At 47.5% G+C, this 141245-nt stretch overlaps 11 protein-coding genes and 1 pseudogene across 18 annotated transcripts; 5 read left to right on the forward strand and 7 right to left on the reverse strand.

The window, feature by feature from the left end:
• Window positions 1-29936: 29936 nt before the first annotated feature.
• On the reverse strand, window positions 29937-34319 carry LOC129598170 (sulfhydryl oxidase 1-like). 2 transcript variants are annotated; one of them, XM_055495940.1, is made up of 4 exons: window positions 33102-34319; window positions 32234-32664; window positions 31116-31619; window positions 29937-30374 (listed from the first exon to the last, which is right to left on the reverse strand). In XM_055495940.1, the coding sequence occupies exons 1-4, from the start codon at window positions 33859-33861 to the stop codon at window positions 30360-30362; spliced, it is 1710 nt and encodes a 569-aa protein (XP_055351915.1). In that variant the 5' UTR covers window positions 33862-34319; the 3' UTR covers window positions 29937-30359. The 2 variants fall into 2 exon arrangements, with proteins under 2 accessions (XP_055351915.1, XP_055351914.1); XM_055495939.1 differs by having other exon boundaries at window positions 29937-30558.
• Window positions 34320-34510: 191 nt separating this feature from the next.
• Window positions 34511-38838, reverse strand: LOC129598171 (uncharacterized). Of its 2 annotated transcripts, none has more exons than XM_055495943.1 (5): window positions 38244-38838; window positions 37053-38109; window positions 35835-36575; window positions 35488-35705; window positions 34511-35154 (listed from the first exon to the last, which is right to left on the reverse strand). In XM_055495943.1, the coding sequence occupies exons 2-4, from the start codon at window positions 37952-37954 to the stop codon at window positions 35573-35575; spliced, it is 1776 nt and encodes a 591-aa protein (XP_055351918.1). In that variant the 5' UTR covers window positions 37955-38109; window positions 38244-38838; the 3' UTR covers window positions 34511-35154; window positions 35488-35572. The 2 variants fall into 2 exon arrangements, with proteins under 2 accessions (XP_055351918.1, XP_055351916.1); XM_055495941.1 differs by having other exon boundaries at window positions 35402-35705.
• A 286-nt stretch (window positions 38839-39124) lies between these two features.
• LOC129598168 (ER degradation-enhancing alpha-mannosidase-like protein 3) lies at window positions 39125-44919 on the forward strand. Of its 2 annotated transcripts, none has more exons than XM_055495937.1 (7): window positions 39125-40330; window positions 40733-41148; window positions 41436-41512; window positions 41646-41858; window positions 42210-42672; window positions 43337-43696; window positions 44306-44919. In XM_055495937.1, the coding sequence occupies exons 1-7, from the start codon at window positions 39643-39645 to the stop codon at window positions 44633-44635; spliced, it is 2547 nt and encodes an 848-aa protein (XP_055351912.1). In that variant the 5' UTR covers window positions 39125-39642; the 3' UTR covers window positions 44636-44919. The 2 variants fall into 2 exon arrangements, with proteins under 2 accessions (XP_055351912.1, XP_055351913.1); XM_055495938.1 differs by having other exon boundaries at window positions 42210-42558.
• A 9454-nt stretch (window positions 44920-54373) lies between these two features.
• LOC129598158 (uncharacterized) lies at window positions 54374-58740 on the forward strand. The gene is made up of 4 exons (XM_055495925.1): window positions 54374-55202; window positions 55891-55996; window positions 57208-57906; window positions 58584-58740. Exons 1-4 carry the CDS (start codon window positions 54374-54376, stop codon window positions 58720-58722), a joined length of 1773 nt encoding a protein of 590 aa, XP_055351900.1. The 3' UTR covers window positions 58723-58740.
• A 6146-nt stretch (window positions 58741-64886) lies between these two features.
• Window positions 64887-68267, reverse strand: LOC129598165 (uncharacterized). Of its 4 annotated transcripts, none has more exons than XM_055495935.1 (3): window positions 68240-68267; window positions 65999-66193; window positions 64887-65930 (listed from the first exon to the last, which is right to left on the reverse strand). In XM_055495935.1, the coding sequence occupies exon 3, from the start codon at window positions 65609-65611 to the stop codon at window positions 64940-64942; it is 672 nt and encodes a 223-aa protein (XP_055351910.1). In that variant the 5' UTR covers window positions 65612-65930; window positions 65999-66193; window positions 68240-68267; the 3' UTR covers window positions 64887-64939. The 4 variants fall into 4 exon arrangements, with proteins under 4 accessions (XP_055351910.1, XP_055351909.1, XP_055351908.1 ...); XM_055495934.1 differs by lacking the exon at window positions 68240-68267 and adding an exon at window positions 67133-67383; XM_055495933.1 differs by lacking the exon at window positions 68240-68267 and adding an exon at window positions 67093-67383.
• Window positions 68268-68280: 13 nt separating this feature from the next.
• Window positions 68281-70233, reverse strand: LOC129598167 (cytochrome P450 2J2-like; annotated as a pseudogene).
• An 812-nt stretch (window positions 70234-71045) lies between these two features.
• On the forward strand, window positions 71046-72711 carry LOC129598163 (dnaJ homolog subfamily B member 8-like). The gene is made up of 4 exons (XM_055495929.1): window positions 71046-71389; window positions 71716-71825; window positions 71890-72310; window positions 72371-72711. The coding sequence occupies exons 1-4, from the start codon at window positions 71325-71327 to the stop codon at window positions 72555-72557; spliced, it is 783 nt and encodes a 260-aa protein (XP_055351904.1). The 5' UTR covers window positions 71046-71324; the 3' UTR covers window positions 72558-72711.
• A 1763-nt stretch (window positions 72712-74474) lies between these two features.
• On the forward strand, window positions 74475-76739 carry LOC129598164 (uncharacterized). The gene is made up of 3 exons (XM_055495931.1): window positions 74475-74823; window positions 74890-75051; window positions 75617-76739. The coding sequence occupies exons 1-3, from the start codon at window positions 74615-74617 to the stop codon at window positions 75996-75998; spliced, it is 753 nt and encodes a 250-aa protein (XP_055351906.1). The 5' UTR covers window positions 74475-74614; the 3' UTR covers window positions 75999-76739.
• Window positions 76740-76781: 42 nt separating this feature from the next.
• LOC129598166 (uncharacterized) lies at window positions 76782-84613 on the reverse strand. Its single transcript, XM_055495936.1, has 4 exons — window positions 83832-84613; window positions 80102-80454; window positions 78297-78570; window positions 76782-77776 (listed from the first exon to the last, which is right to left on the reverse strand). The coding sequence occupies exons 2-4, from the start codon at window positions 80381-80383 to the stop codon at window positions 77061-77063; spliced, it is 1272 nt and encodes a 423-aa protein (XP_055351911.1). The 5' UTR covers window positions 80384-80454; window positions 83832-84613; the 3' UTR covers window positions 76782-77060.
• A 1599-nt stretch (window positions 84614-86212) lies between these two features.
• On the reverse strand, window positions 86213-88623 carry LOC129598162 (GATA zinc finger domain-containing protein 14-like). Its single transcript, XM_055495928.1, has 3 exons — window positions 88342-88623; window positions 87539-87850; window positions 86213-87034 (listed from the first exon to the last, which is right to left on the reverse strand). The coding sequence occupies exons 1-3, from the start codon at window positions 88394-88396 to the stop codon at window positions 86478-86480; spliced, it is 924 nt and encodes a 307-aa protein (XP_055351903.1). The 5' UTR covers window positions 88397-88623; the 3' UTR covers window positions 86213-86477.
• Window positions 88624-89431: 808 nt separating this feature from the next.
• Window positions 89432-91081, forward strand: LOC129598154 (uncharacterized). Its single transcript, XM_055495923.1, has 3 exons — window positions 89432-89531; window positions 89626-90043; window positions 90133-91081. The coding sequence occupies exons 2-3, from the start codon at window positions 89995-89997 to the stop codon at window positions 90783-90785; spliced, it is 702 nt and encodes a 233-aa protein (XP_055351898.1). The 5' UTR covers window positions 89432-89531; window positions 89626-89994; the 3' UTR covers window positions 90786-91081.
• Window positions 91082-94434: 3353 nt separating this feature from the next.
• On the reverse strand, window positions 94435-98945 carry LOC129598146 (mucin-5AC-like). Of its 2 annotated transcripts, XR_008691656.1 has the most exons (6): window positions 98700-98945; window positions 97229-97765; window positions 96677-97172; window positions 96137-96601; window positions 95623-95740; window positions 94435-94508 (listed from the first exon to the last, which is right to left on the reverse strand). XR_008691656.1 is itself a non-coding variant. In XM_055495912.1 (5 exons), the coding sequence occupies exons 1-5, from the start codon at window positions 98811-98813 to the stop codon at window positions 95685-95687; spliced, it is 1668 nt and encodes a 555-aa protein (XP_055351887.1). In that variant the 5' UTR covers window positions 98814-98945; the 3' UTR covers window positions 95166-95684. The 2 variants fall into 2 exon arrangements, 1 of the variants encoding a protein (XP_055351887.1); XM_055495912.1 differs by lacking the exon at window positions 94435-94508 and having other exon boundaries at window positions 95166-95740.
• Window positions 98946-141245: the final 42300 nt, after the last annotated feature.

Genomic DNA, 141245 nt, shown 5'->3' on the forward strand with positions numbered 1-141245 from the left:
AAGTACCGAATCCACCTGGTAGACGAGCTGCCAGGAATCGGCATATTTGAGATCGGTACGAGGACGTTAGGCAGCGTTTGGCCAACGATCCTCACAACCGCAGTTTGCATCTGGGGGAATATGATGCACTACACCAGGTCGATGCGATTAGGCGAAGTCGCCAAGGAAAAGGTCGTGGCCCACGGCATGTAGCTGTTCGAGTTGTTCGAGCGGAATAGGCTGTGGAAGTTGAGTCAGCAGAACCGGTTGAACGAAATTACGATCGGAACCAGCCAGCTTCAACTCGGAAACGCCAGCCGCGAGATGGTGGCAACGGGCATGAGTTGAACGAGATGATGGACCAGTGAACTCGACTTCAAAAGGAGTTGCTACGGCTTAAAGTCGGCTCTCCTATTCCATCGACTCATTGCTCATCTTAAGTGTGAGAATCTACGGTAATCAGCCAGATCTTTTAACAGAGTAGCTACGGTAAAACTTTCCGGCTCTCTGTAATAACGACGAGATGTGCGACCAGATGAACTCTACTAGGGAGGAAAGCTGAAACGAGCTGGGTAGCCGACATCGAAAACGGCTAAGTTCCTCCATGACCGTTAATGGAAGAAGAATTATTACGATGTCGCACATCCAAAATCATTTCAAAGATGATCTCACCAGGGAGGAAGCGAAATACGCTTGTCTACATGACGTTCCTCCATGACCAATATGGATCTCATCTGAACGAAGTCGTACGATTGATACGCACCTTATTCCAAAGATGAAGCAGTATTCGGAAGGCGTACATTCGATACGCACCTTATTCCAAAGATGAAGCAGTATTCGGAAGGCGTAGATTCGATACGCACCTTATTCCAAAGCGGATCTCATGTGATGAAGTCGCATTAGATATGCACAGGTTGCTCAATAGAGCGGAATGGACCAAAAAGCGGAAACGGTGGACAGGATACCTGTGACTTATGAGTGGAGGATCCTAGTCTACGGATTTGATTAATACTTCTGGTGATCTGTTTTTAACTGTTGATTAATAGCTTTTTTATACAGATCTCTTTATTTCACATTGTGCATTTGGAATAGATTTGATGTGATAAAATGGAATATGAGAATGTGATGTTTTTATTAGCATTTTGAGCACACGCAGACCGCCTGCCAAACAATCGGACTCGTCGGAGATGGATTTCAGCCTCGGCGGAGCTCGGCATCCCTCCCAGAGCGATGGCTGCACTGGCCAAAGTGCGCATGCGAAGCAGCAGGATTTAGCTCTTCGCTTGGTAGATTTGTCAGTTGTTCAGTCAGTAGATTTTGCCACTCACTAAAGTGTACTTTTGCTTATGGATGCCGTGCGTTGTTCATTTATCCGATCACGTAGCACAGTACGCTACGCAGGATCTTGTCAGTGATGATCTCTGTCCTGGACTCTTCGGAGTACCACATTATAACCTCTTCGCAGAAACTCTTTCCACAGTCCATGAAATCAGGTGAATAATGTTCATGATCAGATGGAAATTCTCCACTTTCCATTTTTCAGAAATTACTGTTCACCTATCGAATCAAACTGCGGCTGGAAAGTAGAATCAAAGAAAAAACCAAATCAAATTCATACAGTTACAGTTAATCTACGAGTACAAAATTACAAATACTGTAAGAGACAATATTCAACGGCTGATCAACACAATTTTCAGCACTCTGCATGGTGGTGCTTGCTGACTGCCGACCTACGGTGGCTGGCTGTGTTGCACAACACGTGCCCGGTGATCGCGAATTCTCGCTCGTTTTTTAGGTGATCACGAATACTAAGCCTATCCTCGTATTTTTAATTTGCTTTATTCAGCACTTTGTTCAATACGAAACAAATAGAGTCCTTACGGAGAAAAACAGTTAAGAAAATCATAAAATAAACAAAGAAAACATTATCACCAAAACAACAAAGAAAACAGTAAGAATTTTCTTCGGAACTAGACTCACTTCGTACTGCAAAAAAATTGGTCCGTAAGGTTTGGTATTATCGGGGTCTTATTCAGTCGTATTATAACAGCATTCTCTCGTAATCTCGTTGTAATCTGCACTATTGCCACATTATTTAAATGGCTTCACTTGTGGCCGATAAGTGAACAATGAACAACGGTGCTGCACCATTGAAGTAAATCGCATGGCAAAGGTCGTCTACAATACATGCTCTCAGTCAGCGCTATGCAACGCCGGTATCAAAGGTCCACTTGTTGGATGCGATAAAAGCTATTTGCCCCATCAACTGGGTATCAATACGTTATATGTTCACTATAAGTACGTAGCGTATAAATTGGGGTGTCGCCGCAATTACCTTTCGACGGTTTAGGTGACTGCCGTAATGCTGTATTTAGGGGTGGCTCTGTCTGATTCGGCGCAGTAAGTTCCATGAGGAAGATTGCGGAAATACCAAAGCCAGTTCCAAAGCCGAGCTACTGCTGCCGACGTTCATTAGAATAACTTTAAGGTATTATCCGTGTAAAAAGCGTTGAAAATACGTAAAATTACGGGCGGCCTTACTTGCAAATAAGTGTTGACGTGTTTTTTTTTACTGTGTGAACTCGGCACTGCATGGCGGGCAGACTGATGTCCAAATGTAACTCGTAGTTGAGCAAGACAACCGTTTTTGTACCACGAAATCGTTTTCATCCTTCACCATAAGAATCTTTGTTTGCCAATACCAATTAAAATGAAACTGCGGTAAAACTATAAGAATACCTGTTTAGCGGTTCTTGCAAAACCGTTTTGTTTTGTCAGACGATGGGTATAACAAAATACGATTATTCAGATAAACGCTGAGATCCATTATCACTATTGATATTTTCCTTTGTAATGTTAGTAAATAGCAGAAAGTTGACTTCCATACACTTATGTGCATTACACGGTGAATAACCTGCGCTACGCTGGCACGTATACGAAAGAAGAAAAAAGTAAAAAAAGAAACAAAACAGCAGTATATTAAAGGAAACAGATAAATTTTTCGATGGGCGAGCGGGTCTCCATAGGCTACCACTGTTCAGTGACGAGCCAGGATCGAGAAGTTCCCACCGACCATCCCAAACAGTTTAATATAATCATCTGCACCGCTGGTCCTTCCCACGCTATCTTGTCCCAACTCGGAGAATGTGATGGTAGACATGAAAATGCCGAAAGCGAGCTAAAGAACAATAAATTTCTTTTAGGAAACAGTTTAAGTCTAGAAAGTCTTGCTGCTTACGGAAAACAAGAGGACGCGCGTAACGGTGACGCCGCCTAAAGTTAAAGCGGCCGGAAACTTTGTCACACTCTTTACAATCTTTTTCACATGTGGCGCCCGTCTGGTTTCGCTGTTAAAGCTCCGTATGGCCGGCAGTATGGCACGCATCTGCGAAAGCCATTAAACAATTGAAATCTGCACTGCAATAGCTGCAATTAGATATACTCGTACACCGCGAATGTACTCATTTGTAGCAACCTATTCACGAATTTACGCTGTACTCGAATATACTACTCTAGTAGCTTGAGCCCTATGAAAAGTTCTGGTGGACATCGCTATCTACTAACCCCTTCTTGCAGATACAAGAAAAACAGCGATGTGGCCGCTAATCGCACAGCGCCGTTCACCATAGTCAGAAACTGCATAATATCCAGTTTGTGACCATCGGCGAATTTCTGACCAACTGGATATGCTGACAGCAAAATATAACAGACGTCCTGGTAGGTGAACATAAAGCTAAAGCCGGACAGGTATTTATCCAATTCTTTGATGTCCTGACGCAGCGCCAGATATTTCTTCAACGCTCCCGTTAATGATTCTCTCGTCGCACTGCTGATCTCCTCAATAATGGCTCTTGCCACAAAACCCAGAGCAGCGGTTGTAAAAAGCACTAGTGTGTGATACAAGCGTCTGCTGATAATCGCCATATGCCAAACCGGGCCAGATAAGCAAACAGCCATTCTGGCATACCACTTTTCGCCTTTCGCGGTGATGGCGTCTTGGCATACGGGAAGGTCCGTTGTCACTATTAACGACACAACGATCCCACTTTGCAGACATGCCCATGCACAGAGTAGAACAATAATTGCCGTCGCTGTTGTCTTCTTATTGAAGAGACGAAGGAGATGTCGGCAGTTGTCAAACGACACCGCCAGTTTTGAAAGCATAATTTCGGCCTTCCTGCATAAAATTACGCAGTATATCATATTGGCCGCGTCCACAGTATCGGCCAAAAATAACAGACAGTCGGCAAAGGTGTTGAATTGATAGTCTGCAAAAGTATCGTACAGGATAAGAATTTGGGAAGGCACTATGGAGATTGCGATTAAGATGCCCATCTTTTCGAGAATATGTAGCCCAGGAGATTGTAATGGTACGAGCCTAGTGGGAAACGCGGCGAAGCCCAATCCACATAGCATCAATATCCAGATCCGAAACACGTTGGTAAAGGATGCCATCACTAAAAGCACCCAAACCATTTGACATTAAATTATCGCTGAAAACAGTAAAGAACCAATACGTCTTCGTCACCGATCAGTCACTGGACAGCTAAAGCTAAGACTTCTGCGGGCCGAATCGCCAGTAATTTAATCATCAAACTGGAAGCATTTGCGAACAACCGGAACGTTTTTTGAACATTACGTATTCCTAGCTAGGTCGTGTGTGTGCACTGCCCAGTTCGTTTGTGTATATGTTATTGTGTACAAATCCAAAAGTACAAAACCTTCTAACGCGGCTGGTTTGTGCTAGACTGAATTTCGTAGGCAAACAATGTGATATCATCCGTTGATCGCTGCAAGACTAGAGCATCAGGTACAGCGCGTACAAAAATGTTAACTTAGAGAGGACATTAACCAGAAAAAATGACATGGCAGATGCTGCTATGGGGGCTTTTATTAAAAGCATGCTTATAATATATAAAACTGTTGCCATTTACATTTATTGGCCACAGTCTTCATTCGGCATTTTGTGTGGAACAGACCGAACAGTACATGTAAGCTCATTTACCGCTTAACCCGTTCGGCACTGATTTATGTGAAGTAGTCGAAGATCTCGGGACAGACAATTCTTCTTAAAGCTTATGAACGAACTTGTACACTGAACAATTACAGTTACTAAGAATTTATGCTAAAATCTTCCACATAATGAATGTGATCCTTCTGATACTCTGCTACCGACTCAGCCGAGATGAAGACAATAGCTTTGCTAACAAAGATGACTGTCTAATTAACGGGAATAAAGCGACCGAACAATAAACCTAAAAGGCAAAACGTTTCGAAGAGGCTTCTTGAAAATTAAGAGTTTTGTGAACATAATCATTTTTAACGCCTTTAAACCTGATGTCGAAAAAAGAAAATTTTATGAACCAATCGGTCAAACACGTTCAGAGAGTGTCATGGTCTCGTTCAGAAATGGGAACAAGCATTGATAATTGAGGGAAACTTGATTTTCGATGAGACGATACAGGTTCTCGAAACCCACCGATACTCCGACTACTGTGTCCCTTCATAAATTTCACGGGGAGACTAAAGTTTGCGCGGGTCAGTGTAGGAATGCCCAGAAAAACTGCAATTTGCCCCAGTGACGCCGCAGGCTGATCTCGTAATTAGAACGTCAATTTATAGTGAATTACAGTATATTTTGGCTTCCGCTTTGCAGTACAACTGAACTGCTAGAGGGGTCGTTCGTAACGAGCGGTAAGGCGTTAGTGAGCTCGAACGTTAATTTGTGAGCCTAGCATCAGGCTTTTATGCAGTGCGTGACAAATGGTCGATGTGAGACTTTCTAACGCGCTAGTAAAGTTATACTCGCGATAATCCATCGCGCGCCGATGACTGCCTACGGTTTATTCCTGTTGCCGAAATCAGCCATTTCAAAACAATATTTAAACAAGAATTCCACTAGCTGGTCATCCCAGTGCGATACTGTAGCTAGGTAAGTAATACTCGGTCAACAGAAGAAATTTTTGAGTCTGTTTCAGAAATTGATGCCACGTTCCTTTAAAAAAAGGTAAAGGAACGGGTGCCCCACTATGCCCCCAGGTCTCCTCCTTGTAGAAATAACAGGTCTGGGTTGTGTCCCATTCTGTGCTGCCGGTTGTTCCGCGATGGTGACGTTCTTTGAATTCGGATTGGATTTACTGCTGGCTTCTGCGGTAAGAGCCAGGGTGCCCGTGCTTGCGATAGAGATAAACAGACATAGGAATATCAGGTATTTAAATAACATGGTTGCAAGAGTCTGAAAAGCCGAATTTAAGCCGATTTCGCTGGTGCTGTGGTTGCACGTTGAACTACTTTGCGCAAATGCTGAGCGTTCATTTTATATCCGAATTTCTCGAAAGTACTTCCTTATTCTGTGAGCCTTACATTACAGCGGAACTAACTATTGGCACCGAAGAAACATTGTGCCAGAAGGCATTTACTGAAGAAGGACGAAAAGTACTCTCACACACTGCACTTCAGCGTTGTATGAGCTACCTGTAAACTCATCGCTTCTTTTGACTTCCGTCTCATAAATGTCTAATCAGTGACAAACAGAAATAGATGGCTTCCGCTTTATAACCTGTTCCCTTGTGTATTATGCAAGCGGTGGTTCCGGCTTCGCAAGCTTTTTTCGGCCAGCAAAATATTTCTATGTGAACTACTCAAACTAGTAGTGAACAGTAAACTAATGTAAAAAAAACCTTAAGAGTTGATGTAAGCAATTCAGGGTAATATAACTGCTTTCAACAACGACGTGTGCTTTACGCTGTCGTCGGTGGCTAATTTGTTTGTTATATTTTTGTGCCGTTACGGCAAGGTCTGATCATAAAAAGTTGCGATAAAAAAGTTGGAAAAATAAGTCCGATCCAGCAAGTTGTCGGTCAGTAAGATAACGGTAAAAAAAACGTTGGAGCCCCCTCGCGCAAACTTTGGTCAATTAGTAACCTTTCGGTTTAAAAAAAGCCGTGTATTGTAGTGGAAATATGTAAATGAAGTAAAATAACTGCGTCTTTATGCTACAATAAATGGGACTTGAATTTCGCAAAACGGTTTTGTAATCGGTAATTACCTCAGTATGAGTATCATTGTTTATTTAGCCTCATGTGATTTTCATCTTGCGGAGCAATGCCAGTTAAACATACACGGAACTCCGTCGGGAGACGGCCTAATAAATTGACACTAATTCATCCATTTGGAGATTTGTTGCAGCCGACTGGCGGCATTCCGAACTGACACACGCACCAACCAGAATTAAGTCGTACGTGCGTTCGTACATACCGGAATTAGCAATCATTCGGCATGCCGGTGCAAAACTTACTGCAGTACAAGACTTGAACGCTCGCACGGCGCAGTTGCTATTTTGTTCAGAGTTACTACTACCCAAGTACTTACTATAGTGTGAGTAAGTTCTTGTACTACCATTCAAGTTGAAACATTTTTTATTTATTATTTATACTGAAGTAGTGATCTGCGTTCATTCGAAATGATTCTAAATGTCATAACTGAAACGTTAATGGCCCTACCCGAATCAGCAGCCCATCCCGAAATGAATATTCCATGCCGTATTTTTTTAAACAAACTAGCTCACCCGCTACACAAAACCAAATTCTACCTTTAAATATTTTACTTGATACACCACTTACTTAGTAAGTCAGCCCGAAAACGATGATTGCGTAGGATTTTGTAGAAATTTATTCCAATCTAAACCGTAAACGGGGTTATAAGAGAAAACGTTATTCAACGCTCATACGGAGAAACCGACAATTTAAATGCAGGCGATGCTGCTATGTCTTCCAAATCAACGCACTACAAAAAAATATTGTTCTTGTATTAGGATCATCTGGAGCTATTTTAAGTTTTTTAAACAGCCCTATGGCTCGTGTGCTGGCATTCGCAATTTTAACTAACGAAATTACGAAACCATGCTTAGTCAACCGTCTGTTGTCTGTGCTTTTTCGTGCAGCCAAATTTGCCGGCCATGAGATAATGAGAACCGCTGCTGTGTACGCGGTTTGGTCTCACCTCCCGATTCCAAGGTAGATGGATCAATTACAATAACTAGTTGATATTTCTTATAGCTATGAGAGCTTTGTCTTAAATAAAATATTTCGCAGAGATCTGTCGGAGTACGTCAAACAGTCAGAAAATTATTTTTATGGATCCATCAAGATGCATCCACCAAGATTTGCATGGTCTAATGCCTGCTGATGGTGGTGGATCTGCAACCGCATTTTCCTCTGCTGACGTGTTGATTAACGCAGAATCAGCTCTCGGATGTTCGGAGCTATCATCTATGTTGACCTAACAGCGCAGTTGTTTACTCTTCTGAGTGCTTTTGTCTCCAGTTCTACGAGCGTCACAATGTCGCACAAACCACCATTTCAAACGCTTGAACAGTTCCGTGTAATTTACTTAAACACGGGTTTAGATGTATTTTAGTTCAAGAAGCTCGTCTTGTCAGTAACTGCACGAAGACGCTGTCACTTGGTGGATAACCGACACATGGTGGTTTGTTTTGCGAGACAAACTACCAAGAAACCAGTGTGTAAGCTATTTATGGAGCTACAATTGTAAATATTTTTTTCTTTATAAAAACGAGACGTAGGGTGAAGTACACATTATTTTCACTGCGAACTCATATCCCCGTTTCAAAGCATTCTACCGCGATGCAACATAATCGTTTATTTTTGGATTAGTTTTTTATGAGCGACAATCTCTGAATGCCTGTGTGACTGTGTCACTTCAATAGGTGCACTTCAATAGTTCACTTCAGTAGTTCAGTAGAATAATAACGTCCATCAGCCGCTGTGTAAACTGCAGGAAAACAGATAAACACCGGAGTTCGTGTTAAAAATTCCCTGGCCACCGAACATATTACCTAAATGCCGACCCTGAAACAGGAAATGGGCAGGGTACTGTAAAATTAGACAGCTAATGCATTCGGCTTCTGTAGTGCGTCAAGATCTGTTGAGAGAAACTTAGGAAACGGAAAGACGGAGGAGACAGAAAGCTGTCCAATACTGTCCTGCCACAACACAAGCACACATCACGCAAAAGTTTTATCTACATGTTACTAATATTTAAGCAACAGCTACCAGTTTGAAAATAAAGCAGACACCAGCTCACTATCTGTACGTACCTAGTCTGAACTACCTAGTATGCTGACTTTCTTGATCAGTTTCATTTCAAACCGGTCGCGTTAGAAACAATGGGCAGCTGCGGACCCCTCACCATGGATTTTATTAACGATCTGGCCAGACGCATAAGGGAGCAGACTGGAGAAACACGTGCTAAGCATTTTCTGTTGCAACGGTTGAGCATTGAAATTCAGCGTGGTAATGCTGCTTGTGTACTAGGAACGGTCGAGAAGCAGCATCAGCTCGATGGTTTGTTTTTGATCTGCTAGTTTCCTAGTGTTTCGTTTTGAGTCGGTTTGTGTTACTGTTCCTTTACTGCGTCGGCTTGTCAGTTTCTTCAAGTGTTCTGTTTATTATTAATTTTGCTAGTAAATGCAGAGCAGATTTAGCGCTGCTGTGAATCGCTACGGACGAGTCGGGACGACTAAATTTGCATATTCGACAAAGGGTGCAATGGTTGTGTACGGCGGCTACGGCCCAAATAAATAAGTCTGAATTTTAAATAGGGGAACAATTATTGAATCAAAATGTATCTGCCTCAGAATAAATTCACACTAGGCAATACGGCAATAGTCAATACGGCAGCAGCGTTCCTTTAACTAGAATCAACCAGAGTCGATTGATAAAAGGATCTAGATGGAAGGAGCTGACGCTTTTTAATACCTAGCGTTTTCTGCATTCTCATGCTGAAGTAAATATGGAGATTACGGTGTCGTGATAGCGGTTTTAGGACGAAAAAGGTCTTTTTTGCACTACCGGGATTTCAGCGTCGCGACTCCTGTTTTCAATCATTTTCTCGTTATGAGTCTTATGACACTACTAGCAACAACAAACTAAGTTTGCGTAAAACGTTAAGAACTGATTATACCGTGTTCGTGGCCATGGTGGTAAGAGAGTTTGTGCAGTGTGCGCGAGACTTCAAGCACTGGAATTAGAACAGTCACAACTAACAAAAAGGGAATTATTCTACTCCCTGCGCATTGTGATGGGACAAAAAATGTTCATATGCTAACCATTTAAATTCAGAAGTAGCCCTAACCAATTACGCAGTAAACGCGCCCGTCTGGCGAGCATTCTGCTGTGCGCTATTAAATCGAGAATATGGTTATCATACGGTATTTTCTGTGTTTCGAACAAAACTTCTCGTGAAAATGATCAGAAATCGGCTGTCAAAATCGATAATTATCCAAATTGTGACCGCTTTTACGTACACATTTGACATAGCGATAAAAATTTGGAGCCCATATCACTTTAGAATAAAATCAGAATACGTAAAATTACCTGCTTTATGACTCCGATTTCCTGTTAGTGCTGCGGTTCATGATTTCCAAATAGTTTACATACTGTTACTCAAGCGAGAAGGCAAATCACAAAGCTGCAGCTACAGTTTACCGTTGCTTAAGTCTCCGGGGAGCAATTTGCAAGCGATGTACCTGTTGTCCTAACTCACAAGACACAAAAACGGTACCGGTGAGATCGTTATAAAGCGGACTGGCCAGTACATAAATTACAGTATTGTAGCGATAGAAGTTGTACAACCATAAGACCACCCAGTTATGATTCATCATTGCGTTATGAATTTCTGTCCTTTTACCGGCTAGCTGTTCTTCTTCACAATTTCTAGAATTCAGTCCTGCATTCGCTTGTTACAGCTTGCATCAGCTTGATCCGCTTGTTAAACTCTTGTCTAAACCTTGCTCCCTGTGTTGCATTGTTCTTGTCATTAAACATGCCGTGAACTTCCGTTGTTACGTTCAGTAATTGTGTTACGTCAGTAAGAGCGTCCACGACCGCGCCGTTGCCGGTCGTGCCAACCTTTCATCCCAACAGCCCACACAACATCGTGGTAAGGTCAACACGCCAACCCACTAGAACAGCAGCCAGATCGGCTACTGTTACAGTATATAAAGCTTACGAAGACGGAATTAGAGGCAGAGTGTTGAGTGTCGATTCGTAGATTCGTAGCGGTACCAGTCGTTGTCAAGCTAATAATAATCGTTATTGATGATAGTCCTATGATACTTACAACGAAGACTAAAATAGACAAAAATGCAAGCTCACAGTAATATCAGTGCATTATACTTGTACAATCTGCAACATCGCATAACATAATATGATGAGAAAATGCGTTCGAGAATCGTTGCATATAAAAGAACGATCACCATACCCGCAAAATACAGCAGTTGTGTTTAATTTTTTCTCTGTTTTTACCGTACTATGTTTTTACTTTGTTCAATTTTCAGTTTATACAAAAAATAATTAACTAGTAAAGCAGTAAAACTCAACCAGTTCAACTTAGGTGCAACAGCAAAAACTGAGCTGCGTCCATAATTCGTCTGTCCAGTCCATTTAGAGAAATGTTGTGCATTAAGGATGATACTAACACCTTTCGTTATCTAGAATTACACCTCTGTTTCTGCGTTGTACGTTCAATGATCAAGGTTGAGGAAATTCGCTGTACCAAAGCCGCAGTACTGTTACCGGCGTTCAGTACGTGACTTAACGACACTATCCTTACTACATAAAAAGGATGAAAACCACTTACGGACGGCGTTACTTGCAAATATTTATATACTTGACATGTGTTTTGTGACTGTATTTTTTAGCGATGCATGGCGCGCGGACTTGATGTCCAGATTTACATGTAGTTAAGCTAAACAGCCAACCTTGTATGTATGTACCGTGTATGTTTTTTTCCTCGTTCAGCATATTACCTGATTATTCGCCAATGTCCATAGACTATCAGCAAAGCCTGTGCAGGTTTACAGTAATTAAAATGGTTACTTACATTAAACTTAATTTACATTTGTATAGAGTATACTACTGTATGTTTCAAAGGAACTTAACCAAACTATTAAAACTGATACTAAGATTTTGCTTAAACAGCAGTAAAAATACTTACTGTGGACCGATATCAGTTATTCACTTAGTAAACAAATGCTTTGTATCTGTAGTAATTCGAATTTCTTCAAGTATCCTAGCAGCATTCTACATAGGTATATGGCGATGGCGATACGATACTTGAATCGCAGTTCGCAACCCTTGCCGATCACCGCAAAAGATTGATGCCACGGTTGCCACCCACTATTCCCTCATTTCCCTGTTCCGCGAATTCAGAACCATACCTTCCCGAACGTTGCTAATGGCATTGGAAGATGGATCGCTATACTGCTGCACAGTGGGAATGGATATCGATGACAACCAGCAACCACTATAACTCGTAATTTTGTTTTTTCACCCACTGTTCGATCTGCAGCTGGTTTGTGTCTGGCATGTGCAGTCATCTTGCAGCGTTATATCTTAAACTGGCACTATGTTATAAGATTACAGAAAGTATCTGTACGTATATGTTAGACTGGAATCATGCTGGCACGCGTTAAGCCTTGGTCTCTTGTTGGCGGCTGTATATCGGCCGGCATTGTGCAGGGCCCGCTGGATTGCTGTCGGCGCGCATGTGCCCCTCTTGTGTCCTGACTGCGAATGACCGGCCAGGGTGCCGTCGGCGAGCGTGCAGGCAGCCAGGCGGACGGCGGGCCCGGGAGGCCGCCCTCCTGCATCCAACTGCCGGTTGACCACGGCAATATGAGGACGAGTACCGGCGCTCCCGCGACACCTCTTAGCCCTTTCTCTACCGTCACTTCACGGCGGTGGTGGCAACTGCGTCTAGCCACGCGGGTATCCCGTTCCCGGTTCGGGCTACGCCCGGGGCATGCAGGGACGGCCGGGGCTGTACTAAGAGTAATCCGCGCGTTCATTAGTTTAGCCGTACGGGCTGGTATGGCAGCTCAGGGCGATGCCGCAACTGACCCACTTAACTTGCTTCGGTCTGGCTACATGCGGTGTAGCAATGCCAATCCGATCCGGTTCACGAAACTATCATCCCGATATCAACGTATTGACATGCTATACGGCAGTCGCACTACGACTACCGTACTAGATGACCAACCACACACAGTCGGTAGAGTGGGACTCTCTGTTCTAAACAGTGATCTGCTCCTATCTCCTACGCTCACAACCAATATCTGGATGATGTTGTCATCCAGATTCTTGTGTGACTTCCTGCAGGTACACACTAACACTACTACTTTACCGACAAGTACTTCCGATTCATTCAAATTTAACCACTTCAGATTTTTCGATTTATAAATCAGCAAACTGAAATTAATGCTGATACTCCTTCAACCAGTTTTATAGAAAAACAAGTTAGATATTAACACTGCGAATATCTGAACTGTAAACTCGATCAGGCACAAGCATCAAGTGCTTGCCCAACTAGCATCCATAATTCACCATTAATTACGAATAAAATCAATTCGTAAATTAACATTCATTCGCCTGACCTAAAATCATGGATTCCAATAACCATGATAATTTACGGTCAAAAGAAACTTTCAGCTTCGGCACCCCTACTGCAAAACAGGTGCCACTCTGTTATGCAATGTGTCAAACTGCTGCTCAACGACACTGCCGTTAATGCAAGCATCACCATTCTTGCGAGCCCAGCAGCTGCGTTTACCCACTTCCATTACTTCTGCTACCTTCGGTAAACAAACTTTCGAAGTTACCTGTTTACTTCCAGCAGGTTTATCCCTTCGAGGTTTAAACTTCCGACCAACATGGGCTACCGTCATGTTGTTACATTCGGGTTTTACCGTCAACTTTAACAGGTGCTACTTCACTACCTCAGGCGGCGGTTCAGCCAGCATAGGGTTACGCGGCCCTTTACTTGCACATTCCGTACTCTTGTGCAAACCATGGCACTTAAAACATATCGGTTTTCCATTTGGAAGAAACCACTTGGAAAAATTAATCACAATTCTTCCATTATCAGAACTCGAGTTATCTTCGGTCTGTGCTGAACACTGCTCAGCATCCTCATCACCACCAGTGCTTTCACTACCGGACTCACCAGTATTATCGCTTGGCTGATCCAGATCTTCGACATCTGGATCTTCTTTCGCCAACCTGCACTGCAGTTTTAACCCATTCAGGAACTCATCAGTATCCTGAATTTCATTCTCTTCCATGTACGTGTACCAGCCGTATCTGTACTTCTTCAGCCCTTGCTTCAGATAGTACACGCGCTCTGACTCTTCCAACTTCAACTTCCTAAAGTAAGTTGTAAACCAGTCTACGTACGTGTTCGGGGTATCCTTACTGGTAAACATCCTGTTACCAATTTTTTTCCGTAACGCCATAACATCCTTCTCATCTGAGAAATGTTTCTCCAACATTTCTTTCCAGTGCTTCCAAGTCTTATGCTTGCTATCCTCGTACTTATCACTGTACCAGGATAACGCCGTACCAGTGAGACACGGTGAAAGACACTTGTCAATCACATCTCGATCATTCCAGCCGTTATGCGTGATACAATTATCAACACTTTCGATAAAATTCTCAACAGTCATCGAACCTTTCTTGCCATTAAACTTATCAGGATACATTACGTCACTCCTGAAGGCACCTTTTAACGCGCTTGCCAGACTGTTCAAGCTGAGTGACTCATCAGCTTTCTTCTCTAACATCGCTTTCTCCTGCGCTTCAATCCGCTGTTCCAATGCAGTTAACTTCAACTGCATATAATGGAAATCATTCAAACTAACACGGGAGATCGTAGGTGACAAACTACGATCCATTCCAAAACCTTCTTGAAGATTATGGTACCGAGTACGCAAATCCAAAAAGTCACTCACTGTCTGTCCATTCACTTTCTGTGCGGACGGAGTACCAGGTCTACCAGCACCTTCTCTTCCCTGTACATCTCGTTCATGTACAATCTCAACAACAGAGTTCCTCGCTGACTGCGATTTGTTCTTATGCAGAAGCCTTTCTGCATTAAACTTGCCAACGTTTTCCTCAAATAATTTCTTTTCCAACAAAAAATTATTCACCTTTATTTTCAGCAATGCAGAACAATCACTCAATCGCTTCTGCATTTCAGCTGCTTCTTTCTTTTGCCTGTTCCAAGAACTTACTATAGCTAGAAAGACTGGGAACGGACTGCGCAACGGTCGACTACGTCATCACTGTCGCACACAGAAAGCACTGCTATGCTAATGCTTACCATAGTCCCACAGACTTTCTTGCCGCTTTTAAGAGATATTCTGACGTTTCTTTCTCATGAAATACTTTCTAAGATTTTAATAGATCATTCTGAATATAGAAATCTTAATTTCGAGGGGTAAAATTAGAAAATAAAAGAAACCTGCTAAGAAAACTGACAAAAACCGTGAAAAATCCGCATCTGTCACCATGGCAGCCGCCCTCCCGTGTATGCGAGAGTGATGACGTCAAACGGTTGGTTACCAGTCCTCCTCACACTATAGTAAGCACTTGCCTGTTCCATTCATGCGCCAAGTCTGCTTTCTGGCGCATGACGTCATCATGTGCTTTCTCCAAACTTTCAACTTTTTGTGTTAAACTGTCAACACGAACCCTTTCTGAACGCAACTCTGCTTTCACAGTACTCAATTCAGACTGTGAAACCTTGTAATCAGCCTGTAGCTTTTCTTAATCAACAACCAGCTGCTGATACACTTCTAGCAGTTCATCGCCCTCGCCATGCCTATCACCACGTTTCTGCTGGTGAATCTGTGGCAAATTCAAAAACAACTCATTTCCATGCTGTAATTCTGTCACAGCATCACCCATTTCACTTCCGACATTTACGAAATTATTACCAAATAATTCGTAATTATCTTCAAAATCATTTTCATTATTTGGAACAGAAGCGGGATCAATCTCCAAGATCCGTTTCTCTAGTTCCAGTAAACCTTGCAAATCAAAACTTTCGTTAATCATAGATGTTGCATCTACGATTTCCCTTCCGCCATTCACCATACCACCAGGTACAGTGCCTTTAACCTGGCTAAAATCAGCACTACTGAACTCTAGACCAGTCCTTCTGCTACATTCTGCAGCAGCCAATGCAGATAAGCCATCCACAGCAAACTGCAATTCACCTGTCACTGACCGATCCATAGTCAGCGCCTGCAATGCTAATGCCTGGACACACAGACAATAACAATGATCAAATCAGATAACGCTGATACTGCCAGCGTCAGCCCGGAAGTTATCTGCAGACTTGAATGGAGCCGATCACTACGACTCCCTGTACTGTCTACAGTAACTACACGCAGGTACAGATCACTACTGTACTGCGTCACACTAAATGACATGCGCATCCGCGCCCAACACACGGAGATCTACTTCCCGCAGACTCAGGTTACCTGGTTCTCACTTAGGAACCGTACCAGACACCTGGCTCTCACTTAGGAACCGTGTCCTCCAAGTTCCTTCTAAGGAGACTTGGGTCAACCAAGACCGACTGCACAGTTCCACTTAGGAACCGTATCCTCACGGGACTCTCTGAGGATCCACGTGGTACTACCAACTCGGCCACCAAAACACCAACATCCAAAACAACCGAAAGTCACTCACCGTCCAGAAATCCCAGGGGTTGTTAAAATCCGGAAGGCGCCATGACATGCTATACGGCACTCGCACTACGACTACCGTACTAGATGACCAACCACACATAGTCGGTAGAGTGGGACTCTTTGTTCTGAACAGTGATCTGCTCCTATCTCCTACGCTCACAACCAATATCTGGATGATGTTGTCATCCAGATTCTTATGTGACTTCCTGCAGGTACACACTAACACTAATGCTTTCGCCACAAGAAGGTCACTCAGGATCTCATAACCTTTATTCATAATCCGAAGACTGCACACACTGCATACAGACTCTCCAGCCAACACTATCAAATCTGCACACACTGCGCACAGATCTGCCAAGACCAAGACTCAACTCAAACTCTCCAGTCAGACTCTCATCAACTAATCAACACAAGCAGAATCGCTGATGGCATTAGCGATCAAAAGTTTTAGATAAGAACAGGTAAACCGTACGTTTACTACGACGTACGTACAAAGTATGGGCATACTACGCATACCGCGTTAGTATCCTTGCCTCGTATTTGCGAAACCTCCTGGCGCCTCCTCCGCCATCTTCCCACAGCCTAAGTGCCAACACAATCCGCTTCCCGGATGGGGGTCTCCGTGTTTGCATCGCGGAACCGGCGCCCATGGGTGTAGAAAGAAAGGTCACCGGCTCATGTACCATGCTTGGTTTTTGTGGTGTATGTAATACTTCAAAGTGTACTTGTAACTACGGTGCGATTCTACCTATTGTTTCTCGTGATCCTTAGTTTCCTAATTCTGTTTCCCTTTCTGCAACTTTCTGTTTCTGTAACTTTCTGTTTCTGCAATTTTCTGTTTCTGCAACTTTCTGTTTCCTTGATAATCTCCTAGCTACGATTCTGTCTTTTCTGTTCAGTTGTCTTCTGCTGCGATACGAGTCAGATCAATAAAGAGCGTACGATTCTACAATGCATTCACATCTCACAGTTTTGCTGCACTGATCCGGACAGACCGGAATGGGAGCAGTTCCACTGGCTCCGTGTACTGTTGCCGCAGCTGACCCGTTTACCCGTCTTCGCTCTGGAGGCCATGTGGATGGCGCCCGTGCAGCGGTGCGAATGACACAACAAAACAGTGATTTCCCAGTTTCTAATACCGCTGCAGTATTTTTCAGCAGTTGTCCATACATTTATACCGAGCCGGATTTCGTTAGAAGAATGTGACCCTTTGATTTCGATAACAAATTAAATGCACAAACAATCCAACCGGAAGCTGGGAAGACGTTAAACCCTGCCCTCAAAGTGGTGTTTAGATCGCATAGAAACCGACCTTGTCTGCTTTTGTGAGAGAAAACGAATTACCAATATCAAAGGACTGCAGCAATTTCTGCTCGGTCTGTTGCTGTTATAGTACGGTTAACTATATAGAATTTATATTATTACTGCCATAGTCGAGTACAGTTACGCATCAAAGAAGGGCAACAATAGAATGAAAATTTTAATGTGAACCTTATATTACACCGGCAGTCCGGGACGCAACCCGGTACACATGTAGACTGTACCCTACGACTAGGTTAAGCGCAAATTGTAGGAAATATAACTGAACATACGTCTTCAGATCACGCATAACACTAACGCATTTTGATGGACGACAGATTCGACTTAAGCGTGGAACCGAGTCGGCACCGGCGCTACAGCAGCAGCGTCAGCAAAAAAAAACACCGTCATGCTGTGAGTGCTGAGAGCGACTGACAGGGAAACAGATCAGCCACCGCATAGGACTGTCCCGCAAAAAGAGGGGTGGAGGCCAGTGCTTTGAGCGGCTGGAAAGCGGAGCAGATCCGCCACCGCTCCCAGTACGGACAGCCACCGGACCGAACAACCACGACCAAACCACCGACAAGCTGAATACTGACCCCAACCCGGGGAGATAGCCGCAAAACCGCCGGAAATGGTCGGTGCACAGTTGGCACACTGGGACGCAAGTCGTGGCAGAACTGTTCCAGCTATCCAGCCCGCTCAAAGGACTTGGAACTGTCCCTTATAGAGAGGGGTGGAGGCCAGTGCTGAGCGGCTGGAAAGCGGAGCAGATCCGCCACCGCTCCCAGTACGGACAGCCACCGGACCGAACAACCACGACCAAACCACCGACAAGCTGAATACTGACCCCGTCCCGGGAGATAGCCGCAAAACCGCCGGAAATGGTCGGTGCACAGTTGGCACACTGGGACGCAAGTCGTGGCAGAACTGTTCCAGCTATCCAGCCCGCTCAAAGGACTTGGAACTGTCCCTTATAGAGAGGGGTGGAGGCCAGTGCTTTGAGCGGCTGGAAAGCGGAGCAGATCCGCCACCGCTCCCAGTACGGACAGCCACCGGACCGAACAACCACGACCAAACCACCGACAAGCTGAATACTGACCCCGTCCCGGGAGATAGCCGCAAAACCGCCGGAAATGGTCGGTGCACAGTTGGCACACTGGGACGCAAGTCGTGGCAGAACTGTTCCAGCTATCCAGCCCGCTCAAAGGACTTGGAACTGTCCCTTATAGAGAGGGGTGGAGGCCAGTGCTTTGAGCGGCTGGAAAGCGGAGCAGATCCGCCACCGCTCCCAGTACGGACAGCCACCGGACCGAACAACCACGACCAAACCACCGACAAGCTGAATACTGACCCCGTCCCGGGAGATAGCCGCAAAACCGCCGGAAATGGTCGGTGCACAGTTGGCACACTGGGACGCAAGTCGTGGCAGAACTGTTCCAGCTATCCAGCCCGCTCAAAGGACTTGGAACTGTCCCTTATAGAGAGGGGTGGAGGCCAGTGCTTTGAGCGGCTGGAAAGCGGAGCAGATCCGCCACCGCTCCCAGTACGGACAGCCACCGGACCGAACAACCACGACCAAACCACCGACAAGCTGAATACTGACCCCGTCCCGGGAGATAGCCGCAAAACCGCCGGAAATGGTCGGTGCACAGTTGGCACACTGGGACGCAAGTCGTGGCAGAACTGTTCCAGCTATCCAGCCCGCTCAAAGGACTTGGAACTGTCCCTTATAGAGAGGGGTGGAGGCCAGTGCTTTGAGCGGCTGGAAAGCGGAGCAGATCCGCCACCGCTCCCAGTACGGACAGCCACCGGACCGAACAACCACGACCAAACCACCGACAAGCTGAATACTGACCCCGTCCCGGGAGATAGCCGCAAAACCGCCGGAAATGGTCGGTGCACAGTTGGCACACTGGGACGCAAGTCGTGGCAGAACTGTTCCAGCTATCCAGCCCGCTCAAAGGACTTGGAACTGTCCCTTATAGAGAGGGTGGAGGCCAGTGCTTTGAGCGGCTGGAAAGCGGAGCAGATCCGCCACCGCTCCCAGTACGGACAGCCACCGGACCGAACAACCACGACCAAACCACCGACAAGCTGAATACTGACTCCCCGTCCCGGGGAGATAGCCGCAAAACCGCCGGAAATGGTCGGTGCACAGTTGGCACACTGGGACGCAAGTCGTGGCAGAACTGTTCCAGCTATCCAGCCCGCTCAAAGGACTTGGAACTGTCCCTTATAGAGAGGGGTGGAGGCCAGTGCTTTGAGCGGCTGGAAAGCGGAGCAGATCCGCCACCGCTCCCAGTACGGACAGCCACCGGACCGAACAACCACGACCAAACCACCGACAAGCTGAATACTGACTCCCGTCCCGGGGAGATAGCCGCAAAACCGCCGGAAATGGTCGGTGCACAGTTGGCACACTGGGACGCAAGTCGTGGCAGAACTGTTCCAGCTATCCAGCCCGCTCAAAGGACTTGGAACTGTCCCTTATAGAGAGGGGTGGAGGCCAGTGCTGAGCGGCTGGAAAGCGGAGCAGATCCGCCACCGCTCCCAGTACGGACAGCCACCGGACCGAACAACCACGACCAAACCACCGACAAGCTGAATACTGACCCCGTCCCGGGGAGATAGCCGCAAAACCGCCGGAAATGGTCGGTGCACAGTTGGCACACTGGGACGCAAGTCGTGGCAGAACTGTTCCAGCTATCCAGCCCGCTCAAAGGACTTGGAACTGTCCCTTATAGAGAGGGGTGGAGGCCAGTGCTTTGAGCGGCTGGAAAGCGGAGCAGATCCGCCACCGCTCCCAGTACGGACAGCCACCGGACCGAACAACCACGACCAAACCACCGACAAGCTGAATACTGACCCCGTCCCGGGAGATAGCCGCAAAACCGCCGGAAATGGTCGGTGCACAGTTGGCACACTGGGACGCAAGTCGTGGCAGAACTGTTCCAGCTATCCAGCCCGCTCAAAGGACTTGGAACTGTCCCTTATAGAGAGGGGTGGAGGCCAGTGCTTTGAGCGGCTGGAAAGCGGAGCAGATCCGCCACCGCTCCCAGTACGGACAGCCACCGGACCGAACAACCACGACCAAACCACCGACAAGCTGAATACTGACCCCGTCCCGGGGGAGATAGCCGCAAAACCGCCGGAAATGGTCGGTGCACAGTTGGCACACTGGGACGCAAGTCGTGGCAGAACTGTTCCAGCTATCCAGCCCGCTCAAAGGACTTGGAACTGTCCCTTATAGAGAGGGGTGGAGGCCAGTGCTTTGAGCGGCTGGAAAGCGGAGCAGATCCGCCACCGCTCCCAGTACGGACAGCCACCGGACCGAACAACCACGACCAAACCACCGACAAGCTGAATACTGACCCCGTCCCGGGGGAGATAGCCGCAAAACCGCCGGAAATGGTCGGTGCACAGTTGGCACACTGGGACGCAAGTCGTGGCAGAACTGTTCCAGCTATCCAGCCCGCTCAAAGGACTTGGAACTGTCCCTTATAGAGAGGGGTGGAGGCCAGTGCTTTGAGCGGCTGGAAAGCGGAGCAGATCCGCCACCGCTCCCAGTACGGACAGCCACCGGACCGAACAACCACGACCAAACCACCGACAAGCTGAATACTGACCCCGTCCCGGGGAGATAGCCGCAAAACCGCCGGAAATGGTCGGTGCACAGTTGGCACACTGGGACGCAAGTCGTGGCAGAACTGTTCCAGCTATCCAGCCCGCTCAAAGGACTTGGAACTGTCCCTTATAGAGAGGGGTGGAGGCCAGTGCTTTGAGCGGCTGGAAAGCGGAGCAGATCCGCCACCGCTCCCAGTACGGACAGCCACCGGACCGAACAACCACGACCAAACCACCGACAAGCTGAATACTGACCCCGTCCCGGGAGATAGCCGCAAAACCGCCGGAAATGGTCGGTGCACAGTTGGCACACTGGGACGCAAGTCGTGGCAGAACTGTTCCAGCTATCCAGCCCGCTCAAAGGACTTGGAACTGTCCTTATAGAGAGGTGGAGGCCAGTGCTTTGAGCGGCTGGAAAGCGGAGCAGATCCGCCACCGCTCCCAGTACGGACAGCCACCGGACCGAACAACCACGACCAAACCACCGACAAGCTGAATACTGACCCCGTCCCGGGAGATAGCCGCAAAACCGCCGGAAATGGTCGGTGCACAGTTGGCACACTGGGACGCAAGTCGTGGCAGAACTGTTCCAGCTATCCAGCCCGCTCAAAGGACTTGGAACTGTCCCTTATAGAGGGGTGGAGGCCAGTGCTTTGAGCGGCTGGAAAGCGGAGCAGATCCGCCACCGCTCCCAGTACGGACAGCCACCGGACCGAACAACCACGACCAAACCACCGACAAGCTGAATACTGACCCCGTCCCGGGAGATAGCCGCAAAACCGCCGGAAATGGTCGGTGCACAGTTGGCACACTGGGACGCAAGTCGTGGCAGAACTGTTCCAGCTATCCAGCCCGCTCAAAGGACTTGGAACTGTCCCTTATAGAGAGGGGTGGAGGCCAGTGCTGAGCGGCTGGAAAGCGGAGCAGATCCGCCACCGCTCCCAGTACGGACAGCCACCGGACCGAACAACCACGACCAAACCACCGACAAGCTGAATACTGACCCCGTCCCGGGGAGATAGCCGCAAAACCGCCGGAAATGGTCGGTGCACAGTTGGCACACTGGGACGCAAGTCGTGGCAGAACTGTTCCAGCTATCCAGCCCGCTCAAAGGACTTGGAACTGTCCCTTATAGAGAGGGGTGGAGGCCAGTGCTTTGAGCGGCTGGAAAGCGGAGCAGATCCGCCACCGCTCCCAGTACGGACAGCCACCGGACCGAACAACCACGACCAAACCACCGACAAGCTGAATACTGACCCCGTCCCGGGAGATAGCCGCAAAACCGCCGGAAATGGTCGGTGCACAGTTGGCACACTGGGACGCAAGTCGTGGCAGAACTGTTCCAGCTATCCAGCCCGCTCAAAGGACTTGGAACTGTCCCTTATAGAGAGGGGTGGAGGCCAGTGCTTTGAGCGGCTGGAAAGCGGAGCAGATCCGCCACCGCTCCCAGTACGGACAGCCACCGGACCGAACAACCACGACCAAACCACCGACAAGCTGAATACTGACCCCGTCCCGGGAGATAGCCGCAAAACCGCCGGAAATGGTCGGTGCACAGTTGGCACACTGGGACGCAAGTCGTGGCAGAACTGTTCCAGCTATCCAGCCCGCTCAAAGGACTTGGAACTGTCCCTTATAGAGAGGGGTGGAGGCCAGTGCTTTGAGCGGCTGGAAAGCGGAGCAGATCCGCCACCGCTCCCAGTACGGACAGCCACCGGACCGAACAACCACGACCAAACCACCGACAAGCTGAATACTGACCCCGTCCCGGGAGATAGCCGCAAAACCGCCGGAAATGGTCGGTGCACAGTTGGCACACTGGGACGCAAGTCGTGGCAGAACTGTTCCAGCTATCCAGCCCGCTCAAAGGACTTGGAACTGTCCCTTATAGAGAGGGGTGGAGGCCAGTGCTTTGAGCGGCTGGAAAGCGGAGCAGATCCGCCACCGCTCCCAGTACGGACAGCCACCGGACCGAACAACCACGACCAAACCACCGACAAGCTGAATACTGACCCCGTCCCGGGAGATAGCCGCAAAACCGCCGGAAATGGTCGGTGCACAGTTGGCACACTGGGACGCAAGTCGTGGCAGAACTGTTCCAGCTATCCAGCCCGCTCAAAGGACTTGGAACTGTCCCTTATAGAGAGGGGTGGAGGCCAGTGCTTTGAGCGGCTGGAAAGCGGAGCAGATCCGCCACCGCTCCCAGTACGGACAGCCACCGGACCGAACAACCACGACCAAACCACCGACAAGCTGAATACTGACCCCGTCCCGGGAGATAGCCGCAAAACCGCCGGAAATGGTCGGTGCACAGTTGGCACACTGGGACGCAAGTCGTGGCAGAACTGTTCCAGCTATCCAGCCCGCTCAAAGGACTTGGAACTGTCCCTTATAGAGAGGGGTGGAGGCCAGTGCTTTGAGCGGCTGGAAAGCGGAGCAGATCCGCCACCGCTCCCAGTACGGACAGCCACCGGACCGAACAACCACGACCAAACCACCGACAAGCTGAATACTGACCCCGTCCCGGGAGATAGCCGCAAAACCGCCGGAAATGGTCGGTGCACAGTTGGCACACTGGGACGCAAGTCGTGGCAGAACTGTTCCAGCTATCCAGCCCGCTCAAAGGACTTGGAACTGTCCCTTATAGAGAGGGGTGGAGGCCAGTGCTTTGAGCGGCTGGAAAGCGGAGCAGATCCGCCACCGCTCCCAGTACGGACAGCCACCGGACCGAACAACCACGACCAAACCACCGACAAGCTGAATACTGACCCCGTCCCGGGAGATAGCCGCAAAACCGCCGGAAATGGTCGGTGCACAGTTGGCACACTGGGACGCAAGTCGTGGCAGAACTGTTCCAGCTATCCAGCCCGCTCAAAGGACTTGGAACTGTCCCTTATAGAGAGGGGTGGAGGCCAGTGCTTTGAGCGGCTGGAAAGCGGAGCAGATCCGCCACCGCTCCCAGTACGGACAGCCACCGGACCGAACAACCACGACCAAACCACCGACAAGCTGAATACTGACTCCCGTCCCGGGGAGATAGCCGCAAAACCGCCGGAAATGGTCGGTGCACAGTTGGCACACTGGGACGCAAGTCGTGGCAGAACTGTTCCAGCTATCCAGCCCGCTCAAAGGACTTGGAACTGTCCCTTATAGAGAGGGTGGAGGCCAGTGCTTTGAGCGGCTGGAAAGCGGAGCAGATCCGCCACCGCTCCCAGTACGGACAGCCACCGGACCGAACAACCACGACCAAACCACCGACAAGCTGAATACTGACCCCGTCCCGGGAGATAGCCGCAAAACCGCCGGAAATGGTCGGTGCACAGTTGGCACACTGGGACGCAAGTCGTGGCAGAACTGTTCCAGCTATCCAGCCCGCTCAAAGGACTTGGAACTGTCCCTTATAGAGAGGGGTGGAGGCCAGTGCTTTGAGCGGCTGGAAAGCGGAGCAGATCCGCCACCGCTCCCAGTACGGACAGCCACCGGACCGAACAACCACGACCAAACCACCGACAAGCTGAATACTGACCCCGTCCCGGGAGATAGCCGCAAAACCGCCGGAAATGGTCGGTGCACAGTTGGCACACTGGGACGCAAGTCGTGGCAGAACTGTTCCAGCTATCCAGCCCGCTCAAAGGACTTGGAACTGTCCCTTATAGAGAGGGGTGGAGGCCAGTGCTTTGAGCGGCTGGAAAGCGGAGCAGATCCGCCACCGCTCCCAGTACGGACAGCCACCGGACCGAACAACCACGACCAAACCACCGACAAGCTGAATACTGACCCCGTCCCGGGAGATAGCCGCAAAACCGCCGGAAATGGTCGGTGCACAGTTGGCACACTGGGACGCAAGTCGTGGCAGAACTGTTCCAGCTATCCAGCCCGCTCAAAGGACTTGGAACTGTCCCTTATAGAGAGGGGTGGAGGCCAGTGCTTTGAGCGGCTGGAAAGCGGAGCAGATCCGCCACCGCTCCCAGTACGGACAGCCACCGGACCGAACAACCACGACCAAACCACCGACAAGCTGAATACTGACTCCCGTCCCGGGGAGATAGCCGCAAAACCGCCGGAAATGGTCGGTGCACAGTTGGCACACTGGGACGCAAGTCGTGGCAGAACTGTTCCAGCTATCCAGCCCGCTCAAAGGACTTGGAACTGTCCCTTATAGAGAGGGGTGGAGGCCAGTGCTTGAGCGGCTGGAAAGCGGAGCAGATCCGCCACCGCTCCCAGTACGGACAGCCACCGGACCGAACAACCACGACCAAACCACCGACAAGCTGAATACTGACCCCGTCCCGGGGGAGATAGCCGCAAAACCGCCGGAAATGGTCGGTGCACAGTTGGCACACTGGGACGCAAGTCGTGGCAGAACTGTTCCAGCTATCCAGCCCGCTCAAAGGACTTGGAACTGTCCCTTATAGAGAGGGGTGGAGGCCAGTGCTTGAGCGGCTGGAAAGCGGAGCAGATCCGCCACCGCTCCCAGTACGGACAGCCACCGGACCGAACAACCACGACCAAACCACCGACAAGCTGAATACTGACTCCCCGTCCCGGGGGGAGATAGCCGCAAAACCGCCGGAAATGGTCGGTGCACAGTTGGCACACTGGGACGCAAGTCGTGGCAGAACTGTTCCAGCTATCCAGCCCGCTCAAAGGACTTGGAACTGTCCCTTATAGAGAGGGGTGGAGGCCAGTGCTTTGAGCGGCTGGAAAGCGGAGCAGATCCGCCACCGCTCCCAGTACGGACAGCCACCGGACCGAACAACCACGACCAAACCACCGACAAGCTGAATACTGACCCCGTCCCGGGGGAGATAGCCGCAAAACCGCCGGAAATGGTCGGTGCACAGTTGGCACACTGGGACGCAAGTCGTGGCAGAACTGTTCCAGCTATCCAGCCCGCTCAAAGGACTTGGAACTGTCCCTTATAGAGAGGGGTGGAGGCCAGTGCTTTGAGCGGCTGGAAAGCGGAGCAGATCCGCCACCGCTCCCAGTACGGACAGCCACCGGACCGAACAACCACGACCAAACCACCGACAAGCTGAATACTGACCCCGTCCCGGGAGATAGCCGCAAAACCGCCGGAAATGGTCGGTGCACAGTTGGCACACTGGGACGCAAGTCGTGGCAGAACTGTTCCAGCTATCCAGCCCGCTCAAAGGACTTGGAACTGTCCCTTATAGAGAGGGGTGGAGGCCAGTGCTTTGAGCGGCTGGAAAGCGGAGCAGATCCGCCACCGCTCCCAGTACGGACAGCCACCGGACCGAACAACCACGACCAAACCACCGACAAGCTGAATACTGACCCCGTCCCGGGAGATAGCCGCAAAACCGCCGGAAATGGTCGGTGCACAGTTGGCACACTGGGACGCAAGTCGTGGCAGAACTGTTCCAGCTATCCAGCCCGCTCAAAGGACTTGGAACTGTCCCTTATAGAGAGGGGTGGAGGCCAGTGCTTTGAGCGGCTGGAAAGCGGAGCAGATCCGCCACCGCTCCCAGTACGGACAGCCACCGGACCGAACAACCACGACCAAACCACCGACAAGCTGAATACTGACCCCGTCCCGGGAGATAGCCGCAAAACCGCCGGAAATGGTCGGTGCACAGTTGGCACACTGGGACGCAAGTCGTGGCAGAACTGTTCCAGCTATCCAGCCCGCTCAAAGGACTTGGAACTGTCCCTTATAGAGAGGGGTGGAGGCCAGTGCTTTGAGCGGCTGGAAAGCGGAGCAGATCCGCCACCGCTCCCAGTACGGACAGCCACCGGACCGAACAACCACGACCAAACCACCGACAAGCTGAATACTGACCCCGTCCCGGGAGATAGCCGCAAAACCGCCGGAAATGGTCGGTGCACAGTTGGCACACTGGGACGCAAGTCGTGGCAGAACTGTTCCAGCTATCCAGCCCGCTCAAAGGACTTGGAACTGTCCCTTATAGAGAGGGGTGGAGGCCAGTGCTTTGAGCGGCTGGAAAGCGGAGCAGATCCGCCACCGCTCCCAGTACGGACAGCCACCGGACCGAACAACCACGACCAAACCACCGACAAGCTGAATACTGACCCCGTCCCGGGGAGATAGCCGCAAAACCGCCGGAAATGGTCGGTGCACAGTTGGCACACTGGGACGCAAGTCGTGGCAGAACTGTTCCAGCTATCCAGCCCGCTCAAAGGACTTGGAACTGTCCCTTATAGAGAGGGGTGGAGGCCAGTGCTTTGAGCGGCTGGAAAGCGGAGCAGATCCGCCACCGCTCCCAGTACGGACAGCCACCGGACCGAACAACCACGACCAAACCACCGACAAGCTGAATACTGACCCCGTCCCGGGAGATAGCCGCAAAACCGCCGGAAATGGTCGGTGCACAGTTGGCACACTGGGACGCAAGTCGTGGCAGAACTGTTCCAGCTATCCAGCCCGCTCAAAGGACTTGGAACTGTCCCTTATAGAGAGGGGTGGAGGCCAGTGCTTTGAGCGGCTGGAAAGCGGAGCAGATCCGCCACCGCTCCCAGTACGGACAGCCACCGGACCGAACAACCACGACCAAACCACCGACAAGCTGAATACTGACCCCGTCCCGGGAGATAGCCGCAAAACCGCCGGAAATGGTCGGTGCACAGTTGGCACACTGGGACGCAAGTCGTGGCAGAACTGTTCCAGCTATCCAGCCCGCTCAAAGGACTTGGAACTGTCCCTTATAGAGAGGGGTGGAGGCCAGTGCTTTGAGCGGCTGGAAAGCGGAGCAGATCCGCCACCGCTCCCAGTACGGACAGCCACCGGACCGAACAACCACGACCAAACCACCGACAAGCTGAATACTGACCCCGTCCCGGGGAGATAGCCGCAAAACCGCCGGAAATGGTCGGTGCACAGTTGGCACACTGGGACGCAAGTCGTGGCAGAACTGTTCCAGCTATCCAGCCCGCTCAAAGGACTTGGAACTGTCCCTTATAGAGAGGGGTGGAGGCCAGTGCTTTGAGCGGCTGGAAAGCGGAGCAGATCCGCCACCGCTCCCAGTACGGACAGCCACCGGACCGAACAACCACGACCAAACCACCGACAAGCTGAATACTGACCCCGTCCCGGGGAGATAGCCGCAAAACCGCCGGAAATGGTCGGTGCACAGTTGGCACACTGGGACGCAAGTCGTGGCAGAACTGTTCCAGCTATCCAGCCCGCTCAAAGGACTTGGAACTGTCCCTTATAGAGAGGGGTGGAGGCCAGTGCTTTGAGCGGCTGGAAAGCGGAGCAGATCCGCCACCGCTCCCAGTACGGACAGCCACCGGACCGAACAACCACGACCAAACCACCGACAAGCTGAATACTGACCCCGTCCCGGGGGAGATAGCCGCAAAACCGCCGGAAATGGTCGGTGCACAGTTGGCACACTGGGACGCAAGTCGTGGCAGAACTGTTCCAGCTATCCAGCCCGCTCAAAGGACTTGGAACTGTCCCTTATAGAGAGGGGTGGAGGCCAGTGCTTTGAGCGGCTGGAAAGCAGAGCAGATCCGCCACCGCTCCCAGTACGGACAGCCACCGGACCGAACAACCACGACCAAACCACCGACAAGCTGAATACTGACCCCGTCCCGGGGAGATAGCCGCAAAACCGCCGGAAATGGTCGGTGCACAGTTGGCACACTGGGACGCAAGTCGTGGCAGAACTGTTCCAGCTATCCAGCCCGCTCAAAGGACTTGGAACTGTCCCTTATAGAGAGGGGTGGAGGCCAGTGCTTTGAGCGGCTGGAAAGCAGAGCAGATCCGCCACCGCTAGCAGTGCGGACAGCCACCGGACCGGACAACCACGACCGATCGACCGATACGATTTGTTGCGGCGGCGTTCGAGATTCACTGACCGTGGAGCGGTGGCACTAAGAAATTCGTGAACAAGATTGGAAGCTGCCTGATTTCTGCAACTGGCCAGAAACGCGCCAAAGATTTTTTCCGGCAGCGCTTGTCTATACAGACAGAGCGCGGGAATGCGAAATTGGTAATGGGCACGATTCCCGAGCAAGACAGTACAGAGGAATTTTCTTGTTGTGATTGGTGTGTATCTGTCGCGGATGATTGTTTCATTGTTTTCCGTTGTTTTATTTCACTGTGTGCATTTATTGAAGAGAACGAGAGTGTTTAAGAAGTCACATAGAAAACTGTATTTCATTTGCTTGAGATTTTAGCTGTGAAGTAGCGTGTCCCAATTTAACTTACTTTATGGAATTTTCATGGCTATTGTTTAATAAAGATCGCAAACTGTAATTACACAACTACTAATCAACAATTGACAGACAACGTTCATCTGACGTAATGGTCAGCGCTGGTCAGCTGCGTGCGCAGCCGCCATGAACCAGCCAGTTAGTTAGCCATGTGGGCTAACCTTTCTGACAGCTCTTGTTCTAATCTCAAGAAAATAAAAGGATCGATAGGCCACGCTTTTGCTCGTAGCGGTACAATACATCGCGACGGGTTGGTTGCGAATTACTGCCAGTGCAGACTGCAGAGCCGCACAGCAGCAAAGTTTATTATCAGTTGGAAAAAGCGGCGGAAAACCGAGTTGTTTTCCTCATCATCTTGACAACAACTTCCACTGCTCATATATAAAAAAGCACAGTCATTCAAATTCAGAATGCCATCAAAGCTGGGTCATTCCGGGTCAAAAATAAAACAGATGTCACATTACAGTAAGTAACTGGACTCACAATGCCAACAACGAGTGGAGACCAGGAATAAAACACGTTTGGAAGAACCGTTCTAACACAGCGAGTATAAAAAGCCAAACAGGAATAAAAAGTTAATCAGAACCTGAGGAGAAGGAGACGGCGTATCACATCCACTTGACGCGGGCGGCGGAGCGGCCGCCGCTGAAATCCGGCCAGGACAGTCCGAGCGCGCGACCGCGTCGCCGCCAACTAGTCAGCTGCCGGTAGCCTACAACACCCAACGCCACCATCAGCACCAGCGCCACCAAGGCGGCGCGCTGCAGCCGCGGCGGCCACGAGGACGCCGCCGCGGAGGATGACTCGTCCGCGGTCCGCGCGCGCTCCATCTCCGCCAGCACCGCCTGCCGGTGACGCGGCACGCGCACCAACACCGCCGCGCTCGTCCCGCTCGCCTACGCATATTGCATGTTCTTCGTGGAAAAGGATACGTGAGAGTGGTCGTTTATCAGCCCGTCCAGCATTTGTGCACGCAGAAATATAGCAGGATTTATTGAAAAATTCCCCTTTTTAATTTAACAGGACTTTTTAACGAAATCGCAAATTTATATAAATTGTAGAATATATTTCAAGTAAAAAATAACCAAAATTAAATATGCCCTTACGTATCTAAAGATTCTAAAATTAATTAAAAGTCAAATACAAATAAAATAATAACACGAATTCAAATAAAGTCAATAAAAATCAAAATAAAATATTTAATAAAAATTTTAAATACAAATAAATTCAGTACAGAATCAAGTTAGTAAAAATCCGAATAAAATATTCATTAAAAAATTTAAATACAAATAAATTCAGTACAAAATCAAGTTAGTAAAAATCCGAATAAAACATTTAATAAAAAACCTAAAATACAAGTAAATTCTGAAATAAATCCTGATTTTCAGCTGAAATAAATTTACGTGCTAGAACGCTGGGCGGGCCTCGCTGAGAAATCGAACAGTCGACCCACCTGCGCCTCCGCGTTGCCGTGGACGGCGTAGAAGGCGCGCAGGAACTGCAGGACTTCATCTTCGCGCCACTGCCCGTCGGCGTCCCGACAGCCCGGGCACAGCGTGGCCGGCGGGAACTGCTGTTTGGGATAGTTGTCGTCCTCGGTGACATCCCCGGCCAACCGCTTGTTGACGCCGTTGTGCACCCGCCACAACCACAACACGGCGTTGCGCGGCGAGAGCACTTCCGTCTGGGACGACAGGGCGTTGGCCTCGCGCATGAAGTTGTCGCGGCACTCGCTGCAGGAGAAGAAGCGCCCCACCAGCCCGAAGATTCCCCGTAACACGCCCGATTCCTTCGCCAGGGCGTTGGCCTCGGCGTTCTCCCGGTTCTTCTCGTAATAGCGCAGCGTTAACGTGTGAAAGAGCTGCCATAAGGCGCAGGGATACCCGCGTTTGCCTGATTGCGAGCCTTGACAGTTGGCCCACTGCAACGGCGCGTGCTCCACATCCAGACCGGTCTCCTAAAATTAACGTTACAATTATCATTTCCAGAGTTTCACATTTCAGGCTTCGAATTAAATCAAAATCAAACCGGGATTCCGTGAAACGGTTGGAAATAAAAACCAATATTGCTTAAATTATTACATAAAATTGTTTCAATGGACAGACTTATCATATGACATGCACGTTAATTAAATAAAATGCAACAATAAATGCTAAAACCAGCGATAGGTCAATGCATTTTTATACTATGCATTTCTTTCATTTACTATTTTTGTTTACAGCATTGCAGGATTTCGAAAATAAATTTTAAAATTCATTTTTTAAATGTCCAGTTTTAATCAGCTTCGCATCAACTTCCTCTCAAAATATTTTTCAAAAAAACCGGGCTCTGAGAATTAAAAATTTTTGAATATAAAATACAGAATTTATTTTCTCAAATTATTATTTAAATTATTATTTCTCAAAATTACTATTTAAATAGTTTTCACCGAATAAACTGATGGAATTCAATGCCGATCAAATAAAGAAAAATATTCTGAAAAATTTTTAGGAAAATCTTTTCCAGTTGAAATTTCCTTTCATTTCAAATATTTCCGAAACGTCCCAAAACTGTTCTGAACTGACAGTCTACCTTTAATAAATTAATAATACTGGCGGCTTCCGTTTGGTCCGTGGACTGCAGGGTCTGCCTGAGTTTCTGGACGGCGTTGTAGACGGGCGAGGGGAAGGGGATGAGGTCGTCGAGGAGGCCGGTGAAGAGGTGCAGCGCCGCCAGATCGGCGCCGGCGATGTGGCTGTGCGAGTTGATCTCCATGGAGAAGAGGTAGACCAGGGCCGAGTGCAGGTCCGTCATGTTCAACGGACGCAACGGCGCCGCGATATGCGGTTTGGCCGGGGCGTCTTTGGAGGTGGTACCTGCCGGCGTAGGGCGGGCGGTGGCCTGGGCGTAGGGGACGGGGGTGCGGGCTAAGGCCGGCAGGTTCTGGCTGGCGGCCAGCCGGTCGTCTTCCGCGAAGATGGCCGCGACGTAGTCGTGCACTTTCGGGTCTTTTACGGCAAATTCTACACGCACAAATTATCAAGATATTTAATGCCATATTTTTCTCATGAAACTGAATTTTATTACTAACTTTACAGATTTAAAAATAGATAATGTATAAACCCATAAAAATCATAATAAATAATCCTCTAAAATGTGGCTGTAAATTAACGACAACCAAAATTCAAAAATGGATTTAATAATCTGAATTGTTAAAAACAATATTTCCGAAATTTAATCAGCCCTTTAAATGTAATATTTTAATTTTTAATTAAGGCTTTAATTTCAGAAATTAACTGACGCTTAGCGAATTTGATACAAATACCTCTTAAACTTTTTTAAGGCTCACAAATAACGAGATGAGTTTTAAAACAACCACTTAATTTGAGAATAAATCGGTATACGGATTTAATAGAAAATAAAATAATGGCAAAAAATTGTAGAATAAACTGCAACTTACGGTGTTTCTTTTTCTCGCCGCTTTTGCTGATAAACCACAGCCCGTTGGCGCTCTGCCCGCTGTCCAGAGACGCGACCAGCGCGGCGTTGACGCTCGTGGCCCGCCTCACCGCCAACTGCGGCGTCTGCCCCAGCACACTCAACACCACGTCCTTCCCCTGGTCCTCCCCGGCCGCCTCCACCACCAGCGCCATCTGCGTCTCCTTCACACCCTCCCACTGGGCGTCCAGCGCCCCCGGGGGCAGTGCCGCGCACTCCGCCGGGAAGCCCGTCTTCTCCACGTAGTCCAGGATCCCGTGGTACGTCCCGGCCTCCGTGTGCGGCCCCACGTAGGCCTCCCCCCGGGGCGGTCCATCCCGGGGGGTGTGGGGCGGCAGGAAGTGCATGGTGGGGAAGGACTGCACGTTGTAGTGGTTGCAGAGGGGGGCGTGGTCGCGCAGGGCGCAGTCCATCACCGCCAGGCGGAGGTGGCGCGTCCAGGCCAGGGTGTGGTTGGCCAGGGACTTGAAGGTGGGGGCGAAGCGCTGGCAGTGGCCGCACCACGAGTTGTAGAACTGCACGAACCAGATGAGGGGGCCCGTGGCGGGGGCGGCCCCCTCGGCGTCCGGGGGGAAGAGGGTCTGGTTGAAGGAGGCGGCGGTGAGGACGGCGATGCCGACGTCCGTGGTCTGGTTGTATAAGGACGGCGGGGGCTGGTCCACCACGGGGGCGGCGTGGGTTAGGGGGAGGGCCAGGCAGAGGACTGCGAGCAGCAGCGCCATTCTGCTGACTGCTGCAGTCTGTCGAGGAGATCTCCTGCGATGCTCCGTCACGACTCACGAGCTGCTTCTGGCTACATGCTCCGCTCGACAAACCCCGGAGTCTCACTCACACCCTCATACAGATTTCGACATGTCGGTGGTACAATATAAATGGAGATTTCGCCAGCCGCCAGCTCAAAAAACCGCAGCAAACCGTAAACGCTAAGATCGTGAACGACAGACAGATGCTCTACAATCAAGCGGTGTGGCAGCGTGTGCTGATAATCCACTAACAGGAACTTTTTCCCTATATACAAATACCATTCAGTATAAATAATACATAAAATAAACAGTAAAATTAATAAACTGTTGAGCATCCAGAGAAAATTAAGGAGAACTTCGTACTTGCAGACTGCAGTTTAAAACTTGCGTTTTACTGAAGTGGCGAGACCAGGAAAGTGATGACAACGAATTATTTTCAAGAAAGAGAGAACAGAGAGACTCATCGTTTTCTTTCTCTGTCCGTAGTCTAGTGTCAATACGCGTACGTAATACTGGCACACGTACGTACAGTAGTACGATCTGCCCACCAAATACAGCGAAACGGCGACTACCCGGCAGTCGGCAGTTACAGTACCTAGTGCAAAGTTTGCAAACACAGTCACTGCCGCGTGCCTACGCTTGACAACACGGAAGCGGGATGCTAGCCAGGTTTCTGAATATGGCACAAGATCAGCGTTTCAACTCAACCCCTTTGGGTCTTCAGTTGCAGTTTTCAGCATACGATGGTATATGCACCGATTACAGATCGAGACTGGCTGCCTGGAACAACAACGGCTTTTTACGCCTGCAGATGCGGTATTATGCGGTCCGTGCGCTGGACAACAACTCGGACTAGACCGCGCCGCAGCTACTGCGGTCTGGAGGGATCAGCATCACCATCGCCAAAAACTTCGCCAAAGCAATGATAACGCATAAATACCACAATTAAGTACACCAAAACAACGCCCACTGCATGCGTTTAGAGATTCTTCATAAAAACATTAATAATTCAAGCCGATCCAAGTAAACATTCGTTACATGGCAGCACAGCTAGCGCGGAAACAGCTAGTATTCCCTAGTAAGTAATGAAAGTCAAGAGTATGTATGCTGCGCAATAGCGTGGGAAGCATGGCCTCGGGCGGAAAGACGTCATGGCGCGGAACAGGCCACGCAGAATGGTCATGGCGCGGAAGAGGCGCACGGCCCGCTCGACCGGCAAATGGACGTCGAAGGGGCGCAGGTTGTCCAGCGACTGGCAGGCCTCCTCGAAATCTGCAAAAAAATGATAATTATGAGCATACGTATTTGCAACTTCTAAGTTCAACAATTTCGAATTACAAATAAACTGCACTAAATAAAGACGTTGAAGTTTTGAACTTTAAAAGAAAACCCGCTCAGTCGCTCACTGGATGGTAAAATATTTTTATTTACAAATAAACGTTCTATAATTTAAAATTTAGATTTTAATTTTAGCGTACTTATAAAAAACAGTTAAACTTTTTTACCTCACTACACTAACCTGCTCAATACTGTAACATTCTCTGTGTAGTGTCTGTAACATTCTCTGTGACTAACTGCTTATGGTTGGCTCGCGACAGTGATTACTTTGGCTGGAAGTTGAGAACTACGTCCATCCGTTATCTGAGTGGGTGGCCATTGTCTTGGCCAGATGCCGATCAACGCTGTGGGTCTACAGCAACATCGGCTCACTGCTGCACCGGCACCACAAGGAGTCCAGAGCGAAGACGGTTAAACGGGTCAGCTGCGGCAGCGGGGTGTTGGGGAAATCAGCGTGCTGCCATACGGGACCGCCCGGCTCGGTGCTGCAACACAAAACCGGCGAATGAGCTTGTACATACGCCGGTGACCTTTCATATTGTAATCTCGGGATGTCGGTAGTGGTACCGCTTGGCGCACACGGGCATAGTTAAACGGAATGTACTGGTACTTACGCGGTGAGCAGATGACGGAGAAAGTGCCAGTAGGTGTCGCGGGTGCGCCAATACTCGTACATATCCGTGGCCATCCGCCGCATCTCCGCTGGCGGCTCCGGGAGGGCGGTCTCCATGGCCGTCCGCATGCTGGCCAGAAGGCTGACGGCATCCTGGCGGCAGTCCAGGCGCAGGAAGGGCAGGGCGACGGATAGCGGCGGGGCTGTGTTGGGGCTGCGTTCGCTATAGGGGCTTCCTTCGCGACGGCGAAAGGGCCGCAGCCACTCCCACGGGCGGACGGCGTCCTTCTGGACGTAGTCCACCACAATCACCTGACCGCTGCTGCTGCACACATCCATCAACGGCGACAAGTGGTTGAGCGGGAAGAAGGCCGGGTGGTCGGCAGTGGCCCCGCTAAGCCGGGACCACGTAGCCGGCAGATCGTGGCTGACGACGCAGCGGTGATAGATGATGCGCTGCAGGCCGGCTGGCAGTTGCCGCATCCTGATCACCTGTCGCATGACGGTTAAATCAACAGCACCATAGCTATAGGCACTGCTTCCCAGCGAAAAGTCAGCCGGACGCCACCGGCGCAGCACCAGCGTCCGCACGTCACGGCTCAGCCCGTGGTATAACAGTCGGCCGAGACGGTGCATTTCGTCCGACTTGTTGGCACTGCGCACACGCAGGCCGAAATCCACGATGAAATGCCGGCGTAGCCAGAGGTTGCGAGCAGCCAGATCGGTCCACGCTCGACTGACCCTGCAGATTGCAATTAATGTAAATTTATCACGTCACGTGTGGTTAGTTGCGAACAGACCTGGGCAGTCAATTTTAACTATTTAACTAAACGCGAGTTATTTTCGAGTATATCGAGTTATAACTTAACTCTTTAGCGCAACACGCTCAGAAGAAAACTTAACTCTAACTTAACTCTGAGAAAAATACTATATATTGTCTATGGTAGCGTAACTCAAGGTGTAACTCGAAACTCGGTTTTCCTGCATAAATAACTTAACTGTTAGCGCAACTCGCACGCATCCTGTAACTCTTAACTCTAACTGTGGGTCAATTTTCTCTAACTGCCCAGGTCTGGTTGCGACTTTGCGCCGTGGTGCACTGATACTGCCTACGCAAATCTAACGACGTAGCCAGGGCTCGACTCCCCCATCGCTGCATTTTTCGGCCGTTTCTCCGTTTCCGTCGAATGGCGCCCTGCAGAAACTATCATTATCTTACCGTTGCAGTCTGGTGCGAGTGACAACATCCAACAGCTCCAGTAGATTCTCTATGATTTCCAGCGGCAGACCAGCCAAACCGCTGCCGACGTCGTTATGAGAAACGGCATCGCCATTGGGACAGCCATACCATGGTACGGCATTATCGTTAGCCAATACCCCTTTCTGCAAGCAGTGTCGGACGCATTCCGACAGCAACTCCACACTCCAGATGCAGGCTTCCTCCTGCCGCTGCCAAATGATGAACTTGACGGAATCGCGGCCCAAGCGCATGTAATACCGCAATTCATCCGTGATCGGCCGCCGCATCGAGGGGGCGCTGACGGCACGACACTGCGCGGCGTACAGAGCGCGCTTCATCTCGAACTGCAGCCGGTTCTCATCGATGCAGTTGATGTGCGCCACGTCCACCGCCGCGGTCGTATAGGCAGCGTAGACGCCCTCGTGCGGCGACGCCGGCGGCTGCAACACCGTCCGGCGGGGCGGCCGCTCGACGGCAATCTGCAGCGGATGCAGCAGGTGGCGCGGACCGGCGGCCGTTGTCTGCACGCAGCACATTAAGGGGCCGGTGTGACACACGGCCACGACGTCGGCGCGCTGGAAGAGCAGCGGCGCCGTCGGATCGGCGCGTCTCGCCGCCAGCACCGTGGAGAAGTCGTCGTACGTTTCCGAGGGCAGGGCGTGCGGGAAGACCTGGCGGGCGGGGAGCCAGGCGGCCGGCACAGAGGCACAGTGGAAATTGACGAAGATTTGCTGCTGGTCGTCGGCAATGTCCTCGATGAAGCCCAGGTACCAGGCCTTTTTTTGCCTGACCATGACGGTGTTGCCGCTGCTGACACTGCGGCCGCAGCGCCGGTACGGCCACGGTTCGAGGCCCACTTGATACTCGAATTCGGCATCCATGCTGCCGGCAATTGAAGATGCCTAGCCGATACTGTAGAAGTACTCGTATAAATTATGTAGCGCTGCCGCCGCCAAATTATGCAACACTTCTTCCAACCCGCTTTGCTAGACGGTGCTACTGAAGCCACAACAGCCGCACAAACGCCGGCACATATCTGCAAGGCCGAGTGATACTTTTAGAAAGTGTTTTTGAGATTTCGGGAACACATTACTAGGAAGATACACCGTGGCGACAAGGCAGTAAATGTTACTTAGTTAGTGGAAAAAAGGACAGTTGCGTTTTACTTACCTCGAAGGGATTGCTGAGATGGAGCTTCACATCGCGTTTTTGTTTTCAAAACTTCACTTGTACACCGCGTTTTAAGAACATTTAAAGAAACAAGAGTTCATTAAACATTTCCGCTCTCTCAAAGGTGGAGCTTGTGCCACTATGCCAGCCACCGACGGTCGGCAGCGTGTTAGCAACGCGACTGATGTTGCATTCAGTGGCTGATGCGCACAACAACAGGACTCAATAACAGAACAGTCCCTTCTTGTCTATCCTTCAACAGCACTGCCACACCAAGTTAAACATGGCCAAAAATAAAAGCACAATGCACGAACTTTTCAGCATCTTGAAACGACAATCCATCACGAATAAAAAAAGTTATGACTCTCTGTGGTTTCTCCTAAAACAGACTAGCAGTTTTAGGCAACGGCTCTTCGCACGGTTATGCACGAGAAATCTCAGCTTTTCTTCCATCGTGCGGTACCAAAAATTTAAAATATCCTGTTAATCAACTATCTATTGTATCGTGTGTACGGCAATTGCTCCACCATGATCATTGATTTGTTAAATCAATAAACAAAACTTACAGCTGTCAGAAGTCTCAGAATAGGGGAAAAGGTTTTCCAGGACAAACTACTTACTCTACTCTACGTATTAGTACAAACTACAACGTAACGCAGTACGTATTTAATACGTAGAAGTACGTGCCACGTACGTACGATCATCAGCTAAAACGGGTAGACGAAAGGGCGACCACCCGACACATGGCGGCTAAAATGTGTACTCGCACCTCAACTACACCGGATATACGTCATGCTGCGCAGTGCGATCGACAGAACGGAAGTGCAGTGCGTGCGCCGTGCGTACAGATTTCAGGCTTGAATACGTCACACGATCAACTTTTCCGTTTCGAGTTTTCCAACCAGTTTTCAGTGGCAGCTTATTTTTCAATTTTATTCATAAAATCTTTATGTATGAATTATTAACCAATACGTAATAAGTACATTAAGTAATACTGTAGTATCCAGAAGCCATATTTTATTCGTCATCCATTGCTAATAAGTGCCAGCCATGCGCGAGTAGCTGCAGAAATCGCGATAACTCATACAGGCCATACTGCCAACCAGCATCTAATGGACCAACTGAGTCAACTCGCCAACGTGTCTTGACTGTCTTCCCCTTGATTCTATCCTTCAGGATTTGTAGTACTGCCATTATACATCCCATACTGGAATAATGGATGGACGGATGTGTGCCACGTTGTTGATGGTCAGGATTTGAACGGCTGACGAGTTCTGCAGCCACGTCGTACTCTGCTCCAAACCTGCTGAAACGTGTTTTCTGCATCAGTGCAGCCTGATATCAAATCCACAACTGCGCCATCGCGGATCCCCTGGGGTGCTCCCCCTCGCGCCAGACTATGCTGGTGCCGTGGTGGGCCCGGCCGACAGCATGCCTCGCCGTGTGCGCCTCCCTCCTCCCCCTCCTCCTCCTCCTCCCCCCGGCCGCCCCCACCCCGGGGGCGACCGCCTCCTCCCCGGCCATGTCCCGTCGCCACAAAGCCGCCCTCCGCCAGCAAGTCAAGGACATGTTCCTGCACGCCTACCACGCCTACCTCACCCACGCCTACCCCGCCGACGAACTGCAGCCCCTGTCCTGTCGGGGGCGCTTCCGCAGTCACGGCTCAGGCCGGGGCGATGTCGACGACGCGTTAGGCAACTTCTCCATGACGCTGGTGGACAGTCTGGACTCGCTGGTGCTGCTGGGGGAGTTGGGGGAGTTTGAGCGCGCGGTGCGCCTGGTCATTGAGGAGGTGCGGCTGGACGCCGACATCGTCGTCAGCGTCTTCGAGACGAATATCAGGATGCTGGGCGGGTTGATTAGCGCGCATGTGTTGGCGGAGGAGCTGCGGGAGAAGCGGCGCGGGATGGGGTGGTATGGCGGGCAGTTGTTGGAGATGGCGCGGCAGTTGGGCTATCAGCTGCTGGAGGCCTTCCGCTCCACCACCGGGATGCCCTATCCCCGCGTCAACCTGCGGCACGGGCTGAAACACGGACTGCACGAGCAGCGGCACACGTGCAGCGCCTGCGCCGGCACCATGATCCTCGGTAGGAATTTCTCACGTTCAAATAATTTGAGAAAATCTGTTGAATAAAATTAAAGAAATTAGAATTATTTAAATAAAAATTATTATTAATGGATTGGTAGTAAAGAAAATTATTTAAATAAAAGTTAAACGAATTAACCGAGAAAACTTTCCAACAATCTGGCAAAAACAGGAACAGAATTTTTTACTAGAAAATTAATTTATTTCCTTTTTTTGGTTAATGTCACAGTTGTTGGGGTTACCCAAGGAAATTAACCAGTGTCCTGATAAGATTCGAAGGATAATTTTTAACCCCATTCAATTAAACCAAAAAGTGTAAAATTAATTGGCAAAATAAAAAAATATCAAATTGTTGATTGCCTGGTTTGACGAGAATAATACTAATATTATTTCGGGTATATAGAATTCGCGGCGTTGAGTCGGCTGACGGGGGATCCGGTGTTCGAGACGAAGAGCCGGCAGGCCATGGACTACCTGTGGCACGCGCGGCACAGCGCCTCCAGCCTGCTGGGCCACATCATCGACGTGCACAGCGGCGACTGGATCCGGCGCGAGAGCGGCATCGGCGCCGGCTCCGACTCCTACTACGAGTACGTGCTGAAGGCCTACATCCTGCTGGGCGACGACACCTACCTCCACCGCTTCCACCAGCACTACGCCGCCCTCCTCAAGTACGTGTTGCGCGGCGCCAACATGCTGGACGTGCACATGCACCAGCCCTCCGCCACCTCCAAGCCCTACCTCGACGCCCTCATCGCCTTCTTCCCCGGCCTGCAGGTCCTCTACGGGGACATCGAGCCCGCCAAGATCTCCTACCAGGTCAGCGCAAAATAATTCTTAAGTAATATTATTCAGTCTGTATTGTTTATTTTTTAATAGTTAAATCCATAAATATTCACAAATAAACACTGCGGAATAACTAAGAAATAAGCTGTATATTTCGTATTTATTTCTAGCATGAACAAGAATTTCGTAAGAAATAAATGAGACATTAATTAGAACCAACAAGGAAAAAAATATGACATAAACAGTAAGTATGAAATAAATAAATGAGAAATAAATAGTAAATAACAGGGATAATCAGGGTATCTGCTTTGCATGTATAGACACTGCACAAAGTCGTCGATCGCTACAAGTTCCTACCGGAAGCCTTCACCGCCGAGCCGGAGCTGCGCATTTATTGGTACGATTTTTGCTGCTTTCTTATTTACTAATATTTATTGGCATGGTATTTATTTATTGACTAATATCATGTGTTTGTTTCTGTAATAATAATAGATAATTTTTGAATGATTGATGGTCGTTGTGCGGCGCAGGTCGGAGAGTTATCTCCGTCCGGAATTCATCGAGTCGACGTACTTTTTGTACACGGCCACGAAGGACCCCTTCTACCTGCACGTGGGCGAACGGCTGATCCACAGTCTGGAGGAGCACGCGCGCGTCGACTGCGGCTACGCGGCGCTGAAGGACACCCGCTCCGGCCAGCAGGACGACCGCATGGACTCCTTCTTCCTCGCCGAGACCCTCAAGTACGCCTCCTGCCTCGCCAACTCCCCTTAAAAAATTAATCCAAAAATAACTAACTTTTAACGACCTGATTAAATTTTTGAATTAGAAAAACCAAATTAATCCTTTTATTTTTCGAATATTTTGTAATTTAATTTTTAAAGATTTTTAATTTTTTAAAAATTGTTTCTAAAATAACGTCACGTCGTTTGCGGCAATAATTAGCTTTAACGAATTAATTAAGTTTTTGAAATAAAAAAATTGAATTGAATTTATTTATTTTTCTTATTTATTTGTGTATTTTAATTTTTAAAAATGTTTTAATTTGTTAGAAATTGTTTTAAAATAATGTCGCTCATTGGCGGCCGTTGCAGGTACCTGTACCTGCTGTTCAGCGAGGACGCCGACCTCCCGGTGGACCTGCACGCCTACATCTTCACGACGGAGGCCCACCTGCTCCCCCTACACCTCTCCCGCAAGAACGTCACCTTCCACCCGCCGCAGTTACTGGACGAGCACCCGCCGGACGCCAGCCACTCCTGCCCGAACCAGCGCCGCGACCCGGCGACCCTCTTCGCGCAGGCGCTGCAGGGCCCGCCCACCGTGGCGGTGGACACCTCCCCGCGGGAGGACGCCCACCCCGACCAGTGCCCCAGCGGTCCGCCGTCGGCGCGGCGGCAGCGGGTGCGCGTGGGCGAGATCGACTGGGAGAACGACGAACATGTGAGTGACGAGGGTGTGCATCGTCGGCGGCGCTATCTCTTTAACAGCCTGACGGGCCACGAGCTCGAGCTCATCCTGCCGGTCGTCCTGGTGACCCTCTTTATCTGCTCACAGGTGAACAGACGCTTTTTTTTGACACAAAGCAGTCACCAGTCAGGCTCCCGCTAACCAGCCGCGCCGCCTAACGAAACACGCCCTTCTCCCCTTTTTTTTCGCTCAGCAGTAGGGTTAAAATGAAAAATTATTTTTTTTAAAAATATTGCAGAATTTTTGAAGAAATTTAGACGAAGAATTGATTAAATTCAATACCCATGGAATTAATATTTCGTATTTATTTGAGACAGTTATTATTTATTTTTTCTGCTTCTTTTTTCATTCGTTTTTTTATTTTCAAGTTTTATTTCAGTTTAAATTACTATCAATCCAAATGGTTTTCAAAATCACTCAAAGCTTCGACAACTGGAAACGATCTGTGATAAAAAAATAATTTTTATAGTATTATGCATCGTTAAACTTTAAACAGAAAAATATCTCGGAAATAAATTCAGGCAATTTGATTGTATTATTTTAAATGCCACTTCATTTTTAAATCAATCTCACTTGAAACAAACCGAAAGACCCGCCTGAAATGTGGCTTGAATTGCAACCCTAGTGGGCAGTATGTCGGCTGTGCACGGCACTGCTTTTCCGCGTCGAATGGGCTCCAGCTTGTGTAGTGTCCGCCAGCGCACCGGAAGTTGCTGCATCCCGTTGATCTAACGTGTGTTGTGTGTGGCAGATGATGATCCTGGCGGAGATGGGGATTTCATTGATCCGCCGGCCGGACGGGTCCCTGCTGATCGCCCAGGACGCCAGCCAGGCGCGCAGCGTCAGCCAGGCCAGCGAGGGCGTCCTCCTCATGCAGGACATGCTCCACGCCTCCAAGCAGCCGCCCCCCGGCGGCGCCGCTGTGCCCACCGCCCGCGTCCACGCCAGCTCCGTCGCCGGGAATTTCAGCTTGACGCTGCCCGCCTCGCCGGCGCAGTTCGGCCCGGCGCTGGCCGCCCATCCGCCCGGGAGTGTCGTGGGGACGCTGGGGTTCGCTCAGCCGGCCGACGGGTGCTTCAGCCGCGATGACGACGACGAGGAGGTCAATCAGGTGGGTAACCAACTTGGAAAAATACTCCGCTACTCGTACGGTTTGCGATTTCCTTTTCACAGCTTTTTTACGCCCAGATCATTCCGAATTCAGAAATTCAGTTTATCGTTGCTTGAATTTTGAAATGAACACCTAGTGTTTAACAATTATTATAGTTGGTAGTTATGTTTTTATAACTTTAAGGATTAATGTTATTCCATGTTTTAAACTTAATATGTATATTTTTATTTAAAAATATGTTCATTAATTTTTATTCTGTTCTTGTTAATTACGTATATTTCGAAGTACTGAATCTGAAAGAAAAGAAAAACGCGGGATACTAACTTTATCATAGATAATAATATGAAAAGTGAATCTCAGTGAAAAATTGTTTTCATTGTTACGACAAGCTGAAGCGAAATGGTTTTTGTAGCCATATCTAAGAAAATAATATTTGAATTATAAATTCTATCATAAATTGGATTCCATTTTTACATAAATTTCTTTATCCCCTCGTTCATTCTAATGTCAATGGAGTTAATGTTTAATTACAATGATCTGAGAAACATGAGGATTTGCTTGTTTTCTGGTGGGTGATCGTAATACAACGGTGGATGTGTGTGTTGGCAGACGGCCGCGGTGGTGAACGGAGAGATCGGCGGCGTCCGCGACGCCATCGCCGTGGTGCGTCGCGGCGGCTGCATGTTCGTGGAGAAGGCGCGCAATGTGCAGGCGGCCGGGGCGCGCGCCTTGCTGGTGGTGGACAACAAGAGCGGCAGCGCCTACGCGCCCGGCCACGCCTTCGCCATGTCGGGCGACCAGGGCGGGGGCCACGGCGACAGCGGCACCACGCGGCAGGGCGTGGACATCCCCTGCGTCTTCCTGGCCGATGTCGAGGCCAAACAGCTCATCGCCGCCGCCGACACCTACCGCGACCTGCAGGTCGCGCTCTCCACGTGACGCAGGACGAATGCTGATTGGACTGATGCCGCCTTGCTGCTTGATTTGTGATACGTTGATTTGAGAAAGAGAGTCTACTTGCCGTTTTTATACTGTTGCCGGGCGCGGGGATTGTTTGATTTACTATCGCGTTTTTCATCTGGCGCAAGTTCTCCGTCGATAAATTATGTGCCCGCGTCAATAATAGTGATCTGATATCGGTCGTCATTTCTTCAATCGGATCGGCTTAGCGCACAAAACAAATTATTATTATTGTTATTACGGCACAAGACCAGACAACCGCACAGACACTTCGAGTCTGGCCGAACGAAAATAATTTCTGCTGATAGAAACGTTTAGGATAGATCAAGAGATTTGAGTAGAAATTTAAAAGCAGGTACAGATACAGAACTGGCTTCAAGAATTTTAGGGTTAACAGCAAGAATTTCATAGACTGTAACGCAGGCGCAATTTGTTCGAAATAGCGAAATACAAATCTGAGACTCCACGGCCATAACCCACGGCCCTCCCATGTCCCACGGCCATAACCCTTTTCAGAGGGGACGTATGTAACGTCGGGAAATTTCGCTGTCTGATCGACAAAAGACAAGAAAGACCAGAATTCGCCTCCAAGAGTTTGAACTAGAAAAAAACATTGATCAACCAGTTTTCCCAGGTCGATCATTTTCAACCACTCACTTTCAAAAGTCAACCGTTTCCGCATTTAAATACATCCACATTAATTTTTATATACAGTATGTACATGAGAAGTGCTTTCATTCTCGCGGCCGACGTTGCTTCGCTCTTGGTGGTGACCTTTGCATCAATTCGGACTTCGGGTAGCCCAGTTCCGGAGATTGTAAGTGCGGCCTGCGGTTGCGGAAAATAAATATCCTCGACAGGTATTCGTTCAGGGAAAACCCGTCCTGATTCGCGGGACACAAATTGACTAAGTAAACAATTTATTATCAGAAAAAAACTGTGCGCGGAACATGTCCATCGTCCAGTGCATTGTGCGCATAAGGTTTAATGGTTTAACGTCCGCACGCATTCAGGGCAGGAGCCCAAATTGCCCCATTCGAGGCAACAGACACTCACAACAGCAACAATTCTCCAGAATACACAGCATTTCGGATCAGGCTTTAAACAAGAATACAGCAGCGTGCTTATTTAAATACCACAATTCAGGACACCCGTCTTCGCGTCCATGGCAAGGCTTATGACGACGAACACACATTCGTCCCGTTCCGTGCACAGGAGAACTGACAACAGTCCCACTAGCGCAGGAATGCCCGATTCCATCGAAATGTTTGACCTTTCATCGGAACTTCGGGGGGCAATGTACGTGGCAGTGTGCGTGCCCGCATTGGGCTGCAGCTTGTTGAGGCGTTAATGTCAGTGGCCATGCTAACTTCCTGATCAGACCGCAATCTGCTAGCTCGATTTGGAGATAGCGGATTTCGGCCTGATCGGGCAGTATAGTCGGAACTGGGAAATATCCGCTCAATATGCCATCTGCTCTACTACGCTTGATGTTCTGGCACTTTAGGTCACACCGTCACACTGTGACTTAAAAGCCAAAACGTCATGCGCTTAGAACGGGAATCCATTGCAGGTTAGGTGTAGAGCGAATCTGATTACAAATTCGGAATCACCGAATTTTTCTGATCTAGAAAATCAGTGGAGAGCCCAAAATATCCAGTGGTTCCATTCCCCCTTACACGGCTACCTTGCCACCCGTTCACGAGGCGGCTGCCGTGTCGCGGAGGGTAAACTTTGTTTATCAAAGGGTAAGGCGTCGCTTTAGTTTCTCCAAAAAAACTATTACTACTCGTAGATTCGGAATCAGATTCGGAATCAGCGCATTATTCTGTTATAGAAACACAGTCTCGTCTTTGAAAACAGAATTGTCGTCCCAAAGGGGCATTTGTTACCGCCACCTCGGGCGGTCGCAATATTCTCAAAGAGGGGAAATGCACTTTCCCACTTTTAAAACTGTTTCCTGGACAAATCTACCACACGGATTCCGCTTCTGGTACTTATAAAAGAATTCTAAATTAATGTGCTTTGTCACTGAATTATGACGCTTGGCGCCCGAACGCCCTGCGGACGCCAAATTCGCCTTCGGGGGCGACAAATTTTTTTCCAAAGACCGGACTACGTTTCTATAACAGAAAAATGCGCTGATTCCGAATCTGATAATAGGTTTTTAGATTTTAACTGAGCTATAACAGTGAAGGGAATATGCCCTGACGCTGGCGTGCAAGCCAAGCGACTGAGGCTGCACATGCGTGAGATGATCAAACATCGAATGCAAAAGAACAAAATATCAGAAATCACATCCGCGTTTACACAACGCAACAGAACACAATGGGAAAGATAGAGAACAAATGACAAGCTGTACCTCGCTTTATTCTACCGACGAGCTAGTACGCACTATTGTGCCCGAAGATTGCCCCGACGAGCGGTCTGACGTTGAGCTGTGCTGGGAAGAACGTACAGGAAAGAGTGCACCTGCGATGGAAGACCGGAGCAACCAACGCTTGTGATCGGATATGCTGACTGCCGGGAAACTGGAAGCTTTAAAAGAGAGCGCCGACGTTATTGCCTCTGCTCGTCTGTTGGCTGCCTCTGCTAAGGATGCCAGTGCCTGGTTGTTTGCATTGCCGGTCGCCAGCCTTGGCACACTGCTGGACGATGCCGGTCTGCGGATCGCTGTTGCTTTGCGGATGGGGGCGCCTATTTGTAAAGAGCATAAATGTCGGTGTGGTGAAATGGTTGATACATGCGGCTTGCATGGATTGTCGTGCGTCAAAAGCCAAGGAAGGTTCAGGAGGCATGCGAGTCTGAATAGCGTGATTCAGCGTAGCCTGGGATCAGCAAAGGTGCCGTCAATCTTGGAGCCTCCCGGACTGTGCAGACTGGACGGGAAGCGGCCAGACGGCTTATCACTCTTCCCATGGAGAAATGGCCTCCCTCTGATATGGGATGTAACAGTTTGTGACACATTCGCTACTTCGTATATAGCTGGCTGTTCAGAAGCAGCGGGATCGGCTGCTGAAGACGCGGAAGTGCGGAAGCGGAACCTATATTCCGAACTCACTGATCGGCATTTTTTCCAGCCAGTGGCACTCGAAACTATTTGAAGCTGTAGCGAAAGTACCCACCAGTTCATCAATGAAGTCGGCCGGCGTATCAAAGAACAAACGGGAGAAGCGCGCGCTGTTCATTATTTGTGGCAACGTATAAGTGTGGAAATTCAGCGCGGAAACGCGGCTTCTGTCCTGGGGACGGTCGGGTGTTCTCGAGAGTTAGAAGAGTTATTTTTCTTGTTCTGATTATTGGGTATTTAAAGTTTTAACGAAAAAAAAAAAATTACAAAGTTATTATATTGATTGCTGATGGCTGGTTAACAACCGAATAATTACCATTCTTCCTTGGAACGTAAAATTTTAGCTGTACGTACGCAGTAGTAGAGCACACACTCTATACGCCATCCCTACAACAGAGCACACATCCAATATGGCGCATACACTGGAATTCAAAATGACTTTACGCCAATAAAATTTGAAATAGATCCTTATTTATCGACTATCGTTAGGTTCTTATTAGGTTCTTTTCTTATGTTTTCTTCTTATTAGGTTTTGCAATTGCAAATCTTGTTCTTATAAGGTTCATCTAGTCACACAAGTGCCAAAACATATAATTATATCAGTTCCGAAGGAATATTATACTGTACATTATTATACTGTAAACTTACTTTGGCAAAACAACATGATTCATGGTTAATCATAGAAGAGCTATGTTCATCATAATTCATGGAGTCATGGTCCATGAGTCCATGAGGATCATAGTTCTTCCTGCTGTCCACTGTCCAGTGTGAATCCCGCGACAACTGCATGCATCATGCCGGTGTAGACTCCAAGATATCTCACTCATTTGAATGCTGCTTAAGAAGAGGCCATAATCAGTATTAGCAATGGTGCTGGATAAACGACGCCTCGCTGTTTGAAATATGTAACGGTCGACCGTTGGATATCTGGCCCAGCATAAAGCAGAAGCATCTGACTGTTCTCCCTACTTTGGGCGTTAACAACAATCTACTTTGGGCCAAGACTCCAGGATTTTGGCATTGCCCAGAATGTGCACGCGCCACGTAGCATCGTTTTCCATCTGCTGCGTTTTACACGACGCTGGTGCCTCCATCCATGCTGCGGTGCGCCACTGCGACTCTCATCGAGGAGGAGGAGCTTGTCAGTCCATCGAAGACGACCGTTGCCATCGGCTTTGGAGTGGGCGGAATTGTTCAGTCAGCTTTTAAGTACTTACCATAGTGAAAAGATATATATACTGCTTTTCAGTGAACCTACTTTTCACAGCAGCCGAATAACTTGAATCCTTATGTAAATAAATGACCACGACCAAATCTAGTTTTATGAGGGTGCCAAAATTAACACACACATTCATACCGTAAGCCGGTAAGCGATGCACATACGGTTAGCGCACATTCAACTTGCAAGCGATGCGTTGCACAGACCGCTAGCGATAGTCGGTGCCAGTTCACATAACCATTGGTACGTAGCTTATTAGGCATACATAGTTAATAATAATTAGTATATAATAATCGTCCGTAATTACGTAACCATGTAAAGTTAACGCATACAAATATACAAAATATTCTCGATATTATTAAAAAATAAGTATTCAAAACAGTAGGTATTTAATTGAGCTCCACTGATAAGTGCCGGTAAACAGCAAGCACGCATCCAAATCACAACATTGCATCCAACTTCCAAATCGCTCCCAATCACGATAACGCAGCCGGCCGCTGTGGAAGGTAGGAATTTGGTACTGCGCCGGGAGCGGTGGAAGCAGGAGCATAGTACTGCCGCCGGCCGCGACGGAACGTAGAAATGAGGTACGGCACCGTACAGCGGTGGAAGTAGGAATATAGTGCTGCCGCCGGTCGCGGCAAAAGTAAGAATACAGATTACAGTACCGGAAGCAGGAATGTAGTACTGCACCGGCAGCGGCGCGAATGAGAATACAGATTACAGCACCGACAGCGGAGGAAGTAATGATGCAAAAGTATAAAACTTCAAGCCATGATTTCTACAGTTATCCAGTTTACCTTGTTCGTTATGCCAGATCCGACGATGCTTTTTGCACTTGCCGCCAACTTTTGCTAAACTCAAACATGAACCTGTCGTGCATAATTTCCGGAACCGTTTGCCATCATAAATGTGGCGAATATTATTGTTGGACTCCATAGTTAATTTAAAATGTGGTAAAACAACAGACGATGAACTGCCATAATGAATTGTTTATGTCAGTCCAAAAGGCTCAATAAATCCAGATTACAACAATCAAATGTCGGGCTATCACGTAATACAAAGTTAAACAAACTCAGTGTTAACTGTAACTATAACAGACATCAAACCATGGAATGAAAAGTGTTTTATGGAGGCTGATTTAACTTTGGTTCACTACTCATCAAAACACCGTTAACAGAAAGCGTGTTACATAACGTTTCACGATCTACTGAATTTCTGAAGTTGTGCAGAGTGCAGACTTTGTAATTAGAGTTGAAGGATAATGGCCAAGAATTTTCTTTTCAGCGATAACAATTAATAGGCTACTTCCAGAAAGCAAAGCACAATCAGGTACTTAATACTTATTAACATTGCACACTGTCTGCGATCAGAAGTAAGAGCGCTGCTCTCTTGACTGACAGAGGATTCAGGCTATTATTTGGCACCCGACTCAACTAGACTGGGTGAAGGTCTGCTAATGAGATTTTTAAGGGATAGAGAGAATGTGTACAGGAGTCGACTGGGTCTGGTACTTACTATACTTCACTAATCACTTTTTATGCCCCTTTGTGATGAGCAGGTCGGCTTGCTTCTTCTTGCGGCGCCAAAATGTTGTCTTATTGTCAATTACGTAAAAATTTGTTTTAATCATTTTGGTGAAACGGTCTACCAACGATCTTGTACTGTACCAACCAACACGACAACAATGGCTGACTACAAAATATGATTTAGGTCCTTCAGTTCTGATGTGACCAGTGTGCCCAACGCTTGGGCAGATATGAGTTATGAAATGTGAATCACCATGAGATAAGAAGAAGACCACAGATTGGATATTAAAATATGATACATATCGGCAACACATGCCCCCTTTAAGGCAAACATGCCCAAAGATAAATCTAGTCTAGAGTAGATGTACCGTGTGGCATCGTTGACTTATCCATTCAGTCTAGCATTGCCAAGTTGTTTTGTACGTATGGAAATTTGTGGCATTATTACCAACACCAGTGTAAACAAATTTACCAACAATTTCGTTCAACTGCTTTACACCAAAAATGTGCAGTTTAAATATTTAGAATAAGCTGATTGCTATTGTTTTTATTCGTTATTATTTGCGATTATTCGTATTTCATCGGATTACTGCTAATACATGTAAGTTAAATGTCGACACCAGTTCGAACTGCTTTGCCTACAATCCGCGCAAGGAAAGTTGTTCCTATTACCCCGGCTGCAAGCACCAGTACTGTCAATGGGGGATCACCAGGAACAGCAAACTCAGGAGAACAGCCGAAACAGCGAGCTGCAAAACACAGCTGGACAGAACGGGAGGAACGGTTCTTAGTAGAATGGCTGCAAGACTTTGAAAACTACCAAGAATGGAAATGCGCGGGGAAAATCGACCCAAACGACCAGAAGAAAACTACTACTGGGAAAACCAAAGCTCACGTTGCCAAAGCCATTGCCCAATACCTGGTCACCAAATGCGGCCCTCATGCCAAACAACGCACCGTTAAAAACATCAAGGTGAAAATCCAATCCTTTGAAACCAAATGGAAAGATGTGAATACCTGGCTGAAAGGAACGGGAAATGGTCTTATGGAAATTGGTGAAGAACGTGCGGATAGGCTCAAACGTCAACCTGTTGTGGGTAAGGTTCAATATCAAATTTTTAATGAGTGCGATAATTATACCTAATACCTAGTTAAGCTGACTGAAGAAAAAGCAGAAATCGACCGAATTTGCCGATACGTTACTGACAATTGAAGAAAAGAAAGACCGCCGCTTTGAGGAAGAACTCAGACTTGCCAGAATGCGGGAAGACCGTATGGAGAAACTGCAGGTTGAACAGCTAAATTTCCAGAAAAAACAGTTGGATCTGCAAGCTGACGAGTTGAGTGTTCGGCGAATGGAGGCTGAAAACCGGCGAATGGAGCTACAACTACGATTACGCAATAACAGAAACGCGGCAGGTGATGAGTTTTTCTGAGTCTTTTATTCTTACAAAACATCCGTTCATTTGCGCTCTCACAATTTTTTTTACTCACGTATACTGGTTAACACATATTGCATAATACGTCTACGCTTTTGTTGTCCGTCTTCGTTGTGCTGTACTGGACCAGTTTCCTCTTCGTTGTCGTTGTCGTTGTCGTCTTCACCCCAATCGGGATCAAATGCATCGGAATTTTCTACACATATGTTATGCAAAATGCAACAGCATCTAAACCAATAAATTGCTATAGTATGGTCATTAGCAGTGTTTATATATTTTCTTAAGCCACGAAGACACTGAAATCTGCCTTTAGTGTGTCCAATTGTGTGTTCCGATTTCACTCGAGCGCGGCAGTGGCAGTAGTTGAAAAGGCTGTGGTCACGCGTTGCGATTTGGTTTTTCCGGAAAGGCGGGATGACAGTAGTAGTGCATGAGTAAGCGCTATCGCCAAGTATGTACTCGTCTCCACTGAAATACTGCGCAGAATTAGTCTCCAGTGGCGAGTTTTTGAAAACGCGAGCATCATGAACAGAGCCGGGATATCCACAAGACGCAAACAAAATGCGCCGGTCAGCATCACACACGATCATTGCAGCGATGGCATATCGTCGTTTCCGGTTGAAGTAGTCCACCCCGTTAAGCCCTGGCCGATACTCAAGTACGATGTCGGTGCCGTCAATAAATCCAATGCAATTAGGAAAATGATACTCAGACCGAATTTTAGATTTTATTGCAAGTTTTTCCTCAGTTGATGGCCACCGAATAACTTCATTCTCCAGAGACAACAATGCGGCAATCATCCTCCGAGTAAATGTTTCCACTGTACCTTCTGATAATCCGAAGCGACGGGCAGTTTTGCCAATAGATGCAGCGTTGCCAGAATTTCCAAACCGGTAAAGGGCAATCGTTAGCTGGTCGCTGACAGATGACTGCGGTTTTTGATAAGTACTCCGAAAAATTTGGTGGTCAGCGATTTTTCCGAGTACAATGTCAAATGTTGACTGCGACATACGGAATTCCTGTCTAAATCTTTCGTCGTCCAAATTAGGCAGAATAGTTCGCATAAAATGAGCACTTTTTGGCACTGTTAATCGGGGATCGGGATAGCGGGTATGCTCGAGATAAAATCGAATAATTAATAGCGATAATTCATCATCGTCCCTGGCGCGGGAAAAAATAGATAGCGAAGTGTCATCGTCCGGTTGAAGTAAAGAACTGGTTCTGCTGTATGCGGCAGTTTGCAAAATTAACCTTTCTATCAGGTCTATTGCTAATTTGCGCTTACTTTTGCGCGGCATTTTGAAAATACAAGTGAAGCTGTAACAGTCGCCTGCTGAAGTGATATATTTTTGACAAACAAATTATGCATTTTTGATTTTTCGCGCGCTTTTCTTGCATGTGCGATGTGAAGATGCATACACGTACTCGGTTGTTTATCAACAGTCTGACTTATTATAAGTCAGGTCACTCACTTATCGTGGCAGTGACAGTTGGTATGGTATCGCATTATTGGGGCATTTTTTACGCATCATTTACTGTTACTCACAGCAGCTTGGCTTTCGGTAAGGCTGACTTGCGATAAACCAACAGAACTGAATTTTTATATTGTTTTAACTCGTAACTTAGGAAGCAACGACGGTTTAAAACAAGGATATGGCCACCGCCCCGAGTAACGCCAGCACCATCAGCAAAACTTACGCATTAATTCGCGTGAGACTACTGTAGTCTGTATATACAATGTACGACAAAAAGAGGTTGAACCGATCAGTCGGTCCGCGGTTCAGAATAACCTCGCAACGACACGCCACCACTAAAACTTGTACGATTACTCACTACTTTCAGACGTTTGCGCTCCGTGAATATCAAAGTGCAGCTATACTAGTTGCATATCAAAAGGTGTAGAAAAAAATTTTAAACTTTTTGATACTAAACCTGTGGCTGTTTATGGCGAACAGCACAAATTCTAGCCATTTTGCTTTCCCATAGACTTAAGCACTGATTGCAAGCCAAACGGTTATGCGCACAGATCCTATGCTGTGCCTACGAGAAAGCAAAATGGCTAGAATTTGTGCTGTTCGCCATAAACAGCCACAGGTTTAGTATCAAAAAGTTTAAAATTTTTTTCTACACCTTTTGATGTGCAACTAGTATAGTTGCACTTTGATATTCACGGAGCGCAAACGTCTGAAAGTAGTGAGTAATCGTACAAGTTTTAGTGGTGGCGTGCCGTTGCGATGTTATTTTGAACCGCGGACCGACTGATCGGTTCAACCTCTTTTTGTCGTACATTGTATGCTGTTTTAGTTATTTCCTTATAATCATGTATGAAATCTGCAGGCGCCATAAAACGGCCGCAAATGTAATGTAGTTCGCTTTAATTCGCTTTAAACTGTGCCAGGCTACGATGAATCCCTAAATGGATACTGTGAATCGAAGTTCAACATCACTTTCTATGTGAAAATGGACGAGGTGTCTGTTCAGCGCTTCGGTTATCCTTTGGCGGAACGGCGACGTACGGGCCACAGTGTGGCGTGCGCCAACACCGTCATGATCCCCGTGAAACTGACCGAGAACGACGCCAGTGAGGTGTGGTGTTTGGGATTCATCGAGGATATGAGGGGCGACGAGATGTACATCAGCTTCCACTGCACTAAACTGCCGCCGCGATGGCTCCCGTCCAGCAAAGTGTTCCCTCACGTCATCTGTTTGTATTACCCGAACGACAAGCAGGTGCTGGTGGCACTGCGGGCCAGCGCGACCGATCCGCTGGTATTCGAAGCGGCGTCCCTGTTGTTGGCGTGTCCCGGAACGCCACAATACCACCGCGACGGACGGGTGTGCTACGTGGAGACCATCGCGGGCGGCTGCCGGCACCTCGTACACGAGCTGCAGATCGCTGAACAGCGGCCGCAACGTCCCTTGTCGGAGGCGTCCGGACGGGAGGGACGGTATGTCAAGCACTGCCTGCCCCTGCCCGCGGGGCTAGCCGACGAGGCTGTAACCCGGGGCGGTGGCGATGGTGGCCTCAGCATGGATGAGAACCGCGTATACTACGAACTGCAACGCTCCCGCCACGATCGTCAATTTGGAAATTATGAAATTACTATGGCCAGCGGCTACGGGAACCGATTCTTCTTTCATGGGCAGAGCAACGCCGCAGTGAGGATTATCTGCTGGGAACAGGGCGAATGTTTCTGGACTCCAGAGCTGCTAACCCGCGCCCTCCACCGATGTGTGGAGAGCGGAGCGCTGGCAGTGGCAGTGAATCCTCTGATACAACAACCACAATGTACGCACGAGCAACAGATACGTTTGATGTTTTATCGGTTTAGCGGAGCCATCCAAGTAACATTATTGCTAGCTGCACATTAGCACAGAGGTTTTAATAATCGTTTTAATAAACACAGAGGCCTCACCTCCGACATACACTGCTAAAAAAACGTACTAGTGGCTTGCTTCCCACTGAATTTATTATATCCCGAGAACCAGGTGACTTAGCAATAATCTCTGTCTCTTACTCAAGGATTTTGAAGTAAGCGGGATTTTAAATAAAATTTAACAGCGAAGGCGTGGGTCGTCGCTTCGCGCTGTGTTGACTCCTGCGCGCAGACCATGGTCCGTTGTAGAAATTCCTTTGCACCGAAACGTAATAAGTGCTAGGAGAAAACGTGTCACGTTTATAATTTAGAGAAGGGACTTTTAGAAAGAACACATTATAAAATAAAAACCTGTGTGGGGAAGATTGTAATAAATTTATGAAAAAGTAGGGCATTGATGCTGTCTCATCCTCTGTAGTTCGTCGCGCGAAAGTGACTGTCAGTGCAGCTGAGTGCTTCTATTTTCTAATACCATCTCGTGCAGCGAAAAGTGTTGTCAGTATCATGCTTGCCGAAGTACCCTTAACGACATCAAAATTACGAAGAACGGTAAATGGATAGAAAATTTGCGAGGGCAATCGGGCTTATTTGTAATCGTAGGTTCAAACGACCCGGACACGGTAGCCACGATATCTCGCTTGCCCTTGGAAATAATCGCGCAAGTCGTTGAGCTGACGGATGTCGTCACCCAGGCCAAGCTGAAAAGGTCATTAGTTGTTAACGGTTCAACTAGAACGGTTTGATATATATGGCCATCGCAACACTACGTCGGCGTGCCGACGAACCCAGTCAGTAAGGGAATGCGGAAGCATGCCGATTCTTGGCCGGCTTCCACGTTCCATTACTGAATAAATGCATGGCTACATAAGTATCTCGCATGGTTCAACTGTATCCCTCCCGTATAGTACGGAAGCTGAACATCCTTAAGGGAAGTGGCCCGGTACATGGTAACAGATTCGTGTACATGCACAAAATCTTTTTTTTTCGCACACTCCCAAACCATTTTTTCTCTTGTTTTATGACATTCTGTGACCAAATGATTTGTATAACTATACACTGCCCTGAAAACCGTTTGCGCGCGCAACATCCGGTTCGGGAGTTGCACCTGTTCGAAAATTCCAAAAAGTTTAAATGCATTCAGGTGTACCAAAAGTCTGATTATGGACCGATCTCCTTCGAATTTTGCAGGTAAATGCACATCGTCATGAAGTTCGTTCTTACACCAATCCAGACTTCCATGATTTTTTTCAAATTTTAAAATGAATTTTAAAATTTTTGAAATTCATTTTGAAATTTGAGAAACATGCTAGAAAAGTGGATCGGTGTAAAAATGTTCTTCGTGGTTATGTGCAATTACGTGCACAATTTGAGGGAGATCGGTCCATAATGAGACTTTTGGTACACCTGAATGCATTTAAACTTTTTGGAATTTTCGAACAGCTGTAACTCCCGAACCGGATGTTGCGCGCGCAAACGGTTTTCAGGGCAGTGTATACAAATCATTTGGCCACAGAATGTCATAAAACAAGACAAAAAATGGTTTGGGAGTGCGCGAAAGAGAACGTTTCGGTGCATGCCCACGGATTTGGTACCATGCACCGGGCCACTTCCCTTAACACGCTGCCGGTAAAAATTAATCGAAATCGGCCGGTCGACGGTTCATCGTGTGATATTCAAATAAATCGCATCACATCGCCAGCCCTGGGTTCGGTCGAGTGGAGATGCGCTTTTTTTCGCAGTAGTCGTTAAAACGAAACACCTATCCATTTCAATCGTACTTTGTATCAGCGCCAGCACTGGCCAACAAAGAAGAAATACTTGTTTATGCAATTTACGCTCTAAAATACAGCATCGACTGCCCTACAGAGCGTAGACCGCAGAGAAATGATCTGACATTGGCTCGCTCTTGCGTTGCAGGGTCAGTCCCGTGTGGAACGCGGTGTTGGTCGGCTCCACATACGATCGGCTGCTAATCGACTTCAGTCTGCGCGTGGACAGCGTGGACTGCAGCAGCGACATGTGGCGGCTGGGCCAGCTGCTGTACCACACCCTAAACGCCGGTGTCCGCACGCTGGTCCTGACGCAGTGGACGCCGGGTCTGCGCGTGCACGGCCACGAGTGGAGCAGCCTGAAGAACGATGTGACGGTGGTGTGCGGTCTGCTGCGCGTCACTGCCACCGCCCCCCTCCGCCGCATCATCCTGCACCGCTGCGTCGTCGACGTGGAACTGGGCTCGCCGGAGCATTCGCGCCGCGAACTGCGCTCCCTGTCCAAGCTGATGGAGGTCTGCCGACAGCTTCTCCTCGTCGACTACACCATGAACAACACTCTGCAGGCCCTGTCCAACGTGCCGTCCACCTGCACCCATCGCTGCCGCTGTCGGCGGCGCCACCCGCGGCCACCGCTCTCCGTCGCCGTGACCTTTCTGCGCTTCGACGACGGGCAGTCCGCCACTGCCCAGTACGACGCCCTGTTAGCGGCCATCGTGCAGCGGCTACCGGCCCCGTCGCCGGACCTCCTCCGCGCGGTGACCGCGCTGTGCTCCTACTGGAGCACGGCGGAGCCGGGAACAGATTCCGGAACGAATTCCGGCTTTCTTCGTCGACTACTACATCTGTAAGTCGACTGCTCGTTCAGCGAAAGAAGGTTGCAGCTCAAAATGCGCTTAATGTTTTCTGTGTTGTAATAATCTGTATACTGCAGTAACTAGCTAGATATGGCAGGACTTCACGATTCGTACAACAACAGACTTGATCTAGGAAAGATCAACCAATTTTTGAGTAGAAATCTGAAAGCACGTGCAGAACTGGCTTCAAGAATTTTAGGGTTAACAGTAAGAATTTATTAAGAAGACGATTAAGCCGCATTTCCATAGTCGACTCTCCGATAACTTTCCTGGCTCGCGTAACCTCGATCCGGGCCGGCTTCCGCAAGTTATAGCGCATTGTGTTATCTTTCACTGACGCCATGCGGTGTGGCTGTTCAAGATCTGGAACAAAGGTCAGTTCGCACTTTCGCCTTACCTACTGGGCACGATCCAAGTGAAAGATAGCACAATGCGCTATAACTTGCACTACGAGGACATTTGGGTGCTGTGAACATACCCTGCACGATTAGGCTGCGATGAACAGCCGGCTAAATTTATAGCCGTTTGCATTCAGACCGAGCTACGGCTAGCCAGCTGTTCATCGCAGCCTAATCGTGCAGGGTATGTTCACAGCACCCAAATGTCCTCGTATACTTGTACTTATACTGACCGATGCTCCTAACTAGTGCTCTCGTGTGCGCTGCAGGTCGGAACCGCTGGATCCAGCCCATCCCAACGTTTCGCCGTGGGCGCATGTCGGGTTCGTCCCGACGCCGGTTTCGGAGTTCAACCGATTGACCCTCGTGGCGCTGTCGGCATTGTGGTGCATAGATAGCGACTCGTGAGGCGCTGCACATGCCCACCGGCTGGTAGCCACCTGCTGTCCTGCCGCCCGCTGTGCGCGCTAAATTACGTCTTACCGGCTCCACCTCCCCCGCTCCGCTCCGATTCGACCGGGTCGTGCAACTGGACGAACGAAAAGTATTGCAGCCGCGAAATTGAACAGTGGACTAGTGCGCGTCGGCCAAGCACTGGAAGAAAATTTGTTGCAGGTGAACCCAAAGAAATGCCAAGCGATGTATTTATGTTCTGACCGCAATACAGAACCGGATCCGGAAGTTGTCATTAATGGGTCGGTAATTGGCATAGCGAAATGTGTACGATATCTTGGTGTCGAAATTGATAATCACCTGAAGTGGAATGAGCAGTTCAGAAAGGTACAGCGGAAAGGGAATTTTGGCATTGCCATGATTAAACGGGCACAACAAGGGCTCAGCATGTCACAGCGCAAAGGTCTTTATCACGCCTGTTTCGGTTGCCATATCGCACACCAGTCGCCGGTATGGTCTGCAGCGTCTTCGACTGAGCGCGACAAGCTAGCCGGACTACAACGTAAAGCTCTGAAAACCATCACTGATTACAAGATGCCGGTTACTCCGGAACTGTATCAGAAGTTGGGTATTCCTCACATATTCGACCGATGGCGGCAGAGCGATGCGGTGTGGTTGTTCAAGTTCTGGAACAAAGATCAGTTCCCGCTTCCGGCTTACCTCCTGGACATGATCCAAGTAAAAGATAACACCACGCGCTACAACTTGCGAAAGCCGGCCCGGATCGATGTTACGCGGGCAAAGAAAGTTATCGGAGGGTGGACTATGGAAATGCGGCTAAAGCGTCTTCTTGATAAACTTCTTGCTGTTAATCCTAAAATTCTCGAAGCCAGTTCTGTACCTTCTTTCAAATTTCTACTCAGATCTGTTAAACTCTCCTAAACGTTTTTGTTAGCGGAAAATTGTTTTTGTTCGACCAGACTTGAAGTCCCTTCGGGGTTGTCTGCTCTTGTGCCGTAAAGAGGACAATGAAATATGACAGCCGGCGCCACGGCTGCAGCTGCGGCCGCGAAGGCACAGGGGATCACTTTTACCATGGGGCCCAAATGATACTGTGATGCTGTGGCTAAAGTCTCGCTACTACCGCCCGACGCCGCTTTTCTGGAAGGCGGCTGTCCCCCACCAGTGATCCCACGGGCGCGGACCTGGCCGCCGGCAGATAATGCGGCTTCCTTGCGAACATGCAGCCGGAACGCGGAGACGCCGTCCTTCACTCCGTCGGGCGGGCTGGCGCGTATTGCCCATGTACAAGCGGGTCAACACGAACGGCTGAACTTTCACATGGCTACAGTACCACACGGCTGGTGCATGGTGCACTCTACTGCATGTTTTTCTGGTGTCCAACACCAAAAATTTTGCGTTCAACACTAAAATGTAAGAAACTCGAACACCGAGGAAAATTCTGGTGTCCAACACCAAAAAGTAAGAAACACGAACACCGACGAAATTCTGGTGTCCAACACCAAAAAATTCTGGTGTCCACCACCAAAAAATTCTGTTAAGAAACCCAAAGCATACAACCAAAGCAATATACACAATACTTTATGAAACATAAAAATTGAAAAAGGGATCAGGCGCGACGGTATGGTAGAAAAATAGCAATCACAATCAGTAGAAAAATACCTAGGAATAATAATGAATCAACGCTGCATGACAGCAGTAGTCAGAGAAACCGCCGGAAACGGGCGCTCGTTACTGGTACTTTCTTCGTCGACTGCTGCACCTGACCCTGTGAGTCGGTCGCTGATGATTAATCGTTTGCTTTATTGAGTAGCCGGCCGTAAAGAGGCGCTTGTGTTAGCACCTATGGCGCGGTCAGTACACGTTAAATTTTCCCGGGCATGTGTTTTGACTTGTATCAACAGCACCGCCTCCGCACCCTTTAAGTATTCTCCAAAATTAACTTTGTTCAATCACTGCCGTATCCCAATGTATCTCTGTAGCATCCTTTATGCATCCAGCGGAAACGAGCAGCGTCATATTATTTCTGTGCAGGTACGAATGAAGCACTGGGAATCAGCCAGCCGTTGCGCGGTTCCGAAACTTAGGCGATTTCAGCCGGGCGTGGGTGACAACATCCGCCAGCTCCGTGATTTGCGCGATTATTTCCAAAGGCAGGCGCAACAGCGCGGCGCCGTCGGGGTCGGAATCTACGATTAGCATGATACTTATTAAAGGTTCTGTATGGATTAGCAAGGTAGACTCCGATTGCGGTCTGTACAAGTTGTTTCCATCTAGAGGCATCACTACACTTTAATGGTCTACTAATGCTTGAAAGGTCTGCGTACTGTATAAATTGTCTTGCAGTTCACAACATCACACACAACCACAAAGAAACGCCGATGTCCAGCTCTTGCCAAGCCTGTTGAATTCCTATTTGATGCAGTATCTAACCGAACAACATTCGTGTCTTATTCGCAGCAACATTATGAGTTAGAAGACCCACTATCACCGCATCACTCGCTTACGAAGTAATTTCTTCGACAGCAGTATTTATTACTGCATCAATTATTCGCGGGACTTAAATCCTTTTGCCGTTCTGCAAATAATTACCGACCGTTAGCCAAACAGGCAAGATTATGAAATTCGGTAAAGTTTTGAATTAATAGAGCAATTTAATAACAGTGCTGTGGAAATAGTTTTATCTTGTTTGCGCCGATATTTTCCTCGTCTAATTCTGGACATTTTATATTTCTCTCTAGGACTTGAAAATGTTGGCTGACATGCCCATGTATAAGTATGCCAGTGAAGGTGTGTATTTTTCCAACATTTTTCATCTGGTTAGTTGCAGAGTCGTGCTTACCATCCAAACGCTGCGGCAGCGGTAAGGATAAATCCTGCAGCGGTGCTCCTACGTTAACAGCAGATTCACTGACACCGGTCAACGTTAGTGCGACTACTGAAGGAAACCCAACTGTGATAACACCGTCGACTTCAACGCTGACATCTACGCTGCAACCGGGAACGACGCCCATGCCGGCTCCTACGTTAACAGCAGATTCACTGACAACGGTCAACGTTAGTGCGACTACGGAAGGAAACCCAACTGTGATAACACCATCGACTTCAACGCTGACATCTACGCTGCAACCGGGAACGACGCCCATGCCGGCTCCTACGTTAACAGCAGATTCACTGACAACGGTCAACGTTAGTGCGACTACGGAAGGAAACCCAACTGTGATAACACCGTCGACTTCAACGCTGACATCTACGCTGCAACCGGGAACGACGCCCATGCCGGCTCCTACGTTAACAGCAGATTCACTGACAACGGTCAACGTTAGTGCGACTACGGAAGGAAACCCAACTGTGATAACACCATCGACTTCAACGCTGACATCTACGCTGCAACCGGGAACGACGCCCATGCCGGCTCCTACGTTAACAGCAGATTCACTGACAACGGTCAACGTTAGTGCGACTACGGAAGGAAACCCAACTGTGATAACACCCTCGACTTCAACGCTGACATCTACGCTGCAACCGGGAACGACGCCCATGCCGGCTCCTACGTTAACAGCAGATTCACTGACAACGGTCAACGTTAGTGCGACTACGGAAGGAAACCCAACTGTGATAACACCCTCGACTTCAACGCTGACATCTACGCTGCAACCGGGAACGACGCCCATGCCGGCTCCTACGTTAACAGCAGATTCACTGACAACGGTCAACGTTAGTGCGACTACGGAAGGAAACCCAACTGTGATAACACCATCGACTTCAACGCTGACATCTACGCTGCAACCGGGAACGACGCCCATGCCGGCTCCTACGTTAACAGCAGATTCACTTACAACGGTCAACGCTAGTGCGACTACGGAAGGAAACCCAACTGTGATAACACCCTCGACTTCAACGCTGACATCTACGCTGCAACCGGGAACGACGCCCATGCCGGCTCCTACGTTAACAGCAGATTCACTGACAACGGTCAACGTTAGTGCGACTACGGAAGGAAACCCAACTGTGATAACACCCTAGACTTCAACGCTGACATCTACGCTGCAACCGGGAACGACGCCCATGCCGGCTCCTACGTTAACAGCAGATTCACTGACAACGGTCAACGTTAGTGCGACTACGGAAGGAAACCCAACTGTGATAACACCCTCGACTTCAACGCTGACATCTACGCTGCAACCGGGAACGACGCCCATGCCGGCTCCTACGTTAACAGCAGATTCACTGACAACGGTCAACGTTAGTGCGACTACGGAAGGAAACCCAACTGTGATAACACCATCGACTTCAACGCTGACATCTACGCTGCAACCGGGAACGACGCCCATGCCGGCTCCTACGTTAACAGCAGATTCACTGACAACGGTCAACGTTAGTGCGACTACGGAAGGAAACCCAACTGTGATAACACCGTCGACTTCAACGCTGACATCTACGCTGCAACCGGGAACGACGCCCATGCCGGCTCCTACGTTAACAGCAGATTCACTGACAACGGTCAACGTTAGTGCGACTACGGAAGGAAACCCAACTGTGATAACACCATCGACTTCAACGCTGACATCTACGCTGCAACCGGGAACGACGCCCATGCCGGCTCCTACGTTAACAGCAGATTCACTGACAACGGTCAACGTTAGTGCGACTACGGAAGGAAACCCAACTGTGATAACACCCTCGACTTCAACGCTGACATCTACGCTGCAACCGGGAACGACGCCCATGCCGGCTCCTACGTTAACAGCAGATTCACTGACAACGGTCAACGTTAGTGCGACTACGGAAGGAAACCCAACTGTGATAACACCCTCGACTTCAACGCTGACATCTACGCTGCAACCGGGAACGACGCCCATGCCGGCTCCTACGTTAACAGCAGATTCACTGACAACGGTCAACGTTAGTGCGACTACGGAAGGAAACCCAACTGTGATAACACCCTCGACTTCAACGCTGACATCTACGCTGCAACCGGGAACGACGCCCATGCCGGCTCCTACGTTAACAGCAGATTCACTGACAACGGTCAACGTTAGTGCGACTACGGAAGGAAACCCAACTGTGATAACACCATCGACTTCAACGCTGACATCTACGCTGCAACCGGGAACGACGCCCATGCCGGCTCCTACGTTAACAGCAGATTCACTGACAACGGTCAACGTTAGTGCGACTACGGAAGGAAACCCAACTGTGATAACACCATCGACTTCAACGCTGACATCTACGCTGCAACCGGGAACGACGCCCATGCCGGCTCCTACGTTAACAGCAGATTCACTGACAACGGTCAACGTTAGTGCGACTACGGAAGGAAACCCAACGGTGATAACACCGTCGACTTCAACGTTGACATCTACGCTGCAACCGGGGTCGTCGGCTATAACGCAGTTCCCGCAACGACCGATGAGTACTATTGAAATATTCGGTGAGTTGGGGTTATGTAGCTACTGAGATTTTCATCCTAATATATACTGAACAGTTACTGTATTCCTTCGCAGGTCAGCATCACAGGTATCGCAGTCATTTTGGACATTGACGTTAGCTTTTACGAGTACTTTCGCTCTGCATGTGGTATTAGCACGGCCTACACAAGATACGCCTACGTGTTGGGTCTACAGAGTTTGCCGACCTCACTTTCTCCCTTCTTGTAAAATTTCAGTGTTGAACTGACTAATTATACGATGGAAGCAGAGTATTAATGTTTAAGCAATCGCTAATCGGGCAATCTAGCTGCCGTTTTACCAGGAATTCCATCTTTCTTGCTGTATAACATTAGTAAAGTCACATCAACTAAAATTACTGCAAAATTATGATCTTTAAGAAACATCTGTCCCGTGTAGGCTTGTAGCCCGTATTCATGCTCAGTAATTACCCGCTAATTCGGCGTGGTTAAACATCATCTTACATTTAAACGTAACTGCAATAAGGTGAATCTTACATGTTTCGCATGTTACGACTTACGCTGGGTTGCGTATGCTGGTATGCATACCACGCTTTAATCTACTGGGTATTTTGTAACGGCTGCATTCGGCTATAGATTAAATTCGGGTTACATATTTACATAATTTTGAATTCTACATAATTCAGACAGTACGAATTTCTCCAGCAAAAATTTATTTAAGCACAATTAATATTAATTTGGACGAGGAACATGGACAGTCAATTAAACAAGCCGACAACAGCTGCCCATTAAGCATTGACCTTAGGCGTCAAAAAGTGCACAAAGATTGTTCAAAGGTATACATATAAGACCTATGCGGCGTCTTGTCCATACAGTGAGCACGCTGCAGACGAAGCAGAAAAGCTTAGCCGGTCGATATCGCGTCGCCCCGGAGCGTGTACCCGGTGAGGCATTTGGATTGCAGTCCTCGCTGTCCGGGTGTGTTCCACAGTCCACCGTGTCCGCGGCCGGGCGTCGCGTGGCATTGACTATCTGCGTGTTGTTGATTTCGAAGGCCGTCAGCGTCGGTGCACTGCCATTGGGATTATTGTACACGTCCACGATAAGGGCATCCACATCCTTGCCGGGCGGCGGAGGTCCGGTGTTGGCCACCGTGGTCCAGTCCAGGTTGCATAGGTTGCGCCGGCATAAGCAGTACACCAAGTACTCATCCACGCCGCTGTCACGCTGCGTATAGTGCACCGGGATGCACAGGAAATCCTGCCCGGCAAAGCCCTGCGGACCGACGTTCAGGCCCATGCTGTCGATGTTGCGGGTTGGCATGGCCGGCATCGGGAAGAGCCGGATAGTAGTTGGACTGGTTGGCCGGCGTGCCGGTGCCCGGACGAAAGCAGTTGCCGAAGCGGCCTCGTCCCACAACCGTGCCGTTAAGGTACGGCGCCAGGAACATGTCGGCAAAGTACAGGCATACATCCGCGCTGCCCGGGCACGTTTTCCGCAGCGGGATGTCCGTGGGCAGCGGCGCGCCTGCTGTCATGTGCGGCTCTGCTGCGCCAGCGTCACGTCCTGGAATTTGGCTTCGGACAGGTCGCTGGTGCACTCCCAGCCGCAGTGACACTCCTGCACGCCCACCATGCACTCCAAGCACTCCACGGCCGGACGACGCCAGACCATGCTCAGAAACAAGTACGAGGCCACAGCCCGTAGTCGTCGCTGCCTATGCATGATATGGGTAATAATGGTGCTGTCGCCGAGCTGTACCGGAGCAGTCGCAGTCAGGGTTGAGATGCTCCTGTGCAGTAATAATAATAATATATATATATATATAATAAAGCGGATGCGGAACGACCCTGGACAAACCGGATGTCCCTTCAGGAGAGTTGGCCCCAGTCCGTATCATTCAATTCGCGCAGTCATTTGACTGCAGGCAATTTTCCGGGCCGCGTCCGAAGGAGTGAACTGCTAATGATAAGCGTAGGCAGTACTCCAGCAGGAATTTATTAGCGGGGTTTTTCCTACGTAGTCCCCAAGATAATACAGGAGCCTCATGCCACGCTGCAAATACGAATAATTCTGTCCACAAAATTCTTAGATTGACCCTAAACAAATCTGCGTTTATTACAGTGTACATGAGCGCTTCCGGTACTAGCGCGGTTATACTCGTATATATAATGAATAATTACATAACCGCGATTAGTACTTTCGATTTTATGGTCATGTGTCTTTTACAGCAAAGTTTCAAGAAGATCGGGTAATAACCAGACTTTGTGTACACAACCCATTTGTGTCCCATTTTCGACACCATGTACCGGGTCATTTCTTTAAGTTGTTCTGTAAGCGGTAAATACGCTTATAGAATATTGGTGTGCCGTAATTCATAATTATTATTACAAAAATTTACAATCTGCACAGTACAAACTTCCTTAGTCCAATTATTATTAATTAATGTAGAACGACGATACTGTACTTAATCATCCTTAATTATTATGCAGCCGTAAAATTATAGTATTTGTTTGCACCGAGCGCGAAGGGCGAGGTGCTGCAATTAAGCTTTCCTCAAGAGCATAAAATTTGTCTGATGCCACGAAGAGCGTACGTCACGCTTTTCCAATCACAATCCCAATACCATTTTCCAGAGGTACTGACGCTCGCGCTCGTGCAATAATGTGGTTCGCAACCACCGTTAGTAAGTATAGACTGTATAGTACACACAAGAGTTTGCAGTATTCGACAGCTTTAAAGGGAACAGACACTGTTGGCAGCTTGGGAAACACTGTTGTCACCAAGCTAGTGACAACTACACATCAAACAACAACAAGAACAGTAGCGGTGTAAGTACTCTGTAGTCTGTACCGACTGTTCGTACACGATTTTAACACCATTACATACCTGAACGTTACCCAAGAACAACATTAACAGTAACAGCAACAATTGCCCGTAATGATTTCACGTACAGATCCGTTTTGCTTCTTCCAACATAGTCTTTATCTTCACCTTAAGATTGAGACTTTTCTTTTCATCTTGGTAATTTTAAATCTAGTTCGAAACTGATAAGTTTAAGCTTCGAATCATATTAACAAGCCACGTATGTGCAGGAAGAGATCAATAAATTTTGCACTGGAAAACAAAGTATCAGTCAGTTTAGCCAACAATTTCTAAAATTCTTTAAAGTTCACAGTACTGAAGCAACAGTTTCCAGCGGCATCGTTAATTTTTAGAAAGTCCAGTCAATACGTGTAAACTTGTCTCCGGTTGTTACATATTTTATTATCAGCTTAGCAACTGCTTCATTCATTCTGCAAACATTTGTCCCAAACGTTACCGAAGCATGCGCGTTCCCGCAATGTAAGTACAGATCCGTACCTAATACATAAAATTAGTACAGTACTTACTGCATATCATAAGTACAGCACAGTATGTAATTCTGTCATCACGTCTGCACGCGCAGGTCAAAACAGTTCCTAAGTCAACGCCACCTCGTGCGTATAAATTCAAAATTATTTCCATTGTTGAAAGTCAGGGACCAATAAAGGTCACGACTTAAAAAACAATCCAACATTTTTGTGCAAAACATTGGTGTGACTGTATTTGTGTTGATAATTTTTGAAATTTTTTGTCCTATTCCTACTTCGCTAATTTTGAATATTTTACTTCGGAACTGGAATTTCTTCCTTTGTAAAAACATTCCAGTACATTTCCAAAGCTGGCACCGCGCAATGGGGTCAACATCTGCGCTGTATATTTTATTGCAAGCCATGTGGGTTTTAAATGCTGCTTTATGCGCGATATACGAGGGTCTGAACAGTCTTTGATTTCTGTCGCTTGTTTACCCGGCGTTTGTTTATTTATCTGTCGTACTTTTTTCTAGGAGTAAACGCTGTTTTTATCTCAAAAAGTTAAAGCAGTTGTTTATTCAAAACTGTCAGTTGTCATTTCTTCCTATTTGTACAGTCATTAAAGAAAAATTTTCTGTTTTCAGAAAACAATCATTTTCTTCTTCAGAATTTTTCAGAAAACAATTGCTCTGCAACATCCCGGTTTTCTTATGCTTCCAGTTTTTAGAGACCTGTATGTACGAGTGTCAATTTTGAAATATTTTACGTCAGATATTTTTCAGCCAAAAGCCGAGAGACCGGCGCGTCCGTGTCATCGAATCCGGCATGGGAATTGCAGCCGATGTCAGCGTTCCTGCAGGATGATTTCATACGGGTCCGGGTACATGACAATCCCCTCGTTCTCGTTAAGCGACGGCAACGGACCACCCGCGGGCGGATGGATGGAGAAGTTGAGCATGATGTTGGCGAAGAAGAGGAAGAGCTCCTTGCGCGCCAACTGCTCCCCGATGCAGGAGCGCCGGCCCGCCGAGAAGGGCACGAACTGCTCCGGGACGGTCAACCGGCCGTCCGCCCCGAGGAAGCGCTCGGGCAGGAAGCGCTCCGGGTGTCGGGGAAGAGCGCCGGGTCGTGGTGGATGGAGAACAGGTGCAGCATCACCTGCGTCCCTGTTTTAATCCAACGCCAGTTAGGGCCGGACTCAAAGGTCACCGGCAGTGGCCACCTACCTTGGGGAATGGTGTAGTCGCCCAGCTTGGTGGTCTGCGTGCACATGTGCGGTATGGCGAAGGGGATGAGCGGGTACTTGCGCAGCGTCTCCAGGATGACCGCCTCCGTGTACACCAGCGCGTCGCGCTGCTCCAGCGTCACCTGCTGACCGGAAGTGGACGAACGGGCTCCCAGAACGCGGTCCATCTCCGTGTGGATCTTGGTCTGCACGTGCGGGTGGTGCAGCAGCATCAGAAAGATCCTAATTCAAAACGAGAGAGAAAGGTCGCAGCATTGACTCACCGTGGGAAAATTGTTCCGCCTTCATCTTTACCATTGGAAGGTGGTCGTGGTCGTCTCAAAGCCGCCGATAAATAGATCCATCAGGACTTTGGGCAGCTTCTCCGCTCGAAAGACTGTCTTATCACCACCGGCTTTCCCGGCTTCCTCAGCCGTCATGTCGAGCCAGTCGTCGACGAAATCGCGCGGCATTCCCGGTTGGTGCCGCTCGACGTGCTCCTTGACGATGGCCTTGAGGAAAGCATGCGTACGGCGGAACGTCTTGTACGCAGTCCTGATCCCGCCTCAAGGAACAGGATCCACAGGGGCGGGAAGGAGCGAGCCTGCTGCGCCAGCATGACCTTTTAATGGCCTCGGTCAAATCGTCGCTGAGGACGCGGAAGTCGGTGTCTCCTTGCTGGAAGTTGTTGCCCATCAGCACCGAGCAGATGACGTTGGCGGCGGCGTTGGCCAGAGGACTGCGGGGGTTGAAGGGGCGGGGCGGTCCCTCGGAGGGGGCGGGGCAGTGGCGGCGGAAGGCGTTGACCAGTTCGTCGGCCTCGCGCAGCATCGTCCCTTGCATGCTGGACTTGCCGAAGCCGAAACTGCGCAGACTGATCAGCGTGAACTTGCGGATCTCCCGCTCTTCCTCACTGACGCCGCCGGCCACGATTCCTGTAGCAATCAAAATCAACCTAATTAAATTAAACTAAATAAAAAACCCTGGCAATTTCAACGTACCGAGCGCTTTCCCGCCGACACCAGCCCTGGTCATTTCCGGCGGGCGTCCGGCAAATTCCCAAGCGTGCTTGATGACGGCTTCCTGGAAGTACTCGTACGAGGTGACCCACACCGACCGCCTGGACGCATAAAAAGAAGCTGCGTATACTTAGCGATGCACCGACCACCTCGCAACGCAGGTTACATGAAGCTCTTTACCTGGACCCGAGAGTGAGGGTGACGCAGCCGCCCAGGCGACTGCCGGCCGCCTGGATGCGGCGGTGTCGTTGCCGGCTGAACATGAGCGTCAGGTGGCCCAGCAGCGGCCAACCGCCCACCGGCTGCGGCGGTAGTGCGGCTCCCGCGGGCGGCCGGCGCTGCAGCCAGTACAGCAGCGCCGCCAGGAACGCCGCAGTTCCGATCAACAGACTGACGCTGATTAGCATGGCGGCAATTTAATTGGTAGCTAATTTCAGGCACTGGTTTACAGCGGCCATGTACGAGAAATGCGGGCGATAATATTGATCGTCCCGAAATTCATTCCAAAATATGTGAGCAAGCGCCGTGAGAGAAAGATAAATATTACTGTACTGTTGTGAAATGTGTGCCTCCGTCTGTCTATGATTGATTCACCAGCTATGCATAGGTACACATATTGAGCACACGTGCGACTGCTGTTTGAGCAGCGACTCGTCGCAGTCATGCCGAACACCGCTGACAAGCGAATAACAATGGCCAAGTATTGCTGATTACAACGCTGATGACGGCGCAATTTTTACCGGGTAACTAACCGAATCCGGGTAAAGGAGTTGCAGCGCGCGTGCGGTTGCCCTTGCGACAATCATTACCGGCTCATTTTTCCCTTTTTTACTTTCGCCGATCGGGTACCGCTTTCCGTAACGCGGGAAAACCCAGCGCTCTGCAGCCTGCATTAACGCTTTTCACGTTTGATCGCTGATTTGCATTCTGTAGAAATCACTTTCCTCTATCAAACAATTCATGTTTTGCGCAAGCCTTTAAGAAGACAACTACAAATGAGGAAAATACAAATGCGTCCGGTAGTTGACGCCATTGCAACCGCTCGGCGTGGCAGCGTAATGCCAGTTTTATGCTAAAAATTTCTAATTCCTTCCCTTCTTATATTTCGTCCCAAAAACGGAGTTTTTCTCAATAACTGCATTAAAATCGTTTAAAAATAAATTCAAAGTTGTAAAATGCGTTGTTGGGAAGCAAACTGACGCCAAGCCAACCGGTCTATCTGTCTTCATAACGCATAGACAAACGCGTCGTAATTCGATTTCCAAACGGGAAACAGCCAGACGGTTAACCCTAGCAACCGCTCTCAGTATGTGCAGGTTCAACACCACTGTAATTTGGTGAATGTTGTTCAGACTCTTAATAAGACCATTCCAAATACTGCCTTAAACAGTTAAATAACTTAAATCTGGGAAAAACGTTTCGACTGTAATATAAGATAATTTCAATATTGCTGGCTTAATTAGTGGAGGGCAAAATTAATTTCCGGCGTATCAGTTTGTCCGTATAAATCGCGCCAGGACGATGATGAGCAATTGGTATTAAACTGTGAAGGAAATGGGGACCCCGATGTAGCGACTGACGAATAGAACATGGAGTACGGTTGAGCCATGAGCGATTTCTACAAGATTCTGGGCGTCAAGTCCACCGCCAGCGACGCCGAGATCAAGCAAGCGTGGGTACATGCGCCGGATATATAGAATTATTTGTTGACCTTTCACTTATCACCATCGCAGCACGCTAAATAGAAACCTGTAAAATTGGCTAATTTGTCATGGCGAATTTTATTTTGATTAATTGCTAATTCAGTTTGACTGTATTTAATTTATTTTGAACTTACTTTTAATATTGCGCATTTATTTCAGTTTTATTATACGCTGGATTAGTCGTTGACCTTTCATTTAGAAAGTTTAATTTAGCTGTATTTAATTTAGTCTAAATTTGTTTAATGATTGCAATTTTAATGTGATTATTAATTTTAATTTTTAACTCCGCCCCCAGGTATCGTCAGCTGGCGCTGAAATGGCATCCCGACAAGAACCCGAAGAACGCCGAGGAGGCCAAGAAGCGCTTCCAGGAGATCAGCAACGCCTACGAAGTCCTCAGCGATAGTACGTCCGACCTCTTTCAAAGGTCACCCGCGTATATAGACACATTTGTGTTAACTGGTAACAGAGACGCGCCGCCGCGACTACGACGCCTACCGCAAAGGCGGCGGCTCCTCGCGCTCCCGCTCTGGCTTTAGCGCCACGGCCGGCTTCCCCAGCGGAGCCTCCCGCTCCGGCAGCGACGCCCCGCCCCGCCACCACCGCTTCACCGTCTTCACGCCCGGCGCCTTCACGTCGCCCTTCGGCGATCTCTTCCCGGGCTTCGGGATGACGCGCGACCCCTTCGAGCTTTTCCGGGAGTTCTTCGCGCAGGCCGGGATGATGGCCGACCTCCAGGCGGAGACGTCGCGGGCGCCGGTGCGCTCCCCGGGGGACCTCCCACGCTCCTGGTCGGGATCGGGCGGGGGCCCGCGGCCCTGGAGTAATTTGGTGTCGTCCACGCGGGTCACCACGCAGATCGTCAACGGACAGGAACGGACGGTCCGGAGGTGGGTGGACGCCTCCCGCGGGCGGACGGATCGGTAGATAATTTATTTTCGGTATTGTAGTGTGGTGGAGAACGGCGTGGAGACGGTGAGCACCTACGACAACGGCCGCCTGGTCGGACAGACCGTCAACGGCGCCCCACAGGCAATGGAGATGCGCGACAACGGTCGGCATCCCGGACAACGCGGCAGTGACGTCGTGGGACCCAATCGCGGACAGCGCTCCTATTTTTATTCCATACCATTTTAAATAATGCATTTTTGGCAAAATTGCCCTGTTTTACACTGTACTTCGCTAATGTGCAATAAATTATAAGATTTTGAACCAGACTGCGCTGTAATTAAGTGAAATTTTCTACAAATTAAGAAAAGAAAAAATTCATCAGCTTCTTGCAATGATTGCTCTACTGGTTAATAAAAAATCTACATTTTTTTCCAAAGTACTGTAACAGAATTAGTATTGTTATAATTCTAAATATGCAAAAAATTCGTTCTACAATTTTTAAAAGTTTTATTTAAATATTTAATAAGTCAATAACTTAAATCAGTAAATTTTAATAATATAATAATATTTTTCTTACACAAATTAAATTTTTTGATTTAATGAGAATCAGTTAATACTGCACTGATTTTGCCGCGGGCACAGCCGACCGCCCAGAGACGGCAGTGACTGCTTACGCGCATTCTGGCTGATTGGTGCTGCGTACGTACCGTGACACGTACAGCGCTCTCATAGCTGATTGGTCGGTTGTATATGCTTCTCTTGGCAGCTGTATCAGTGCGTGAGACAATCGGGGACAAGAGCGATTGACCGCGGAACAAGTGGCTTGAGCAAACAGCCAGCAATAACACCTGATAAGCAGGCTGCCCAGCAAGGTTATGCAAAGGTCCTCATAATTGCATTAGCAATCAGTTCGCGTACTAGGAAGCGCTTATCAGCCGGACTCCAGCACGTGGCCCGCACTGCCTGCCAAAGGCTGACAAACACGGCTTATTTCCCCTAACATTCCGACCGATACAACCGTTATCCGTGAAATGTAACTGATAAGCCGGAAAGTAGTCGTTTACTGTTCAACACTTTTCCCCACATTTGACGCACAGTTTACTTGTATTTGCAACCCGGATATTGCTCTTGTTTCTAATCCACATTTTTAACCGTGAATTTGCCCGAGAAAAAATGTGGAAAATTGTGGTATTTTTAGCGGCCGCTTGTGGCCTGTCCACGGCCAAACCGATATCCCTTATTTCGCACGGGAATAAAATGCTGGAGAACTGTAAAATCGGCCCCGCCCCCGAGCGGGATCTCACGGCCCTTAATTCGGAGTTCTGCACCTTCTCCCCGATCTACCGCTGCGCCGACCGCACCGCGGGCGTCGGCAGCGTCACCGACCTGACCTGCACCAACGCCGACCCCGCCCACATCCGCGCCTCCTCCTGGCCTACGTCGGCCAGAACCAGGACCCCCACGAGCGCCTCAACCTCAACCTCCTGTGGGCCTCTACCAGACCAAGCTGGAGAACTCCGTCATCCACCTGAACGGCGACGTCCTCCCGCCGGCGGCCGCCGCCCGCGTTCAGAGCCTCTTCCTGTATCTGGACGCGCCGGCCTCCATCGTCGAACCCTCCTTCTTCGACCACCTCCCCAACCTGGCCATCCTGCAGCTGGAGTTCCTCCACACCGTCCACCGGGACTACACCACGGTTCTCGGGAGCTTCGCCAGGTACTTCCGGCTCCCGGCGTTGGAGTTCCTTGCCATCAACTACGTCGCCGAACACCTGGCGCTGGAACGGTCGACCCTGGAGGACCTCCCGCGCCTGACGTGTTTGAAGCTGATCGCCAATCGCATGCAGTGTGACTGCGCGCTACAGTCCCTGATCCACGACCTCCAGGGCCGCTCGCCGTCGCCCTTGGCGGGGGTCTACGTCAACCCGGCGGTCGATCCCTTCATGCAGTACTACTGTGACGCCAACTACGCGTACTGCGACACGACGCCCGACCTCCCGCCGGGGACGGAGGTCCCCTGCACCTCCCTGGAGTGCCTCGGGATGCCCATCATGTTTATGGACCTCCCGCAGTGTGTCGACGAGGAGGAGCCGGAGTATCCGGTGACGGTGCAGGTCAGCTGCGATGCCGACAACCTCCAGCTGCAGCTGGATGTACGGTACGGGGAGGCCAACTCCCGGTACGCCCTGACCGGGTTCTACGGACAACAGGCTCCCGGGTGTCAGGCGGGCGCCGGGTCACACCGTCTCGACGGGAAAGTGGGGGCGTGCGGCGTGGTCAGTGGGGAGGAGGACGGACGGCGCTATGTCGAATGCGTGGCGGTGGTGGAGATCCCGGATATCTTCCCTGTCCAGTACCTCCTGGATCATCCCGTCGTCGAGCCGGCGAATCAGTCCGCCTACAGAATACGTTGCCAAGAGGGTACGAAACAGCAAAAGAATCAGTTTGGGGAAGCCGTTGGCACTGGCCGCTGGAAAGAGCCATGTTGTCGGGAAAGGTCACGAGAATGCTGTGTAAGTGCCGGAAATATTATTGCATATATCTTTCATTTGATGATGTTGTATTCGTTTGGTAAACAGTTTGCGCGTGCCAACGAATAACTTTGCTGTTGGAAAGTACACCTTCGACGTGCTGGCCGAGGGGCTGGATTCAGCCGATTGGGATATCCGCGTGGAGTCGTGTTGGGCGACGTACACTGATAATGCCGATGATCCGCTGCGCTACGACCTCATTCACAGGGGGTGAGGCATTCATTTCGTACATCCTCAATATTTATTCTCATGTTATTCTCATAATGACTCGCACTGTGTTCCTTAGACAAATTTCTGCATTTTTTAAAGTTTTCTTATTTTTATATTTTTGCGTATTTTGCACTGAACTTTTTTGATTGATTATTTTTTGAACTCAATATTTTTTGTATATGTACTGATGTACACTGTGTATTCGGTATAATATACTGCTTCATTATTAATTTCTTTAACATATTTTCATAATTTAATACACATTTTTTATGCATTCTTATCTGTTTTTATGCATGCACGTATTTTATCTATTTTTTATGTATTCTTTATGTATTTAATTTTTTATGTATTGTTATGTATGTTTTATGTATTTTATGTCTTTATAATACATTTTGATAATAATAATTATGTTTTTAAGTACGAGGTATACGTACGGTTGTCAGGTTTTTATACGGACGTTTTTTCGATTAAATACGGTATTTTTGTTTTTTTTGCATGAGACATTACGCCGAATGTATGAAGTTGCCATGAACGGTTCCATGTAACGTCTAACTGTGACCTGCAGGTGCTTCTTCGACCTGTCGACGGAGCTGGAGTTCCTCTTCACCGCAACGCACTTCGGCTACCGCTACGCCTTCACCCCCTTCCGCTTCCGCGGGCAGTCCACAGGCGCGGCCTTCGTGCACTGCCGGGTGGGTCTGTGCCAGGCTTCGGCGGCCGACTTCGGCGCCTGCATGGGCCGCAACCTGGACCCATTCTGCCGGCTGCCCACCGACCTGCGCAAGATCACCCGCCAGGTGCCCGGCCGCATCAGCGTCCTCAGTGGTCCCTCCAACCGCACCGTGCCGGCAGCCGTACGAAGGCCGAAACGGTCGCTTCCGGAGGCGGACGCAGTATCCGCCGCGCTGCACGCACCGCTTCAACCTGCTTCGCTGTGGATTGTATAGTCGCCGTGTGTTCAATGCCGGCTCGGTTCGCTCGTGATTGTAGCAGTATTAATTGTTCTTCTCTGCGTTCTAATCAACAGATTTTACCCGGCTGTAGTCAGTGATCTGCCGTAATAGAAGTAATAGAAGAGGATAACCTTTGACCTTTGTGCAAATACTAAGGGCGATGACCTTTGGGCATATGTAAGAATATGTCGATGACCTTTTTTGCATATCTATACTTCGCTTACTGCCTTATATGGGCTCCCCTTATATTACTCTCCCTTATCTGGGCTCCCGAGCAATATGAGCAACCCTCTACATTGGCGGTTACGTTATTACTCACAGTTTTGCAGCTGTTATCAGTGTATGACTGAATGAAAATTTAGATGTATGTACTTGAAATACTTATTTCGCCAGTACTTTTGTAGCATTGAGTTTGTATCAACGTTTGTGGCATTTTTTAGTTTGTTCATTGGCAAATCCGGTTGAAATTAATGAAAAATATATGTAGATAATATAATTATATAAATATAATTCGGATGTGAAATTTCGGAATTCTTTGATGTGCTCACTTGTAAATCCGGTTGAAAGAAGTAGAAAAGGGTTCTGCTATAAATCCGATAAATAATTTGACGGGTATTGCTCACTAGCCGGGAGCCCAGATAAGGTAGAGTAATATAAGGGGAGCCCATATAAGGCAGTAAGCGAAGTATATTCCAGTGACTTTTGTGCTAAAATGTAATATGACGATGACCTTTGTGCATATAAATAACTATGACCTTTATGCATAATAATGCCGATGACCTTTGTTCATATATAGGTAAGCACTTCGCAATTTTACCGGTTCGCTGCGTCTCGCTGTACCCAAGTTTTGTTAAACGTACCAAATATAAAAAAGCAGACTACATTAAAGTAAGCACCGCAAACGAAAATAGATATATTTGGTTTGAGATCATCAATTAACTGAGTTTATAACCAGTGATAACCAGGCTTGGAATGTAATGACGCGGGCATTTTATGTACAACTCAAAGGCAGATTTAATTGGCGGGAAAGACCGTGGCGGTAAGCGCGCTCCCGGGTTATATACGGGCGATGAGCGGCTTCTTGGGGTTGTCCTCCTGGTAGCCGCCCGCGTCGGCGTAGTTACAGGCGTCCGTCGACGGAAACCGGTGGTTGACGGTGGCGCTGTAGGGTTTCCGACGCCGCCCTCCGGGGACCTCCGGGTCCGCCGCGGCGTCGGCCTCCTCCGAGTAGCCGAGCGCCGTGAAGCCCTTCTTACTGCGGTACTTCCACAGCTTCCGCCCGATGGCCATGGCGTAGCACCCGAAGCACAGGCACGCCACACTGGCGACGATGGCCACCAGCAGCACGAACATGATGGTGCGGCCTTGGTGATAGCCGCGACCCGTGTCCAGGGTCTCCGGGGCCCCGGCGGTCCGCAGGGTCACGCAGTCCAGGAGGGTGCTGGGCCGGCCGTGCGGCTCGAACTCCATGCAGAACTCGTACAGGGTGTTGGCGGCGAGAGCGCTGACGCGGTGCTGCCGGGAGAGGGGCGCCAGCCGGATGACGTGGAGGCCCGGGAGGGTGTCGGAGGGCCCGGAAGTGGGCCGGTAGCGGCGGTACTTGAGGAAGAGGTGCCGGCCGAGACGGACACGCGTCTCCACGTGGTGGTAGTGGCGTCCGCGGGGCGGGGAGGTGGCGCCGAGGTGCGGCACGTGGACGGTGCCGTTCCACGTGATGACGACGTAGGTGTCGCCCACCGACAGCGGGAGGATGTTGACGAGGGGTGCGATACCTAACGAACGACGAAAAAAACCGGTTTGCTGTTGAAAAATTGAATAATAAAATCAAGAAACAGTGCGCAACAAGAACACGTCCAAAGTGAATAAATCGCCACCACGGGTTTCCAACAGGGAAGCGATTATCTGCGCAATATGCGTCAAAACGGCCTTTTTTTTATTTTACTTTGTATGATTAACTGAACAAATTTGTAAATATTTTTATCAATAGTAATTTATTTATATTTATATATGTTATTAATTAATTACTTGTTCTAAAATTAAAAATTAGAAATCGGCCGGTCGGTTCGCCGTTTTAAAATAGAATATTAAAATCAGCAAAAATCGTGCATCAAGAATATATCCAATCGCGGCTCGTAAAAACAGAGAAGCGCTGCTCTGCGTGCAGTATGCGTTAAAACGCAGTATCTACTTGTTTTTCTATAAAGCCGAATGATCGTTGCGCTAATGGCGTGCGAGATTAGGCGGATCATTAGGTTGTGCGCGCGATCATTAGGACTAATGGCCACGCCACACTGACCTTTACATCGACGAGGGCCTTGGCGGTGCCGGCGCTGTTCTCCGCCACGCAGTAGTAGACGCCGCCGTCGTGCGGCACCACGTGACTGATCCGCAGCGTGCCGGCTTCGTTGCGCACGTAGTGCGACCCCGCGGCGGGGGCCGGCGGCGGCGCCAGGGGGCGGGGCTCGGCGGTGGAGGGCGGCGGCGGGGCGGTGCGCGGCAGGGGGATGGATTCCCCGTTGGCCAGGACGCGGTGCCACGTGATGAGCGGCGAGGGCGATCCGTAGGCCTGTCAAGCAGCGCAAGGTTAAGATTAGGCGGCCGACGATTAGGCGGCCGATTAGCAGCAAATACGCCCGCACACGGGACGGGTGGCGACGCTGATTACGGGCGACACGCGCGCTCCCCCGGGGACTATCAGCGCAATTAATTTCCCGTACCGGCCTGACGCGGCCCCGGTTTACTGGGGTGTTGTGCAGCTTGACATGCGGCCGATTAAGCGCGTCGCCCGCGCGCCACTCATAATTAATCAACACATTTCTCCGTTTTTATCGGCTCCCGCGCTATTATTAATTCTGTTCGCATTAGAATTTACAGAAAGGCCACAACAACAACCGATACCATGGTCGTCAATGTCTGACATTTTGCGAAATATCAATAGCATTTCAACGTATCACCGGCGTTTCGTGGTTAATCTTTTACTTCTACCGGTTACCCACCGGTACCGGTTTCTCGCAGTTTGTCGGCATATATATATATATTTGCACGATATACAAAGTATATACAATAATTGTCATAAAATTGTACGTACGAATTTAGCAATTCTAGCACATTTCATCGGCAATTTATAATTATGTAATAAGCATACCGTGCTACAACTTTAATATACCCTGCTATATATGGACGATATGCTACCCTGCTACAATTAATTCATCTGTATAGCGCGGGCAGTTAACTGGCAAATGAACAGCACAACGAATAAGTATTGTTCTCTGTTCGACAGCACTAAACAACAGCAATACACAAATTGTTTTTTGCTCAGCCAGACTCGAAGTCCCTTCGGGGTTGTCTGCTCTTGTGCCGTAATAATAATGATAAGAAAAAAATTCCTAAAATTCTGTTTCGACTTATTACTTTGTCATATGCAAAAATGGTATTAACATTAATAACAGCAGAGCATTTGTGCGGCATTCGGTATTTTCATACAGTATTCGCAGTCTCTTATAATTGTTAGAAATTCTTATCGTAATAACTTTAAGACGCCGGTATTTAAAAAATGTATGATAAATTGTATCTGTATAATAATGTTATGGCTATTCGCACATAATATTGCTATAAATTTTTTCACTTTCCGGCATTTAAAACTAAAATATGTAATACGATTAATAAAAGGAATACTTCCGTGCAAGCCGGATGATTAATTTCTTACGTACAATTCAGGGAGTACTTTATGCGCGAATGCTGGAGCTTAAAAAGCAATCACTACATTACAGGTATCGCAACGATGAATTTAATTTTACAATAAATCATTGTGATAAATAAATTCCATTGATAAATTCTCGGATTTTACGATAAGTATTTTTACACGATGTCAGTATTTGACGTGCATCAGTCATGCCAAATGCACGTAACGCCTAGAAAGGGTGGCGTGGCGGGCCGTGGTATGGAGCTCAAGATAACCGCTGAATCTGTATTTCTCGCTCTATCTTTACGCAAGAAATTAACCACCGGGCTTGTACATGACTGTCGCGCCGCTTGGAAATTAAAAAGTACAAGAGTGTCGTTCAGGTTTCGATGTAATTACAGAGGCGGTGTGTTACCTGGCAGGGCAGCCGGAACTCCTCGCCGGGGAAGGCATTGAAGGTGTCCTCCTGGTCGGAGGGCGAGGCAATGACCGGCATCTCACAGAAGACCAGCGCCGACGGCTGGCAGCCCTCCAGGGCGCCGCTGCTGCTGCGCGCCCCCGCCCCCACCCCGCGGGCGGCCGTCCACGCCGCCGGCCCGCTGAGCAGCAGCGTCCCCAGCAGCCACAGCCGCACCATTATCGGCCGGTGCGTCCGCGAGTGGGCCAGCATCCAGATGAGGGAAATGCGCAGAAACATACCGGCTACACGATTAACATCCGCAGGTAGTCACCGCGACGATCAGTAAATATAATCCGGCCATTCAATTCCTGCATTAAAAAAATTTATCGTTGGATAATTTATATATATAGCGGCGCGAAAGATAAACTTGTTGGCATGCCTTATTGCACGCAGCGATTAAGGCGCAATTGTGACCTTTGTAAAGCATGCGCGTGTCAACTGTCAGTGTATCCGCGTACAAGTGGCGGATATAAAAATAGAATGTTGCATCGCATCGCGCTCCGCACGGCCAACACAAACACCCATCAAACGGGCATCCTGCACTTCTTAACAACGCGCAATGTACACACGCCGGAGCGTGTTCATCCTGCCTGTGCGGCGGCGGGTGTACCCGCCAGCAACGCCGCCCCTTTTTTGTCAGGCACGTAAGGCCATTGTCAGCGACGCACGCAGCGCATCCGGCGCGCGTGTATACAGTGTTCACACAACACACTCGCTTCCCGTCACGCGAAACATCAGCGCTCTTTTGTGCGCCGGCTGGCAACAATGCCAGGACCGTTTAGAGGGACGCAGCAGCGGCCGCGGGGCGCTGACAGCTTCCTGCCCGGCCTGGGCCACCGCCCGCGGCGTCCAACGGATTGGCCGCAATTACCCCGTCGTGCAACCGGCAACGTCAGCGCGCCCCTGGGAAGGGAAGAGGCAACGCGCAGGCCCAGCAGCGCCGCATTAACGCCCTTAATTACGCGCTGCACCGGCCACATTTCGTATATAACGATATAACGATGTTATGTAACCCCGGCTTTTTCCTGAATATTCTGACACCGCGCTGCTCATCGGCCCGCTGCATTTAGTTCGGACGTTATGGCTGTAAGAAAATTCCAAAAAGTTTATAATATGCGTTCAGATGTATCAAAAGTCTCATTATGGGCCGATCGTCTTTAGCTCTGCACTTTAAATTCACGGGTTACGCGAAACGCCGCACTATTTACGCTCTACATGCATTTTGCAAGGTTGGTGCATGCCAAAATCCGACCTGAACTGCAAACTATCGATACTTCGCTTTTACTCGCGTTCCGACCGCTTACAGATTACACCTTCACGTTCCGTCCACCCACCATTTCAGTTTCCCTGCATGGGCCCACATAAAAATTTATAATACCATACAGATAATTTTTAACCAGTAAGACCGTTTATTTCAGGACCGAAAGCAACAAGGAACAACAAAAAAATTTATCACAAAACAAAGTTTTAAAGAATAATTTAGAGATCAACGAATCCATCCAAAAAGTTTGCTATAAAAAACGAGGAATTATCACCGATTTAGTTAATAATCACAAATTCCTTAGTTGGTTTAATTTACTAGAATTAATCACCGTAAAAATAAAATTTAACCAGCATGTGAAAGACTCGTCACTTAATTTTCGAACTGTTCGGTTTCTTTGACTGGAGGTGTTTTTTGTCAGCCGATTTCGCTTTCAGTGCGTCCAAAAAACGTACTTACTTTTTAAGTTTTACGTGCTGGGGAAAACAAACTGAACTGTGCAGTTAGCTGTTAATAACCACGTAGCCGCTCACTGCAGGGGCTACTAATGCAATCGGGTGGACGGAACGTGAAGGTGTAATCTGTAAGCGGTCGGAACGCGAGTAAAAGCGAAGTATACATTACAAAATATTATTAACTTTTCCTCTTTGTAATTAACATAAACCTGGGAATGATGTCATTGTGGTAGACGTAGTGTAGACTGTGTAGTGGCAATCGTTCATAGCGCAAACTTCGTGCTAAATGCGTGCTATCTGTACCTTTACGATAGGTCGATCGTCGCCTGTTAAAAATGAATATAGTATTTCAAGCGGGAGTGATATAGTATGGGAAAAAAGAGGAAGTTGATTATTTGCGCATCAGAGTGCGCGGCGGGTCACTCGACGCGTGTCATCCGGGATTTCCCCGGGGAAACCGGGAGGGAAAAAACGCTAAACTATGAGGGCGGGTTAACCAACCCGGCACTACTGTACAACCACCATGTTCATATATAAACACCGTACATGTGTGGATGGTGATAATTAAGGCCGAGTGTGTTTATCCACGGGATGGAGTAATCCGTCCGGGCACCGACCAGATTAATACCAGCGTCCGCGTCCGCTCTCACGCCGGGCCATGATTACCCCGGTCCGCGCGGTGTTCAGGCGCCAAGAGCCAGCAATTGGCCGGTTTGCTGGATTAGAGAGGACAAACGGCGCCTGATCATGTTCCCGTCGCGCGAATCGATGGGACGAAAAAAAGACAGCGCTGGCACTCGTCGAGGCGGATGTAGGGATACATTCATCGGCCTCTCGAAACGGGGAGGACGAGTGCGCCAACACACTGACAATCATTCGCTACCCGGTACTCGATATATAAGTAGCAAAAGGTCACGGCTGTATATATATGCACATATATATAATATATAAAAAAACACAAGCCGGGTGGTTAATTTCTTGCGCAAAGGTACAGGTAGCACATATTAAGCGTAGAAAGAAACCACTACACTACAACTATCGCATAATAAATTTTTTTCTAGTGAATTATTACTATTACCAAATTTAATTGATAAATTCTTCGATTTTACGATAAATTGTTTATAGGATATCAATATTTGACGTGCATCAGCCATGTCAAATGCACATAACGCGTCCAGAGTATGGCGTAGCGGGCCGTAGTAATTTTTCTACGCATAGGATATGTATTCCTGTTGTACTCTGTTTGTTGATTTTATTATTCAATTTTTCCACCGCGGACCGACTGGTCGATTCCCTACTCATTTTACAAGTACAGTCTGACACTGCAGCGTCGGTAATTATGCCGGAAATGTGCCGGTTGGCAGCGCGGAAGGCGTTAAGGCATTTAATGGAAAATACGTGGCAGCATTTGCATATATACAGCTGACGCGGATTTCCCGGGAATCGGCTGTGGACGGGGAGAGAGAGCGAGCGCAGCCGTGGGAGAATTTAATCAGGGCGCTGGATAAGCAGCGACATATATCCGCGCGGTGCCGGCTAAATGGGCAGTGCGCTGCACGCGTCGATGTCGGAGGCGATCAATTAGTATAATGTTGTGTTTACTGATCTGTTGACTCGCTGCAGCAGCATCAGCGCCAGCCAACGCCATCGATCCCAGGGATATCCGCGCACGCAATTAAACCTACAGCCATCCGCTGGAAAAAGCGGCGACGGCTGCGGCGTTAGATATATTAGAAACAGTGGCGTTGCGTGCCTGATTGGCTAATGAGTCTGACACGGATAAGTAGCGCCTGATCGGCCGGGGCCGCGCATCTCCAGGGATATATACAAACACGATAACTAACCACTCTGCATTTTTTATCAGGCCTCAACACGGCCGCTGCGTGACACCGGGATACGTGCACAATTACGTTCATTTGTAGCCACTTATGTACACTTATTATGGTTGTAGTATAAACAAGAGACTTACGTCAGAAAGTGCCGGGAAAAGGCTGTGGCGCGATCAAGTGGCGCGACGGTATTGTGGCGGGGAAGTGGCAGTCAAGTAGCGTTTTATATGAGACAGATGTATACACAAACACGTCCAGGTGGCGCGCCGCGGCAAACGAGCAAACAAACGCGGAAGAATCGACGCAATTACAGCGGGCGCTGGCAGATTATGCCGGCAACACGCTCCTTATATATAAAACCCGGCAATGCACGGCAGATGATAAGCGCAACGCTTTTAATACCCGTAATGCGTCCCGTCCCCGTCCCGCGCCCGGGATAATGCGGAATGTGTCAGATGCAGCCCGGAAGTGACAAATTAGACCCAACAGTCGGCCGGTCGCGCCTGATTAGCCGGGGGTTCGGCGGTAATCCCGCTGCCAAATGGCGGGGATCATGCCGGGATCATATCGGCGCATACATGGAGAGATATATGTATCCATATCCCGATTTTTTCATCCCCGGCCACATGTAGCCAGCGGAGCAGAACGCCGGGCCTGCCGTTGTGCATGCGCTTCACTGGCTGGCGCTCATCTTTATGCAGATTAGCTCCGGCTCCAACTGAGATTCCGCACGAGCCTGGCGTTTTGTATATATAGACAGTCGAATGCCTCGATTTGTACACGATACGCAGCGCTCCGATTTTATGTACGCTACACAGGAAAATCGCCAGTACGCGAGAAGTTGTTCAACCCGGCCGGATATCCGCCAGCCAGGCCATCCACCAGCGCGCCAAACATCCTTATCTCATAACTACACGATGAATTATTCACTGCACTCGGCAACGCTGGCCTTTTATCCGCTTTAACGTTCCATACACAAAAGCCCCGAATAAATAACAAGTTGCCGGTTGTGCTGTCATAGTGCTCGACATGTTGTCCTCTATACGCACTACGTAGTGAGCCCGAGTATATTGTAGATACAACGCCACTGCGCGTCCTTTAATCAAATAACGCCGGGTTTGGTGGGGCCGCAGCGTACAGCACAACTTCCGCTGTGTAGTGCCCGTACGCTGTACGAAAACGAGGAAGAGTGAGCGCTGTACAGTGCTGTTGATAGTGAATAATGGCGCACGGAGCGACAGCGCTAACGGATGTTTCCCGGCTCGTTAACTTGTCGCTGCATCCCCGAACAACGCGATTCCCCCGGTTTATTACTGCGCGCAGCGTGCGTGGATATAATAAATTATGCAACAGAGTGTGTGCATGTAATTTTAATGCGTGTTTTGCTGCCAACAACCCGCGCTACAAAACACTATAAAGTCTCCACATTAATAAGCATTTATTTTCTTATGAAAGACGACTGTTTATTCTTCCTGAACGGACATTTTTTGCGGTTATTAATTTGTCGGCAATCGGTCGGATCGATGCCGGCGATCGTTATAAAAGTTTTAACTAGGACGCGCAGCGCTGTTTCGTTGTATATGCTTATGTAGAAAAAGGCATATATGAATATGGAAGAGATAAACGTTGGTGTGGAAGGAAACGAGGAAGACACTGACATATCTGTATGTGTAACAACGAGTCGTGGGTATATCATAGGATGTTCTATGGCCCGCGACGGAGTCTGGGAAAGCGGGAGCGGGATGAGATTGGATATTGTAAATCAATGAGATTGGAGTTAAGCGGGGCCATGTTTACCCGGGCGTCCGCTAAGTAAACTCCACAAATCAACTGCACGCCACCCGATTCAATTCAATCACTCCATCCTATAATATTATACAGTATCTGCCCCGTGTATGGTACAGTGCGCAGGATCTCCGCCGAAATACACGCACAGACGATGATATGTCTTTATTCCAGTCGTGGTTTTTACTACTGACGGACAATATTTTATAAACAAAATTTAATAAGAAAATTCCACGGGTTACGCGCAAACTCCATTCTACGGTGCACCACGCGAAAGCGGTATACTCTCGACATGCATTTGGCATGGCCGATGCGTGATAAACATAGAAACTATCCAGATAAATTATGAAATACCAACGTCTTTTCTTTGTATAATTTTGTTTGCCTTAAATCTTGAGAGGAGTAAATTGGTTATTGTGGCGTACGTAGTACTGTAGTTGCGATCGCTCATAGCGCTTAATACGTGCTATCTGCACCTTTGCGTTAGAAATTACGGGACACGCTCGTACATGTACATGTTTATAAAATTATACATAGCAATTAAGTATTGTTACAGTATGTTTAAAATCTGTACATATAGATACATAATTCCATTGTACGCGGCTGATATGTATTGTACTCGTGTACGCACTCTACCGCGCAGCAATTATTCCCATGACCTTTCTGCCAATAATAGCGACTACAAGGCCATTTTATGCAACAGCATGGTTGCACGTATACCAGACTGCAAGTTAGATTAAAATCCTTGTTTATAAATTACATACAGTAATTAAGTATTGTTACAGTATGTTTGAAATCTGTACATATACGTAGATACATAATTCCGTGTACAAGCACCAGGCTGTAAAAATCAACAGTATTGCGTACATACAACGTATGCTTCGAAAATCTGGCATCCATAGAATAATTATGGTAAAGTAATTATTGAAAACTAGAAACACTAGGAATTTGGTAAGAGCGACGCGAGGCAGGACAATTACGTCTCGTATGGTGGCGATGTGTTAGGCTTGATCGTCTAGTCCGCGGTTGCGCATGCGATTACCGCCCATGGGCATTGGTCGGCCGCGCATGTTCTGATTCATATTGCCGCGGTTGGCGTTGCGGTTGTTGCTGTTGCCGTTGTAATTGTTGCTGTTATTATTATAATTACTGCTGCTGTTGTTGTTAGTGTTGTTGCTGTTGGTGTTGTAATTACCGCTGTACGAGTTGCTGTTGTTACTGGTGTTCATATTGTTGCTGTTGCCGTTGTAGTTGTTGCTGTTGTTATTATTGTATGCGCCGCTGTTGGTGTTCATGTTGTTGCTGTTGCCGTTATAATTGTTCATGTTGTTGTTATTATTGTTGTATACGTTGCTGTTTGTGTTCATGTTATTGCTGTTGCTGTTGGTGTTGTACTTGTAGGTGGTGGCGGTGATGCCCGTGCGGGCGGACGTGGTAGTGGAGCTGGAAGCCTGGCTGGTGCCGGTGAGGCGGCCCGTCGTGGTGGCAGTTCCAACGGTGGTCGTCGTGGCCGCCGCCATCGGGGCGCTGGTAGCGGGGGCGCCGCCTAATGCCGGTGCTGCAATATCACGCAATTTTACCAATAATTATTTCTTATTGTACACATACTTTAGGTACAACTAAATACAGATTAAAGTAGGATATCTGGGTAAAACGATCAACTGGGTAAAACGATCAAGGAAATGCCACGGCTGTCTTGAGCACGTTACCTTTCAATCCAAGAGAAGATAGAGATTTTGGTTGCTTTGTAATGTTTAAATTTTAACTAGCAACTACTGGCGCTTGCAATCATTGTTATCTTGGTGGCTATTGCCCATTAAAACGATCAACTTACATAGTCAATTATATTAAGTAAAATCATACGGGAGTAAACTAAAAAACACATAAAAGATAACAAATAAAGAAAAAATAAACAGATAAAGCAAAATTTAAATAAGTACATGAAATTAACTTTATCTGGATCTGCTTAATCAACTGATGTACATATGTACAAGTACTAATAATAAAACTGGCAATTATTTAGGGATACTTTCCACGGCTGTTGATAGCCGGTGGCACTTACTGTAGCAGCACCAGTTGCCGTCGAAGTTGGTGCAGTCATCGGACACGGCGGCCTCCAGCATGGAGCACTGCGTGTCGAGGGCGCTGGTGGCGGCGCACTGCCCGTTCTTCCCGATGGCCGGCCAGATGTTGGGCGTGCAGGCCACCGTGCTGCTGGCCGCCGTCGCCTGCTTCACCGCCGCGGGCGCGCTCTTCACACTCTCCACCGCCTTCACCGCCGTCTTGGTGTCCTTGGCGCTGCCGGCTTTGAGGACGGGCGGGAGGGCTTTGTGTCCCGACCCGCCGGCCGGTCCCACAGCAAACACCGTATCACCTGCACACCAAACACTGCCGGTATACAGTAGATACACCTCTTCGGCATAATTTAACTTACTGCCATAATATTGTCCATCAATAGTAATATTTTATAAATAACATGGTACTGTTTAAGTTTTATTAATATCTTATTTACATTACAAATATAATGGCAACGCCTAAATTTGGTTATCACATTATTTATTTTTATGTCACTGTAGCATTTTTATACTGTAACTGTTTAATAGTGTTTTATATTACTGTAACATTTTTATTTTAATGTTACTACACTGGTAGTGTATTTTCAGTTCTATCCGCACTAAAAATTGCAATAAACTTTCCTATCCTATTTTCAACACTTTCCAGTTTATAGTTATATATGGTATGCGGCCTAAAATCTTGACGCGCATAGAAGTGACCTTTTCCTAGTAATCAGTAGATTCAGTACCTAAAAATTGAATAATAACTACAGACTATATTAGTCGACGTTGTGGTCAGTTCATGTCTTACATAATAACAAGGTGAAGATGAGAAGAGGAACAACAAATTGCCTTGTTGACGCCATGATAGGGCCCGGTCCTGGGCGTTTCGTGAGATCGAAGGATGGGGATCACGTTAACGGCAGGTCAGCAACTAAACGATCAGTTCCTCGTGTTTTCGGGTAAAGGAGAAATTCTATCTACACCCGGTTACAGCTGCTTTGGCTACCGCATCTAATTTTTAACCAAAACGATTTCGTTGACAATGCCGCGAATGGCACATCGGGTGGAGCGGTGGCGATTTTACACTGCTTAACGATGCAGCCTTGTAGCTGTGCTAATTTAGAACAATGCACCTGTTGATGCCGGCCGTTCTCCGGCGTACGGCGCAGTTCGAAGGAAACCGTATCGCTTTAATGATACTTTAAATTAGTCAAGTCGTTCGCAGTCGCACATCAGATGTCAACCGTTAATGGAAATTTTGCTTTTGAACGCAAACACACGCATCGATTTAAACTCCTCATATCTGTACGTGCCTGCTTGTACAGGTAATAATAATTATCATATAATTATAGAGTACATGGTCAGCAAACTGCCGGATAATTAACGCACTGATTAATTAGTGCATTTTATATTTATTGTGTAATTATTTTTGTGTATGAATATTTATGCTTATTTCGCCTGATCACAGTACATGCCAGGTTGGGTACGGGTATGCAAGATCTCTGTTTCCATCGAAGAGCTGAACGCCGCGGGCGACGATGACACGATAATTACCATAGTCGAAGATGTGCGCGTACTGTACGCTCAAAGGACAACACGCGGGGTCGCCGTGATAACACGCCCGCGGGCGGGCATGATAAGCCGGCCGTTCGCCGTGTCAGCGCGTCGTTTGTTGCTCTTCTTCCATTAATGTCGAGTGTCCAGTCAGGCCTGTGCCAATAGCCGCGGACCGGACAGTGACAGCTGCGGCGCAATGTATGTACGTACTTCGTACGCACCGATAATAACCGGTAAAAATAATTTTAAGCGGCTTGCCAGTGAAAAAATCCAGGTGCCGGTTGTGCAGCCATTCTGCAGCTGGCAGTTTCCTACGCTCAGCATCGGCTCCTAACTTCCGTTAACAATTTTACTAGGATGGTTTGCAGCGTGTCCAGCTTCCAGCAGCAGTGCGCAGTATACCCTTGCTTTCTCTGCTGACTTGGTGCGGCTTAATTCCAGGTACAATAATTATCTATTTGTACTCGTGTATCTGTATAATACCGGCACTGTATAATGTAAGTGCCGGCATCACTGTTTACTTGCTGTTCTTCAGCAGAATGGCTCGACATAGTTGCTGGCGTGAAAGAATCGAAAAGAACGAGGCCACGGATGCATTGTCATTGTTGTGTAGTCTGCTGCAGCAAAGCAGCAGAATCTCGGCAGTCATGCTGCATCTCGCGACTCTCGCACATCGGCAATATCGTCCAATTGCCGAGCACTTATATCACGCGCTGAAAGACCCAGTGGATCCGATGGAATTCTGTACTATACGATCTCTTGAAAATTTTCCATAAAATTTCCCGAAAACATTCACCTACAGTTTTTCTCTTCTTCTTATTGACCGAGGAACAAGCGAACGGCGATACGCAGTCACCGTGACTCAGCAAAGTTATATAACAACATTATATAACAATTATACACCATGCGGATACAGCGCTGGCCAAGTTTCTTGCAACCCGCTCCTTCCACAAGTAAGTCACTGAATTTTAATTGCTTTTTCCCAGCACTGCCACACCGTGAGAACCACTAATCTCCACTCCGGTTTTTCTGCGCCCCGCAGTTGTCCTGATGGTGCACATGCTGTGGAGCGGTCTGCGCAGCGCCGCCAACCCCTACTACCCCAGTTTCTACGACGCCTCCGCCGGGGACACCCCGGACACCCTCCCCACCCGCTACCGCCTGACGCCCCCGGCCTCCGGCATCCCCGACGTCTCCTCCCTAATCTACCAGCAGACCCCCGGCTTCGACGACCCCGTCCAGGCCAGCGACCGCCAGCTCGTCCAGGACGACACCCAATCCCCCGCCGGCCGCGCCTACGGCGGTCCGGGACCGTACAACAGCCTGGAAGGCAACGGCGGCTACGCGTACGGCAACGGCTACGGCACCGGGCCCGGATTGCCGCTGAACAGCGGGAACGCGGCGGTGGGGGGCCGGTTCCCGTTGGGCAGCGGCCCGGTGCCCCCAGCGTTCGGGCCGGTGGGCGCCCTGGGCCCCAACCCCTACCTCCCGCAACTGGGGCGCATCATGGGCGGGTTCGGGAAGTTCGCGCGGCCGGCCTTCTTCCCGGGCTATCCCTTCCTGAACCCGTACATCGGGCTGGATTTCGTGGGGCGGACGGACCGGTACCGCGGGAACTACATGATCTACAACGGGGACTACGACGGCTACGTGCCCCCCACCACGCCCACGCCGACGACCACCACCCCAACGTGACCACCACGGCGTCGCCCTTCCAGTCAGTGTACTATCCCTATCAGCCGCAGAACTTCAACTACGGCAGCATGTACGGTCGCTGATTGGTTGTTTTGTCATGAACTCGTTTTATATTAAGCGGCACATTGTAAAGCGAGAGATATTTTGGCCGAGAAAATTCTCGCACTTCTCGCAATTCTCGCACTTCGAAAATTCTCAGAGGTTGTACGAAATTCAGAAAAAACAAAAATAATGTTTCTCCCACTTTCTCTGGCACGCCGCTTCATTTTGTTTATGTTTATTTATTAAATAACAAATTTTCTTCGCTGATTTTGGTATTTTTGTATATTTTTCTGTTAATAGTTAATAGTCGTAGAAGGTAAGTACGAGTAACTGAACCGGTGTCAGCTGTGCGCCTGCTACGTATACAGTTGTGATCATTTTATTACGGCAAACGGTTGCTTCGCACAACAGAGAAATCGGTGGCGGTTTGCAGATAGCCAGACCTCCAACAGACGGAGACCACTAGTAGCCACTCAACAACTGCATCAGTATACCTAACTATACAGTATCTGTCCACTGTCCAGCCCTCTGTTTGTACTACTATGTGTTGCAGTGCAACTCGGTGTTATTCCATTTTCGGAGGATTTTACGGAAAGACTGCAACCACAAATTGGTATATGCAGACGGAAATCAAATTCAACAGCTGACAGCTGTTATAAGTAAAAGCACGTAGTAAAAAATCAGAGTACGTTAACTCTTGGCACAGTGATAAATTAATCATACAGTCCCTTCTCATGTTAATTGGGACAAACTCTTCCTTTGATCATATTTGTTGAGCGAAGCTCGCCTTGTACATATTGAGAAATAAAAACTAATAAAATTATTCATGATATACTGTAAGTTGTGTAAAAACTATGTTGTAATTGCCTTTCGGATAAGTAAGAGCACAGGGGGATGCGCACCCCGGCACAATTATATCCCATTAATCGACGTCTGGGAGGAAGCCAGCGCTTTTTGTCCCTTTCCGGCTTCGGCGGCGCGTGGTGGTCGGGACGGGAATGGTGGTGGACAGGGGCGTGATCGTTGGAGTGCCGGTAGTCGGTGTCGGTGCGGTCGGGATCGTCGCCGCTGTCGTTATTGCTGTTGTCGTTGTGGGCGTTGCCGTGGTCGGTGTTGTTGGTGTTGCTGGGGTGGCTGCCGGCGTGTGGGTGCTGGTCGGCAGTGTGGAGTCGTTTGTCCTCGGCGTCGGTGTTGATATTTGTGACGTGGCGGTGTTGGTGTGGTGGCTATCCGTAGAACTATTGGTGGGGCGTGTTGTCGACGCGCTTATCGTTGACGATATCGGGACGGGCGTGGTCGCCGGCGTGGTTAGCGCGGTGGCCGGTGGCAGCGCCCGCGGAGCTACTGTCGACGGTGGGGTGATGACGGTGGATGGGGCGGCGGCGGTGTCGGGGATGCTAGAGACGGCAGGTGACCCACGCATCGTCTTCGGGTTGATATCTGTACATGCGGCATTTGATAGGATAGTCGCCAAGTACATTGCGAATGTCAATATTGACAGGATTACCATGTTGTCCAGCACAGATCAGAATATGAATCACATAGATCTAATTGTGCGCACACGCAAACCTTCATCAGTCCTAGTACTGTACACAGTACTGAGTAACCAATTAGATATGAGGTGCCTAGCTGATATAAGCACCGGTACAGGTGTACTATGTTAATACATACTACACCGAGTACTGGGCACTGGACGATCCTCAGTCTCTACAAAGATTTAGGTTTCTGCATATGCGCATAGTCATCGGGAGGTTGCTCTGCGATTGTACATCAATATCGCTTGCATATGTCATCCGCTTCGATGCCGCGGATTGTGTAAGTACTGCCCTTCGATAATTGTACTGGTGTATCCATGCAGAGAGCCCCATCAGGAAGTAGGTGTCTGGCATAGAATACAAGCTAACGTTCGGCAGCCGACATGATTCTTGATTTCCCATCAAGTCAAGTTCCAGGTAAACAACGCCACAATCGGTATACGCTGCAGCGGAACCGCAACGGCTCTGTGTCGGCTGGCTGCAAACAATTCAGATTAGAATATTTCGACTGCCGTTGACCATATGCCGCTTAAAGAGGGATCATTGTGCCATGATGCCGAGTCGCCCGTAACGATACGAAACATTGTTTAGAATGCGCACCGGTTTGTAGATATGTTCGAATTGTTCATCATGCTTGACCGTGACCGGTGACGTCTTTACATGAATACGTTGGGAGTCACTCGGTACTCGAGTACTTCCTACTGATGGAATATTAATCCACATCAGCTAGCGTCCAGTGTGTAGCGGAATATGTAAATATTTTGTGTCAACATCAGATTCCGTCGAATCAGCATTCTCGGATGCGCTAAACGGCAGCATAAGCGATAAATGTAATTCAATTACCAGGCGATACTGGGAACGAAGAACGCAGAAAAGTCGTAGAAGAAGTGAGAAGCAAAGGTCTCATCGTTTCCATCACACTGCTGGTCCAGAAGGGTGACTGCGGGTGGCAGTGAAGGTCAGGGATACCGAGTATATATGAAAGGTCACGGTGATCACGAGCTGCGCCACGCTCGAATGCGGAGACCAAACGCGAATTGTTGATTGAATTACATCGAGAACAAGTCTCTAGAAATGTCTAAACGATGCCAAATTTCTCAGTTTCTGTAATGGCTGTGCGCTGATTTCTGCATTGCTAAATTTCTAGATGCCAACTTGCTTTAAAGCATTACAACGCATGAAGACTGGCACTGCACCGCTGAGCTTATAAAGAGTATTTGCTTTTTTAAAACTTTAAATTAGCACAATAATAATACCTAAGTCATGCATTATAAAGGCGGCGCAGTGTCGGTATCTAAACCTTGAAGATTGAAATGGGTGAAGTCAAACTTAGCCAAAAAGGCCGCCATTGGCACTTGATATCGACTATCGAATTTATTTATCATAGTAATTCGTCTGAAAATTAAGTTTAAAAATACGATCCTTGTGGTACGAAGTGATCCCACGGCCCACCTACAAGTCAGGTGATTAACTGCTTGCGTAAAGGACTAAAGGTACAGGTTGCACATATTAAGCGCGATGCTGGCGCTTAGAACGCAACCACTGTACAGTATAATTATCGCAGTCCTATGGGTGCGTCTTATTCTGGAATGAATTCCTGTGATAAACAAATTCGATGTAACTTTACGCCGAAAATGAGTCACCGGGCTGGTATCGTGTGGCCACTGCGATGAATTCGTTTATTCACCACTCGTAGAGAATAAGTCAGCCAACAAAACTGCAATGAAGTACAGTATATATTGGACACTCATAATAATCTGTATAATTTATCTGTAGCCCGTATGTATCGTACGTATTATGGTTACTGTAATTAATTTTAATGTCCAGTACAAATGAATGTCAACAATTTCTCGACTCCGGCTGTGTAATGACTGTGCGCTCAATCATAGGCGTATTGTACAAGTGCAGCAACATCTGCAGCGCGATCAGCTGCTTTCCTTTCAAACAGAACCGGTCAATGTTAGAGTGCTCGCATCCATTTATAATTCCATATTACACTGTATTGTTACAATATGTAGACGTACTAATAGGTCGTAATACACTCCTACGTACACGAAACACACCCGCCCGTGCCGCAATAAACTGTTTATTTCTCGTAGAACACCCCCATGATAAATGCACAGAACCAATCCATCGCATAACAAAATACAGCCCTGCTCAGCCAAGTTGGGGCAGTTTTTCAAAAAATTAGCACAGGTCAGCCGTCACAGAATACTTCCTCATTTAATTTTTTCTTAGTTGCCGTGTGTGTCCGACATCTTTATCACTTGGAGATTCTACGCTGAGACCGCTTTCCGAATAACCGTGAGGTCAAAATTAGGGTAGACCAGAGGAAAAAAGCGGCTTGACCCACTCAGCGTGGTAGCAGTAGTCCTGTTTGAAATTTGCTTAAAAATTCTGATGACGTCATTGTTCAAAAGCACTACCTCTGAGGTGTTGGTCGTTCAATGCTCTTGCGAACGATACCATACATCAGCCGATTTCGGCTAAGCCTGGGTGACCTTTGCAGAGTGACTGCAAGCACCTTTGAATCGGGGAGTGACCTCCCTCGCACGCTTCCGGTGCAGCCACGGGATGCGACGGGTAATTATTTTCGACGAAATCGTATTTGCGAAGCCTTGAGCGTCAATAAAAAGTCTTTCACTTGTACAATATGCCTGAAACACTCCATTTCGAGACACTGTAAGAGAAAGCATACGTATTTTTTGCAGCCGCTTTGCTGATTTTTATTCTGTTCATCCGGCCACTGCATTTCTCCGCCTGGACAGTTTATGTCTGTTCAAACCTCAAAATCGTTTCAGGTGGTCCATGCTTTATTCATGGCAAATATCAAATTGAAGTTACTTTGGTCTGTGCGCTAGGCAACCGCATTCTTCGGCAGGTAGGTCTTAGCATACAATCCTATGGGAAGTGCACATTGTTTCACGGCCAGCCCGAGCACTGATCGCGCTAGATTTTTTTGCGAACCCATAACGGACAGGCTTCGGTTCGCTTAGGACTTTCCAGAAAAGCTCACGTAAAAATATCTGTTGGTGTATTCTTCAGAGGGGCCGTTATAAGCATCCTAAAAATGACCACCACACCATCCCCTTAACCAGTGCTCGGCTCCCTACTGGCACACCAAGGGGTACCGGTTTTAAAACTCCTAGATTTGCCGTAAAAAGTTACACTAGATAACTGCAAATTCAAAAACGAAACAATGTATACAATTATTTTATAATTATTTAACAAAACTGCCCCAACTTGGCTGAGCAGGGCTGTAACAAAGCCGGCATTTCCTGGCTGAGAACGCCATTTGGTCATTTCGCACACAGCGACTTCGTTAGCCAATATCGCCGCAACCTGGTTGTCCCACTTGCGTGCAGCCCGTTGATCCGCCTATGGGAGTAGAATCAAAGGTCACGGTATCGAACCAACATACTTATCTGCAAATCTACTTATCTGCGTGTCTTACTGAAACTTCATGCTATATTTTTATTAAAAAACGAATAATTATTATTTTACCGTTCAGTAACTCGAGTTTTGTAGAAAAAGCCATGTACAATTGTTTTCTAGAATAATACCGCAATCAATAAAAAATAAATACACGAATTTAAATATTAACGATTATGAAACATTTTATATAGTATAATAAGATAACATACTGTATAAATTACAACTTGTAATATACAATTACAGTAGTTCATTATGTAAATAATAAATGAAATGTTGTAAAGAATTAAAGTGCCGAGAGCAAGCGTGCGTGTGCGAATTACGCGGGCATAGCTGACTAGCCTGTGGTGGGTGTGCAGGTGCCGCCGTTGCAGGCGATGGCCACCTGCGCGGTGCTGGTCCGTGACGTCCCATCCTGCACGGTAGCCGTCACCGTCACCGTCTGGCAGGTGGTGCTGGGGGCCGTGGCGTACAGCGACCCGCTAGTGGGGTCGATGCCGAAATTGTTAACGGCGGCGAAGGGCAGCGAATACGTGACCGCGCCCCCCGTGGAGCAGGTAGCCGACACTGTGCCGATGGGCGCGAAGAAGCCGCAGCCGCCGGCGGGGGTGAAGGTGTAGGACGTCTGGGCGAAGGCCGGACACGTGCCGGTGGTCCCGCCGCTGCTGGTCGTGCAGAACATCCGGTTGACGATGAAGGTGGCCGTGGCGGTCTGGCCGCTGTTGGCCGAAGCCTGCACGGTGTACGTCCCGGACACCGGGCCCGTCGTGGGGTTGGTGATGACGCCGGCTTGACTGATGGCGTACCCTGCACAACACCCGGTCAGGCGATCGATTTGCACGTCAGAATCGCTACGGTCGAGGTGCGAAAGGTCACACTTACCGGGATTGGTGGAGGTGATGGTAAACGTCGGCGCCGTAGTGGCGCCCACCACCCCGACCTGTCCCAGCACCCCGCCGGCGTTGCACGCCGTCCCGGTCGGATAGAAGGTGTACACCGGGACCGTGAAGTAGATGCGGTTGGGGGTTGTGCCCCCGCTAGAGCTACTGGTGCAGGTCAGGCTCACCGTCGTCGCCGTGGTGCCGCGGCTGTTGCTGGCGGTGACGGCGAAGTTGAAGGGGCTGGTAATGGGCGCCGAGGTCAGCTGGATCTGGCCGGTGGCGGAGTTGACGGTGACCGGGGCGGCGGAGGCCAGTTGGTAGTTGACGGTGCCGGTGGGGGTCGCGATGACGGTGCCGACGATGGCACCAGCCGTGCAGGGTGACGCCGACATGGTGTACAGGGGCGAGGTGAAGGCCGGGAAGACCGCGGCGGTGCTGCTTGGACAGGTGATCTGCACCTGGAACTGCGTGCTGCCGTACGCGTTGGTGGCTCTGACCTTTGGACAGAAATCATGAACAGAGACGGTCAGCGCCATGGTACGGGGTTACTTACAACGAGCGTCTGGGTGCCGGAGGTGACCTGGTTGAGGGTGATCTGCCCGTTGGTGGCCACCGTGAACGGCGACCCGGTGGTGACCGCAGCGTAGGTCACGGCGGTGGCGCTGGTGGCGGTGGCGCTGCCGACGAAAGTGCCGGGAACGCTGCAGCTGGTGGCGGTCAGAGCCTGGGTGCCCGCCACCGGGGCGCTCCCCACGGCCCCGGTGGGGGTCCCGCCGGGGGTACTGCTGGCCACCTGGCAGGTGACGGTGACGGTGGTGGTGCCCAGGGGATTGGTGCCGGCGCCGTTGTTGAAGGCGGCCTGGTTGGCCCAGGCCTGGATGGTGACGGTGTAGGGGACGCCGCGGGTGAGGTAGTTGGCCAGGAAGATGTTGCCCGTCGTCGAGGTGACGCCGATGTTGGAGTTGGGAGTCTGCACCGAGTAGTACGTGGCGCCGCTGGCCGAAACGGCGCCGGCGATCGAGCCGGCGTTGCACGACTGCGGTGTGAAGGTGTAGGTGCGGGTGAAGGCGCCGCTCTGCCGTTTAACGCGCTGCAACGACGACGGACAACAATAGTCTTTTAACTTCTTCAATACGTTGTCATTCATCGAATCAAGGTGGAACCAAATGATTAACCTTCGGTACTCGTATTACTTACTGCCTTAATTACTTACTATGTTTTGCTGTTATATGTCAGACTAATAGTAGTGTTGAAAAAGTATTTGAAAAAGTAGGCTAATAGTAGTGTTATATACAGAGCAGTTGAAAAAGTAAGTATGTACCAAATAAATTAGAAAAATAAAACGAATTAGAATAAATAAATAAAATAAATAAATAAACAGACGAAAATACTGCAATTGATAATTATTATAAATAAATAATTATATTATTCGGCATCGGCCAGTTCACACGATATTCGTCCGGATGCGCAGGTTTTAATGAATCACAGTGACTAAGTTTTATACGTTGAAAAAACACCTAAAATCGTTATAGTCAATAAAAATTCAATGTTCTTAGGACATGCGCTAAAATAGGTATGTACAGAGTACCAAAGTCTGTACAAAGCACAAAAATAGCCGCTGAATCTTCTCAGACTACGGCTGAACGTAAACGGCGTCTTGAAAAGCATATTTAAATAAATCAAACCGAATTATGATTGAAAAAATTATGAGGGAAATTAGGGAAATAAATACTGACTGAAAGATGAATAATTAATAATAAAATCATTAAAAAAACAACTAAGATCTATATCCGCAGCGGGTTAAAAGGCAACGTACTTAACACAGCAGTAGCATTTCCCTTAATAACAGCCAAACTACAGAGATTTTGGTTATTTTTTAATGTTTAAATTTTAACTGTAAAGTAGTGTGCCCGCGCTTGCACTTTTTGTTGTTACGGCGGCTGTTGCCCAATAAACATTCTTCATAATAAAATCTGTCAGAAAAATTACAAATAGATAGATAGATAGAATTCATAAGAACCAACCAAAAGTGTATTGTCGCGAGCATCCTCTTCCGCGGTGGTGGTCACGTGGATAATCCCGACGATCATCAGGAGGAGGTGCACAAAGCGATAACGAATAGGCAGAGCGCTGGACATGGTGCAAAGTGGATAATTCACCGAAAGGTCACAGAACCGGTATATTTCGATTCAACGCTAACTTTCCTGGCTTGTTCCGCACCCGAACTACTGTTCACTGCTGCCAGTGCTTGAGATTGAATCTGTTCGGATTCCGGCAGCGGGATAATGTTGTATGTAGTGCTGACGCGGCAAACAGCACACAACGGCATTCCGGTCTCTTTTGACACGAAGCCGTCTTTTCTTTGCCGCTTCTGAGAACATCACCGCAAACACTGCATTCTTCGCCTCGGCGCACGGTTTGCCTAGGCAGCGCAACAAAGCGGGATCTCTGACACTGTATGTGGAGGGAACAATGTACGGTTTGTTGACAATTATCGCGGCCACAATCGGTTTTTTTAAGGCTTGTGACGCCGGTTAGACGTTGGCCGTTGCAGCTGACTGCTGACGTGGGCAAATATGCCGTACGCGTGATTCCACTGACGTTCAGTGTTGTATGTAGAACGTTTTTATTGTTTCTCTTAAAAAATACTAGTGCTCGTGTAAATTTGTTTGGTGTTATTACGCCAGGAAGAGTGAAAACGGTACCATAACGTCTTTTACACCGGCACAATTGTCGAAGGGGATCATTTTATCGTAATATTACGTACTTCTTAATCGTTCTGTCACATGAACCTTTTAATGCGCTGGGAGATTTTTTGCAGATTACGCGCACAGATCTCTTTCTTATAAAGTATGCTGTCATTCTGATACTTTACGCACTGAAACCCTGTGAGGATTACAATAATTGTCGAGGTGGCTGTAAAATGCAGACAACACTCAGCTCGCGTAAAACGATGTTATGTACCTAGTAGTGTAGTTAGTGTAGTTTATCCAGTAAGTAGTTTAGACTTCATCCAACAATAATATTATAGTTTATAGGTAATAATAATATAGGTAATAATAAATAGTAGTTTATAGTTTATCCATTAAGCAGAATAACCCTCGAGGCACTCTCAAGCCACTGCTTATGCAGTAACAGGCCGAAACGACACTACAGAAACCGTTTTTGTTTTCGATAACGACAGTCTAAACAGAACTGCAGTCCAGCAAATCGTTTCCGCTTCCCAGTACTGTGTTAAACAAATTGTTCAACTCATCGCCGAGGCAGTCCTTCTAATTTGTTGTTTCGCTGAAAGACACACCCACGCGTGTTTTACGGCGGAAGTCGCACCCTGTGGCGATGTCCTTGAATAATTATTATACAAGATCCCACACACCGAAACTGTCTCGGTGCGTATTTTATGCAGCCCACATGATTCTAAATTCTAAACTGAGGACTCTATGGAGCTGTTCGGTTGAGCGGTGAATACGATGCCACGAACATCGAATGTGTACGAGTACGACTATTGTGCATGAAAGCATTACTGTATTTAATAAACTGCTGTATGTATCCTGTAATTATTAAGACCTAGTATCTGTATGTTGCTTGTTGGTGTACATGTATGTTCGGTAATCGTTTATACACATTTTCACGCCCGCTGCCAATGTAGCCTATTACGCTCATGTGCTGCTTGCAATACAAAAAATATAATACAACACTCTACTTATTGTATAATCGCGGAGCTGACTGACCGTTACTTTTTCCAGCCTGTGGCTTTTGAAACTACGGGGAGCTGCGGCGTTAGCCCGTCAGTTCATCAGTGAAGTTGGCCGACGTCTCACAGAACAAACAGGGGAAACGCGAGATACCGATTTCTTGTGGCAACGTATTAGTGTGGAAATTCAGCGCGGAAATGCGGTTTCTGTTTTAGGAACTGTCGGCTGTTCTACAGAGCTAGAAGAGTTATTTTACTTGTTCTAGTTTTTGGAAACCTTTGTCTAAGTGTTACATGACATTGCTTGTACAAGTTGAAATAAAAAATGCAATTTATGCTCTACTTATTTAATTTCTCAAGATGTACAAGGCGAGCTTCGCTCAACAAACATGATCAAATGAAGAATTTGTCCCAATTAACATGGGAAGGGACCGTGCACAATACACTCATTGCATTACCACGCATAACCTCCAAACTTAAACTTTGAAACAAAAAACAAGTAGAGCGACTCTCACCCGTCCTTAAAACTACTTCCTACCGATCTCCTTTAACGATACAATGCCGGTCTCACACCAAGTACCAAAAGTCTCACAAGGCGCTGCCTCGTAGCGAAGGACAGTAGATTAATTATTACGATTCGACCTTATACTTGGAAAAGCCGGCAAAAGTCTCTTAACATTCAAAAGACCTGAGCAGGTCTTATTCCACGGCTGCGGGCAACCTATTACCCATAAAACCCATTACTGATAAAATTGCTGATGCAACACAATGATGGACGTGCAAGTTATTGGTAGAGAAATATAGTTTCGGAATAAAGTTTTTGTTAAGAGCCAAAAACAGAATCACTATTCCTCATCCGCTCAGTATCTCTTCGTGTCTCCAGCCTTGCGTTTCAAGAAGTGTCGCCATTCGTGCATCAACAAACATTGCATGCACACAAAATTATGCGAGTAGAACCACAACTTGTCAGCCGACGACTTGTTACACACCTTGTGCTTCGTTTTCGCACCACGTTGTCCATAGGACAAAGACGGTTAATGGGGAATAATTGCCGGGTGGTATGTGATAAATTTTGTGTAGGTCAGGGTCAGTCTCCAATCCAAAATTCTGCCACGGTTGAGAGGTGAGATGCGCTTCCTTGGGCTGGGTACTGTAAAACAGCCAACAAAATGCTCCACTTTTCTCAACAGCCAATTACTTTCGCTACACATATGTATGTATGGCAAAACACTGATCCCTCATACACATGACAATCAATCTACGAGAATATTTGAGCCAGCTGCAAAACCGTTATCGTTTTTTGCAACTGCGATCAGAAGTCTGTGATCGGTATTTGTAGGTTACACATTGAAAAGGTCAAAGGCAAAGTTAGGGTTATATAAAATATTGTAATTGCGTACGACATTAAGAATACATAAGAAAACACAGTAACACCTAAGAAAACCTTAGAAAACTAAGACACTTAGGTCGACTTCGTGACGGTTCGACATCGTGTCTGCTGTACCAACTGGCGGTCGACGAATTTTCTACTTAACATAACTTGACATAACTACTTCTACTACATTTTCTTTTCTACTTGACATAACTTAGGTCGACGCGGTGATCGGCCAAATAGCGGATCACCGTCGGTTGTTTAGAAAACACAATGTGCTTGGAGAGATGTTGACCAAACGCGCTAATTCTTTGCTGCACGGACAACAAGATGGTAAACGTTGCACTTACAAATTGAGGATTCTCCGGAGATGAACGGCGTACTGGAAGTCCTCCGCCACGTTCAACGAGCACCAGTAGGCATGCATGGACGCTACAGTGTCGCGCATGCCAGCTGACACATCCGGCAGCTGGTCTTCCATAGCGGCGCGCATAACGTTGAAATTGGCCGCGTCGGAGCGTGACGCGCCGAAGCGCACGGACGCCAAAGTCACCGGCACTTTGGTGCGTGGACTGCGGCCCTGGAAACGGTGCTTGTGCTGATTGAAAAAGTACACATCGGTCAGACGCTGCCAGGCATCGGTCATGGTGTAGTCAACCAGGATCAGCTCGTCACAAACGTCCATCAGGCGCGATAAACAGCGCATGGGACGCCGGTGGTGGCGCTCGGCGAATTCGTAGTCCACGACGCAGCGGTGCAGGATTAGGCGGCGGAGGGTCGGTGGCGAGCGTAGACGAACTGGTCCACAGATGACGCCGATGTCCAGTTCCGCGGTGGTTGCACCGCGGCTGTGAACCCGCTGACCCGGCACCCAGCCGGTCACGGCCAGGGTCCGTACGCCGGGATGGAGCGCGTGCTGTAACAGCATCGCCAGGCGGTACATTTCGTCGCTGTTGTTGACGCTCTCCACGCGCTGGCTAAAATCCACTGTGATGGTCGACCGGACGCGACGTATCCAGACAGTGTTCCATTTGGGACTAACCCTGTGGAAAAAATTACAACTTACTGCACCGAACGTAGTGCTGTGCGATCGGTTTATATGATGTTGTGGCTGCCGGTTCTGGCTAGCGGGCCATGGAGCGTACGGTAGTAAGAAAGAATGCGGATTTATCGAAAATTGGTCCTTTCGGTTACAGTAGCGATGCTCACAAGCTTGACTACAGTCCGGGAAAGCAGCACACGGGCAGAGTGAGTACTGCTAAAAGCAGTAATTTGAATGAAAGTCGTGGCTTTTGCTGTTCCGTATAGAGTGCCGTATAGATTATAGAACACTGTAAGTACTACAAAACCGGATGAATGTTGTGGCCGTCTCTTCTGACCCGCTTACCATGAGCGCAGCCTGACATGTATGCGCACATTTATCAGGGGCTGCCCATTTTATTTCTAAACCTGGTTTTAGATTTATTTGTTTTTCGTTCGTACGGGACTTCTTATTAAGTTAGGCCGCACAGTGATAGAGTAGTGGACTTCGCAATAATACCTGTACATGGTTCAAGTACGAGGTAATTGCGTAACTATAGAGTACCGTCGTAGTGCGATTTGAGTGTAGACATCCACATAGTCTAGCAAATCTTGGAATATTTCTTCAGGTAGAGAATGAATGTGCAGCTGCATTTCTTGCTCGGTATCTAGAAGCAATGGAACAAGTCAGTTTGCCGTACAGTGCACGACAAAAAGAAGTTGGTGAGGCGCGACCGCACACTGACCGGTCGATTTCAACCTCTTTTTGTCGTCCATTGTACAATACAACGCACTATAGCAGGAAAACATAATTCTTTGTGCCGATTTGCAAGTTATTAAACCCAGAAAACTCGGCTGAGAGGTCAACACTATCAGACGTCGTAGTGTCTGCTCTTGATGTAATAATAATAATAAACTAATAAAGTTATATTGGTACCTTCTATCGGCAGCGGTTCCTTCTCTACCGGCACGACAACCGCTGGGGTGTCCCATTCAAAACACCGCTGGTCACAGTCGGCCAGCAGTTGCTCCGTCCAGTAGACCCCCTTGTGTTCCCAGCAGACGAACACGGCACTGTCCGTCTCCAGGCGAAAAAAAAAGCGATTATGGTAGCCGTGGATGAAGTTGATATAGCCGGGATGGCACTGTAAGTCGCCGCGTGCCCGTTTGACCTCATAATGCAGCCGATTCTCGTCGAGGGCGTTGATCCGGTCGGCATGGGCCAGCGGCACCCGGTACTTCACGTAGACGCCCTCAGGCCGGGAGGCCCCTGCCAAGCTCCGCGCGGGTGGCAGCTCCGTGATCACCATCTGCAGTTGGTGGACGACATGCCGCGCGCCGAGACTGGTCTCCACCTGGCATACCGTGTCCCAAGACGTCTTCCCTGTAAAGCGTGCCACCACGACGCCCGTCTCCAGCACCAGGGGTTCGTGGTGGTTAGCGCGCAGTGCCACGAAGATATGCTGACCGGGTTCAGGATACCCGGAAGATAATTTGTGCTCGCACAAAAGATTGGCGGCGCCCCAGCGCGGTGCGAGGGCCTCGCAATGGAAACTGATGTACAGCTGGTCTCCCGCATCCGATACGTCTTCCACGAAACCGACGCACCACGCGTCGTGGTGCGGATGCTGCAAGATAACGGTGTTGGCGCAGGCCACACTGCGGCGGAGACGGCGGCATGCCGGAGGCGGAGTACCCAGGTGACGCGTGTAGTGATAGGTGCTAGTGCTACCCATTCTGTGCAGTTAACTGTTTATCACGATCGCAGTCTTTATCCACTCGGTGTTTGATTCGTTGATTACTAGCGATCTTCTGATAATAAGGAGTCCACGATAACTACAACAGACGAGCGTGCCCAAATGAAAAAAATGTGCGGTGATATTTGTACTATATTTGTATTATGCTGCCTCAGCTAAAATTCCTCAACCAAACTTGAAACTGACAAAAGCAGTCAAGTATCATATGCGACTGGTTCTCTACTGTATAATCTATGAAGGGAAAATAGGCCAGTGGCAGTGGACTACTGCAAGATGCGGATATGAGGTCAAACTGACAAAAGGAGCACGGTGGCCAATGTCCTGGGGCTGGAGCGTATAGAACGGCCATCGGCTATTGGATTAACCACGCCCATATCTTCAATGCCGATAAAGCAACAGCAGCAACAACAGTAATGTATTACGTTTTAACTGGAAAATAGAAATGTGCAAGCGGCATATGAGCGTAATATTCTACACGAACAGCGGCGTAAAAAAGTGTGCAAACATACTCGTATTGTACACCAACAAGCAACACACAGATACATACTAATTACATACAGCAATTGGGTTATAACTTTAACTGGTTTAATATGACTTTAATCGGTGTGTTTTACAAAAGGCAACGCCTAGCGTTCACACGATCTAGACTAAGAAACCATTCCAGTTAACATGAGATGGAACAGTTCCCAAAAATACTCTGAGCATTGCCACGCTGAATCTCGAGACTTGATCATTGAAAAAGAAACCAGAAAGAAAACAAAACAGATGGAGCGGCTTTCTCCCGTTCGATTATACAGTTTCTTGCCGATTTCCTTTGACAAATTAACTGGCGCGTTGCACCAAACACCAAAAGTTTCGCAGGCCAACGGAACAAAATAACAACGACAACCAGTTTCCAAATATTTTCGCTGGCAATGCATTCAACCATGCTCCCGCGTATTTTGTACATACTGCCCGCAATCTTGCTTCTGTCCGTAAGCAGTCGCCAATACCAGTCCACAGTGATGCAGTGTCTTTTTCAATAACTGCAAAGTGGTTTGAATGTACGCACTTCGGGATAGCTGGGCGTATGTAAGTGTTTCCAGTGTGTCCTTGACCAGTGGATCGAACTCGTCCAGTAGTAATTTTGTCGCGCATAGAATGAATCAGAGCAGGCGTCGGTTTATAAAGGTACACCGAGTTAATTATTTTACCGTTTCAGGCGTCAGTACAATTGCACCCGGAGCAATTGTATGAAGCCTGTTCACGGTTTCCTCACGTGCCGCCGATGATGATGTACATTTCGCACTTCGCGGGGTTCAACCCCAGTCCGGCGTTTGCGCTGTTTTTACAGCAATTTAATAATGCTTGCACGCACAAATGTCGTGCACATTCGATGTGCGTGGCATCATGTTCACCGTTCAATGGAATAAACTCAATAGAGTCTTCAATTTAGATGTGGCTGCATAAGATACGCAAACGAGAGACAGTCTTGATGTGCCAGCATCCACGCCTTCCAGCTGCGATCTTTGTTTTATAATTATTCAAGGACTTCAACACTAGGTACGACTTCCGCCGTACAATACGTGCGGGTGTGCCTGACAGCGAAACAACAAATTAGAAAGACTGCCCCGGCCATGAGCTGAACAATTAGCTTAAAAAAGTACTGGGAAGCGGAAACGATTTGCTGGACTGTGGCTCTGCTTGGACTGTCCTTATCTAAAATAAAAAAAAGTTTTCTGTAGTGTTGTTTTGGTCTGTTATTGCATAAAGCAGTGTCTTAAGAATGCGTCGAGGTTTATTCTGCTCAATGGATAAACTACAAACTACACCAGTTATTCATGTACTACAAACTCGTACAGTTTATCGTTAACTCCAGCTAAGTGTCGTCTGTAGTTTACTGCTACCGTCGGCGTAGGCGGATGATGCCGCAGATGACACTGGTGTCCAGTTCCATGGTGGTCTCGTCGAGGCTGTGGACCCGCTGAACCGGCACCCAGCGGGTCACGGCCAGTGTCCGCAAGGCGGGAAGGAGAGTGCGCTGTAACAGCATCGCCAGATGGTACATTTCGTCGCTGTTGTTGACGCTCTCCACGCGCTGGTTATAATCCATTGTGATGGACGGATGGGTGAAGCGTGTCAACAGAATGTCCCATCCTGAGCTGACACTGACAAGTGAGAAAGATTCGTATGCGTATGCGTAGTATCGTGAGAGCACAACTCAGCACTTACTGGACCTGGCAAACTGCTGACACGTATACTGTAGAAGTAACTGCGTAATTGCCTTCGTAGTACGATTTGGGTGTAGACGTCCACGTAGTTCAGTAGATCTTGTAATATTTCTCCCGGTAGAGAGTTCATCGGTAGCTGCACATCGTACTCGTTATCTGCGATAGAGGCAATGGAACGCCTATCAGCTCGTGCCTCGTAGCAAGTGCAGACACATGCAGAACTGGCAGAAAAACATAAATTATATCTGTGCTGATTGGATTTACGGTTTAGTTTTATTTTGTAGATAAAAAAGTAGACAAAATTCCGCCTAAGAAGGTGTGGGCACCCAGGTACAGAGAGGAAACGCACAGTAATAACAATAATTATTAATAAAAGTTATTGTGGTACCACCATCTTCCGTAAGCAGCTGCTTCTCCGGACGCATGACAACCGCCAAGGCGTCGCATTCAAAACACCGCTGGACACAGTCGGTCAGCAGCGGTTCTGTCCAGTAAACCTCCCTCTCTTTCTAGCAGACAAACACGGCACTGTCCGTCTCCATTCGGAAAAAGAAGCGATTATGGTAACCCTGGACAATGTTGACACAACCCGCATAGCACTGTAAATCGCCGCGTGCCCGTTTGACCTCGTAATGGACGATTCTCGTCGATGGCGTTGATCCGGTCGGCATGGGCCAGCGGCACCCGGTACTGTACTCCACGTAGACGCCCTCCCGCCGGGAGGCCGCCCCCAACGTCCGCGCGGGTGGCAGCTTCGTGATCACCAACTGCAGTGGATGGACGATATGCCGCGCGCCTAGAACCGTCTCCACCTGGAATATGGTATTGGTATCCAGTATCGCTCGGGCAGTCATGCGCTCCACCACGATGCCCGGCTCCAGTACCAGCGGCTCGTGGTGGTTGGCGCGCAACGCCACGAAGATGTGCTGACCGGGCTGCAGATAATCAGCAGCCAACGCGTGCTGGTACAGAATGGTGCGCGGCGACCCAGCGCGGTGCGAGAGCCGTGCAATAGAAGCTGATGTACAGCTGGTCTCCCGTATCCGATACGTCCTCCACGAAGCCCACACACCACACGTCATCCCGGTGCGGATGCTGCAGGACGGCGGTGCTGGCGCAGGCCATACTGCGGCGCAGACGGCGGCATGCCGGCGGCGGAGTACCCAGGTGGCGTGGGTACTGATAGGTGCTGTCCATTCATCCCAAATACCTGTGTCTGACAATCTTCTGGTAATAAGTGGTCCACGATCTCTACAGTCTACAGCAGTCGAGCGTGCCCAGTAACTGGGACGAGTAGAAAAAGTGTGCGGTGATATTCTGGGCTGTCTTGGCTGGTACGGCAGTCTCAAATCTGCAACTCCGTCTCTATAATCGATGAATGAAAATTGGTCAGCGATGGCCAACCAGATGCGGATACGAGGCCATACGTAACAGATACAAAAAGTGCACGATGCCCTTGAGCGTATTTCCAGAAAGGCCTTTGCCCACCGCGCCCATATGCCTAGTGGCCAGTACAGATAGAGCAGTACAAATTGCAGCTGAAGTACTGTAACTTTGTACTGGGATGGGCAAGCTTCAATTATGGGCGTGCGATTTAACACTGGTAGTGGCGTTAAAAAAATGTACGAACGATTGCCGAACATATCTGTAAGTGTACACCAACAAACAGCAAACAGCGCTCCGTGCAGAATACGTAGCGTTCAACCTGCGATTTGCGGGGCATCATAATCACCACTTAAGAAGTGTGTATGCCTACTAATTTCTCACTAACCGATTCACCGTTCGATTTATGACAGAGCATTTGTGATTTCCGGTCGACATGTAACAGGGTCACTCTGGGACGCGTCATTTTTCTCTTGTGCACGAAACTGCACAGCCAAGCATACTGTTATCAAGCACAACGTCGTTGGCTGTTATCGTTCCTATTACAGTCGAAGAAAAACGTTCGTGTTTTTTTGCTGTCGTCTGAGTTCTGGTAGCGATCAGGTGTCCTCATTTGCTTTGTTATTTGCAGTCAACTCAGTGGTCAAGCTTGGTCGTTTTTGAAAATAATCTCGAGGCTATAAACTCGCAGAACGCTGCAGCTGCCCAGTCCGTGTCAGAACGATCGATAAGCTCCGGTCACTCATTCGACCTCCGACTGAACCACCGGACAAAGATAACTCCACCAACCGGATTAACTAGCGGAACGACATAGCCGGCATGCATGTTGTCACATGCTTGCGAACCGCGAATATGTTATCACACCCGCTGACGCCAAAGAGAACTCGATTTTACTTAACCAAAGCAGGGCGGGTCACCCCATGGGTGCACTCGTTATCTCTGCCCCTGCTCTGTATTTACCAAAGCCAAAGGCCAATTTTGCCATACCGGGATATTCTCCTGCTGACAATCGCTAGTGCGATGCAAAAGTAACCTCGATCTGTCCCTGTATGAAGGATGTTTAGTCTTCTAATGGTTCCGTGCGAGAATGGTGATCCATCTTGGTAATTGTTGATGTTGTTTACGTCCGTGATCTCTGAGACTGAGAGTGAGCATGAGTTGGGACAAAACTTAACGTATGTATGGTAATATGCCCATACGAAATGGTGTGGGAAGTTAGGTGATAATTAACCAGTTTGCGGGCTGTAAGCATTGGGGTTGCAAGCATGGAGGGTAAGTGCGTGTAACTTCATGTGTGTACTTCAGCATATGTACGGTAAATGTTTAGATACGTATGGATCCGATATATGAACAAGAAGCATGAAACAATGAACTGAATATGAAAGGAAACGAAAACCTATGAAACAGGAAACACGGAAACATATATCACTAAACCTTCATATATTATATGGAGCGAGATACGAAAGATGAAACGTGAAACATGAAACACATGGAAGAAACAAAAATTTATGAAAGGACTCGAAACTTCATGAAACAGGAAACACGAAACAGGTTTCAGCTGCGATATTTTTAAAGTTTACGCTTCGATACCAGCACATTAAGATGCTTCGCTGCACTCCGGGTGTTGATTTGTGTTTATTGTTTTCTATATCGAGATGCTCTAGTATCGCCTTAAGGTGTTTGATTGTGTACAACTAATGTGTACAACTCGTGCTATAACGCACTAAAAAAGTTTTGCCCCAGCTCGGGTAATCTATGGGATCTCTAGTTTATTCATTGTTTACAATGAATACGGGTCAAGAAATGATGAGTATAACTGTGACTGGAAAGTAAGTATACCATGTCATCTTTCCTCTGTCTTAGCTTACAAAGAGGCGCTGCTTTGTAGCGCAGGACAATAAACTAATTAGAAAAGTGTTTATACTTGGAAAAGCCGGCAGAAATCTCTCAACATTCAAAAGACCACAGCAAGTGCTATCTACTGCTCCGAGCAACCTGTTACCCATAAAACCCATTACAATGTACCGATAAAACTGCTGGTGCAATACAACTTATTATGCACCTTATTCTTAGAGAAGTAGTCTCGGAATACGGTTTTTGTTAAGAGCTAAAAACAGAATCACTATTCCTCATCCGCTCAGTATCTCTTCGTGTTTCCAAACTCGCGTTTCACGAAGTGTCGGCACTCTTGCATCAACAAACGTAGCCTTCACACAAACTATACCGAGTAGAAGCAGAATTTGTCAGCCGGCGACTTGCTGCACACCCTCTGCTTCATTTTCGCACCACGTTGTCCAGAGCACAAAGACGGTTAATGGGGAATAACTGCCGGGTAGAATGTGATAAATTCTGTACAGTTCAGCGTCAGCCCCGTATCCAAAAGTCTGCCACGGTTGAGAGGTGAGATGCGCTTCCTTGGGCTGGGTACTGTAAAACAACCAATAAAACTACGAGTACTGTAAAACTGTACTGTAAAACACTGGGCTGGGTACTGTAAAACAACCAATAAAACTACGAGTACTGTAAAACTGTACTGTAAAACACTGGGCTGGGTACTGTAAAACAACCAATAAAACTACGAGTACTGTAAAACTGAATGGAAAACACTAGGCTGGGTACTGTAAAACAACCAATAAAACTCGTACTTGTACTTTTCTCACATAGTGACGTTTGCTATACGTATATTTTGAACAAGCACTCCCTCGTCTCCGGAAGTAAACTGAAGTACTGTAGCCACTTGGGTAAGCAATAATTGTTCAAAATATGCAATTTGTGTAGTACAAGTGACCAGTTGTTGAGAACAGCAAAACGTTTGCAACAAGTTGGAAAATGTGGCGCTTACAAATTGAGGATTCTCCGGAGAAAAACTGCATACCGGAAATCCTCCTTCATGTTCAAGGAGGACCAGTAGGCATGCATGGACGCTACGGTGTCGCGCATGCCGGCTGACACCTCCGGCAGTTGCTTTTCCATAGCGGCTCGCATAACGTTGAAATTGGTCGCGTCGGAGCGTGATGCGTCGAAGCGCAGGAACGGCAAGGTCACCGGCACTGTGGTTCGTGGACATCGGCCCTGGAAACGGCGCTTCGGTTGTATGTAGAAGTCCACATTCGCCAAGCGCTGCCAGGCATCGGTCATCTGGTAGTCAACGAGAATCAGCTCGTGGCACACGTCCATAAGCGGAGACAGGGAGCGCATGGGGCGCCGACGGTAGTGCTCGGCGAACTCGTAGTCCACGACGCAACGGTGCAGGACGATGCGACGGAGGGTCGGCGGGGAGCGTTGGCGGATGAGGCCGCAGATGACACTGACGCCCAGTTCAACGGTGGTCTCGTCGAGGCTGTGGACCCGCTGACCCGGCACCCAGCGGGTCACGGCCAGGGTCCGCACGCCGGGATGCAGCGCGTGCTGAAGGAGCATCGCCAGGCGGTACATTTCGTCGCTGTTGTTGACGCTCTCCACGCGCTGACCAAAATCCAGCGTGATGGACGGATGGGCACAGCGTGTCCGCATAGTGCTCCATCTTGGGCTAACCCTGAAAAGAATTACTGCTGTCTAAAGCCCATTATATTCTGCCTCAGTAACAAGCGATTGTAACTGGCAAGACCGTCAGTCCCCAAATATACAGTGCGGCAAAAACCGTATACACTCCGGAACACTCACTAGATCGGTTACAGCACAAAAAAAAGCTGGGTGGGCAAAATTTATGGCGAGCGTTTGTGTTTATCCGGCGGACGGTGTTGCCGGCTTACAGGCAAAAGCGTCCGGCGGACGGTTCCTCCGGACGGTCTTCCCGGTTGGAAGCGATTCTTCTTAAAGCGGGCTTGACATTCTGCATACAAAGCGTACGCATGTCTTGCTTTGTACGTCTTGGACGAGTGAAGCTGGACATTAAGAAATTCGGTTTTGTAGTTGTGCAACATGTGCGCACAGCTAGCGGAGACGCGGTCATTTCGTCCTAAATTGAAGTGTTGTCCCATCGGCTGACCATGTTGTGGCCTCCGCTTCTAACCAGCTGGCCGACCCAGCATCATAGCATGGGCCATGCAGTTTTTGTACGATGCTTATAAGTTGGACCACATAGTCTGTGTACGGAAAAGAGCGGCTCTTGAAATTTTAATTCACGATGGCGCTCGAGATGCTTCACCAAACTAACTACTACAGTAACAACAAAATTCATAACGTTAACATTTCATCTATGCTAGCCTGGTCTAGAGGGATTGTACATTAAATTATGTACCCATCACTCATGTATCGCGTTTGCCCTTTGTACGTGTTGCTACTGGGATAGAAAACTGCTACCTAAAACAATTCTTTCATTTGTTTTTTGTTAAAGTGTATCGTACAGGACGATCTAAAGTCTGTAAGTCTGATCTACTGAACCGGTGATCCGGTTCCGGTATGAGCGCAATCATAGCTGTATTGATGACCTTGGCACCTTTTCTAGCCTACAGGCCCTACACACAGCCAGGCAGGCTCCCTCGAATTAGCGCTAACTAATCAACGTTCGAGCTGTATACTTATCGTTAAACTCAGCCAGAGTACCGACTGGGCATTGCACACTGACATTGTATCAGTACATGCATTGTACAAAGAGCTGAGTAACTACCGTTGTAGTGCGATTTGACTGTAGACATCCACAAGGTCCAGTAGGTCCTGCAGTATTTCCCCGGGCAGCGAATCCATGCGCAGCTGCCCTTCTGGCTCGGCATCTACAAGTATGGGAACGCGTGTGCAGTTCGTAGTACATTGACACCTTGACCGATACAAACAGAAGCAACAGCAGACAAGCCTAATGGCAAGAGGTCAACACTACCAGCACTCAAATTAAGACGGGCAAGGTACAGTAGCAGAAATTATTGCAGTACTTTCATTAGCAGTAGTTTCTTCTCGACCGGCATATCAACCGTCAGGGCACCGCACTCCAAACAGCGTTGGACACAATCGGCTAACAGTTGCTCCGTCCAGTACGCCTCACTGAAATGAGTGTGTTCCCAGCAGACGAACACGGCACTGTCCGTCTCCAAGCGAAAAAAAAAGTGATTATGGTAGCCGTGGATGAAGTTGATATAGCCGGGATGGCACTGTAAGTCGCCGCGTGCCCGTTTGACCTCATAATGCAGCCGATTCTCGTCGATGGCGTTGATCCGGTCGGCATGGGCCAGCGGCACCCGGTACTGTACTTCACGTAGACGCCCTCCCGCCGGGAGGCCCCTGCTAAGCTTCGCGCAGGTGCGGGTGGCAGCTGTTCACCGAGTATCACCTGCAGCTGATGAACGAAACGCCGCGCACCCAGGCTCGTCTCCACCTGGCATACCGTGTCCGAAAATCTTTTTCCAGTACAGTGTGCCACCACGAGGCCCGCTCCAGGACCAGCGGCTCGTGGCGGTCGACGCGCAGCGCCACAAAGGTGTGCTGACCGCATTCAGGATACTCATAAGGCAACGTGTGCTCGAACAGAAGATCCGCGGCGACCCAGCGCGGTGCGACGGCCTCGCAATGGAAACTGATGTACAGCTGGTCTCCCGCATCCGATACGTCCTCCACGAAACCGACGCACCACACGTCGTCGCGATGTGGATGCTGCAGGACGACGGTGTTCGCGCAGGCCACACTTCGGCGTCGGCGGTGGCATGCGGGAGGCGGAGCACCTAGGTGGTGTGTGTAGTGATAGGTGCTATCCATTTTGTGCAGTTAATTTGGTTATCACGATCTTTTCTGGTAAGTTGATTACTAGCGATTTTCTCCTAATAAGGTCCACGATAACTACAACACTCGAGCGTGCCCAATAAATGGAAAAACACGAAGTGGCGTTTTCTTGTCTGCTTCGCAGTCAGCGAAAACATTCCGTCGCGGACTCGCTGTGCAAATTACGTATTATTATTCGTGTACTATAAATTTGTAATTATCAACGGTATAGTTAGGGACCATACACAAACTACGTACAAAACGAATTTTCGGGAACGTAGTTTATAGATAGTCCCTTACAGTATCTTCCTTTGTGTAACTTGATGCTTGTGCTGTGCTAAACCACCCCCCTAAAATGTGCGAATCAGAATCGTGTAACATTTTGGTTACAGACTTTCCATAGACCTGACGAAAACAAGCCGTAAACTAAATAGTGTACAAAGACTAGTCTTTGTAATTATTCTAGTTTAACCGACTGCCAACTGGTGTCAGTCCGCTCCGGAAAAATGTGCGGTGATACTATACTAATTATTATGCTGCCTTAGCTGGTAACTTGGTACAGTGTCGAAAATTTCTCAGCGAAACTGGAGACTGACTATAATCTGCGACTGGGTCTCTCTCTATAATCGATGAATGGAAAATAGGCCAGCAATGAATACTGCAGGATGCGGATTGCGGATACGAGGGCATACGGATAAAAGGCGCACGGTGTCCACTGTCCTGGGAGCGTGTGGAATGGCCATCGGCTATTGGATAACCACGCCGATATCTCCAATGCCAATAAGGCAGCAGCAACAACAACAGTATATGGGACGTTACTTGCGGAGACACGATGGCGGATTCATACATCGACGCGACCTCAAAGTGTGCTGGCGCTGCCGCCGAACTGGCTTGCCGGGAGAAGGTTGGAAAATACAAGTCGCTTACTGATCGCTGTAATTTTGTCGCTATTGCACTTTTTAAGCTAACAATAAGCCAGAGAAATGTTGGCACGGGACAATTACACTCATTCTTTCGCTCATCATTTCCTGGACACGTATTCATTATAAACAATAAACAAACCAGAGATCACGGTTAACAAGGACAGCAATTACCCAGATAGATCGCCATTCTCGCACGGAACCATAAGAAGGCCAAACATCATTCAAACATGGACACATCGAGAATACTTTTGCATCGCACCAGCGATAATCAGCAGGAGAATATTCCGGTAAGACTAAATTGACCTTTAGCTTGGGTAAATATAGTGCAGGGGCAGCGGAAAACGAGGCACCCACGGTGACCCGCCCTGCTTTGATTAAGTACAAGTCGAGTTCTCGTTGGCGTTAGCGGTGTGATAACATACTCACGGTTCCCGTAATAACATGCTCGCCGGTTACGTCGTTCCGCTAGTTAATCCGGTCTGGTAATTTTTACTGATTACAGTACCCCGATTACCTGTGCGTACCCTACACAAAGCACCATTAAACTATAACAAAAAAAATTCGTTCAATTTATCAGTTCCTTCCATAGTGCCCATCCCTTCCATTTTGACAACATTCACGGTGAATGACCTTGGGATATGGGACTGTGAGGGTAGGGAGTCTCGCTGGGGTCCATGCATGAAACCAAAAATCCCCCGAAGTAATAACTTCATGTGAAAATGTTAACAACTTCAGTAGTTCTACAGTAGTGCGAAGAATTTTAAAGCTGTTGCGTAAAAGCAGCGTATTTTCAAAAACGACCCAGCTTAACCATTGAGTAACTGCAAATAACAAAGCAAATTAGGACACCTGATCGCCTTCCGGAACTCGGACAATAGCAACAAAACACTTTCCTAATTATATCATAATGTTTTCTTCGACTGTATAGGAACGATGACAACCGACGTTGTGGTTGACAACAGTATTCTTGGCTGTGCAGTTTCGTGCACCGGTGAATTGGCGCGCCGCAGGGTGACCGGTACCTTGTTACATATGGACCGAAAATCACAAATTAATGCTTTTTATGATAAATCGAACGGTGAATCCGTTGGTGAGAAATCAGTACGCATAAACTCTATTCGAACGGTGAACACACGCGGATACCACTATGCCCAGCTCCAGGACCAACGGCTCGCGGCGGTTGGTCATGCCTCCGGAGAAACTGCTGCTCATGGAAGGTAATGGTACCGCAATTCATTTTTAAAATTTGAATGGTGCAACTTTGGTTCGGTGTAAAAAGAATCTTTATACTAATATGCATTTACGTCGATAATTTGAAGAAGATCGGTTTGTAATGAGACTTTTGGTACACCTGAGTGCATTAAACCTTTTGGAATTTTCAATTTTGATTCACACATAACTTCCCAACCGGATGTTGCGCGCGCAAACGAATCTCCCGTCTACGTATACAAATTTTTTGGCTATGAAATTCCTAAAGCAACGCAAAAAAGGCGCCTGGGAGGGCCAATGTCGAAACGCCGCCAGAATTTCCTGCCGACCGAATTTTTGTGTGGTTGAAACGCAGGCCGAATTTCCTGCCGGCAGAATTTTCGTCAGTCAAAACGCCGACAGAATTTCTTGTAGTCAGAACGCCGGCAAAATTTTTTCAACTTTAAGTAAAAATAGTAAAAAATATTACCTGCCTCGGGGTACACTTGCCACGCATTGTATAACAAAGATTTGGGTACTGTACACTTATAATTATTCAAATATCTTCATCGGCACGATTGGTACACAAATATAGGTATTGCTGGTGGTAGCTTGGCTGGTGGTAGCTGGGCTGGTCGGAATCTACGGGATCGGAACTTCCGGAAGGGAAACAGTACATAACATTATCATCCGGATGATGTTGATGACTGAATGTTGAGATCACTTTTAGTGCTCACAGCATCATCTTCAATGCGGCTCGCATTGTCATCACAAAAAGCTGAAATTAAGGGTTTGCTTGAGAACTATCCTTTTCATCGTCAGTTTTTTCTTTGATATTTCTCCCTTTCAGTTTATTTCGCTATTAAATGTACATTAATAAAAACTTCAATGGTTTACTTACGCCAGATGTTCAGTTTCGTTGCCGTTGGCATCATCCGTTTCGTAATCTTCCCCCAAGCCAGATATGGATGCCATTAAGCTGGCCTTAGTTGGCAGATACAAAATATTCATACGTATCTGTGTATGAAACATAACATAATAATTGTCGCGCGCGATATCACCGCGTCAATAACCGATATGCATATAGTTACGCCTCAAAAAACGTTCGTGTCATTACCGGAGAGCCTCGATCTACAGCCTTTTTGAGGCAACGTTTAAGTTTAGCTGTAGTCATAGGGAATGCAGCGGCTGTTTTGGGTACATTTAACGCACGTCCTGAACTTACGAAAGACGCTAATGATTTTGGATGTTATTTCAGTGTTTAAAATTCGGAACTCTTATTAGTGTAAATCCGCGCAGGCGTATTATTATGTGTAATGACAAATGCCGATTAAAGGAAACGTTCTGATTATTATGCCATCAGTTCTTGGAGTCAAATTGCAGCGTCGGTTGCGCTGCCCGACTAAGAAGTTCTGGCGTAAAATGAATGGACGAAGGCCGTTTCTTTTTGCGTCTGCGTGTAGAAATTCTTACACGAGGACGAGGGTCCGCTGTGCCTACCTGCCTAGACGCAGAAGTTCTAACTCATCATCTCAGGTAGATTAGAAAGGGATCAGAGTAGCGCCCACTTCGGTATTATTGCCGCGGTGGCATTGTTGAGCACCTTGTTTGTCTAATTTTGCACGTCCCTTGTGTTCGTCCCAGCTTTCTATGCAAGTTGTCAGTCAGCGCCAAAGCGTGCCGTTGCACTTATATTAGCGCGTGTAATACACCGTGTGCCAGGTAATATTTTTTATAATATTTGAACTATGAATTTATGACTATCTCTGTACTTGAAGTTGAAAATGTAGAAAAAATTCTGCCGGTGTTTTGACCACAAGAAATTCGCCGGCGTTTTGACCACCGGAAATTCTGCCGGCAGAAAATTCGGCCGGCGCTTTGACATTGGCCGTTTCGGAGTGCACGACAGCGAAAGTTCCCATGGGTGCACACGAATTGGTCCTGTGTACCGGGCCAATTCCCTTAATAATTGTTATTAATACTGTACGTTTCCTGTCTGTACCTGAGTGCTCACAGTGTTGACCCTCCTAGTCGGAATTTTCGTGTACTTTCTTATCTACCAAATACGAGTAAAAATAATCGAAATGCAATCAGCACAAATATTAATGTTTTTCTGCCAGTTCTGCTTGTGTGTGTACTTACTACGAGCTGATAGGCGTTCCATTGCTTCTACCGCAGATACCGAGTACGATGTGCAGGTGCCGATAAACTCTACCGGGAGAAATATTACAAGATCTACTGGACTACGTGAACGTCTACACGGTACACCCAAATCGTTCTACGAAGGTAACTACGGAGTTACTCGTACAGTACAGTGTATACGTGTCAGCAGTTTGACAGGTCTAGTATGTGCTCTCACGATACTACGCATACGCATACGAATCTCAGGATGGGACATTCTGTTGGCACGCTGCACCCATCCGTTCATCACAGTGGATTTTAGCCAGCGCGTGGAGAGTGTCAACAACAGCGACGAAATGTACCGCCTGGCGATGCTGTTACAACACACCCTCCACCCCGCCGTACGGACCCTGGCCGTGACCGGCTGGGTGCCGGGTCAGCTGGTCCACAGCCGCGGTGCAACCACCGCGGAACTTGACACTAGTGTCATCTGCGGCCTCATCCACCAACGCGCCCCGCCGACCCTCCGCCGCCTCGTCCTGCACCGCTGCGCCACGGACTACGAATTCGCCGAGCACTACCACCGGCGTCGCATCGTGGCAGATGGTCGGCTTGGGGGTCGACGTCGAGCTTATCACGATGTTTATCACATACCGAGCTTACAAAGTTCATCTCATACTACCCGACAACTATTCCCCGTTAACCGTCTTTGTGCTGTGGACAATGTGGTGCGAAGCTGAATCAGATAATGTGCAGCAAGCTGCCGGCTGATGGATTCTGATTACCGTAAATATGCTACGGCAGCTGTCCTAGTATTCCAGAAACTCTTTTTGTTGTGATAATTAGGCTTTTTTCATTGTTTGGTTAACTTGTAAATGTTTATTGATTTGTACTCTGCCGTCGTTTTTCAATAAAGTACTTAATTCCGGGAATGACTTTATGGTAAAGAGGGACATGGTTCTTGGTTCCTCTGCATGAGCAATGTTGTTAATAATGGTATTGGTATTGAATCTAATAATTCTATTTTGGTATTGAATCAATCAATTGAATCAATCAGTACTGAATCAATCAATTTTTGGTATTGAATTCTTTTTGTCCGTAAGTTATCGTGTCCGCATCCGTATTTTGGCAGTTCACATACCAAGGGTCTACTTGTTGGTATAGGTATTTAATTCATGTGATCAATTTTTGGTATTGAATTCGTTTTGTCCGTAAGTTATCTTCCCAATTTTGGCTTCTCAGCCAACCTTTGCTGGATTTGAGTACAATTCAGCCATTTCGTAGCCTTCGTTGGTTTCTTGGGTTCTCTTAGGTTGGTGACCTTCAACTTGGCCCGGCGGCTGTCATACGTTTGTCCCGCTGCGGAAGGTAATAAATTTGCAAAGATGTCCAGACAGAAAAGTCCGACAAATTCCGCATCATCAATGACCAAGCATCTGCACGACACTTTCCAATCACCGCGCGAAATACTTACGTGCTGCCTGTCTGTCGCTATCACCTTCGCATCGAGCAAAACGGCTGCTTGGTTAGACAGCCCAGGTAACGGAGACAAAGTCAGCAGAAATGTTGCAGACCCCATCAACTAGCCGAGTTGATCTGCCACCAGTTAGACTTCAAGAAGCCCGCCCACAGGCAGCCAGTCGAAAACCCACCGTTAGCTGTATACCCTGCTTGTGTTAATAAAAAAGCTTGTCTCACCTGCCTGTCATCCTGTCAGCGGTTTGCAAATCGACACGTTTCTGTGAATCTGGGCCAGCTGACGCCGTACGGAACGCCGATCCCGACAATCGTCGTTAAAGCGTCCGGCCGCACTCCTCGCATTGGTCCATAAAGACCTGTGCGACGCCATTCTGCTGGGCAGTTGGGGCATTGGCCGCCTACAGTAACTGTTCGACGCAACAATGTACTGTGCATTGATGTGTAATCAATAAAATCCGTATTCATATCGTCAGTTCACCTCCTGCGTATTCAGGAGCAAGATCTGATGCGGAGCCTGACGGAAGAGTTACACCTGCGGGACATTGGCAGGCTGCAGATGACCATTTCGCCACTGCTATACGCTGCGGCGAAGGCACGAACTCGCGCTTTACCCACGCTTTGAACGACAACTTCCCGCCGATTAGCAAAGGTCACGGCTGTGCACACCCGCTAGGTGCGGCCTCTTACCATTCCGGAGTAGTACACAGGAGGTTATCCCCAAGCATATTACATTACGTAAATCAATATAAGTGAGGTCGGATTCACGCTGTATTCTATGTACTCGTTTTGCTATCGAAACACCGCCTCAAAACGTCCGATTCTCTTAGCAGTATGCGTGAACGCGGCGCGTTCCTCGAAATAAATGACTGAATAGGGAACAGAACTGCGTTAACAGAATCACCTTTTGAATAGGTTCCGTACCGCATGTGATTTCGGCTTTATCGCCCTGGATATCATTGGTGTCCGTCCAGACGATGCCGGCGACTGGGTCTGCGTGATCAAGAACAAAGCAGGACAAGTGGAAACCCGAACACGCTTGAATGTATTGAACGAAGCGTCCATGCTGTTAGGAACAGATAATCCCGATCGACTGGTGCAGTTACAGCATTTGGAGGAAAAGCGAGTGTATTCCCAAAAGGAGCTGCCATCGCATGTGGAGCGGCCACAGTTCCGGATCCCATTACACAATCACACTAACCTAGTCGAGGGCACTTCCGTCCATCTGGAAACGCGTTTGACGCCCATTAAAGAACCAACTCAGAAAGTGGAATGGTTTCACAACGGTCGTCCAGTGCTCGATGGGTCCAGAATAAAGACCGTTAACGATTTTGGATTTGTGGCGTTGGATATTTCGAATTTGCATCCTGGGGATAGCGGGTTGTACATGGTCAAGGCGACTAATGCGGCCGGCGAGGCAGTAAAAGGAATCATTCAGGCAACTGCGATAGTCAGCCGTGCCTGCATGAGAGCAAGCCGCTAATTAAGTGTAATCAAAATATCGGAATAAACCAAAGCAATAATGCAAAACGCGCTTGCCAGTTGAAAGTTTCTACACGAACAAAAGTCGGCTGGTACACCGCACACGTACTTACAACTGTGCTGTTTGACCATTATTCTGCACTTACAAATCCCAAATACGATAATACCGCATATTTCCCCAAATCAATACAGAAATATAGTTTGAATAAAAAATTAGGCCATCACGATCCCATTTTAAAAAAAATTGGACGTACAAAAGAAACCTGGAAAGTGCAATTCAAGGTGCAACCAAGTATAAAAACAGACAAGTTTACCACACCGTCACTGTGCTGGACTACGTCCAGCACAGCGACGGTGTGCCTGTATAAAAACAGACAAGTTTACCACACCGTCACTGTGCTGGACTACGTCCAGCACAGCGACGGTGCATTCCCTCTAACAACAGCCAGACTAGAACGTTGTCTAAGGAAAGCTGTGGATCGAGATTCGCCGGTAACATCGCGAATCTTCCTATCGACATAATGAATCATTTCGGGAACGGCTGTCCCGAAAGTAGCGAACGTTTCTACTGAAGGGTGGCAAAACAGGTACGTAACCTCTCTCCTCCAGAGACCCGTTTTTGCGGCGTTTACTGTCTTCAGTCAGCTGTGTCACACTCTGCCAGACCTTTGGACTGGCTTTGACATGCGACATGACCAGTAAAATTGTTGATTACATGATATGACCAGTAAAATTGTTGATATTAACGCAGTTCGTCTTAATGCTAGCTATATATTATCCGAAGATTAAATTCCTGTACTTTACATGGTACTTAAAATGGTAACCACGTAGTCTGAAGCACAGCAACGGGAAAAATGGGGAAACAAAATTGTATGTGTGTTAATGAAATCCGGCTATAACGTTCTGCTGCACCCACGAGGTTCGGCTGCTCAGCAACCCGGGCAGCATGCATGCACAGCGCAGGATCTGCTGCCGCAAAGGAACTGCTCATACTTCTGGCTTACCTCGCTGGGCATAGTAAAACACACATCATTATGAACTGCGGATTATATTGTATATTAGTTTACAACGTTGTTGATCTACGGTACAAGTATCGCTCGTGCCTAGTCGCGCCTTTGAGCTTACTCCGTTGGTTTTCCTTTTTAGTAGTACGCCAAATTCAGTTAACCGATTACAAAGCCCAATCTCCCTGGCCGTCCACCATGGTTTCCGTAACCGCGTCCGTTATACGTCGCTGCGTATTAAGTCTCCTCATACTCAGCACCAGTGGAGCGTTTGTCGTGGTTGATTGGCTGGATTTGTCGCTAACCGGAACAGTTGAATATCATCAAGCCGGTGCTTGTTTAAATATAATCATGTTTTCAGGGTCATGACCACAGCTTTTATAAAGGTGACGTCCGCGATCGCGTTTTTAACCTAGCCGGTGCTGTAAACTTTTAACGGCAACAAGCGATGCTTTACCGGCATCTGCGCTCCGACTTCCGCTACCAGCACCACCCTACGTCCACCACGCCTCACCGCCGAGTCGCACGGGACCTGCTCGCGGTGCTTATTCCCACGGCGCTCCTTCTCACGGTTGGCGGTCTGCTCCCCATCAAGAACATTGTGGATAATGTCAGCAATAACGGCACGGTACGCTATGCAGTATTTACCATATCACAGGTCGCGTCGGAGTCCTGGCTTTTCGTGCTGCTAGCCATCAACGGCCTCATCGTCTGTAGTTGCTTTGCAATAGTATCCGCAGTATTCCACCAGTTTACTGCAGCCGTTAAGCGAATTCATGCTGGATTAAGCGATTTGTCGGAGCGTCTGCCGGTCATCTCGGAACAGGAGCTGTATGTGGTGGCGCGCCAGTACGGCGACGATTTGGAAAACCTGGGCAAGATTCACGCTCAAATGGAAACATGTGTGAGATGGCCGGTGTTGTTCATCATCGTCGCAACATTTTTTTCCCTGGTTCATACCGTGGCCCACGTCATGCAAGATACGGAGACTTTCCGGGATCCACAGGTTGCGGCGTCCATTGCCATCCAGAATTTGCTACATGTGTGGATGACCATCGCATTGATCATTCTCGCGGAGAAATCAACCAAAAAGATGCGTCTAAATGTTTCTACATATTTCTGGAGATTTTAAGTACTTAGTTTTAATTATTTCTGGATACATAGTTCTACCTCGAGCGCTGTCTAGGCAAGGTGGATAAGAAAGTTTTAAAGCTTTAGAAATATCGGTTAATGAGTCTTTGAAGGGCAGTTAATCACGGTATAAGCGTCCTAGGTAGGGATCTTTAATCGCTGCTTAGCTGGCTCCAATTTCTAAATGCCATAGCCAGTGGTTTGAGTTTTAGTACTTCGAAAATTTTATAAATCCGTGAATTTTCTTACTGTTATATATTCCGACTACCTTCAGGCTTCATTACACTAATACACGCATACAATCCGGAGCAACTGAAGGCAGTCGGAATTTATATGTGGTATGGAACTTCACTTCATTTATAAATTTTTCGAAATTTTAGTGCAGACTGTAAAGCTAGTAGCGCTTATCATTCAATTGACAATTTAAAATATTGTTCCTGCGTACATAATAAATGAATGCTAAAAGATTGTTGAAATTGTACGAATGCATAAATCGCAAACGCCTGCACCGGCAAGCGCTCTTAATCTCCTACATTGCAGAATTAATTTGAAAATCTTGCAATATCAGTTATTATCAAAGTTGATTGCACTCGTGTTGCATACGATTCTCTAATATTTCTCGGACCAATGGCTGAAGCACGTTCGGCTAAAAGTCTGCCGGGCGTTACACCGATAAAAATGGAAAACAAGCGGTTCGTTTAGCGTTTTCTGCGGTGTCCGTCAATGGTGTCGCACTATTAATTTTTGTAATCATATCGAGCTGTGAATTGTGTGTAAAAAGCTCAGCTTACGCCTTCCAACTTGCCAGCTCCTACTCGAGTAGGCCGTATAGTGCTGCTGTAGGCCGCACTCGAAACAACCGCTTCCTTCGTTATTCACATTTAGGCGTGCACAAATCACTCCCAGTTCTTTATGGATTTTAACACCCGACGCTTTTCTCCGGTGCACAGAATGATGATACCGTAGCGAAATGCCGTGGACTGTTGGCATAATGCATCCGAATAGGACACGACAGCGATTATAACATGCAGTAGTCACGGTTTACACCCTGGGGTATTAAGTACACAAATCGTAAAATCATTTTGAAAGGGACCAGGGAGGAGGTCAAAGTCATGAAAATTCCTTAAGTAAATACACATTTTAATTGGGAACAGGGAGAACCACAACACAGCTGTGCAAACACACCTGTGTCCGTACATTCCGCATTTTATGGCCATTTTATTACACTTTCGCATGTCGTAACACAAAAATCAGGGAAGAGCAGGCTATCATTTTCACAGCGGCAAAAGAAGATCAAAGAACAGTAAAAAACTGTATAAAACTAACAAATCACATTTGCGTATGGCAAGCTGCAGAACAAAAAACCAAATACTGACTATCATTTGGTCATAGTTGAGATTCTATAAAAAAAAAGTAAAAATCTGTACACAATTTCTTTTCATAAAGAAAAATCTACAGTTCTGACACCTCTGAAACGGTATCATTGCGCAAACCCATCTCGATGCCATCATCTGGTGCTTTCAGACGCAGTCGGGCTGGTCCGTTCTTTTTGGCACACTTCTTGCAAATGAAACAGACAAAAGCGGTGATAGTTCCACAACCTGCTACGGCACCAACGATTGCGTAGAGAATATTCATTCCGCTCATCTCCCCGTCCTCGTCCACAATGGCGCTCGTCTCCGTGCCTTTATCCACAGTGGTGCTCGGCTCCGACGGCAAGGCACTCGCAGAAGATTCACCAGTCCCAGTGGTGATGTATGGGGCAATCGTAGTCGGCAGAGTCGACAGAAAACTAGTGGTAGACGGGGTGCCAGCGCCGCAAATAGAAATAACCCGAAACTTCACAAACGGTGGCGGGGAAATACACTCAGCGACGGGGTTTCCAGATAAATCAACGGACACGAGATTAGGGTAGTACACCGACAGTCCGTAGTAGGGAACGACGCGAACGGAATTCCCACTGAAGGCAATGTGGCGGATCCATGACTTCGGTTTGGTGGGATCCGGGATCGCGGCGAGATCTTTGCCTGCGCAGTTGACGGTGCCAATATCATACTTGCACTGGCACTTACCATAGCACGATATCCACTTTCGACTTTCTACACCGCTACACACCCACAGAAAAACAAAAACAACAGTAACGAAAACCATGTTGGATGAAAACTCAAACGTAAACATAGAAAAAAGGCTAAAACCAACAACACTAGTATAACAAACTGGCAGTACCGAGTTCAGACTTCACACAGTCAGCGCACGTGCACGGTTAAAGCCGGAAATGCATTTCTCGCATGGTACTGCTGTCTAGAGGTGGCCGCTATACGTCTGCCGTCATAATACACTGGTGGAGTCAAAAGTGGAGTCAAAACACGACTGCTATAAGGACTATAATGAGTGTGCTGTGTGATGTGTTTTTCCGTTACAAAGGTGTCTATCACGGCATATGCAAGTGTATTTGCCGTGGTATGCGCCTTTATAAACATGAAAAAGAACAGCCGAGCAATGATGGTGCTTCGCGTCACATTCACTCCTGCCATAACATTGTCTTGGCATCAGATATGAGAGGTAAAGATAATATTGACGAGATGTCTCACATAGTCTGCGTGGCTGTCATTTACAAATATTACTGCCTGTAACAGAGGAGACTAATTCTTTACGTTACAGAAATACCTTCCACGCCATATACACATGCATTTGCCATGGAATGCACCTCTATAACAAGCATAAAAGGAATAGTAAAACAGTGATGGCTCCTTCCACAAATAAAATATCCTAAACACACCTGCCATAACAAATTAGCCAAATCCATAACCATGCATTAGGCGAACTGTACATAGGTATGCACAGGTCACGGAACGCACGGCTAAAAATCGGACGGGCAGTGATGTATCAAAGGTTGACTAGTGCATCGGCGAAAGCAATCCTGCCAAATTTACTCCGTCTGGTGCATGAGCAACTAAAATGCTGTTTCGAAAACTTTCCTGCCGCAAAGGTGCGAAACGCATGAGTTTTCCTGATCCCACCCCACTTATTGTCGCTGCTCTTATCCGAGCAGATCAAGAGGCGGGTATACCGGTCTACATTATTCTTACGGATGACCAGTAGTCAGTTTGCACTGCGAATCATTGGCTACACTAAGTAAACATTTCCACATTTGTGTAACCGGCATCAACTATTGCGATCTTAATCTTTCCGGAAACGATCATTTCAATTTTTACAATCTCTAGACTTGTAAATATTTTCAAAATGGCGTTCAGCGGCGTTGTTGGTGCACTTTATCCAACGGGTCACGTTATGGGTTTTCCTGATGGAATTACGTATTTTATGCCAGCAACGGCAACTGAGGATACCTACATCCGTGAGATCTACAATGCGTTGAAGAATCGTTTTGCCCTTGCAGCCGAGGATTATCCGTTTTTGAACATGGCTGTCAGAGTACAGTTCGAGCGTGTTTCCGAAATGCAACGCCTTGCCGAGTTGGTGTTCAAATTTGTCAAGCCTGTGGAACAGCTCGCCAAGATTCAACAGCGATTTCCTGACCGTACATTCAACAAAGTGGCTCTAGCGTCTTGGAAGTACGTTGTCCGTGACTAAGCCCACGGCCGGATGCGTAATTACCTGAAGTGGACGCTACGTAAGTGGGAAGGTGAAGTTGAAGAACGCAGGTTACAGCATGTCCGCGCGTACATCAGCATTACTCCCGAAATGCCAGACAAGACAGGATTAAAGATCTACGCATCGTGTGGCACCGACGATGAGCAGCTGCAATCGTACAAGGACATTGATTTCTACTACAACGTCTGTCAGTCCCACGAGGCAATGACTCGTCTAAATCCTATCTACGGCTTTCCAACGCAAGACCCGGAGTATGAAGAGGAAGAGCCAACCAATTCGAACCGGGTGTGGCCACCAATGGATCCAGCTTGGGGCGATTACGGCATTCTGAACAACCACTGTCACTATATCAACAACAACGACTGCTGCCACTGCTGGTAAATATTTCATCAGTCATTTGTCATTTTGAATCGTACAAAAGAATCAATTTTTTCGTAGAATTTTTTGCCACAATGGATACACCGTTGCCACCAGTTTACGTTCCGGACGAACCTAATGGGCAGCCAAAGCCACATGGGATTATGTTCTGGATGCTCTTTTACGTTGTGCCTTTTCTGTTTTCTCAAACAATGCGCATTATTACTGTTATTGCACTAGAAGTTACTAACCGCATTCCTTTGAAATCAGTTGTTATGCCGCTTGTTACTTTTTTATTTGATGGTACACGTCAGTTATTAGGATTTGGCAGCAACAATCTCAGCAATGGAGATCCTTCTACATAACGAATTTCTAAATCCAACTTCGATGCTTATTTCTGGTAATTCTGGCTGCGGCAAATCAACGTTCGTGGCTAATTTGTTACGTTATAATAAATTCTCAGCAAAAGTTGATCGGGTTTATTGGTTCTACAAGCAGTACCAGACATTGTACGATGATTTACTTAGAGAAGGCGTACCTATTATTTTCATCGAAGGATTACCGGACGAAATTTCTGAACCAAGATATTTTGATAAAAATTTCGTTATGTATGTATTATTGATGACCTATATCTTGAAGAGAAGACGAGTAAACACGTAGCCCAATTATTTTGCAATGGTGGACGTCATTCTAATACCACTGTCATTTTTCTGACTCAGAACCTTTTCTTCAAGAATGCTTATGCTCGTGACATCAGGCTGAATGCCAAAATCATTATCTGTTTTAAAAATCCGCAAGATAGACAACAACTTCAAATTTTGGGTAGACAATTATTCCCTCAAAAGCAACAGTATTTTGAAGCAGCACTTGCCGGATGTTTAGATAGGCCGTACGGCTACATTGTTATTGACTTACAGCATACAACGCCTGATAAATATCGGCTGCGTACGGCTATTTTTGGGGAAAACGAAGAAAAATTACCGGAAATTTACATTCCCTCATAATGGAGCGCAGTCATACTGTTTCTAATCTGGACTTACTATCATCTATTGCAAAAGGCAAACCAAAGCTGATCAAAGCAATCATCAAAAACTCTGAATATACTCTCATTGATGCTATTTCTGAGTGTGCGTTACAAATTGTTGAAGGAGTAGTTCCTGTCACTGAAACAAGCAAAGCTGCACGGCTTAAACGTGTGCTGCCGTATGTGAAATTATTATCAAAGCGCAACGTTTCTCGTCGCAAGAAAAGAAATCTCCTTCTATCAAAAGGTGCCGCGCTATTATCCCTGATTTTACCTCCTGTTTTAAGCTTTGTTTTGGGAAAAATTTAAAATTAAGATGGCTTCACGTAAAATGTTTCTACTCAACGCTGACCAGTTGGCACAACACAGAGATGCCCAAGCAGCAAACCTCTTCAACTTTCCTTCAACACATGCGCATACGGATCGGTTCGCTCAACCATTATATAATGCATATGCGGATGGTAATAATGCGTTACATAATCCTAACTTATCCGCAAAAGAAATACTAGCTGTGCACGATGACGCTTCTACACGCTATGGAAATATGTTATACCAAGCTACTGCAATGCCACCTGGAAAATTATCTATTCCACAGCCTGTCGACACCACAGACGCAAGCGAACACATTACGAGCAAAATTAAAGATTTATTGCCAAACAAGCAGCAAGGTAACGCTCAGAAGATTTTAAATCATCTTTTGGAACACACGAATTTGAGTGTTGCGGATAATTGGAATATAATTAACGATGGCATGGCGTTACCAGGGACCAACATTGTTGATCTTCTGCGCTGGGTGACAGCGCCAACAAATCCAACCAGCACTTACACACCAACTGGTTTAATGACGTTAATAAATGCGATGAAGTACTCAAACGTTCCAGCAAGTTTAATTTCTAACGCGCAACGGCGTCGACTGTATAAACGGCTGATGGGGATGAATTTTAAGGTTCGGGAAGTGGAACCCGTAGTGGTCGCGGCAGCGTAAACGCTACACCAAGCACATCATGGCGACGATACTAACTTTATCATGCTTATTGTGTCTAATGTTTTGCTTAATAATTGGTAATTTTCCAACAACAACATGAAAATATGTTTCTCACTTTATTACTTTGTACATCGGCAACGAATATTGCAATTTTTTCGGATGAAGTTTCAAGCAACGTTCCGGATGTTTACATATTTGTAAAAATCGTTGCGCAAACTTATTTAATAAAACATCATTGCGCTTCAGATTTTTCGGATATTCAAGTTTATCAGTAATAGCACGCAACATAAGACCACGACAAGAATGATATAAAAAATAAATACAAAATAAACCACAAGTTTTAGAGTTAAGATCTTGAAGTTGTATATAATTCTCACGGTAATAGCCATTACATTCAGGGAAGCTATCGGACAAAAATTTGTCGATTTCCACGCCATAGAAGAGCGATGTTTTTCCAAAAGAGTCGAAAAATTTAACGTTGTTTCTGTTTTTTGCAAATATGGCAAGCCAGTGCTCTCCGGGCATGTTATATTTGTCCGAATTAACAATGAGCGCACAAGGAAACCTAGTTTGAATGCCGGATGGCAGTGTGTCCCGTGAATACACGCCTAAAAAATGCTTCGCCAAACAGGCGTCGTGTTGAATAATGTCCAGTATTTCGTAGTTATTCATTGTTTTTGTTAGGCACGCTTATAGGGGCAGTAAACATTCCGGCGAGAATCAATTTCTATCAGCGCGTTTCTGTTGTGGTAAATTAAAATTGAATAGGTCTCGGTTGTTGGTGTGGAAAATGTAATTGACAATCCTAAAATTCCTTTGCGAGGTGCATTAATGCATGAATGGTCTCCGACATCCGGTTCTAAATTGAACCCGTAAATTGCGAACCCACGTCCCCAGTCGCATTGCATAAAAAACAGACACGAATTCTTAAACAGCATTCCGGTCGTTTCCATTAAGGTTAGATAACCATCGCGGTAATTGTGATCCCCTAATTCTAATTGCTTTCCTGGGAACGGCTCCGAGTTGATATAAGTTACAATCTGACCAACTCCAGCAAGAACGAAATTATATGGGTTTCTTGTTAACACGCCGCCAACAGCTTGCGAATGTACAATACCGACAAGAATCTGTTTGGGAATTGTCCCGCGGAATAAATCGTCCCGCGACCAATGACTACTTCCGTTCGGGATAGTCATTTCCATAATGTTAGATTCAATGAAAGGAATTAAGGCATTACGGTTTTGCAACATAATTTCATGAGCGAGCAAAAATTCAGGGTCCAACCTAACTTTTTTCAAACGTAGTGTTGCTCTCTGAATAACAATTTTTAAATCTAGGGCTGGAACGCTTGACATAAGAACAAATTTATCTTTAGCCCGTGTTAAAACAAGTTTCATGTCCACTTTAGTCGGAATCAGACGCTGCTGGTTAGCCAAATCAGACGGAAATTTAAAAAACAGACGCAGTGTGATTCCCGCTTTAAGAGCCAGATTTCTTACAACATACGCTTTGTTAACTTTCAAGTCATTATCATTTGGGTCAGGTACTGCTAGCAACAACGTGTCGAATTGACCCGGGGTTTCCGGAACCCATCCAGCATGTGACAGCTGCTCATGGCCATGCTCTCCATAATTAAATAAATTCTCAAAGTACGATGCGTCGTGTGACAACGATGGTATCGATGAAACTGATTCGCCGTTAAATAAAAGTTCGTATCCGCTAAATAAACTACGCGCTAAATTATTCACTGCACCAAAATTTAATGCATCCGCTGGTAGTGCGTTTCCTGAGGTTCGTACACAAACATCCAACAAAATTACACTGTGAGCTAAATCAATCATTTCATCGGGAGTCCCAGCGATTTCCCATGAAAGGGTATCAACATCAAGAGTATTCCCAATTGGGTTATGAGATACATATTTTGCAGATTCAATAGCCGTTTGGGTAGGCGGAAATGAAAAGTGGTCCAACTCAGACTTTAAACATAGAGGCGCTGATTGAAGATCCATGATTGCCACGTAGCTTTCTATGGAAAATTATTTCTGATTCAGTAGACTACTCAGAGGAAAACGCAGCTTTTTCTTCTTCGAAGATTTTTCACTTTTGATTTCTTGTGACGTTTAGCAGCTCGCTTTCTCGGTTTTGCTGGCTGGTTCTTTTCTCGATGGCGACGCTTCCGCTTCGTGATTGGCTTTTCTATATTTTTGACAACTTTTCTGGAGCGAGTTCTACGCTTTCTTCGCTTTCCGGACCCTCCCTGAATTTTACTAGCGATGTTTTGCATAGCTTCCACAGTATGATTCCGAGCCGAATCCAACAGAGGCCTCTTGTTATGAAGAACGTCGTTAACAACATTTTTCCCTAACCTTACGAGGTTTGGAAATATTATATTTTTAGCCGTTCTAGCCAAACTACCGAAAAAAATTCCCAATAGCGCCATATCCAGTTTGTGCATGCCCTTCGCTGTGGTTATATGTTGGTGATAATAGCTGCACATAAACCTGAGCAGGTATACTAAACGCCTGGATGTCATCCATGGTTATCTTTTCCGAAAGTGTAATTGAAGTACAGTAGTAGCGCCCTTTTCGAATGAAATGTTTTTTCCACTTGCATCCGTTATCGAAAATGAAATTCTGTCAAACTGATTAACGGCAATGTCAGTGTACGATCCACGTTTCGATGCGTTTCCGCCACATGCTTCTTTAACGGACAGCAAAGCTAATAGTGACACTCGTGAATTATTTAAAATTTGGCTTCTTATCAAATCAGAGTGCACAAAAAGGGTGGTTACATCAGAATTTATTGGCTTCGGACACTGTATAAACGTTAAAGCTATTTCATAATCCGATGAAAGTTGCATATAATCGGGTAAATACACGGTAAATTCAGAGGCAGTATTGCCAATCAGCTTATCAGAAGTCGCGGTAATAGTAAAATCCATGATTGATTATTTAAACAAGCACAAGACCACGTTTAGCTAACTCAGAAACTGAAATCCATTCATCAAATTTTTTATTCCACCCAACATAATGAATAAGGACATTGTTTCTCTTTTTTCCAATAACAGCGATTTCAGCGGATTCATTCGTTTCTTTCTTCACTTTTTGCAATTCTTCAAGGTAAAATTTTCCTTCTAATTGCTCCCCTTTCAAATGCTCCACAAAAAATACTTCCCCTCCATCTTTTGTATCTTTGCTTTTTATTCTGTACACTTCGATGGTCCACCCAATCGTGTATCCCTTTTCATGGGAAGTTTTTTTTAAACTTAATCGAACGTAGTCTCCCACTCTAATGTTGTTTTTCGAATTTCTTGTCAAAATATGATTAAGTTTCCACGTTTCTTTCATTATTTTCACGAACTCTGCTTCGCTTTCTTTGTTTACTTCTTTAGGCGTATGGTTTTTTAGTGAGCGATGTGGCGAATTATTGTATGAATCCAAAATATCTTGTATAACATCAATCCATCTCTTTGATTTGTTAAATGTGAGATAGCGAAATAATTTTGTTGAAATTGTTCTGTTAAGACGTTCCACTAAACCGGCTTTTATTTCAGCGTTCTGAGTAGAAAAATGATCAATATTATACTCTTTTAACAAACCGGAAACATGTTGGTTGTAAAACTCTTTTCCCAAGTCCGTTTGCAGTCGCACTGGTTGAAAACCGCAACGTTGTAAAATTTTTTGAAGAGCATCCTTTACTTAAATACCAGATTTTTGCCGGAGAGGTTCCACCCACGCTTGACGTGAAAAACAGTCGACTACCACAAGCAAATAGTTATATCCGTCATTGTGTACAGCTAATGAACTGTAGTCAATTAAATCGGCTTGGAGTTGTTCACCAAATGACATAACAACAAACGGTCGGCGAGCAAATTTTTTCTTGACAGGTTTATGCAAAGAGTAAGCTGGCTGAGCTGTGAGAAATTCACGCACATCATTTTCAGAAATCTTTTCGCTTGATTCATTTCTTGCGGCATCAAGAAGTTTTCTGATGCCACCGAAACCCCCAGGTGATGCTGGGTTAAGATAAATTTTTTTCGAAAATGAATCCATGAATGATTTTAACCAATTTTTTGTCCAACCCTTTAGGAAGAGCGTTATCCAAAAACTGTTTACGCATCAGCGGTCTCCAGATAGTCAGGCATTTATAATATAAAATACAAGTGCAAATTTTATTCTTTTCGCCTGTATATTCCTCGAAAACCTGGTTGAAAATTCTTTTCAGCTTTCTTTTGTTGAGAGTGTTTAATAAAATATAAAAGACTGAAGACTTCAAGTTACGATCATTGAGTCGGTTTTTGCATGAATGCTCCAGTGACACAGAATAACAGCCCTTGCAGGCCAAACGCTCCGATTGCATGAAATGCTGGTTCATCAAATACGCAACGATAAATTTGAAGGCAGAGACACTGCGCTTATACAAAAGGGATTTTTGATCATGTACTGGTAAGCGAGAACTTCCGAAAGAACAAAGTCCTGACACAAGCTCGCTTTTTAAACGCCCATTATTTTCGGCTCTCAGATGCGACATTTTTAGACTCAAAAATTGAACAAACCAACTGATGAGTGAAATGCGAAGCACGTGGCGTTGTATCTGTTGCGCGTCCATCTTGGCAGCAATTTTTTATTTTTTCTTTCTGACCAATCGCGTGCGACCTAAATAGTTGGTGCTGCCCACAAGTACACTGATGATAATCGGTTGTGTCCGGCTACCAGCAAAAGATTGCAAATTTTAGATCTCACCATTTGTATTTGATTTAGCAAGGGGTTCTTATTACTTTTGCAATGGACACAGCATTTGAAATTAGATATAAAGAGTACATTGAGGCTTTGAGGAATGAGTTTCGTGAAATCGGAAGTATTAACGGCGCGACAGTGTATTATTTAAAATGCAGTGTTATGGTGTTAGTGACTTGGTGTGACCGGAAGGTGAAAATGATTACGACCCTTGAACCAAACGTTGTCGATTTGGACCTCATTGAAAAGAACGGCATCTGTCTACACGATTTAGAAATGGCCCAGTTATTCCGAATTTTTGAAGATCGTTCGGTCATTGATAATATGCATCTGGCTCGCACGGATGGTACTGCTCAAACGATCTCTTTCCGTGGAAAGCGAAACACCACCGTGACGTGTTTTCCAACGCCACTTGAAACTAGTGTCGACAAAGAACAATGTATTCGGATTGCACAGGGGTGAAGTCTATCGCAGGAACTTGGTCAACGTTGTGTTACTTACTCCACCGTTTGGAGAATGAACTAGGACAGGAATTGCCGCTGGGACATTTCAACAAGCCGGAAGCCTGGGATATGGAAATTTCAGCTTTGCACATGGCAGAATGCATCTTGGAATAATTTTGTGCACTTATGGTTAATGAGTCTGTGCCATCGTTTTCGTTTGACATTTTGCCTTGTATTCATAACAAAACGAAATAATCTATGTGTACACTCAGTTTTGGATCATTGTAACAATTCTGCGCTATCGTTTTTCGATGATTTTACTTAATCCTATGAAAATTAGTAATGTCCACTGACAATGCATTTCATTTATTAAAAAATCAACGCTGATTCAACTGCTTTGACACCATAATACAATAGTACGACTCCTTAGAATAATATGGAAATAAAAATAAAAGCGCTAAACATTCAACACATCGTTAACGTCGTCAACATCTTCGTACAGCATAGCTGGGTTGTATTTCTCAAGTAAACTAAATACCAGATCCATTTCCGGTGAGCCAACTTTGAGGAAACGGAATATTTTCGTATCCATGCGGGAAAGTAACAAAATTTTCACCGATAACACGGCTCGTGAATGTGCAGCCGACGCGCCGCTGTAACGGCACAGTTTGGATAGAAAAATTGTTGGTATTTCTTTTGAACGTAATATCGTCACAAGCTTGAACAGTCGACGGACCAGTGCCGAATAACATGTCCCGTAGCACCGAACCATGAAACCGATCTTTAAGCGCTTCAGTTTCCGGAATGCCTTTGCATTTGATCCGTTCTTCGCCAGTAGACATCATTTGACAGTAGGTTTTCTTAGCAAGTGCCAACCATTCGACAAAATAATCACCGCTCAGGTCATCGGAAAATTCGCCCAAGAGGTCTCCCAGTGGGGGATCTGGCTTTTCAGGGTCACTTACAAACATCACTGAGTCCGTGTCACAGTACAGAAGACGGTCTTGCACTAGCCGCAGCTGTTGCAGCAGCTTCAGTTGAGCCAAACCAGTAGTGAAAACTCCGATATACGGGTTGCAACGTTTGTTTGGTGCAGCCTGAAAAAATGTACAGCTTTTATATATAAATGATTATCCAATTCCAGAAAAGACTGGCATCAGTAATAATACCCAATATTTTTTCTCCATATACGTGACATCAAGTGCTTTGCCGGAGTTGACAATTCGAACATCCTTGGTCTCGAATTCCGTATTAAAAACAATATCTTTCATTTGCTTGTACGTCGTACAATACTTATGCTGTTGGTACAGTGCCTTCATAACAAATCTACGACCAGCAAAAATGTTAGTTTACAAATTCAAGATTTTTACTCAGTAATGATATAATTTTACCTGCCCCAGACGGCGTTTACCCAAATTTTTGCACAGTACTTAGCACCCGGATTCAACTTCACTTCATCAGGTTCAAAAACAACTCCCAGCTTTTCAGCGTACTTGCGACAGTAATCCCACTTCTCATCCTCCGTCACGATGTGTGCCGGAAACCCACTATTCACAATTTTCCCACGGATTAAGTCAAGAATAAAATGAGCGAAAATCCTTCCGTCTTTGGTTTCAGGATTGAACTGCGATGTTTCTTCAAAATGATGGACTTCGAAAATATTTTTTATTTTATACCCGTCGGATAAGGCTTATTCCATCAAAGGTGTTATCCATGCCCCTTCAAGTTCCCGTTGTTGATCTGAATGCTCGCACTGTTTTGCAATATTCACTTCTTCAGAACACGTTCTGTATAACGTGTAGACGGTTCTTCCATCATTCAGTCGCACTGGCAACGTCGGTACGAACAAATTCCTAGGCGGAAGTACGCGGCAATAAATCACGCCGTAATATTCCGATAAATGAAAAGGGTCGCCGAAGTTATTGTAGAGGATTGTAGGATGACCCACAGGATACTTTCCGTACACCATTATTTTTACTGGTACAGGGATATGAAATCGAAAGCCTTTCCTTTCAGCGGTGGTTGAATTTTTTTATACATGGCAAAAATTTCAGTTCTTCCGCCGAACAAGTGGTCGCGTACATTCAGCGGTGGCCGAAATTCTTTTTGCGGTATGATTTTTCCATTTTTAACCAATTCGTCGTACTCGCATTCCCAGATTCCCACAAAAAATCTGCCGTAGCTTTCAATCTTTCTTTTAATTCTCAGCGTCTCCTCTCTCAATTCGCCATACGTACGCATTCTGACCGTGTTCATTTTCCGCTGGTCAGGGAAGCATTCTTTGCAGCCGTGCCAAAAGCATCCGTAGAATTGATAGCATGTTCCAGTAGGTTCCCAAAATCCATCTACACAGATTTTATCGTCCAAGAACTTCTCGCCCGCAGCAGAACGAGCCGTCTGAAGAAATTCCTCCGGCTGTTTTTCTTGCAGATTTCTCTCAATATGCGAAAACCACTGAAACGCTTTGAAACTCTGATTTTGCCGGCCGCCGTAACCGCCTGGAGGAATAACTCCAATCGTGTTCGGCTTCAGGTAATGAACTTGAAACGCCAACAGCACCGCGGATGGATTTGTAACTGAATCAAAGGGATCGATACCGGGAAACATGTCCATAAAGTTCTTTCGAGTGATTTTACAGCATTCTCTTAGAACAAGGACGTCGTTAAGGCAGTATTTCTCGCATTCTTGCAAAAGGTTGTAATTGTTGCCGACTGATAGAACAGTTTCGCCGTACCATTTTTCGAATTCTTCGAGCTTCTTACGTGGCATTCGCGGGCAGTCGAAAATTTCTTTGCCTACAAAACAACACGTTTTGACTCCACAATTATATTTTGACTCCACTCAAATATTTTTTCTTAATTTTTTACCTGGCAAAGGCCATTATAATTTTACCATTATAATTTTGGTTTGATGGGGTGTTAAATGCGTAAGGAAAAAATCCTTTGAGGACCAAGTGGTCGATTCCCATGTCTTTGGGAAGTTCCGCCAAAGAACGGGGCATGAAGGAAAGCGTGTCTAAAAACTTGCACTTGATGCCGGAAATTTTCAGCATTGTGATGCTGGAACCGTCCTGGGTTTTCTCCACAATGTGTCCTTCTTTTTCTAATCCACTCAGGATAAAAAAATTATCGTAGCGTTTACCGTTGTGCGATAGGAAGGTGCAGGCTCGACAGTTTTTAAAAATCCAATCTAGTAAATCCGAAACACAATTGTATCCGCTGAATGAAATCTGGAACGTACTATCGTCTAAACACATCATTGCGACCGTCATCGGCTGATGATATCGACTGTTATCCAGACATGTTTCGAAATCGAACACAAACTTTTTGTTTTCATAGCGTGCTTGCTTTTTGACGAGCGCTTCGGAAGCAACTGAGCTGTCGTCTTCGAAATCATCATCATCATCGGAGTTGTCACCATCATTATCGATACTGGCATTATCGTCCAAAAATTCCTCGCCGCAGACATCGCTTTCCTCCACACGGTCCAAAAAATCGGAGACAGCATCATCTTCGGACGTAAATGTTTCGTTCTCGAGGGCCGCTTCGGTGGTCAGCTTGGGTTTCTTTTTATTTTGAGCTTTCTCTCCATTTGCGATGTAACACAGATGATTTGGGAGAACAAATTCTTTACAGTTGGAGCAATACGTCGCATAACAAACGTGCGGATCAGAATACTTTCGACCAGGAGGATTCATGTATCTGAAGAAAAGAAATATTCTGCTTGCGTGATCAAATTAACTTAGTAAAAAGTCGCCTCGTAGTATTTGTTTTAGCAGCATTTATTTTCGCCGCAAATATTGTTTACCTGTTGCACTGATCACACTTCTTCCAAGCGTCACAGATGTTTCAGATCTTTGGTGCTGTAGGCTATCCTTTCTTTGTGTTTATTGAAGCAGTCATCGGAAGCAAAATTTCGATTGCAATCGTAGCAAACTTTCTTGACGTAATCGCTAAGATGGCAATCCGCCTGCATGCAGCTGAAGCACGGTCTAAAACACTTATGGCGTGTTTTATTATGGTAAAAGTTTCCACAGGTCAGGCACCTGCATTATATCCCAAAACTGTCCACGGCTTCGTTACGGAGTCGAAATGTTGGTTGTGGTACAGTATGGCTACGAAATTCTTCCGGAAAGGAGTAGAAAACGTGATCTCAAAATGTAGCTCCGCGTCAATAACAATCAGCTGTGTGTCATAACGACGCATAAGAAGTTGTCCGAATTTATTTATGCCATCAAAATCAACAGGTCCATCCGGAACATCGGCTTCTGCTCGTAATCGCGCTGCTAAGTCATGCTGTTTTCGATGTTGCGATTTATGCACGACACTACTTCCGGGTAGATTAAGGGTTCTGGCCAAACCGACTGCGATCGCACGTGAAGCGCACATCACTCCGTCAGGATCATACTTTACGCAGGTTTTAATACGCACAACACTCTGGGAGCGCTCGAGAAGCTCATCAACTTTGAATGTAATTCTCCCCTTTTTCGCTGATAAACGTCCGTGCCCACGAATATTACGGCAAACTGTGAATGTGATTTTCAAGTCGTCGGTGAAGAGATAAAAATTCATGCCACTTTGCATAATTCTTACGATCAACTGTAGAATGAATTCTGGGGACAGTCGATTCGCTGGCATTACAGGCGTTGAGAACGCACGATTAGCAAGCTGAGGATGCTCAAAAACTAATCGCACTCTGTCAACATCACTGACATGATGGTACGCTTTGAGCTCATCCAACAATTGTGAAAACATTTCTCGGACTTCTTCGGAAACGGCCATCAAAGACATAGGCAAAGGAGTAAACCGGAAATTAAGCGTAAAACTGTCTTCAGTTGTTCTAAAGTTTTCAGCATTTGTTATATGTCGTGTCTGCTGTCGGATGTTGTAGAGTTTTCTTGGTCTAAAAGGAAAATTTTTTTCTTCTCAGTGTACGGTTGCTTATAACTAAAATTGTATGCCTATAATCAAACCTTATAATTTAAGCGCATACAATGTTTATTCATCAGTTGCCAAATTTAACACCAAAATGTCAAGCTTAAACACGTCCAGCATAATGTCAAAATTATCGCAATATACTAAATTAATCATCATCATCATAACGTCTATACAGTTGCAGAGTATAACACGATTAACAATAATACGGTGGATGGATGAAAAACCAAAGTCGCAAAGTTATTGATAATTACACGTGCACATGCCCATAACATACACAGCTGATTTAATTACTCATGCTTAAAACAGGAAATGGTACCGAAACCGCAGATAAATATAGTGTGCCGCCGAAACTTACTGAAATCCGTTGTTGTTGTTGTTATCGTCCTGGTTGTTGTTGTCTCTGTGTATGCCGAAACCATGCATGATGTTCATCATCATGTCGTATTCTCGTTGATAGGCATCTGGTTCATACCAGTGGGGAAACGGCTGTCCATATCCGGCCATTCCAGGGTTGTAAAAAGGCCTCCCGGGAATATAACCCGGAAATCCCCATGGGCGAACCAGCTGAAATGGGACGTTGGGTCGAATAGTCAGTTCAGCACGCGATACTGCTGGTGTCAAATTGAAGTGCTGGGGCGCGGTCCCGGCACAACTGGCGGACGGCGTAATCCGGGTATCGCTACCGGTGGCCATGGTCGTGGAGCTGAGGGGGCGCTGAGTACCCCTCTGACACGACCAGCTCCGTACTGTACCGGTGATGCTGGCATGTTGGCAAAGCGCTCATGGATCGCCTTGCGCTTCTTGAACGGGGCCGGTGGCGCTTGCTTCCGGTTGCCAGGTGGTGCTAAATACGTCTGCACCAACGCTTTGCGTTTCTTGTTCTGCGAGACGACGATGACATCGTCGTCGTCACTGTCGCTGTGGTTAGAATCCTCCCATGGCGCTACAGCGCACACATAAACACAATAATAACACTGCACACATACAGCTAAACTAGTATATTAACAAAAAACAGTAGAGTCAAAATATATTATTGTCTACAAAATTATTTGTCAATGAAATTTGAGCACGACATAAGAATTATTCAAAAAAAACCGACGCCACTTACGACTGCCGGCAGTTGGTCGTATTTTGGAGTTTTGCGTGTTGTTGCTGTGCTGCTTGCCCACTTCATCCACAATGATGATGCTTCCGTTGTCCGTTGTTCCCAAATTTTCATCTGATAATGCAGTATAAATTTATTCAGTGACGCTTATGAATTAAAAAACGAACAAGAATAATTATTTTTCCTCACCACTGGTATTGCTTATGCCGGGTGCAGTTTCCTGAATACCACAAGCTCGCTCGATGTTTGCCATAACTTGATTAAAAGGGAAGAAAGATTCAGTTACTTTCTTTGACAAATTAGTTACTTTCTTTAAATTAATGAATAAATAAAAAAGATAAGACTCTGCACATACCTGCATCAACTTCAGCATTGTTAACTTCCGGGAAACCCTCCCTGGAAATAGCTGCCAACAAACTACCATTACCATCAAAGATGCCACTTAAGTTCAAGTCCGAAAAGCTGACATCGCCAAAACCGGCGTTCAGCGGCGTTGATGTTGCACGTTCACTCATCTTAATACAAAGTCAGAACAATCGAAATTACAACGGTTGAAATTAGAATACGTGTGCCTTCCGTGCAGCTCTGAAATGAAAGTGATTTCAAAATGAGCATGTCCATCGCGGCAGCGGCGCATTGACGGTTGGCCTGCCATTTTAGAAACATGTTATAAATTTTATGGCTTTCTGGACTCGATTATTGGCCGCATGGGCACTTGCGTCTGCTCTCTAACGATTTTTAATTTGTCGTGTACGCGGTGGAACTAATGGAGCACATCAGAAACGTGGAGCGCACACTTTTCCCTTTGATTATGATGACCGCTGTGTGTGCAAATTCTTAAGTAAACTTACGGCTACATGATTTTATAGATTTGCTAAATATGCATGAAACCATATATAAACACGCGCTGATTTTGTTACTG

Source organism: Paramacrobiotus metropolitanus, unplaced genomic scaffold, assembly GCF_019649055.1.
Source record: "Paramacrobiotus metropolitanus isolate TYO unplaced genomic scaffold, Prichtersi_v1.0 Parri_scaffold0000116, whole genome shotgun sequence".
NCBI classification, from domain to species: domain Eukaryota; kingdom Metazoa; phylum Tardigrada; class Eutardigrada; order Parachela; family Macrobiotidae; genus Paramacrobiotus; species Paramacrobiotus metropolitanus.

Excerpts from the sequence above, each read along its gene's own strand:
- LOC129598168 (XM_055495937.1), top strand. The coding sequence starts at position 39,643 with ATGCTGGTGCCGTGGTGGGCCCGGCCGACAGCATGCCTCGCCGTGTGC. Across the intron at positions 41,859-42,209 it reads TTCCTCGCCGAGACCCTCAA|GTACCTGTACCTGCTGTTCA; the intron begins GTACGCCTCCTG and ends CGGCCGTTGCAG. Across the intron at positions 43,697-44,305 it reads ACGACGAGGAGGTCAATCAG|ACGGCCGCGGTGGTGAACGG; the intron begins GTGGGTAACCAA and ends GTGTGTTGGCAG.
- LOC129598146 (XM_055495912.1), bottom strand. The coding sequence starts at position 98,813 with ATGTCCAGCGCTCTGCCTATTCGTTATCGCTTTGTGCACCTCCTCCTG. Across the intron at positions 97,766-98,699 it reads CTCGCGACAATACACTTTTG|CGCGTTAAACGGCAGAGCGG; the intron begins GTTGGTTCTTAT and ends TCGTCGTTGCAG. Across the intron at positions 95,741-96,136 it reads CACCTGCACACCCACCACAG|GCGGATCAACGGGCTGCACG; the intron begins GCTAGTCAGCTA and ends CTACTCCCATAG.
- LOC129598163 (XM_055495929.1), top strand. The coding sequence starts at position 71,325 with ATGAGCGATTTCTACAAGATTCTGGGCGTCAAGTCCACCGCCAGCGAC. Across the intron at positions 71,390-71,715 it reads GACGCCGAGATCAAGCAAGC|GTATCGTCAGCTGGCGCTGA; the intron begins GTGGGTACATGC and ends CTCCGCCCCCAG. Across the intron at positions 72,311-72,370 it reads CAGGAACGGACGGTCCGGAG|TGTGGTGGAGAACGGCGTGG; the intron begins GTGGGTGGACGC and ends TCGGTATTGTAG.
- LOC129598162 (XM_055495928.1), bottom strand. The coding sequence starts at position 88,396 with ATGGCGTCAACAAGGCAATTTGTTGTTCCTCTTCTCATCTTCACCTTG. Across the intron at positions 87,851-88,341 it reads CATCTTCACCTTGTTATTAT|GTGATACGGTGTTTGCTGTG; the intron begins GTAAGACATGAA and ends TTTGGTGTGCAG. Across the intron at positions 87,035-87,538 it reads CGGCAACTGGTGCTGCTACA|CACCGGCATTAGGCGGCGCC; the intron begins GTAAGTGCCACC and ends GTGATATTGCAG.
- LOC129598171 (XM_055495943.1), bottom strand. The coding sequence starts at position 37,954 with ATGGATGCCGAATTCGAGTATCAAGTGGGCCTCGAACCGTGGCCGTAC. Across the intron at positions 36,576-37,052 it reads ACTCGCACCAGACTGCAACG|GGTCAGTCGAGCGTGGACCG; the intron begins GTAAGATAATGA and ends TGCAATCTGCAG. Across the intron at positions 35,706-35,834 it reads CTCCGTCATCTGCTCACCGC|CACCGAGCCGGGCGGTCCCG; the intron begins GTAAGTACCAGT and ends TTTGTGTTGCAG.
- LOC129598170 (XM_055495939.1), bottom strand. The coding sequence starts at position 33,861 with ATGGCGCTGCTGCTCGCAGTCCTCTGCCTGGCCCTCCCCCTAACCCAC. Across the intron at positions 32,665-33,101 it reads CGGCGAGAAAAAGAAACACC|AATTTGCCGTAAAAGACCCG; the intron begins GTAAGTTGCAGT and ends TTGTGCGTGTAG. Across the intron at positions 31,620-32,233 it reads GTATTATTAATTTATTAAAG|GAGACCGGTCTGGATGTGGA; the intron begins GTAGACTGTCAG and ends CGTTAATTTTAG.
- LOC129598165 (XM_055495935.1), bottom strand. The coding sequence starts at position 65,611 with ATGTATGCCTGTACTTTGCCGACATGTTCCTGGCGCCGTACCTTAACG.
- LOC129598158 (XM_055495925.1), top strand. The coding sequence starts at position 54,374 with ATGGACGAGGTGTCTGTTCAGCGCTTCGGTTATCCTTTGGCGGAACGG. Across the intron at positions 55,203-55,890 it reads TCTGATACAACAACCACAAT|GTTCAAACGACCCGGACACG; the intron begins GTACGCACGAGC and ends TTGTAATCGTAG. Across the intron at positions 55,997-57,207 it reads ACCCAGGCCAAGCTGAAAAG|GGTCAGTCCCGTGTGGAACG; the intron begins GTCATTAGTTGT and ends CTTGCGTTGCAG.
- LOC129598164 (XM_055495931.1), top strand. The coding sequence starts at position 74,615 with ATGTCGAATGCGTGGCGGTGGTGGAGATCCCGGATATCTTCCCTGTCC. Across the intron at positions 74,824-74,889 it reads AAAGGTCACGAGAATGCTGT|TTTGCGCGTGCCAACGAATA; the intron begins GTAAGTGCCGGA and ends TTTGGTAAACAG. Across the intron at positions 75,052-75,616 it reads TACGACCTCATTCACAGGGG|GTGCTTCTTCGACCTGTCGA; the intron begins GTGAGGCATTCA and ends TGTGACCTGCAG.
- LOC129598154 (XM_055495923.1), top strand. The coding sequence starts at position 89,995 with ATGCGGATACAGCGCTGGCCAAGTTTCTTGCAACCCGCTCCTTCCACA. Across the intron at positions 90,044-90,132 it reads GCAACCCGCTCCTTCCACAA|TTGTCCTGATGGTGCACATG; the intron begins GTAAGTCACTGA and ends TGCGCCCCGCAG.
- LOC129598166 (XM_055495936.1), bottom strand. The coding sequence starts at position 80,383 with ATGTTTCTGCGCATTTCCCTCATCTGGATGCTGGCCCACTCGCGGACG. Across the intron at positions 78,571-80,101 it reads AGTTCCGGCTGCCCTGCCAG|GCCTACGGATCGCCCTCGCC; the intron begins GTAACACACCGC and ends GCTGCTTGACAG. Across the intron at positions 77,777-78,296 it reads CCTCGTCGATGTAAAGGTCA|GTATCGCACCCCTCGTCAAC; the intron begins GTGTGGCGTGGC and ends GTCGTTCGTTAG.